The sequence below is a fragment of the Hetaerina americana genome, unplaced genomic scaffold (genome assembly GCF_022747635.1).
Source record: "Hetaerina americana unplaced genomic scaffold, ioHetAmer1.1.p SCAF_5, whole genome shotgun sequence".
NCBI classification, from domain to species: Eukaryota; Metazoa; Arthropoda; class Insecta; order Odonata; family Calopterygidae; genus Hetaerina; species Hetaerina americana.
The window spans coordinates 5,899,315-6,033,635 of record NW_027287095.1 but is presented as its reverse complement, the minus strand read 5'-3'; the positions used below and the strand labels follow the sequence as shown (position 1 = coordinate 6,033,635).

Genomic DNA, 134,321 nt, shown 5'->3' with positions numbered 1-134,321 from the left:
CGGTTGAAGGAGTCACTGAGCTCTGCGTAACCATCTCTTGGATTTCGCACACAGCTGCATCCACCGCCTCGCCACGCCTCTCGCATTTCAATATAATGGAGAAATTTTTAAAAATATTTCCCACGACGCTCATGGAATTTGACGTAACCATCAAGCCAATTACGACTGCCAAGAATTTCCTGATTTTTTTTTGGATAAGCCTTAGCAAGATGTCGCGCCACCAAATGCATAAAATGAGCGCAGCAGATGAATACGGGAACTTCAATTTTGGCATCCGTCTTACCAATCAACATATCATAACAATCATACAAATACAGGGAAAGGGTGCAACGTGACCAAACCAAAATTACAGCATTAATAATGGCAAAACTGAAATCACACACGATGCAATTAAATATAGGTGAATTTACTTTAGTGACGGAGCTAGCGAAATGACGGAACTGAAATAGAAAGCTGGCTATCGCGTTGACATTTTGCCAATCGCTAATTAGCTCCAAAATTGGAGCAATTACATTTCCTATATTAACAACTCCTGCGTAATAAAGAACGCGTTTTTGAAAACCGAGAAGGCGTTTCACGACAGACCCCGTTGCATCTAGGTGGAGATATGGTCGGCTTTCTTTCGACAAGGAAGCCACAAGACGAACTTGCTTCGTTAAAAAGCAGTATACTGTTAAAAAGGAGTCCTAAGAATTGGAGGTATCTCTCCTCATCCTTTTTTTCTACCATAGACATTTGAATTAAATCATGTACGGGATTATTGCTGAAATCCTTTTCGGCTTTGCTCTCCATCCGCGCGCGTTGTAGAACATTAAGAGAATACCAGCCTTTCAAATTCCCAGTTTCCAAAGAACCCTCTTCTGAAGATAAAACCGCTCTACTTCGGAAAACAGATGGCTTCTCGTTCTTTAGAATTACTTTTGCAGCATCTCTATCTGATCCACGAAGAGGGCGACAAAATTTTTCGCTGCCATGTTTTTCTTGGCCCTTGCTGAAAACTCTTAAGAACACCTCACCACTATCACTTATACTTAGATCGCCTACCATTATATTGAAGACCTTGCACTCATTATGCTTACAATACGCCCTAATCACAATACTACCATTGCCTCCTCGGACGCGATAGTCTCGGACAAGAAGAACGCAGCGCGAATTAATCGCAAAGAACTCTCTACTTAGCATATTAGTCCATTTCCCTTTAACAAATTTTCCTTGAACAAATATTTCCTCCCACTCCTGACGGGAGAAATGAAACTGCCCTATTTTCCAATATTCATGACAGAGTTTTCGTTATGGTTATCACATTTTGCAGGCTCCTCTCTCAGAGATTTCCTCATAACCCTTTCTTGCTTAAGTTTGATATCTCTTTGTCATTTGCCAGGGTTTTTGTGCTAGCGCATAGTTGTTTACCTTTTGAGGATAAAGCCACCGCTTAATAGGGTAACAATTCCTTTCGGGAACTAGTGGCAAAGTGAGATATATTGTCATTTTAGAAGGAAGAGCAGACGTTGGCAAATCTAATTGGATCTTTTGATTGACAATGCTATCACTCATTTAAAATAATGATAGGTTACATTATACCCTGCAAGGCACCACTAGGGTGTGGGACAGGGGGTGACTACTCACGTTATTCTGATCGTTTATCGTCCGTGGGAAAAATGACATTAAAAAATACAATAAGTATTATAACCATGTAATGGTTATTTTTGTTAGATGTTTGTCAGCTGCTAGCTTACTTTAAATGGATTTTCTACGAATGCAAACGCTTCCGTGGGCGTTAAGCTGCTTTATCCTCAGGGTTACGGATATCTCTGTAAACCAAAAAATCATCGGCCAATTAACTACGGAATAAATGTCATTCGTTTCCTGGGTGAAACATGAACGAGGGATATGTGGAAAGCTAACAAAAAATTGGAATTTAATAGAAGAGTTCTCGGTTAATGCGATGAAAAGGTGAAAGAGAAATGTGATCTTTCGCTGGTTAGGTCTCATTTAAAAAATGCTGCAAGTATATGGGATCCTCACGAGGTTAGATTGATTGTCGACTTGGATCGCGAGCAGCGTGGATACGAGTTAGATTTCTAAGACATTGTTATGACAAACCGAGTAGAGCATCAAAATTATTACAGCTGCTAAGCTCGGAATCACTCACGGAGGGGAGTTAAATGGCAGATTAAATCGCTCGCAGGAATTGAAATGACGTCTCTTCAAGGAATATTTTGAAAATGTTTTATTACCGTCATCGTACTACGGTAGAAAAGATCAAGTAAATTGCATCAGAGAGATTAAACGTAGAACGGATAGAACTAAGGTGCAAATTTCCCACGAAAAAAAGGGATCCCAATGATGTTGTCCGGCGGCGGTAGGGGTAAAAATATTCGGGTCAAAATTAGTCTGGCGTGTGTTCACTCAATGCCACACACCATGGCGGTGCCTTGCAGAGCACTAAGAAAGTACTAAGTATTGCCATGGAAAACCGAGGTCACTAGTCAAACATGCACAATCCCAATACACAGCTCGACACAAATGTCAGTTTGATTGTGCAGATTACCCAGAAAAAGAAGGTTCAGGGAACCATTATAAATAGAAGGCCTTATTTAAGCAGTGGAATCTGTCCACTGTAAGGCCATTCCGAGGCTTGATCAAACAGTACTGTCGTTCTGCCCCCTAATAGTCGTGGTAATTATGTGTTCTACATCCTTACCTGAAATTGATGTCACATAGATTGGCCTGTAATTGCTGCGTACTTTCTTATACCAACTAAATACGGCGTTATGTTACCTACTTCACAATCTACATCTACTCAATACCCCGCAAGGGCGTGTGGCGGGGGTGTTAGGACACCACCCGTAATTTAGAAAAGAAAAAAAACCGCATGCAAGAACCACAAATTCATACATCCACAAAAAAAACATGGCATACATTCATGCAAGAACACTTACACCCCACACACATGCAAACACTCAAACTACCAACTAACATACACATGCACCTGAAAGTATACCTAACAGCTTTGCAGTGTTTAACTTTGCTCCGATTTGTAAATTCAATGTTTTTAATATTTCTAAAGTGACTTCGGTTTCTTACTATTATGATTTCTGATTGTTCGGGGAAAGAATGAGTATTTGTACCTATCTGTCCTGGAATCTATCTCCCTTATTTTATCTTTGTGGTCTGATCTACCTAAGTAGTGTGGGGCCATTAGAATTCCTTTAGTGTCATAGTTAAACTCGTTTGTTCTTAACCTTTCTGAAGGTCTAAGCCTCGCTTGTTCTCTCCGCCTTTCAAGTGGTTCCCAGCCTAAATCCCCTAAGAGACCTGTCACACTTGTCTTCTTATCATAACAATTTTGAACGAATCTAGCGGATTTCATCTGGACTTTATCTAATTCTTTTTGCCAAATTTTCTCCCACGGATCCCAAATACTTGCGGCATATTCCAAATGCTAACTAGAGCAAAATAACACCTCTCTTTAACTTTTTCATTACATTTCCCCACCACCCGTTTTATGAAGCCAAGTTTCTTTAAAGCTGATCCGCATATTGTTCTGATATGTGCTCCCCATGAAAGGTGTGGTGTTAGAACAACCCCCAAATATTTAACTTGATCGGCCGTAGTCAGTACTGAACCCTCTATTTCGTAGTTTATAGTATATCCTGTTCCTCGCTTCCTTTGTTCCAAAATTTCAAAACTGCGCATTTATCTATATTAAGTGTTAATCCCTATTTATTGCACCATTCTGAGGTATTGTCTAAGTCTCTAGAGAGTAGCTCGCGATCTAGTTGGCTCCTTATTTCCCTGTATACCACCGTGTCGTCAGCAAATAACCTCAGATTGCTACCAACGTGTGTGCTTAAGTCATTAATGTATATTAAGAACAGAAGAGGCCCTATTACACTTTCGGGCGTCCCTGGGGGACGCCCGAAGTTACATCTCTATCTGTTGGGCACAACCATCAATGACTACTATTTGTTTGCGATTTGACAAGAAGTCTCTAATCCAATTAATAATTTTCTCATTGATTCCATAGCATTTAAGTTTATGTAACAGTTTATTGTGTGGGACTTTGTCGAAGGCTTTTTTGAAGTCCAGGAATACTGCATCGACTTGTGTGTTGTTTTCTCCCGATCTAAGTATATCGTGAATGAAGAGACCAAGTTGTGTTTCGCAAGATCTGCTTTTCCTAAATCCGTGCTGGTTGTGGATTAGTATTTTCCTACTATCAAGAAATCTCATAATGTTAGTGACAATAATGTGTTCCAATATTTTACAAGAGATCGATGTTAAAGAAATGGGTCGGTAATTGGTTGGTTTATCCCTATCGCCGCCTTTATAGATGGGAGTTATATGGGCTAGCTTCCAGTCGCGAGGCTCTGAGCCTTCTTGTATCGATTTAAGAAAAACAATATGTAAAAACGGGGCAATGTCTTCAGCTGATTCCTTTAATATTCTAGCAGGTATTTATTCCGGACCAGGTGCCTTGTGTGCTTTGATACTACGGAGCAGATGTACTATTCCCTGCTTGGTCAGTGTAAGATCGCTCATGTGTTCCCCGGGTGGGTGTGGAGGATCGTTTGGTGCGTTTGTGTTTTTATTGTAGACGCTCTGGAAAAAATAGTTTAAAATATTTACCTTTTTCACGCTATCTGTAATGAGTTCTCCATTTTCCGTCTTTAAAGAATGAACAGTTGGACGTTTACCCTGTATTTCCCTAACGTAGGACCAGAATGACTTTGGATTTTCCTCAAGATATTCGCTTAGCATTTTAGATTTAAAAGAGTGTAGTGCTGTGCACATAATACTTTTCGTCTTACTGCGACATTCTTTTAGTTGCTGTTTGGATGTATTCATATAAACTATATCGTCACTTTTTAAACTCTTTTTGAAATTTGACTGTAGCTTTCTTTGCCTTCTTAATGCCGATCTGACTTCCCCGTTGTACCATCTAGGTGCCTTACTGTCGCATTTGAGTTTGGACGGGATGTACGTCTTCATTCCTTCGCGTAAAATATTTAAGAAATAATCCCAAGTGTTCTCTGAATTGGTTGTCAGGGTTTTTGTTTTGTATTCTGGTAATTTTATTTTTAAATATCTCGTCGTCCGTTAAAATTTGCCTTGTTGTATAGGTATATTTTACGCTTTTCTTTGTTTATTTTGACGAACTTAGTTTTTAGCTCTACAAGAATAGCCTTATGACCACTGATTCCGTCTATTATTTCAATGTTAGTAATGATTTCAGGCATAGAAGTCGCAAAGATGTGTAGTATGCTTTGGCCCCGTGTTGGTGATTCAACAATTTGTTCTAAGGAGTGTTTTGTGAATATATGAAGGAGTTCTTGGCATGAATCTCGGTTTTTGGCAGATTTTCCTACGCAGTACGTGTCCCAGTCAATTGACGGTAGATTTGTGTCACCAGCGATTATAATAATACTGTTGCTATGTCTGCTGCTGAGCGTGGATATTTGTTCGTCGAGCTTGTGTGGGACATCTGTGTTAGAATCTGGGGGTCTATAAAATGAACACACGAATAGGCTTCTGCCATTGTAGTCCTTAATGTTGCACCAAACGCTTTCTATGTCACCTACGTCGCATTCATATCGTTGGTTACTAAGATGCGACTTTACTTCAATGAATACTCCCCCACCCAATCTATTTGGTCTGTCCCTTCTGTAAATTGTGAAACCGTTTGGAAAAACCTCATTGTTTGCTTTATCTCCCGTGAGCCAACTTTCCGTTCCGACTACTATGTCTGCGTTTCTACTGACAAAAATATTTCCAATATCCGATATTTTGCTTCTAATGCTACGGCAGTTTAATATTATAATTTTAATTTGGCCAATTACTTTTTGTTTTTCGGTTTTATGTGCGCTAACAAAACTGTTTTGAGACGATTCGTGGTTAACAGAGACAAAAGCATTACATTCACTCGCATCGCTAGCTGTTATGTATTTAGAAGCACCAATTTTATTAAATTTACGTGAGTTATATGTTGTTTTGACGGAAGTGTTTGTTTGTTCAATTTTTTTGGGGATTTGAGAGGCATTACCTGATCTGAATTGACAAAGAGCGCTGGATTCTACTTTATTTATCCCAATATATGACCTACGCTCTTGCCTACCAGCTATGCTAAACCCTCGAAACGTGTTCGTGTAACCTACGCGCTACCAACTGCGATGTCTCGGCAGTATAATGGACCCCGGAGCGATTAAGGGGTACCCGACACGATGAGAGGACGGGCCTCAGATCAACGAAGCCCACTCCGATTCCCCGGCAAAATCCCAGCAATCTCTGATTTAAACCCTCAATTCGACTCCAAACGAGCCTTCCGCGGTCTATACGCGGCACAATACTACATATACTTAATTTAATTGGGACCTTCAACTCTGCCTCGACTCGTTTCACCCCCGAGTGCATCTCCTTAAAGGAGCGCAGGATCTCTTCGGATCTACGTTCCGCGGCGTCGTTTGTCCCGACATGAGCCACAATGCGTAGCTTGGAGCAGCCCGTATTACTGACGGCCGCCTTCACCGCCAGCATCGCGTGGGGCACCCCGCCGCCTGCTATACACCAGGAGGACCAGAATCCAACACCTCCCTCCTGTTGGACTCTGCGGCGCAGCGGATTCATTATACGCCGGACATTGGAACTGCCTAATATAACGGTTCCCTCCCTTCCCGACCGCTGATGCCTTACCCTAGGCAGTGCCCTCGGAGTAGGGGTAGGGGCTGCAGGTCATTCGACAGCACCTGGTACCTGTTGGAGACGGGGATGGTATCTGCCTCCGCAGAGTCCAATCCTCGCCGCAACGTTACCTTCCCCTTGCCCCGAGAGACGACCCTCCAATCGCTCGACCTACGGACGTGAGACAATCCCTCGTTGAGAGATGGGACACGGAGTAGGTCTCTAATCGCCCAGCCACGTGTAGCATTCGGAAGAATCTGTGCGTCTTCAAGGAATGATGTTGAAAATGTTGTATTAGCCAAATCGCACTACGGTAGGAGATATCATGCAAATAAAATTACAGAGATTAAGCGTAGAACAGATAGTTTTAAGATGACATTTTTTTCCACGAACGATAGGCGATCATAATGACATTGTTCGACCGCGGTAAGAGTAAAAATAAGGGTCTTCCTCTACGTCATGTTCCTTTTCTATGTCTAACTTTGTTGGTCTAAATTCTTTACTATACATTTCTTCTATCTAGTCCTTCCATCTCTCTTTGATCTTTCCTGTGTCAACTATTACCTTACCCGCCTTACCTCTAACTTTTAGCATAGATATCCCTTTCTTACTTCCAGATAACGATTTAACTTTGCGGTACAGCGCACCGATTTCACCCTTCCTCTGCAGACTTTCCATATCCTCGCACTGCGTCTTCCACCATGCTTCTTTTGCTTTATTTGTTGCCTGCCTCAATTTATTGTTTAATTCTTTGTACTTCATTTTGCCCAACTCTCTATTTACATTCTTCCATTTTCTGCGCTCATCCATCCTTGTAATCATTTCATCCGTGATCCACGGTTTCCTAGTCCTTTTAGCGTTAACGGTTCCAATAGTGTCTTTTGCGGCTTTAGACAACCCTTTCTTGATCCTTTCCCATTTTTCTTCGATAGTACTTAGCTCTTTACCATCCTCAATGATTTCCTCTACCGCCTGTTTGTATTCCTTCCTTTTCAAACCTTTTAATGCTTCTACATTCCATTTTCTGACTCGCTGCCCCTACCTTATCTTTTTGAAACGGACGCTGCATTTCATAACCGCTAAATTGTGGTCAGAGTCCGCATCCGCTCCCGGGAAGCTGTGTGAATTTATCACACTGTTCCTAAACCTGTGCCTAACCAGGATATAATCTAGTTGATACCTTTCTGAGTGACCTGGCATTTTCCATGTATGCCTGCGTCTTTTGTGGTGTCTAAACCAAGTGTTGGTGATGACTAAGCCCTGTCTCCTGCAAAACTCAACTGCTTTCTCCCCGCGGTCATTCCTCGTGCCTAAGCTGTAGTCCCCGACCTCATCACCATCTCTTCCCTCGCCTACCGTCGCATTCCAATCCCCCATCACTATCGAATGTTTCCCTGCAGGAACACACGCAATTTTTTCCTCTAACTGATTGTATATCCTATCGACCTCTTCTTCCTTATGGTTGCTCCGTGGCATGTATAACCAAGTTCGTCGGTTCTGCTTTTATCTCTACTAGTAATAATCTATCCGTTACCTGCTCTATGTTGACTACGCTTCTTCCTACCTCTTCATTTAATACTATGGCAACCCCTCGTTGGCTCTCGTCCCCGCCGCTGTATATTATTCTATAATTATCTCTCCAGTAATCCCCGCTATCCTTCCATCTCACCTCGTATAGACCTAAAATATCTATTTTTCCCCTTTCCATCTCTCGCTTAACATTCTGCAATTTCCCTGTCGTCATCATCGTCCTAACATTCCACGTCCCTATTCTAACTAATTTGGTCTTCTTCTCCTGCGTCTTCTGTCCTGCTGCTGCTGGTTTTCCATTGCAAGGGTTTCGTGGGATGACGATCGCGGAAGCCTTGCCTCCCCCGCTGCCGGGCACGACACACGGCCGATTTGGCCGAGCCCCGTAGTTGCCAGGACTCAAAATCTCTGTATTGTCCACCATTTAGATCTTGGGAATGATAATTGAGGTGGTTTCCCGTTGCCTTCCTCAATAGTGTTTTTAACGTGACACCATCACTTACTGGCCGCCCCACTGGTGTCAGACGCCATTGCAGTCGCCTCACTGAGGAACAGACGTTGCGTGGACTACCTTTCGTCTGGCTACTTCATGGGTGACCCTACCAGGAGCAATTATTATTACTCCCGCCAGTACAGCTCTAGGGGTCATCGGAACGCACAATCCCTTCCACCACGTCAAGGTTGTAGTCCGGGGAGGGATAACCACAGTAATCAACCCGAAGGTCGGTTTAGTAGGTGATGGTAGAGATCACCCAGTACTAAGCCCTATACGGCGTGTGAAATTCACACATCAGGGTAGGGGGGCCAGATCCTTTTCCTGTGCCGGTTATGGCTTCCCAGGAAGATCTGGTACCCGAAAAATCACTTAAGCTTGGGTGGAGCTGCAGGTGCCCAGAGTGCCTCTCCCGGGAATCGAACGCGGGACCCTCCGGACTACCGCGACCCACTATATATATATATACACACACTCACACCCACACACACGTATGTGTAAAGAAATAATAATGACTACAATGGAACATATTAATTTAAATTGGTTATCATGTTAATTAATAACCCAGTGTTTTCATCAATGGGAGGTATCTCGATCCCTACTTGAGGTGCTCTGTGGAGGGCACTTTGAGTGAGTACGCCGTCCGTCGGATGGGACGTTAAACTGCGGACCCCTTGGCGCCATTCGTAAAGAGCAGGCTAATGCCGACGCCGGGTTTCTCTCCACCCTTCATCCTCTCCCGTCCATCCCCTATGGCGCAAATGACCTTAGCTGTCGGTCGCCTCCCCTTAAAACTACTAACTACTACGAATAGGGTATCATGTACACTGTCCTCTTTAGTGTAGGAGCTTCTATGTCGGGTACCCTACCGAAATATATTCTTTTTAATAATATGTCGTTTCAGATTATAATTTAGTTAGTATCCAACCGCATATAGTCGTTTTAAAAAGGCATCCGAATTGATACTTAGTCTTGCATTACTTAAATTTATAAAGCCGTCTTGCTAAAGGTAAACCTAGCCTCTATATAACAATACCGCTAAATTTGCAAATAACTATTAGTTACTCGTAAGTTCTGCGGCTCCACCTTGATTTGGGCACAAACAATTGAAACGTGAGATGCGATATCTATTCCGTTCGTATGAATTCGGCCAACGGAAATAGTTGATGATTGCCTACTTGCTAAGTATGCAGTGGAAAATAGAAAAATATAAATTTACATAAAAGTACCATTGAAATTTCCTTCTTTTGATTGAATTTAACAAACCAAATCGATCCTAGTACAATATTGAACGTTGAGCGCAAGTCAACCTTCACCTGATATACAATACGCGCCAAATATTCAGTATACATTAGTGTTTACTTTCTGCTACAAATAGAGAGAACATGAAATCTTTGGAATCCAAAATTACTGCCCTCGGCCGCGAAGGCAATTTTGAAGGAATCAGGAAAGTAGTTGACGGTTTACAAGTTAAGGAAGTAAGTATGATTGATTTTGGTGAAGCAAATCAGAGTTGGAATGAGTATTATATTGTATGGCTATTATTTCTACCATTGTGACCTGAATGTGGGACATTTGATTTTATTTTTTAGATATGCGACATGCTAAGAGAATCAATGAAACAGGGAAATGCCCTTGGCATTTTAAGTTTTTTGTTGAAAGGGTTTTCAGATAGTGGTCCATCAACTATGAAGCGGCTGCAAGTAAGTCATATTGATCGTTGTTATGTAGCTGTAAAATATAGTTTGATAGAATTTATTTAAGGGCATTATATTTTTTAGTCTTTTTTTCATGTTGTCGAAGTACATATGTTGATTTTTAATCGCTAAAGCTTTGCATTCAATCCTACGTTGAAACATATTACTGCACTCAGTATCAATCAGGTGGTAATTATCACCTATGTACTAATTGTGTGGTTTAGGACTATTAAATGCTAACACTCTCGGAACAAAATGCTGTTTCAATCAAACTTTCAATACGTTTCATGTAGTTTTATGGGGTACATAAACTTGTAAAAAAAGTTTATTTCTCATATATGCCTTAACCATTTCATGTCCAGGTCACTGAATTCATATTAGAGGAATTGCATGGAAGGTGCATGCAAAGTCAGCGGGTGTATGATATCGTGACCCTTTTAATAACTGAATTGGACAAATATCCGACTGCCCATCTTATTAAAATTTATGATTTATGCTTAGAGTATATGCATAAAAGCAGCAACTCTGGTTCCAGGTTAGTGAAACTATCAATATTTTAAGTTTTTATATTTATATCATTTCAACAATTTTGAACTTCATTGAAGTGCGTCGAGAGAGTCATGTTTGTCTCTTATGAATACCTAATATACAAGCAGTGGGAACTTTTTAAATTTAATTATTCGTAATGTTAAGGGATAAAATAAATTTAAGTGCCGGTACTGTATAAAATATTGTGCATAATGGGTGAATACAATTAAGCTTTAATTGAGTTCTGATACTTGTGTTTCAGTTTTTGGAAAGACCTCTTACCAAAAGTTGTGTGTATTCTGTCAGAGAAGGACTCCCTTATGTACTCTGGTTCTGAGATGACTGGTGGAGAGTTCAAGGAAATGGTTGTCGGTAAAATATGCAGAGTGAATTGGAAAGGAGAGAAGATAGTATCAGTCATCTCTCTGTTGACGTAAGCATTGACTTGATGTAATTTATAATATTTCTTCATTTTACGGACTCTTTCTCATAAGAATGCAGTATGCCATAAAACAGTTTAAACATCGGTGTTGTTCTGGAATATTACATTTTTCGTGGCAGTCTGACTTGTGTGATAAGTTCACCAAATTCCATTTTCCAATGACGTTGCAGATAAAAATTATTATTAATGCTATATTTTCTTTCTGCTCTTACATATACTTTGTTAAATTTTTACTCATCATGACTTATGTCCTTCATCTGTAACTAATAATTCTGTCAGAATGACCCTACAAATGACAAAACTATGCAGCTTGTAAATCTGCATAGTTTTGTTACTGCTAGCAGGCTGTAGCTGCTTGCAGGAGGTCCCAAGTTATATTTGGGACAAAGGATTATTTCCACCATTGTGGTACTAAATATTTCCCTGGGCTCTAGTGATGGATATTTGGTAAACATTTTACCCTTCCAAACAATATCCCGTTGATTATTGGAAGTTCATGTTGGAACAATAGACAAGCTATGTAGTACAAACTCTGGTTCGCCTGAAAAATTGTTTCCTGAAGCAGGGACTCCTGTGCATGCTGTTATTGTTAAACCAGTGATCTCAGTTTTCAGTATTGCTTATTTTTGTGAGTTAGTTCTTTTTGAGGAGCTCTAGTATATCTAGAACAACTCAGTTTTTTAATGTATATTTATAAAAAAATACATTATGGAACCATTATTGTAAAAATATTTTGGATATTCAATGCTCAAAATTCAGAATTCCATTTGGAAACTTCTGGAGAGAGTATATCAGCCACATCTGGTGTTATTTCAGACTTTTCAATCACTATGAATTCATAGGATACAGGAAAACTTGATGATCGAATTCATGAAAATGGAAAGAGATATTATAAAAATTAGCGAAATGTTCCCTAAATCGAGGCTTCTACAGTAAAATCCCCAGGGTTGTCAATTTCAACTGCAAGAGTAATATAATAATGTATTGGTTCCCCTTTCCTGGGTGCTAGATACCTGTAGGTGTTAATGGTGCTTACTATTTTTGGAATGAGTGCAATGCCATCTTAAATTTATCCTTCTGAAATTTAGCTACCATAAAATCTACTAGATGGATAGGCTTTTTCTTGGAAATCCTGGAATACTCCATGAATTGTAAGTATAGCAACCTTGTGGTGAATCAGTAGTATACCTTTTAGGCTGTTGGACTAAGTTTGAAAACTGATAATCTTGAGTGTCTGGGAGTTTAAATAATATTCTTCTTTTGAAATTCAATTGATGTTGGAGATTGGAATCTTTTAGAAATAAATTCATTTGGTTTACCTACTATACACATGTTGGAAAGCTTGTCAAAATATTTTGTTTAGTGGTAAGATTTCATATTATATAGAATGAATTAGTTAATAAAAGTGGTCTTGTAAATGGACATCTCAATAAAATTCCATATGTTTTCCCTACCTATTTGAATGTAATGTTTAAACTGTTGCCCTTTTATTTTCTACAGATATTGGTTGTAGTATAGAAGAATCTCGATAAATTTAGCCTTTTTAGTATATATGCAGAGGAGCTGTTGAGCTCCCATAAGTTATGTATTTTTGTTAATCAAACCATAATTGTTTTTACACTTTTAGGGATCTCTCTTTAGAGGAGAAGGAAATGACACTTGTTATTTTGAAAGTTGGCAAATGGCTTCAAGATCTGAATGCTTCAGAGGTTCCTCCACTTGCACATCAACTGTTTAGGTTATGTCACAAAGGAACTTTTACTCTCTCCATTTTCCTACATCTTCGTGATTACTTCTCTAAGAATTTATACTCAGAAGATAATCTGACAATTTCATCCCGACAAAATGGTGATAGCATATGCACTGAAATGGAAATTGAAACTCACGGTAAGAATCCTAAGCTCACCAGTCTCAATATTCTATGGGTAACATGAGTTGGGAGTTATAATTTTGGTCTTAAATTCTCTCCATTGAATATTTGTGAAAATTTCTTTTGCAGGGCGTAAATCTGAAGTACGACTTGCTGAGGATACTGTTCTTTATCATGTTGGACAAGCTGCGAATCTAGGAAGTCCTATGGTGAAGAATTTATTGAGTTCCATTAAGGGAATTTCAGCTCAGCCAGAGCTCATTCTTGATCCATTTTTCTTCACTGTTCTTTTGCATCTGTCCTCCGTTACAGTCTATCAAAAGCAGGTAAAATGATCTGATGATATTTACATGATTGATTTAGCTAGGCTAACCCTAGTAGGGAACAATAAGCTGTTACTGAGGCATTATGAGTAGCTATTGAGCAGTGGACATTGAGTGAAGATGTTAAGAAAAGATTAGTGAAAAGTTTTGATATGGAGGGTTTTTGTGTTGCATGGAAATATGGTCATTGAAGCAAGATGATAGGCTTGGATTGAAGGATTTTGAAGTTTTGGTGTGAAGATGTATGGATATAGTCAAGTGGGCGAAAAGGAAAACAAACAAAGATGTACTAGATTTTGTGATGAAGGAGAGGGGTGAGAGGAGCAAGGAACTATATCATTGCTTGGTTTCTATCAATCTGAACCTTATCTAAACAGTAGACTATATTATATTGACATTAATTCTATTCTGGTGGCCATTTCTTATTCTCAACAAATGACATATTGCTATGCTGCTTTGAGAGCTCTTGCTCGTCCATGTCTGAGTTCATTTGGGGGTGATATATTATTTTGCTATTGCACTCTCTGTCTCTACCTTCACTTTTGAAACATTTGAGTTAAGAGTTCACCCATTAATTTCCCCACTTCTGTGGTAATTCCCTGTGTGACTAATTGAATTAAGAATTATTTTCTATGCATATTCAGTGGGTCTTCTCTGTTGAAGTTTCCTGGTGTTTATACTATCTATTTCAACTGCTTCTTTTATCGATATTGATATCTTGCTTCACCTTGGCTATTACAATTGCCTCATCAAACTCGACCTCGTTCCCTCACTCCCACTCACTCAACTCCCTCGTTCATTCACTCAATTTATTTTTAATAACAGCTGAGCCCTTTTTTTTTTGAATTGATCTTTGTTCTTTCACATTGAAATCTACCAAACTGTAGGCCTCAGAAGTTTAAGACTGCCAGCAGGAGCGTAACACCTAGTAAACTCCTTCAATATGTATATATATTTGGTGGAGTTTTGTCCTTTGATTTGGTTTGACTGTGCCCTATCAAGTCATACAGTTTGCATCTTGTGATGACATCATGCTTCCGCAGGACTCTCTTTTCTCTCTTCATTTTGGTGGGTTTGTTGATGAAAGAGATGCTGGCCACACAGCATGTGAATTTTAAACATCGATGTAGATGGTCCAACAACTTTCTTCTGTGGTTTCCCAGGAAAATTTGGTGCCGGAAAAACCATACAACTTGGTAAAGCTGTAGTTGCCTGCAGAAGTCACAAAAGAGTTGTAGTCCTCCAGTCAGTAGCCTAGCACTCTCTTTTGGACTACCATGCCACTCTCTAATGAGTATAATTTTGAAGTATTAAAAATTTCAGGTTCTTGATATATTATGGCCTGTCATAAAAAACTGCATTGAAGATGAAGAAAAGAAAATTGAATCTGCATGGTATCGAGAAATGGTTCCTGTGAATTTTCAGCTAGACCTGGTTTTGAAATCAGTCATTGAAAAAGGGTATTGATTAACAAATGAAAAATATTTCTATTTCCCATGCTGGAAATTGAGTATTTGTTAAACAACACACTGTCTTTTCTGGTCTTTCAGTGCGTCAGGAAGAGACAGAGTGACTTCTGGGTTGATGAGTCTTGGTATAATGCTCCTCAATGTTTCACCTCCAATTGGATATTCACCTCCAAGCCAAAACTCAGAATTAATTAACCCAGAAAGTTGGATAAAACACAGCTCAAATGTTCGTGAGCGGCTGGTGCAGCGTGCATGGCGTCTTGGGTCTACTTTATTGCTGCTTTTGGCAAAAAGGGAAAACTCAATGGCCACCCCTATACTGAAAGCTATACTTTCGAACATTATAGCTGGTGAAACCCCAATTGTAATGGCTCATTTCATTGGTGAGTACAAGTCAAACTTTTATAGTTTAGTTTAAAACTTATTGTTATACACAGACAGGTTCTATAAAATTGTGAAGTCAGTATCTCTTTTGCAGTGGTACCATGTAACCTAATACTCTCTGAAATAAAAAGCTTGAGGGCTTCAGGGAGGAATTTTTGATAATACTGCAGGTAATGCTCATATGCACGTAACCCTGTATGTGTACTTGTGGTTAAATAGGGTTTTTCACCCTGTTTTCCATTTTAGACTTTAAAAATGAATTAACCATTTAATGTACAATGAAATGATATATTGGTGTAGGTTAAAGTGATTTATTGCTACATTTTAGTATATATCTCTCTAAAAAGTTAATGCAATGCATGGCAAGATAACATTAAGATAATTATTATACAAATTCTGAATTTGAATAATTCACTGTAGTCGATGAAGTTTTTTGAAGCCAGTAGTAATGCACTAACTCAAAAGAATCACTGTTGGCAGGTTAAAAAATTTGCACAGGTGATAATGAGAACCCCTATGTTACCCCTCATCCTAAACTTTGCTGATTCAGACTCTCCATTTGACACTTGCACCTGAACAGTCTGTGACATTAGCAAGTTGCAGATAAGTATTCTATCCTACCAATCTACTCCTATTTTCTGCAATATACTCTTGAGTCTAACAAATAGTTTCGTGAAATCTAGGAAACCGACACATGCTGATTGTGTTCTTTGTTCCTCTCTATTAGTGACCTCATTACTGCTATGGCAGTACACGTGCCTCCTCCCTTCCTGAACCTCAAATTTATTGTTCTGTAGTGCTCACATATGGCTGCCTTTCCCTTTTTGATAGGAACTAAAACTGATCAGACAAACTTATCTGGCCAATTTTCTCCTTTATAAATGCTACAAATTAGTTCATAAAATCTCTTCCTCCCACAATTTCCTTAATATTTCAATACTTCCATGGGATGTTGTCTGCCCCCATCACTTTATTGGCTTATGATTCCCTCATTGCCCTTTATATGTTGCTATTGAGTAAGCTAGGGTCCTGGCTACCCTCATGTACATCATATTCTCTTTCTCTACATATATCTCTTAAATACCTTGGCTTAATGTTTTTAATGTACTAGACCACTAGTCGTACTTAACCAAACATGAAAGAAGTGGGCCGCACCAATGACTATCTTGGAAATTTTTTCATCTGGAAAGGAAAGGATGGAGAATGGACATACTTGAGCAATCGAAAATTGTAAAAAAGAATAAAAAGGAGATGATGGTCAACCAAAACCTTTTTGTCTTCCTGCCCCCCTCCTCAATATCTCCATGCTAAAAAAATCAATTCATTAGCAATCCTTAACTGGAACATTCCTCTACCACTTCATAATGATCCCCTACTTCCTCATCTCCCTTCCCCCCCCCTCCCCTCAGGTCCTTCCACTACTGGCACAACCCTACTGATTGCACCATGCTCAATCCACACTCCCCCATCCACCTTACCTTCCCATCCACATCCCCTTCCTCCCAAAAACCCTCTCCCCTTTCCCCACTTTTGCTGAACCACTAACTATCTCTCCCATCCTTTGCTATAGCCTTTACCTATATATGTCATGTGTCATCTAAGAAATTTCCTCCTGAAGTTTAGCTTATGGACCTACTGTAATGAGTGAAGGAAAGGCAAGATGATGGTGTCAAGACTCAAGGCAAGTCAAGACAAGAAAAAAAGGCCATTCGAATGTGCATGATACAGGGTGGAGTAGCAGGTCCAGGATCGAGACCAATGGAACTGCAATGTGATTGACAACTCATGATTTTTGGTCTGGCTAATAAATCTCCTATTGTTAGATGCACTATTAGTTACACAATTGTTTTTTGCATGTTGAACAGCACTGGTGACAATGGACAACCCTGCCTTACACCTCTTCGTAACATTGCCCATCCAGACTCTCCGTTCCCCACTCGCACCTGAGCAGTCTGAGACATGTACAGGTTGCAGATTGGTCTCCTGTCCCTCCAATCTATTCCTATTTCCTGCAATGTACTCATTAGTTTTTCCCAGTTTACTCTATCAAATGCCTTTTTGAAATCCAATAGTCTATGTGTATGGATAAATGAATTGAATATTGCTCGGTTAAAAAAAAACCATGTATACATATTTGATTGGGAATTTCAGCAGAGTGCCATATTTCATTAAATTCTTTCACTTGTTGACCTTGCTCAAATTTTCATTTCATAAAAAAAGTTGTTTCTCCGGAAGAGACCGACTGGTAAAATTTTTTCCTTCCTGTGCGATCTTTACTTGCTTTGAGAATGCTTGATTTCAATGATTAAAAGCTATGTATTCGACCATATATGAAAATGTGAGAGCAAGTTAATCCAAGTATTTATGAAATTAGGCTTGATTATTGAAGAAAATTTGATCTTTGATTTTATCTTGAAATAACTGTGAAAATAAATTTGAAGATTGAAATTTTATTGATTTCCTGCCATATTTATGTCTTTATTATTATTCAGTTTTTTAAATCTCATAATACATACATGTAACTGTTTTAAACTATTGAATGGTAAATTTTGATTGAGTTATGTTCATATTGTGGATTTTAAATGATATATTTAACAGAACCTTAATATATGTGGTTTCAATTGTTACTTAAAGGATGTCTTATGAAGATGTCAGCCAGTATGCCATTGATGATGCTGGACAATCAGTCCATATTAATTGAAAAAATTAGTTCGTTGATGCTAATTGGTGGCGATTTAAGCATCAATGACGGAGGAGGCCCCAGCGTGTGCCAGGATGCAGTGATTGCTTTGATACCACTTGTCAAAATATCCAGCTATATAAGAGATTCACTTGTGCTAATAATGAGGAAGTCCATGTTTTCAAGGTAATTATATGCAGCAAATAATGCATGCATAGTAGAAATCAGTTTACATGACATGTAGGGGAATAACCTAAATATGTTGTGCTAAATGTGTTCCATGCTTTCATTTTTCTGCCATTTTCCATTACTTACTTTGAAATGTGTATTATCTTGAACCTTGAGAATACACATTTGTAATGTGCCTAACACACTAATTCATTTAACCTTGAGCTCATCTAATTCATTCACAATAAAATTTTATTTATCTACATAATTGTTATGAAGGCCACTTGGACTTTAGTAATGTCTGCTTTTTTAAGCTTTACAAACTCTCATGATATTTTCCATGAAACACTGCTCTTTTAAGAATGCTCTTAGCGAGCCTTTCATCAATTAAGGTGGAAGTTGTCCACTTAAATGTCTTAGTATGGGAGACATTCCTTGACTTGCCAAGAACACTTAAAGAATATTTCATTTCTCTCCATGAATTGCTCTTACCATTCAATAATAGACTTAATATTAATTCCCAACTCTAAAGATAATCTGTCATCCGTTGCCACTTACACAGAACCAGGAGTTGAACCATTTTGTTTGGGCTTATCTATTTAAATCAGATGGTAAGTGATTAATGTCCGAATCCTCAAGTTTTGTCACACATAAATTCTTCCAGGTTAGTTCAAACTTAATTTTCTCCAACCCAATTGTTAATTTTTCACAATTTTTTATAATTATGGGAAGGTTGAAATTGTTATTCCAACCTCTACAGTTATCAATTTCGAATAAATCAAAGATGAAAAATGCTTTAAAAAAGGCATTTAATTTTTGGAAAAGTTATATTAACTTGTGTATTTTGTTATCCTTTTTAGGTTTCCTTAAATTTCTTAACTCTAGTAATTTAGTAATTTAAAACTAAAAGATATCCCAAAAAGGAAATGCTTGCTGTTTCATTTAGCATTCACATATCTCACAGAAGTTTGAAATCAACTGAGTGTTTAGCATTTGGAGAAATATATCTAGGGGTCAGGGTAAATATGAAAAAACCAACAGCAAACGGCAGCATGATTGCTTAACTTGTGAGTCCTTTTCATTTAAAGGACAGAAGTTCCTGGAATTGGTTTGTTGTATCATTAGAAAATGTTGTTAGCACCATCTCCACAGAGGGTGAGAACAGATGCATATATTTCTAAGAAGTTGGGGGGGGAGGGGGTGCATAGAGTAAGGGTGTAACTAAACTGCTGATGACTCTAACAAAGCTAAGTTGTTTCTGTTTTAAAGGCTTTCGACATCCGCTATTCAACTTTTTCAGTTGTAGTGGTACTGTTAGTCGCATGTTAGACAAGGTAGTATAACTTTTCCTCACATAAATGGAACTAAGGTCTGATAATCATGGGTTTTTTATGTTTCGATTTTAATTATATATACGTATTAGTGATGTAACTTTTCTTTTTTTAATAAACAATGAGAAAACTACAGTTACAGGTAAATTGATACAGCATTAAATAATATTGACTTAAGTTTCTGTGATTTTGAAAATATGTATCACATTTCCCAGCCTTTAAGATGCTCTATGATTTTTTAGGTTATAATATATAAAAAATTCTCAAATCAGACCGAAAACAATTTGAATGTTAACACTATATAGAAAAAATAGAATTCGTACATTAAAAATTAGCAACAAAATAAGCATTTATTCATCATGGAATCCCATAAATCCATCATCATTGTTTCTAAAATCATGTACACAGTTATTTTCACTTTGGAATTTTTTCTTTCTTTCACTATTCACCTTTCTTTCGTATTCAAGTGGCAGTTTTTGTGCTATTGTATTTATGGTGTGCATGGAGAGACAATTTTTCTAAAATGAATCCTTCACTCCTTGAATTTGTCCAAGAACAATTGGCTAATTTGCTTGCTTCAATCAAAATCATTTTTGTTCAAATAGTAATCCCATTCTTCCTCTTTTATCCGGTTCATAACATAATTCTCGAGCTTCTAGGAACACTTTCATATATTCATTAATACATGGTACATTGCAAGCCCTCAGTCAGTGGGGCAAAATGCTTTGCCCCACTACCACACCATGATGGCTGCTCTATTCTGAAATGTAAAAAGATTTCAAGTTTAAATACGATACTGTATGACAATCTTTTCTCTTTAGATCTCATTAGGTTATTCTAATTTTAACATTTTATGCAATGCTTAGTTTGTGTGTAAAAACATGGGCACCCTAATAGAAAGGAATCTATTCTGTATTGAATGACAATATCATAACTTACTACTTAAGGTTGAGTGCTGTAGACTCCGAGTTTACCGTGAGATACAATGTTTGAGCAGAGGGACGATATCCCCATTAGCCCAATGGATATAAGTTTTGCTGCCGCACCACTTGCAAGATGTGGTTAAACACCCTACATTGTGTACATTTATGATTTATTTGGGAATTTTTTAGGAAGTTCTGTCAAGGAAGTATTAAAGCCGTATTACTTACCACTGGCTTAAATCAAAAGTGTTGTGATTGACATTTGTAATAAAGACATCTACATTATTTCAAGTTGAGATTCCATTTATCAATTATTAAACCTAGTAAGACTTCACCATCAGGTTTATTTAAAGTGAACTTGGTGACATTTTTAAATATTATCATTATAACACAAGAGAGAGATCTGATTTTCAAATGCTGCACTACTTGAACATGTCATGAGGATATAATTAGAAAAATTTTATAACATTTCATTAAGTCTTGACCAGCTACATCAGGGTTACTGGTATTGCTGCATTCATATACTCAAGTGACTTAATATTCATGTAGCTGAAACATTAACACATGTAATACCGGAAATGGCTCACATTTCCAGTTAATTTCACCACTGAAACATTTAAGTTAGGTATATTAAGGAGAGTTACTAACGTTTTCTCCTTCATCTGCGATGCAAATACTAGCTTGAAAATTTCATGACAAGGAACTATATTTTGGAAAAAGTTGCAAATATATTGCCATTTATAGTCTCAAAAATCTTCTCCAATTAACACAGCACAATCCTCTTTGAATAACTCTCGGAAAAAATATAGGTGATTCCACATGTTTCTTCTGACATTTATCTCATAGAATTAAGATCTACGAGGTCTGTCCTATAAATACGCAAACTGAGGCCATAAAAACTTTATTTTGCAGAATTTAGTCTAGATTGATTTTGTCCCCTTCAAAGTACCCTCCATTCATTGCTATGCACTTATTCCATCTTCTTTTCCACTGTTTAAAGCACCCTTGGAAGTCCTTGGCAGGAAAGGTTTTTTTTAGTTTTCTCGTCGTTTCTTGCTTCATTGCGCCTACATCTTCCCACCGATGTACCCTTTTCACATTGTTGCATTTTTAGAATAGGAAAAAGTCGTAGGGGGTGAGATCTGGTGAATAAGGAGGATGATCAAGGGTAGTGATTTGCCAGAAACTGGCGAACAATCAATGCTCAAAGTGAATTGTCATGGTGAAGGATCCTTCCATTGCCTTGAGTCAAATTTGGTTGCACACAATGCACACAATCTCTCAAAAAGGGACCGCACACAATCAATTTTGCAATCAGCACAGGTGGTTTAAGGTCGTCCCGGCCTTGCATCATCTGTGGCATCTTGTCGGTCATCTTTAATACACTTAATCCACTTGAAAACGGATGTTTTTGTCAGAGTAATATAATCATAAACAGCTGTCAACATTTCAGTAATTTCTAGATAACTCTTACTGTACTTCACCAAAAAACTTTTATGTTGATTCGTTGCTCCGTGATTTCATCAATTTCCATTTTCGACAAACAGTAAAAACAAGGACAACAGAAACTAACATAACTGGCACCATACGCACAGCTCGACAATCTGCCAAGCACAGACGGCTCATTGGGGCTCAGGCAACAAGAGCCGCCAGTGGGTGGGGCTATAGTCCGCGTCATGGCCGCCAGATTGCACCAGTTCTCATATTCAATGTACACACTATGTATGTTCTTCTATTACTGCAAAAGCAAGTATTCTTTTTAAAAATTTAGTAAAATATTCTGATCCAAAGTTAATAAAGGAAGATGGAAACCTGTAAACATTTTTTTTATTGCAATGCAACCAAAAATTCTAATAACAATAAAGATCAATATTATCTTCTCCTTTAAAAAACATGAAAAATTTGTGACAAAGGAAATATGCAACTATTAAATATTCATTTCAACCAGGAAACCCTATATAAGTGTGTTGTCTCAGGTGTAACTTTATTAAATTTACACCTGTTGAAATGAAGGAAGTAACTTTGTAATTCTGCTCACACTTAATTTAAAACAAGACCTAGGATTTGATGTTGCACGTCAACATCAAGTAGTTCCTACTGAAGACAACTTTGTTTGTATACCTTCAGAGTGGGAGCGGTCTCTTAATGGACCGATGCATTCGAGCCGTGTGAGGGGATGCAAGGGTAAATAAAGTGTGGGTGAAAAGTTACTTCCTTCATTTCTCTATGTAAGTTATTGGATGAGGATATTAAATGTAATTTTTTCGATAAATTTTCCTTGCATTTTTGTTTATGTGACTAATGCATAGCCATTACTAGCACTTTTCCACGAGAAAAAGGTGTATTACAGACCAGGTTTTGATGTACGAAATCATCATCAGGTACAGGAGGAATACAAGCACTGTCTTATAAGTTTTAACCTGAAGCAAAGGAAGTGGGAAAGAAAGGGAGGGAAGAGGAAATGGCTGGATGAACTGGTATAAGATTGGATGGGCTGGTATAAGATTGAGAAACGTGAAATTTCTAGAAAAATAAAAGACTCAAAAACAGAAAAGTCTCTGGTACCTTTTTGGTGAAAAGGACAACCAGACACCAGAGACTTTCACCCCCCCCCCCTCTTTTACTTCCTTTCTTCCTAGTTTGAACTTATGTAAGGCTACCTTGGACTAATTCTTTGCCTGAACATAATGAAGTACATCAAAACAAGGTTGGCTAAACATTTTTATCTTGTGGGAAAGTGCTATTATTTGGTCATTTTGTTCCTTGCCACTATATCACAACAGAAACTATGCAACTCGCCCACTAATGTCCTAAGTGATCATGGGATCAGTGCTCTTGATTTTAATGTGCACATCAATTAATTTGTTTAGCTGAAACATTTAGTCATTTTATGGCATTCCATTTACTGAAAAGTTATATCAGGGACCTACTCCTTTTTATTAACTTCTCCATGCTGCCTTTCCCTTGCATGCATCTTTTGTCTCAATCAGAGTCATTTGTTTTTCATGCGTAAATATGGTCATTAAGAGTCATTGATATTTCTTGTCTTGAGTGTCTCTTTAACTGCATTTTACCCATGACTTCATTGGTATTGGTTCTTCAACATGATTCGCGTGAACATAATTTGAAAACTTTGTGTACATTTTATAAATAATCAGATCCATCACTTCAAGAAGGGTAGCTGTAAATGGCTTTCTCCATATGCTCAAGTACTTGAAAGTTGAAGAATTGGGAGCTCTCAGTCAGAGCAGCCAGAACACTTTTAGTGGGCCATCGTCCTCAGAACAGGTATGTTGATGTCAACTCTCTCTTCTCCTAGCAATTGTTGTCTTGTATCGTAAGATTTATATTTAACAAAATGAAATGTTTTTTCCTGTAGTAGCAGTTCATGTAGTTATTCAATTTGTATGATATTTGGAAAGTGCAGTCAATGAATTTAAAGGCAGATTGCCATTTTTCTCATGATTTTTCTTAGAAATCGGGTTCATTTTTAATAGGAGCAACATTTTATGGTTTCTTTTACCCTGGGGGGAGAGTGTTGCCTAGAGAAGAAGTAAAGAAAAAATTGATGTGGGAAGGAGAAATTAAAGAAAAATAAAGGAAATGTAATACTAATGGAAGATTATCCATTTGAAGGGAGAAAATGACTACTGCTTACTCACTGAGAAACATGGGACCTGGGTGCTGTCGTCCCCTGTTTTATTTGTTCATATCAAATACTTCAAAAATAAATTCTGGTTGTATCCTAAAATTGTCTTTTTTATAATGATTCACTTCATACTAAAATATTAGCCCACCATTTTCAGACCTGAACTCCTGAGACATTGTGAACATGTAGTTAGTATGCATAAATTGTTTGTTGCATTATGTATCAATGTTTCTGCAATTTTAAGAATTTCATATTGTTCTGAATAGGTGTATGTAAAAATAGCAGAATAAATGAATCTCATTGTGGAAATGGGGTATTTATCCAGCTATTGCCTGCCTTTTTTTGTAGAAATTCATTTTAAAGAGTAGTTCCCCAGTAACCTAATGAAAATCTTGTGTTGCTTATGTTTACTAGAGGTTCTCCGCTTTGAGATAAAATTTTTGTTTTGAGAATAAGTGTTTTCAGCATTGTGAGTAGTGGTCCATCAGGCGTGTCAAAGTATGATGAAGCAAATATCCCCATTTCAGAAAGGAGAAGATGTTTTGAATATTACAGAAAGCAAAATTAATTCTGCATATAGTTTTTTTTTTTTTTTTTTTTTTTTTTTTTTTTTTTTTTTTTTTTAAGAGTACCCAAAAGGCTAAATTCGCATTGGAGGGAACTCATTGTATGTTATAAAAATCTGTATTAATTCATCAAAAAATTCTAGGTGGAATCCAAGGCAATTTACAATTCAGTGCATGCTAACATCAAAGTTGTGATTAGAGAACTGGATAGCATAGTAACCAACTAGCTTGATAGGGAAAAGAAAAAGGAAATCGCTCTTTATTACTTATTATTCATTTAAATTTTGACACAGTTAATGATTTTTGTTTACTTTTTTCAGTGATGATATGTTTACACTGCATGTTGTGTATGGAGGATTTTATACTTTAAATCCCTGATAATGCCATGTAATACATTGTAGCCATGATTCAGAGAATAAAATGTAAGGAAAAGTTTATTGTTATCAAATGAGAAAACAATAATATTGATTTTGGCGGAATAAGATGCATGCCAGGCAAGTCTCTTGCCACCTGCAGCTCCACCCAAGCTATGTAATGTTTCGGGTGCTAGATCTTCCAGGGAAACCATAAACGGCACAGAGAAAAGAACTACTAGGCCCCTACTACTGATGTGTGAATTTCACACGCCGTCGGGCTTAGTACTGGGTTAACTTTACCATCACCTACTAAACCGACCTTTGGGTTAATTACTGTCTTTTACTATCTTGGGTAAAGCTAAAAGCATAAATGAAAACAATACCATAATGCTGTGTCAAATGAGGGTTCAATTCTTATAGTGATTATGAATTGAAATCTCAATGCAGGTAAAAAGAGCAATAATCCCACTATGGCTCACTTCAGTGGTCGCAAGAGTAGATGGAGACAAAGAAAACTGAAAAAACTGAATGTTTCAATATATCCTTTGAAAGCAGTACATATGTAGATAACTGATTTGGTGCACTTTGACCAAAGTATGTAAATTCAAGGTTTTCTAATTCGTGCTGATAGGTATTCATTCCCTGCTTTTCTTTAAATAAGAAGTGTTTTCCAAGCATGGGGAAAACATGAAGTTACAAACTTGCCAGGTCATTTTATCCGCCAGTTTTCAAAGCCAATTCTATTTTAATGAGCTGATAAATTGCCATAAAGAATTTACTGGCTAGCACTGTAAGATTTTTACAAGTTTGTGTATATTGAAGTCATTTGTTTTCATTTCCTTGAATTTCAAAATGATGATGTTGTATTCTAATCTTTTCTTTGACAATCATCACTATCTGCCTTGAACTAGAAACAGAAAAATCACGATTATTTATTGTAAGTAAATTTATCCGTCTAGCATTGATATTTGGCAACACCACTGCATGGTTCTACATAGTGGTGAACCATCACCTTTTGATGAACTTGTAACAATGGCTCAAATATTTGAGGTCATGTTATATTCACTAATGAATCCAAGAGAGGCAAATTCCTACAACTCGGCAATTAGCTGTGTCATGTTTTGGTGCCGTAAAGTGATCCATATGCCAACAAGTCTAAAGCCAAAGTAAACACTTGGTCATAAAAAGCTCCTCCGCATTGCAACTCTGCCTTATGGTTACCTATTACCATCATGTAGCATTAATAACATCAAGGCATGTCAAAAGCACAAATAAACAGTGGTAACTCATTCGGTAATTTTATGTGTGCAATTGTTTTGTTTGGTTACATTAATAGTTCACTTAAGGATCAAATTGATTCCCTATGGCTGCTCTTTTGCATAGGCCTTATCCTCCATCCCATTGTCAAAGTAAACCCTGAGGAGTTGAAAGTCATTGTTTCCTGATATCTTTTAATAATACAATGATAAAAAAATATATTTTACATGAATCTTCTTTTTCACTTTGACATATTTCCTCCTAATCATCTAATTAACCCTCTTATTATGTAAAAGTTTATACTTAGATATAAATTCAAATATAAGAAAACTAGCATGTTTTAAATTGATTTGATGCTCATGTCTAATCAGGAGTAAATATGTATTTTTTCCAGACGTGTGTTTTAATTCATTCTCAAGTTGCTAAAAGGGGGAATACAAATGAGTCAACATATTTGGAGCTTTTGAATGTGGTGAGACGATGTCTAGTGTTGCAACCTGAAGTGAGGAAATGCTTATATGAAGGCAAGGAAGTAAATTTGATTAGTTTTATTGTGAATTCATTGTTTTTCAACCATAATGTGTATTCATAATTTTTACATGTCTTGGAAGTATTTGGCACCCCTACAGGTCACTTGAAAGTGATGAAATTGAGATCTTTGAAGAAAAAAGCACATAAATATCTAATATATCTCATCAATGAAAAAATGCATTAATAATAATCAAAATGTTCATTTGTATTAATTCTCTTTTGTGTATGTCCTCTTTGAGTGTTGTTTTCATTGAAATGTACTCTTCCTGTATGAGATCTATCACCATTACTTCATTTACTACTACTCTGCAGTGATTATATTACGAGTTGTATCTAGGTTAATAAAAAAGTCTTCAGGTGCTGAATAATATTTGGTTGCAAATTTAATGGAAAGTTCATGTTTACCAGTAAAATACTTTGAGTCAAAACCCTTCTTTTAATAAAACATCTGCAGCCATCTATTCCTTCTCCGTGATTTCTATGGTTTTTCATTGAGAAGTCTACTCTGAATGTACTTCCATTCCTCAGCAAATCTAGCTTTGTCAATTTGTATTGGTTCTGATGCAATGGCAAACATTTGATCTTTCCTTTCATTTTAAAGACACTTCTTGGCTCAATTATCACCAATCACTTATATTGAATGAGATCATCCAGTCATGGATTTCCATATCTTATATTTTCACTGGGAAAAAATGTACTAAGTTCAAAATCACTTAATTTCTCTGCTAAGGAGTTGCAGGAGGTGGACCACTTATTCCATTGAGAAGTATACTGTTGATCACTTATTGGAAGAGTACCTATTGAAATCAATGCTATGATTATTATCATAGATGATCTTTAATTCAGAGGTAGATTTGGGTGCATTCTGACAACTACCCGATAAAACACTCATTGAAATATTTCTTTTCCTCTAATAATTTCTGAAATATTTCAGTCTGGTTCAAAGCTGAGTACTTATACTTTACTGTTATCTGCTAAGATATCTTTGTGATTCTTCCCTTTTTCAGATTTCCCATTATTTTACGTAATTTCTTCCCAGATGATTTTCTTGTTAGCATTCCATCTCTGTTTGCTATCCAGATGGAAATGGAGAACATTTTCCCTGTCCAGTTCTTTTTCAATCTTATTTGGCCATTGAGAGTAATACTTTTAATTGGTAGTTTTTCTGTTATCCCATTAAGGCATCATTGATTACTGCACGGCAAATGTTTGGTAATTCCTGCCCATGGGCAAGGATTCTTTTGATCACAATTCAATGTTTAGTTATTAAGTCCCTTGCATTAATTGTCTAGTTCACTTTACAATATTCTTGAGGTTAATGAATAACTGATTGAAGCACTTTTCCACTTGATAAAGTGATAAAGTTTATCAAGTGGAAAAGTGCTTCAATCAGTTATTCATTATGTTCAACTTCCACCACATCACGCCTGAAGCTACTCAATTTATTATTGAGGTTGCTGAAATAGTTTTTTCTTTATTGTTGATGTGGACCATGGAATGTGGGATTGTTAAGTTTCAGTAAAATATGTTCCTATGCATTTTAATTAATTTTGATTTATTCCATATTTTGTGCCCTGTACCTTGAAACAAATTGCTTACCTCTGTTCATGCTGAATGTGTTGCTGGAGAAAACCTATGAAAGAACCAGATTCAAAACTACCAACATTCCCAATGAGAAGTGGGAAAATTGTAGGGATTCCGACTTAAATGGAAGTGCGCACTAGTTTTAACCCTTCTGTGATAGAAGGATATTGCATGGAAAAAAATGCTGTCAGTCAGTAGTGGTTGTCTTTTGAGATGACGGGAAATTAAATGCTCTGTCCGCATTTGCTCATTAAAATGCTTTAATGGAGTTCAAGTGCTCTTATGCTTCTTTCATTATATCCCTCTTGTATTTTTCAGGTTTCCCCTCAGCTGTACAGCACAATCCTGATCTAGGACTTCACTTTTTAGAGTTCCTCTATCACCATCTTGTTCAGTTTCTGGACGACTTGGAGAAAGATGATGGCAATGCTTTCACTTCCCCTCTGGATTGGTCTAAAATTGTGCGCATTTCTGGAAAAGATGCCTGTCTCAAAGAGCCAATAGCTTCTCTCATTTGGTGTATCCAGCTGCTAGTAATTGCCAACTGTGACTCAGAAAACATATGGCCATCTGATAATGATAGAATTTTATTCAAAATCAAAAATATTTTGAAAGCTTTAGTCGTTCAGGTTGGAAAATGCACACCATCTGATTATGGTCTGGTAAGACTCATTATCCTTCTGTGTTTCTATCTGCAAACATTTTAGTGATAGAGCTAACTTTTGAGGTTGGGTGATGAATGTGACCTATGATTTAAGTTGAAGTGTGTACTGTGAATGAATTAAGAACTCTGATTCATTGCAATATCACCCACATTTTTATCGATACTGTAAAATAGTCGGTAAATCATGTTTTTGAAAGATAGCCATATGATGTTACTGCAACAAGAACAACTCATTTCAATCTCTCTGCTAAAATTCCATTGAACATAATTTAATGCGTATATGCATTAGCTATTGCCTAAAAGTAAATTCAGTCGATTTCAACCCCACACTTTCTCCAATTAAAAAAACAATATTTTAGACAATTGAGAAGGTAAGAGTATTGAAACTGACCAAATTTGTTTTTTTCTTTTAATTGTTTTTAAACTTTCTTGTTTGATCATTCAATAATAGCTCTCTGTTTTAGCAGCCCAAAGCTCTCTAGCTTAGAATTGAAAAACAGGGTTGATACTTTCATTCACATTTACAAGGTTAAATTTGGTGCCGTGGAATCTTCAATGGTTACTGGATTGGATTAATATAAGAAGTTTATCAAATTTGCTGCTTCAGGCGTGATTTAGTGAAAGTTCATTCTGAAAATAAGAAAGATTGCACTTCTCCACTTCAAGTAAAAAGAAATTATTTCAGTAAAGTAAGGAGCCTTCATATTGAATACAAAGTGTAATCTTACTATTTTTCTTGCCATTATTGTAAGATCTTGTTTTCTATTATAACCTGATTGGCTCCAGAAATATACAGCTGTTTTTCCAAAATTATCCAATGGAGTATGGTTTACTCTTGTAGGAAGATACCTATGATTTTACCAGTGCCACACCAGAGACAGAGGAGAAAAAAATTATTATAGGTCAACTGTTTGGGGTCCATGAAGCACTGATAAGCTATGTTATTGGAAGCTGGAGAAAAGAGTTGAATGAACCTGGAGAAAATCTCCTTTCTCTTATGAATGCATACAGCCGCTTGGAGATATTTGTTTCGGTAATGTTGGTACATCAAACGTTGCTATATTCTGTTAATTTTTCAAATGAATCCTAAATTAAATGTATTTTTTGCTTGTTTAATAGAGGATCAAATTAGCTGAACCAGAAAAGCAAGGAAAGAAGAAGAAAGACAAAGAAAATATAGATGAAGTGAAGAAAGGACCCGTTGAGGGAGGGAGAAGTGCCACTTCTCTCATACCCCAGCCTATTTTGGATCCACAGTGCACTTTGAAATTTCTTAAATTGTTATTGTGAGTATAGTTAGATAATAATTTACTCTCTATTATAGTTAATACTCTGGGTGTGTTAGTTCAGCAAGTTGTTGATTTAAATCTTCAAATTGGTTATACTTAGGAGAGCTCATATCTTATTGCCTAATTATCTTGATCAACGATATAAAAATTAGATTGTGTTTTATTCACTGTAGTACAAGTTCAATTAAATTATTGTAAGTAATCTGGAGAGTAGTCTTCAAATTGTAGCCAGTAAAGCTTTTGCAAACATGAGGGTATCTGTGTGTTGTATACACATGGAAAAGTTTTGTTTTCCAAAAATTAAGGGACCTTAATTATATATGCATGCTAGAGCTTTAAGTTTTTGGAATTTCAATGAAAAAATGAAGAGTAAAATTTCACAGTGTCATTTTGCCTTCCATTGCAACTTACTAATAACTGAGAAGTGGATTCATCATTGCTGATAAAGACCTTAAAAGTACAAGGTGTCCCGTGTGGAAAAAGTCAGCTTAAAAATTATCATGCCACGTAGAGGGAATGCCAAGAAAAAGCCTTATTGCAATAATGAAAGACAACTATCAAAAAGGAAGACCCTCAGAAGACTTAAATATGAGTGCAATGATTGCAATGTCTAAGAAAACAAAGACCAAGAGATTAAAGAACACAACACTTGAGTCTAGTGTCTCATACATTCATAATACACCCTCAAAATGCTTGAATAATCAGCTACAGAGACGAGCTAGAAATTGTTTGTAACCTATTGGAAAACCAATTTTTGGGTTTTTGGAGAGCAGTCAAATATCATCTATTGATACTGATGGAAAAATAATTTATGTCAGCAAGCCATAGCATGCGATTGGAGAAGGCCGTGACAAATATCAAGTCAGAGAAATAGTCTAAAATGCTAGGAATATGTACTTAATGTGGATTACTATGACAGAAGAATTATCTAACAAATCTACAAGAATTATGTTTCACCATGTGAATCAAAGATTGGAGAAATATTAGGTGAAAATAAACACAAGTTGGACAAGAATTCCACCTCCAACAGCACTATGTGTAATATGAGTATTTGATTTTGTGAGGGATGATAAATGTACGAGGTCTGTTCAATAAATACGGAAACTGAGGCCAGAAGAACTTTATTTTTCAAAATTTAGTCTACATCGATTCTATCACCTTCAAAGTACTCTCCATTCGTTGTTATGCACTTATTCCGTCTTCTTTTCCACTGTTTAAAGCACCCTTGGAAGTCCTTGGCAGTTAGGCTTTTTAGTTTTCTTGTCGTTTATTGCTTTGGGTCCAAATCTTCCCAGTGATGTCTCCTCATCACATTTTTGTATTTTAGGATTAGGAAAAAGTCGCAGGGGACGAGATTTGGGGAATGAGGATGATCAAGGATGTTGATTTTTCTAAATTCAGTTCATCAGCTATCATTTGGACAGTTTTTCGACAATCGGTAAGGACAAGGGACCACACAGGAGTAATGCTGTCGTCAACACAGGAATGGTGGTTGAAGGTCGTCCCGGACTTGCGTCATCCATGGGGTCTTGTCGGCCATCTTTAAAATGCTTAATCCACTTGAAAACAGATGTTTTCTTCTGAGCATTATCACTGCTAACAGCTGTCAACATTTCAGTAATTTCTTGATAACTTTTACCACACTTCACCAAAAACTTGATGTTGATTCATTGCTTGATTGATGTGATTTTGTCAATTTCCATTTTCAACTAACATTTGATGCAAGGACAACAGAAACTAACATAACTGGCACCATATGCACATCTTGACGATCTGCCAAGCACAGATGGCTCGTTGGGTCTCAGGCAACTAGCACCGCTAGTGGGCGGGGCTATAGTCTGCGGCATGTCTGCCTGATTGCACCAGTTCGCGCATTTATTGTATGGACTACGTGTCGTGGAATAAGCTTTTCTTCTGATATCGCTACCTTTGGAAATACATAGTTCACCACCAAAATTTTCTAATCTCAGAAGCTTTAGTACATCCCAGCGCTATGGCAAATACTTAAAACTTGCCAAATGCTTCGCTTATTGCATAGCTATATTACATGATTGGCTTACAGCAGTTTGCTGAAAGTATCATGCATACCTGATTAGGTATATTTTGATGTCAGCATCATTTAAAATCTTACAGTTTGTGCAAAACTGATTTCACAAGATACTTATGCAAATGTGTTTGTGGATTATAAAAAATGGCAAATTTAGCATTAATTTTGGTGGGGTTTACTGATAAAGCAAGCTGTTATAGTCCAAATGGTTAGATTACATGAATAAATTGAAGAACATCGCATGGCATCTACCTACTCCTGGTATTCTAAGGTTGTGGGAGAATTGATAACACTTGAAAATTCAGTGGCAACTGCTGCAAAATAATTTTTTGGTTATCTTTCTAAATTTAAATTCAATCATATTGATTAGTGCTAATATATTTTTTATTAATCTTAAGATAACTGATAGATATTCATATGAAGTTAGCATTTTATAGATATTGAAAAATCTTGGAGATCATTTGCCTAACTTTAAAGTTGTTCTTAATGTTTTGCGTAAAAACTTAAGTAGCCCCATTCATTTCAAGTTTTTGGTTTTTAATATGTTTTGAATTCAATATGTCCTGGTAATCAATGTGTATGTAGCTTTGTCTTGAACCTTTAAAGAATGGCTAAGACCAAAGATCCCTACAACTTACTGGTTAAGTTTTATTATGAATAGATCTATTTGAAATTCTTATTCAATATGTTCTAGATGCATGCATGTATCATGTGTCTGTACTTAAGATGATGAATGAACATTATTTGATATTCTTAGTATAATATGGAAATCAAACAATTCCATGAAGTGAAGCCTGGAAATGTAAAGTATATTTATGTACGAGGGCAGTTCAAAAAATACCCGTGTTTGATGACAAAGGGTGTTCCTGAGGGAAGTTTATGTTATCATTGTGTGCGCCCATCTATCAAACATCGGTGAAACAAATTTCAGACTGATTTAAAGGTTAGTTTAGATTTGGCAGTCATTCGAGTGAGATGTGTTTCGTGATTTTCGCTAAGATGGAAAAAGAGCAGTATCGTTCGGTAATTCGCTTTTTTTTTTGGATAAAAGATCAAGAGATAAAAGCAAAGTTGGATGCTGTTTATGGGGACATTTCGCCATCTATGACCACAGTTAGATATTAGTTCAACGAATTTAAACGTGGGCAAACATCTGTTTTTGATGAGGAGCGACCAGGATGCCCGGCAGACGTGGTTACCGAGGAAATCATTCACAAAGTCCACGCCATGATGCTCGCTGTTCGACGAACAAAAGTGCACGAAGTAGCAGAGGCCGTGGGTGTGTCGACCGGAACGGCAATTAATATTTTACATGATAAGTTGGTGATGAAAAAATTGTCTGCCCGATGGGTGCCGCGATTGCTCACGGTTTCTTCATTTCTAACATGGGTACTTATTGAACCACCCTCGTATTATACTTTTTATTCTATGTAATATTGGAGATACGAGTGTGTGAAATATGTGGTTTTTATGTTTCAGTAATCAAGTTTCAGAAATGGATATGGAAACTATGACCACTAAAACTCGCCAAAATCTCCACCTGTTTGTCATCAAGGCTGCCCTGAATCACATCCATGAGGCTCGAGTGAAAAATTTTTATCATAGGCAACGATTTTCATCAGTTAACCACTGCTTTGAAATGATAAGGTAATTATTTTATAGGCACATGAATAATTTTGATATATTAATGAAGTTAATCTAAATGAATGAATATTAGTTCATTCAAGGGGATGCAATTCATGACCCAAAGAGTTTCACTGGTCACAGACAAAAATCTCCCATAGTTAACATTAATATCCGTCAAATACATTTTGCTGCCTTGAATATTATGAACTGCATAGTATCATCAGTGACTTTTTTACACTCTCATTCACAAAATACATTCTCCTGCCCTGCATAAATAGTGATATTTTCCATTTTATTAGCGATTTTTATTCAAGAAGAGAGTATCAGTGTCCCTCTAGATATCATTGCAATGACAAGACTTACTAAATTTAATTTTTGATGCAGTTCTTTCGTGTTCGGTTTAAATTATTGAGATACTTCTCATTGAGATCATCATTATGATTAATCATTTGCTCTGTTATATGAAATCTAAATCAGTTTTATATGCTGATGACACTACTTTTGTGCAAAATGTCAGGATCTAGAAGATGCAAAGGCACTATCTAGTGATGCCCAAATTCAGACTAAGGAATGGTTTGTTAAATATTATTTACATTAAAATTCTGAAAAAAACCCAGCATATTGTATGCAGTCTTAAAGCAAAAATAACTGGTTGAAATGAAAGAAGTAACCTTGTAATTCCACACTCACTGTATTGAAAGCAAGCCTTCTGTAGGGACTAAATGATTATGACATCCTATGTCAAAACCTGGGTTGTGTATTAAATAAAGTGTGTGTGGAATTACAAAGTTACCATTTTCATTTCAATATGTTGTGCAAATTCCAAAAAGTTATACCCGAGACCCCAAAAAAAAACTGAAATTGAAACTGCTGAAATACTGGGAATTCATATTGATATGAAACGTAACTGGAAGATGGGTAACTTATCAGTCAGATGTATAATAAACTGAGTGAAGCTGTTTATATTTTAAGAAAGGTCAGGATATATGTTAAGAAAGGTTCCTATTTTCAAATGCTTATCGTTAACACTTTACTATGACTTCTTTCAATGTCACTTGAATAATTGAGTTATTCCTCACATGTTAAACAAATCTTGCTACTGCAAAAGGTAGCTATTTATTCTCTTGCTAATTTTCCACTGCATGATTCTTGCAGGCCTTTAGTTATTAGGCTTGGAATCATGACGGTGTTTAGTTTATTCTTCTTTAAGGCTCTGGTCCTAGAACTGTGAAATTTTATCTAGAAACTTACCAACTAAGATCTCACATCCATAGCTATGCCATTAGTGGTCAAACAAACATGATTAATATTGTATTTGATGGATTGAGGCACTACTTGGTGAAAATTAATTATCATATATACCTGTTGATGTCACCTGTGTGTCAAAATAGGTAGTGGTATAATAAAGTTTTTGTGGGAAAAAATACTAAGTTTATTTATAAAGTAATGATTAATAATTATCGTAGGCTGTCCTCAACTTAAAGCTCTTTTCATAACATGAATATTCATTGGTATAACTGGCTGCTAACTCAGTTGAGATCGGATTGTATCCCGATTTTAAAGAATTGGATATACTTGTATACCTGATTATGTGCTCACCCACTTTATTCAATTGGTGACTTTTTACGACAATCTTAATTTCTTTAAAAATTGATGTATGTACATTATATTATATTAATCTTGATGACATTTAATATGGTTTTACCATGCATCAAAATGAATAAAGTATATTGTTATTATTAAGGTCCTTTTGTGGGATGAAAGGAGAAACATGCAACAATGTCCAGAGTAAAGACTTCGTGGTCCTGTGTAACGTCTGAATAAGATCTGGACATTCTGTTCTTTGGTGCTTTTCCTTATTGTTTGCAGCTTACTTTGCTTTGGCTTTTTCTTCTCCATTTCATTCCTTTTTAGACTTAAAGAGATTAGGTAAAATGATTACTATCATAGTATCTGCCATCTACAGAGTGTCAGCATAACAAACATACAATACATATTTTGTCAACTCTCAACATGCCGGTGACCACCCTTAAATAAAAAAAATTATAATTGCATCTTTAAGAAAACTCTTTGTGATATTGACCTGTTGTGAATGATATAATCTGTAATTTAATGTATTTTCAATGCCCAATTTTAAAATTAATATTTTATTTCAGCATAATTTATGAACATTGCATCTCAAATTTATTGGAATATGCCACATTCAGCAAAGGATGTGCCCTCATGGCTCTTGAATGTCTATGTGAAATGGTTGCTTTTGACTCCAATTATCACAAATTGGCAATAATATTGGACGAAAAAGGTATTGCAATTATAAAATGAAAATATTGGCCTAAAATGGACATGATAGAAGTAAAAATCACTTTCATGAACCTCTTTTATTTTAGGTATTTTAGATGCCGCGAATGATGGAAACTCTGATGATTCTCCGCTGAAAAAACTTATTTGTCATCTCAAGTCACTCCTGGAAATGCTTTTAGACAGAGAAAGTGATGAGGAAGAGGTTGAAAAGAATGCATGGCATAGCATCCCCTACCTGGTCACCTCAGCTATTGTTTCTATTTCTGCTCAGCTGACACCACAAATGCAAGGATCAGTGGCTGCCAAAGCCAATCATCCTAGTCTAGTGAGTTGTCATGGCTGTCTAGTTCATTTCAGGCTACATTCGCTCTCAAATACAGGTTTATCCAAGTTTTCAATTATCAAAAAAGAAAAATATCATTTCGGTTCAAATATGGTGGAAATGTTTCATATGTAAATGAACTGTTGCTAAGTACATAACATTATGTAGAACATTTATAAGAGACAATTGATGGTTTTGACAAAAGACTTTCTTTATCAAGTTACAGTTAATTTTTATGAAACATTCACCGGTATATGATTTCATTGGCTTCTTGTCCCCATATCATCCACAAGTGCTCAGCCTTCCTAGCTATGACCTGTTGCTTGACTGACATACCCATCTCCTGATCCAACTTAAATAAATGTACAATTAAATACCATTGCATGTTAGTGTTCAAACTAAATGCATGGCTCTGATAAATATTTGGTTTTTGCCTTGTCAGACCATAAGAAAGCAGCTTACTCAAATGATTACAATATCAATCTTAATAACTGACTATTGTTAGTGGAAGTTGTCTCACATATGAATTGCTTAGATTTGTGCTCTAAAATAAAGCTAATATTTCATTTAATTATCCTGCAACTATGGGAAAGATTTTGTTTAATACATAACAGATTTAATTATTTACTTAAACATGGGGCTAACCCTTTAAATTGTAACATGTGCTGCAAGTTACAATGGCCAAACAGAAATTAGAATAAGAGTAAATGAATGCAAAAAGATTAGATAAATGAACTCTAATTGTAAAAGTGACTTGGATCATGAACATGTGAATTGAGTTTTACCCTGTTTTACCCTTGGAATGTAAATGGTGCAAAAAAAATTTTTCAAAATGTTTGATATTGTGAAATGTTCAAATAGTCTATTGTAAATGAGCATTTTATCTCAAATAGTTCTTATTTTCCTTGTTTCTTACCATACCTAAGTGTGAGTCACTTGCCTAAAAGCAATAATCTTTGACTCTACTTTCCCGGCTGGAGACTTTTCACGCACCTCCCCTTCCCCCTCCTGTTCCTTCTTCAAACTTAACCCTTCATAGTTTATTGTCCTCTCTAATGAGCTCTTCCCCATTTTGGAGGTGTATGTGCATGTGGACAATAACTTATTCCCCTTGATTATCGCAGGTATCTGTTGAAATCATAGTTAGTCTACAATATGGGTATATTATGATGTGGAAAATCGCAAAGTAACAGTTCAATCTAATGCTTGAAAATGACTTCTTTGTGAAGGTGGCCATTGGAAACAAGCACTTGAACAGTATTTTAACAGTTCATTTTGGTAACTTAATGCTTGATACTGATTGAAATGGTAAAATTAAACACTATTTATCTGCCCATTACAGGAACTGCTGGACTGGATGCTTAAATTTACGAAAGAAAAGACGCCAAAGAATCCAAAAGTGGCTAAGCTTATGTTGTCCCATTTGTTTGTACTAGGGAATCGATGTCATTATTCTGCTCTGGAACTTCCATTTGATGGGTTAATCAAGCAGTTATATGGTGATACATTTTATGGACGTATTGATGAGGTAAGTTGGAGTGCACTTTTTTTATGGGAGTTTTGTGAAGTGAAAAATGTGGACAGGATGGAAAACTGGAATGCTGGCAATTGAATATGCTTGAGTAAGAATTAGGGTGAAATACAAACTCAAGTTATGATGTAAATTGAAACCTTTCTCAATTAGTCATCGTGTGATTCTTAAGGAAAAAAAGGAAGGCCAGGAATATTTTTTGACAGAAAAAATATTTTGTGATATGGAATGAAAATGTCACAGTCAAGGAATTTATGGAAATCAACTAGAAAAATATGTTAATCTATCTTCCCTGACTGTGTGCATAGCTTAGCGTAGCATATCATGCATAAAATGTGGTAAGGGGATTAGTATTCTACTATGGGATTAGGTTGAAAGGTTCCCAAAAATTAATTGCTTAATTAAGTATTCATGCAAAGAAAACAATTTGAACTGAAGCAAGTTTTTTTCCTTTTCAGCTGGCATGTTGGGAAAAAGTCTGTCTTAGATGCTCTCATTTTGAAAAACTTGAAGATCTTCGTGAAACAACCCAATATTTGATTCAGTTCAAGCCTAACTTCCTTGACCAAAAATGAAAAGATTATTGTAAATGGGTATGAAATTAAACAAAAAATTTCGGTCAAAACTTTTCTATTGCTTGTTTATGGGACTAAAAAACATGAAAATTGTGAAAATATTCCAATTAAGGTGGTCACTCATTTAGTAGAAAAACCTTGAAATAGGGACATCATCAGGAGTCTCAATTTATTCAGGAAATGATGAAAAGCCCAAATTTCGCAGAACAAGTCTGGGCTGGGGCAATTGATAATTCCCAGTTGGATTGATGCTCCTTCTAGTTGTGAGACTGGTTTGTGTTTGGTTTAGGTGGGAAATGATGAAGGATTCACAAAAATTTGAATACTCAAATACCTATCGCTCAGGAGAAAAATAAGGGCTAAAATTGGTACATTGATTAGGATAATCAGGGTTGAGAATTTGGAAAATGGAAGGCCACCCAGACTTTTTTTTTGTAATATTTTTGTAATTATTGAGCCACGAATAGAATTTCATAATAGAATTCAGCAAGACAAATCAGAATTTGTCTCCAACTTAAAAAGAAAGACTTATGCAGGTTTTTAGTTTTCATTGCATGTTTTGGTATATGTATTGGTATAAATACGCATTCTGAAAATCCCAGTTAATCCAATCTCTTGCCAAAAATGTAGGCTTTACTTTTACATTATGGTGACTTTTTTGTGAACCACTGAATAATTCTTTCATATTAATGCAAGGTGGAATGCTTTCAAAGAAATACAGATATTGCTCATCTACGAGGGTCATCCGGAAAGTAGTACCCGTTCGTGAAATAAAGACACAAAAGTAAATATTAACAAACATAAAAAATTTTATTTGAAAGAGGATACTTTAAACTGCTTCTCAACATAATCTCCAAGCAAATTAAGGCATTTGTCATAACGTGTGACAAGTTTCTGTATTCCTGCTGCATAGTCCTTCGCCGCCAGCTCATTGAGATACGCGAGGGACCCATCTTGCACAAATTTTTGCATAATGCAGATGGTGTTTAACAATTTCATGAACAATTGTTCGAGAAACATTGGGAAAATGCTCACAGATGTCATCAATTGTGACGCGCCGATCGTTCCTCACGAATTCGTCAACTGAGCTCACCAGTTGGTCTGTAATGACAGACGGTCTCCCCGAACGCTCATCGTCGTGTGTGTTCCCCCTCCCCATGTTGAAGTTGCGACACCACCGCCGAACAGACGACTCGTCCATTACATTGTCTCCATACACCTCCTTTAATTGGCGATGAATATCACATGGGCGAACGTTTCTTGCATTGAGGAATTTAATCACTGCCCTCACTTCACAACTGGCGGCGTTCTCAATTTTTTTAAACATTGTAAACAATCACAGAAACAACACAGGCAATGCTAGCGTCACGCAACTTGGCTCAGAGAAGGCAGACAAGCCACTGAAGCTATCTGACCTCGTCCAGCGGCTACTCGCGTCGTCAGCACTTCATGCGGCACGAACGGGTACTACTTTCCGGATGACCCTCGTAAATGAACCTCCAGGTTGATAACTGTCAGTTTAAATGAAAACTATTGGCATTCACTAACCTTCTTTTCACGAGTGATAATGAAATGCATAGTACACGGTACTTAAAAGGTCAATGCGGACCTACTTGTGAAACTACCATATGCTAATGGACGTGGATGCTATTTTAATTTAACCAATCAAATTTTTATACTTGAATCCAATGATTCAACTGATTCATGAATCAAATCAATTCTCAGGCCTTCAAAGATTGTTGATATGAGGATTGGTATCTCGGTAACATATTTTCAGTTCATAACACAATATGAATTTTTAAAAATGTTCTGGGCTTACATAATGATGCCTATGTCTGCTTCTTTATTCCATTTCAATTATGTCAGTCAGTCTCTTTAAAGAGAGATGGTAATTCAGTGGAGGCTTATGAAATGTGGGTGTGTAGAAAAGTGGAGGAAATAAAATGAACTGGTAAGATTGCAAACAGAGAAGTTATATGCATGACTAGGGAACAGAGATAATCGCTAGATGAAAATCAATAAAAGAAGGAAAATTGGATGAAGGAGGCATTGAGAGGCAACGGCATGTCAAAGTCTGCGATAGAAAGGAGAGTGTCGTGCGAAGAGGTTTAGGGATGAAAGGAAAAGGCAGTTCAGATGGCATGAAGGAAGCTAGAGAGTGTATATGAAGATGACGATTTCATTTAGTGTAATGCTATTGGTATTGATGTATTTCCAATTTCTTGAGGAGACCCCAATATAATGGAGTAATATTCATTATCAATGAAAAATCTGCCATATTTTGATAAATTACTAATTATGACAATGAAATATCATGGTAATATGGTTAATACAGCATGGATTCATTAAAAACTGTCATTACTGTCTGGTTGAGGTGAGGCTGTAATTCCCTTCTTGTTGTGGACCAGACCTTAAACCCAAGTTACATTGGTTGAGAATGAGGAGAAATGGAGAGAGCCAGAGGGAAATATTCTAGTAATACTGATGTTTTATATTTAAACTGTAATGTGTGTGAGAGACAGAATTTTCTCAAAACTGCTAATATGAAGCTAGTAATCCCTGCTCTCTGTGGGTTATTAATACATATTAGATATGTTAGATAAACTGGCATGTTTCTTCAATCCTTCCCTTCATATTTTTCACTTGGATAAGATATTAATTGTGAATACCTGAAAAGCTCTTCTTAAGTATCTTCGGTGGGTTATTTGGGGAGGTTTAATTTTGTTTCATTCCTTGTATGCAATATGATGTTTGATACAATGTAGTCATTTAAACTGTTTCTAAAATACATTTGTTTTTACCAAACAGCTGATAAACACTTAAAAGAATTCATTTAGGAATTTTACTGGTAAATTCTCCTTGAAAATGGCAGTAAATAAACTGCGTATAACAGCCACCATTAAAATGAAAGTGACTCCATGTTAGGAATCCTGTCAAAGTCAAATAAAGCCAGATATTTACTCCATGGGATAATGCAGATGTGAGTGCAAAATCAAATAAAAATGGAGGCCCAAGAGTCATGATGACTGTAAAACAAGCTAGTAATTGTTAGAAAAGCTGTAATACGTTGTCACCAACATATTGTGCTAGGCAAGGGTATGAAATCTGAGATGGTGCAAATGTAGTGCTTATATCTTTTGCATAAGGACATCTGAAAGACATTCCAACCTTTATATTTCAGGAAGAAGAAGGCCCGACCACTTTCAAAATGCTAACCGATTCTACCAAAAGTTTTGTTTTTTCTTTGCTTTGTCAAACATCAAAAATTCTTCTGGATGAAATTGACTCCATGCTAAAAAGAATGAAATCTGAAAGCTGGAGGCTCATCAGTTTGAATGAGCCAACGTCTAGTCCTGGTAAGTGCATACATGTGATACATTGTGTTAGTATTTTGGTTCATTTTTCCTTTTTTTAGTTTTACAGATTATGCTAATATATGAGGGGGTCAGAGAATTGACAAAGCATATAAATATTCATGCATGTAAATAAATGTTTTAAAGATAATAGAATATCAGTCGTTAATTCTATTGTTAATTTTTGTTTTGGTACAAAATGCTAAATAAACTTGCTATTAAGGAATTACTAGTATTGCAAAATATAGTCATTAAAAACATTATAATGGTTGCACATATCCATGAGGTGCTTACATTTTGTGTTGCAGTGGTAAGTGGCTGCTATAGTAAGCAACAGAGTTTTGATATTTCTTTGAAAGTACTTTCTAAAACGAATCCCAAATCAGTTGTTAATGTAGAAAATTTAGCCCGTTCAGTTTCATATCACATGTGGTGCAGCTGCAAAATTTGATGCCTTTGATTAATGGTGAATTGCCCCTCTGCTAATAAAAAGGTAGTTTGAAAGGTTCTTGGAATCACCACCAGATGATAGCACTAGCGCGATGAGTTTCCCTCACAGTAATGGGCAATCCTTTATGAGTAAATATGCCTGTGCTCTGGGAAGAGATCTGTGGTGCCAATGCCTCTCTGTTGTTGTTCCCGTGTAGTGATTTGTTAAGCTAGAAAAAATTGAGACTCAAGCAGTGATTAAATAGTTTCTAAAGAAAGGTATGGAAGCAAAGGAAATTTATGCCAACTTTCAAAACCCCCTTGGGGACTCTGCTCCTTCATGCTCAACTGTTTTCAAGTGAACAAACGAGTATAAGTTGGTTGGAACAGCTTAGATGATGATCCCTGTAGTGGTCAGCCAAAATGTGCCACTACCCCAGAAATTATTGCAAAAGTGCATAAAATGATCATGGAGGATCGCCAACTGAAATTGGAAGAAATCATTGAACCTGTAGGGATGTCATCTGAATGGGCATGCCACATTTTAACAGTGGAATTGTGTACGAGAAAATTATCTGATAGATAGGTTATCTGATTTCTCTTGACGCAGGATCAGGAATGCATAAGAATGGAAATTAACAAACAATGTTTGCCCAGTTTCAAGAGACCCCAACAAGATTTCTGTGCCGGTTTGTGGCCACAGATGAAGCTTGGGTCCACCACTATACCCCAGAGACGAAACAGCAGTCAAAGCAATGGAAATATGCTGATTTACTACCACCAAAGAAAGCAAAGGCAATATGGTCGCCAGAAAGGTGATGGCTTCAGTTTTCTGGAATGTAAAAGGGATTATGCTGATAGATTATCTTTCCTCTGGTCAAACAATTATTGGGCAATACTACGCTTACCTCCTGGACCAACTACAGCAAAAGATAAACAAAAAATGGCCAGGTTTGGCAAGGAAGAAAGTCTTCTTTCATCAAAACAATGCACGCCCACACACATGTGGTTACCATGGCAAATATACATGAACTAAGATAAGAATTGTTGCCACACCTGCCTCGTTTGCCAAATTTGACTCCCTCAGTTTTTCATCTCATCCGCGAGCTCAAAATTTTCCTCAGTGGGTGGAAATTCTATTCATACAAAGAACTAACAGCCGAAGTAAACTGGTAAACTGGCCTGAAGGAATCTAATTTTCAAGATGGGGTCAAGACACCAGAACATCACTGGACCAAGTACATTATTGTACAGGGAGACTACATTGAAAAGTAAAAAAGTTTCATTGAGGCGGGTCATTTATTTTTATGCCATTCTGAGAACTTATCAAATTACCCTTCTACGTACATACACTGTGTCTCCCTCGATAAACTCAGCAGTCCACAGGCATTCAACCTTAATTAGTATGAGAGGTATAAAGGTATGGAAATGGTTGCTTCAAAATCAAATTTTGATAAAATTGAAAAAATAGTAGGGACTAGATGTTGCATAAAAAGTTAAATGATAATAACCCCATGAGATCTGAAGAGAGAAGGTTGTCATACAGTATTACATTTAAACTTGAATTTGTAAATTATGCTTCGGAACATGGAAACAAGGCAGCTTAAATGAGTTTTGGTCCAGTAATGTGGAATTTCTGGGTCTCTACATGCTTATTTTTAATGCAAAAATTCAATTTTTTTCATATTAAGTGTTAATGTCAAAACGCTTGGATCATTTTCTCTCTGATCCAAGTATTTTTCATTAATTCTAACCTGAAAAATGTACTACGTTATGTAATTATTTTTTTCAAACAATTATTATTTGACTTGTATGGATATGATTAGTCAACTGATTTTATCATTCATTGATAGATGCTGAGAAACTTGCAGAGTTAGAGCGGGAAACATGCTCTAGAATGATACACTGTGGTCAAATTGTAAATAAATTAACACAAGTTGCAACACCAGCTGGGACTCTTCAATCCAGTCTCCTGAAGCTTATTGTGGATGTGTATAATATGGTCGTCAAACTTTCTAAATATTTCATTCGAAAATCACAGAACAGGCCATCTAATGCCAAACCTGTTTTTGAAGGCACAAGGTTAGTAAACAACTTCTGTGTGTTTGCCAAAATAGTTTTAGCACTTTTATTAATGCATGAGATTCATTTAAATGGTATACGGTTATTCTGTGATTATGATGCTATGTTTTCAAACAGGTTTGAAAAATTGGTGCAAGTAGTTGGAACTCATCTGTCTTCAAATGTTACCAGATTAAGATCTTACATGGAGGTAATGAGTGTTTTATATAATTTTTTAATGTAAAATGTTGGTGTATGTTAGTATGGAATAATGAATGGAAATATAAAGTCTTGTCCACCAGTGACAAATGTAATGCTAGATTTTTCTGACACATGTAACCAGTTTATGTAGTGTGTTTACATTGATTATTTTGAATTGATTTTCTTTGAAGAGATAAACTTGAAGAAGGGCATTAAATTGGAAGATTTTCAGTAGAGCATGAAAGTCAACAGTTCTTTGCTACACTTTTGCCGTCATTAATAGGGAAATTATATGTATGTATTAGGTGAGTGCATGCTGGAAAATAGCTTCAATACACCACCTCCTTGTTCCTTGCACTTAAGCTTTGTCCCTATGAGGTATACTTCCTTAAAATTACTTCTAATTATTGCCTTTCATTCATTCAGTCTACAAGGAAATCACACTGGATGAAGGCAATAGCTATTATGCTAGCAATTGGTAAAATGAATTAGCTTCTTTGGTTTGAGTTGAAAACCTCTCCTGAAGGCTGGGAGAATTATTAAAAATTAATCAACTCAAGTTGTAACTTGTGAAAGGAAAATCCTTTTAAATAGTTGAGATTCTTGAGAAAATAGGCCCACCTCTTTAAGTTTCTGGGTACACCACTTGTCATTACTACAATTTCTTGATCATAAAATCATTTTGGCGATTGTTAAGCACCATTTAGGTTTTGGCCCCATGTAACATGCCAGTTACATGCCCATCCATTCCCCCATCCCTATCCCTCTCCTCTTCCACATTACTTCCCTGCAATTAATTGTGTGACTATTTGGTAAATATACATTGCCTAATGGCTATGCCATTGGAACAGCATTGTGACTTCCCCTCTTTCTCTCTCTTTCTTATTAACCTTTGATGCTTTTCCTGAGGTACCTTTTGTCCCACCCCCTTCCCTCTACCTTCATCTTCCTTCTCATCAAAAGCTTGCCCTCGTGACACCCATAATCTCATGCCATTCAAACATAAGTGCAAGCAAGCAATGGAGCCTCATTAATTCCTTTCACATTTCATACCCATCTATTTTATCTTACGGATTGCTAACTGTGCAACCCTTTTTTGCCCTTGTTGTTTGCAAAATTGAGATTATACTTTGTGTGTGTGTTTGTGGGTCTTGTCCATTTGTTGTCAATGAAAATTATGATCTATTGAATTATAGACTCCATTTCATTTGATTTTTCAGGACTGCTTAAGTGCTGGGGAAAAGAAGAAGAAGCCCGTCAAGTCTCAGAATATTTCCACAATTAAATGTAACTCTACATTAGTTTACACTACAGAATTATTTGAAAAAGTTATCATTCAGCTTTCAAAGAAGACAAAGGTACATTCAATAACCCTGTTTCCATTTATATTGCTATTTTATACCTATTTTATCCCAGGAGGGGACAAAATATCTTTCTAGAGTGTGAGTGTTGCTTATTTGGATACCTGGGACAGTCCAAGAGTGGACTTCCAAGGTATTTGGGTGCGTTACAAAGAATGGCAAGCTTTGAATTGTTCGTTTTTGGAAATTTTTATTACCTTTACAAGCAGTTGTGTATGGTTGAGACTGGAGTTGCACGTTTGTGTGAAGTTGAACATGCTTGAATGTAGGTTTTTATCTTTGAATGAAGTATTGGAATATGCAGGGTTCGTTCCAAAAGTAATGCAATTATTTTTTTTAAAAGTAATTTATGGGCCAGATTTGCACAAATACTTCAAATTCTTCATAGTATTGTCCTTGGACCTATACGGAGGGTGGGACAGTGTTGGCACCTGGTGTTTGGCCAGGAACTCGCGGACTTGTGGTGCGTTGTGGTGATGTAGTTGCCAGGTAGCTGAGATGTCTTTTCTTGTTCTGATGACCCTTTTTCGGAGTCTTTCCAGCACATCCACGTGGTAGTTATCTGTCTGTCCTTGAGGAACAAACTCCTCATGGACCACTCCTTTACTGTCAAAAAAGACAATGAGCATTGTTTTCACCTTTGATTTGTTCATTCTTGCCTTTTTGAGCTTTGAGCTTGTGGGACTGGTCGATGTGCCACTCAGAGCTTTGAAGTTTTGTTTCTGGGTCGTATTCATAAACCCAGGTTTCATCACCAGTGATGACGTTGTCCAGACAATCAGTTTCACTTTCAATACGTTTCAAAAGTTCACTTAAAATTTCCGCTCGGGTGCTCTTTCATGGCACAGTTGGCACGCAGAGGTTTACAATAACTGACATGCTGCCGCTTCCACTGCTTGGAAAGCACTGAAACCGGTTTTGTGGCAAAGCTTAGTGTCCCCCATTCCACCTACTCTTTAAGTGGTTCGATCCCACTCCAACCAATAGCCGCGGCGTGGGAAATTCAATTGTATTACTTTTGGAATGCACCCTGTATGGTGCCTAGGAAGTTTCAGATGAAGATTTTCCCTGCATCCAATAAATACGCAGGCTCTTGGGTTTCCACTGCAGTGGCACCCTGTCGACGGTGCCATTTCTCCCAAACTGCAGCAGGCATTCTCTGGCCAGGTTAAAGTAGAGATTGCTTGGAAAATATCACTATTTGTATGTATGGCCATGGCCATGTCAGTGTGGGGTCTGCTCTTTGATTGGTCGATGTAATTCTCAGCTGCCACCTGCCGTCTAGAAGTGAAGTATCATGTCATTGGTCGGAAAACTCATTTCAAAGCTTTCAAATGGCTGTAGTCATCCTCGCTGTTCCTATTGCTGATTCTTTTTATTGTTTCCACTGCCTCTTAAATGATTATTGGGAAATACCCCTTTTCTTACGCCAGGATTATGGGCTGTATAATGCTGACTGTGTAAACTGACTCAACTAAGACAGATTCTACAATGGCCGATTATTCTTCTTGCCCATTCTTTAGTGCCTGCGAGTGTTCTTTCATCCTGCATTCTACAGCTTTCTTGGTTTATCGACATGACTTTCCACAGCTGCACTGGAGCTCTTACACATCCTCATTGATCACATATCGGAGGGGCTCCTTTGCTGTGATGGGAAGACTTAACTGTTTTGGTATCACGTCCAAATCTAGTTTGAATGAAATGTTTCACGAGGATGCAAAGGGATGACAGCACAAGGGTCCAGACAAGGGTTGATTCAGGTCTATCAATTTGATATAATCATTATTTTCTGGGGCAGCAAGGTGATGTTACTCCTCCTCAGGCTTCAATTCTTTGCTAATGATGGCTGGAGCCCTGTGTATGGGGATGGTAATTATGGACTTCGTCTGCTGCAGTTGGTGATGAGAATTGGGTTTCTAAGAAGCTCTAGAATATTCTGTTAAGTAAGACACTAAAAAAAATCACCATTTTCAGGTGTTTTAATCTATAATCATTGTTGCTCACTCCCAATAACAATAGTATTGCAATAAATTTACATCGGATTATTATTTAATGAATGAGTTTGGAAGGTACAATATTTTGGTACTATTTACATATAAAAATGTATCTTTTTTCATGGTGCTATTTAAAAAATTGCAGCCATGCCTGAAACCAAGGTCTTTAATGTCTTGCAGTAGGATGTTAAATGGTTTCTTAACATACATATCAACTTTTGTTTGAAATCTGTTGAGTTGAAACTTCAGAGACCATATGCTTCAATTCCAATTTGATTTCATGGGATTTATATATTTACAAACTGATTCATAATATTTCTTTGGCTGGTGAAAGTTATTATGATGTACAATTTAAAAAATAATTCTGTATGCACATAGAGTTATCTGGTGTAGACAATCCTAAAAACATTAAACTGTGTGCATGGAAATGCAACCTTATGTGACCATGTTCTTTTCTCAAAATGTGTAGTATTTGGTTTTATAAAAAACTATGATGAAATTATGGCCAAATACACTATTTACGAGGTGACATGAACAAATAATACTTGCAGTAATGATCATTTTTATATTGTGCCCGCATAATAGAAATGCCTTTAACCACAGCTAAATCAATTCTATCATCTCTTCCTATTGGGCAATCGGAAGTGTAATTCTCTAAAAAATTTCCCTTTCTAATAATGTTGTCTGGAAAAATAAGAAAAAGGGTGTTATAATTAGCAGTAATTATCCACTCAGGGTTGGTTTTTGATAGACTTGGGCATTGCCAATTGCTACTATACTTCCTAGCCCTGACTTGGGTGGCAAAAAGTATGCCTAAACTCCTCTCAATTAATATGTATTACCATGAACGCAATGATCAACCATTAGTTTGGTGTGGTAGGTGATGATAAAGTTCACCCAGCAATAATAAATTATCATTTATTTTCCAGGTTAATCTTTCAGTAATGGTTAAATTAAGTACCAGTAGAGATTTCCGAATAATTTCAGACAAGCTGAAACTGGCCACAGAGAACATGCAGAAAGGCAGTACTCAGGGAAATGAGGTAGGTGAATACAACAACCTCTCGTAAGACTGAGCCTCATTGTGATGTAAAAATGTTTGTATCAAAGTGAAGTTGTACTCCCAAATAATGATAAAACATCCACTTTCTTTTTCATCTTAGGGAACGCAGTAAATGCTCATTGGTAAGAAGTTGGTTAGCATAAAAATCTCTGAAAATTAACATAACAGGGTAGTCTGGAAAGTTTCTGACCTAGCATGTAAACAACGTATTTTTTCTTAAAATTTATCTTTATTTTTCAACAAAGACTCCTTTTGAGTCGATGTACTTTTTCCAGTACTGCTCTAACTTTTGCAAAATAGGCATTTACTTAGCGATAACCTCCACATTCAATGAAAATCTCCAATTTTTCATTCGGTGTATGACAAATATGTTCTCTCAATATTCCCATAGGCTGTGCTATCTCTATAACCTTTATTCGATGGTTGTCCAATACCATTTGGTTAACTTTTTCGACGTTATTGGTGGTTGTTGCAATTTTTGGCCATCCTGAATGCTCATCATGAGCCAAGCTGGCATGACCACAATTAAATTTAGCTCCGAAAATTTTACAGTCGTAAATGATGCTACAGAGTCCCTGCACACAGCATCCAACTTGTCTTTTATTTGCGTAGGTGTATTTGCCTTTCAAAAAAAAATATTTAATGACAGTACGATACTCAATTTTTTCCATTTTCACACAAACCCTTAAAGGGACTCACTCAGACAATTATCAAGCAACAACTTGAGTGTCCAATATTGCTAAAATTTTGGTGAGTGCCTTTCCACGCATGTGCAAAGACAATCCTCAACTTTTGTAGAAGAGTGCTGCCATCTTTGTGTTGAGGTGGGAAACTTTTCAGAAACCCATTGAATGATGAAATGAAATGAAATCTGATGGTAGTGTATATGCTCTCATTGGTTCAATTTATTTTGATGGCACAAAGTATGACCTAGAAACACATGCAGAAAAAAAATTCGAAATACAGAAACAGCCCATGGGGTCAAAGCTACAAGCCTTAGAAATAAGTGCAATATCACCACATCTTTTTACAAAAGCATAGAAAATGTGAATATCTACTCCATATAGAACTCTTAAGAACTCTATTGCGAAGTCTAAAGGAATTTTAAAAATGTACAGGAAATGTGTGGGACATGTTCGGAATATTTTTGGCACCCTTTTCCTGGACACACTGTTTTCTTTCATTGAAAAAAAAATCCATTCGGTTGGGTCAGTGGTCCTCAAATGATGATGATGTGCAGCATCGAAACCATGCTTGTGAAATATTAAATCTTTATTGTGGAAGTGTTAAGTTTCTTTTCACTCTCATAATTCCTCAAATGAAAAAAAAAATTTGAAGCCCTCACCTGCTGACGATACATGTGTGCACAATTAATAAGCATTAGTCTTGGTCTGGGCTATTGAGAGAATGAGGAGTGCACTTCAAATTGATTTTCATGAGATGTTGAGATGTGACAACATTTGCAGATGTACATACATATAGTATACGAGGGTCATCCGGAAAGTAGTACCCGTTCGTGCCGCATGAAGTGCTGACGACGCGAGTAGCCGCTGGACGAGGTCAGATAGCTTCAGTGGCTTGTCTGCCTTCTCTGAGCCAAGTTGCGTGACGCTAGCATTGCCTGTGTTGTTTCTGTGATTGTTTACAATGTTTAAAAAAATTGAGAACGCCGCCAGTTGTGAAGTGAGGGCAGTGATTAAATTCCTCAATGCAAGAAACGTTCGCCCATGTGATATTCATCGCCAATTAAAGGAGGTGTATGGAGACAATGTAATGGACGAGTCGTCTGTTCGGTGGTGGTGTCGCAACTTCAACATGGGGAGGGGGAACACACACGACGATGAGCGTTCGGGGAGACCGTCTGTCATTACAGACCAACTGGTGAGCTCAGTTGACGAATTCGTGAGGAACGATCGGCGCGTCACAATTGATGACATCTGTGAGCATTTTCCCAATGTTTCTCGAACAATTGTTCATGAAATTGTTAAACACCATCTGCATTATGCAAAAATTTGTGCAAGATGGGTCCCTCGCGTATCTCAATGAGCTGGCGGCGAAGGACTATGCAGCAGGAATACAGAAACTTGTCACACGTTATGACAAATGCCTTAATTTGCTTGGAGATTATGTTGAGAAGTAGTTTAAAGTATCCTCTTTCAAATAAAATTTTTTATGTTTGTTAATATTTACTTTTGTGTCTTTATTTCACGAACGGGTACTACTTTCCGGATGACCCTCGTACTATCCTGGTGCGGCATCCAGCCTGTTTCAACGACAGCATTTCAATAAGGTTGCTACATCATAGGCTGCTGCTGCTACGTAGGGCCACTGGGGATGATTTATTTAGGTGAAAGCAAAGTTTCAATGAAGCATCACATGCTACTGCCATAATTGATTTAGGTGACCTGGACATGTTTCAATTCGAAATAGCTCCAGCTAGTGCAACACTGTTTCCATTAATGAAACTTGTGCTATCTGTTCAATGCACTTTAAGATAAGACAAAACAAAAGTAAACTTTTGTGCAATAGATGATGCAAAAGAAAAATTCGTCATCAAACTTCCTAGAACTGCCCTGGCATATTAATTTGTGTTTAAACCTTACCATTTAAGGCTTAATTATAACTAACCATTTACAGGTCTAACATTAACTATAGTAGCAGTTTCATTGTCTTGGTTATTCTGTTTGCACTTAATAGGGTGAAGAAAATGAGGAGGGTGTTGAGAGTAATAGTGATGAAAATGCCGAGGAGGAAGAGGAGGAACAACCAGCTACTAAGAGGGCACGTTTTAAGTCTTAAGTGTACCATTAATTTCCTTCACTTTTCTGTTTTAATATTCATACCATATGTTATACTTTTGTAAAATATTTTTCGTATAAAAGTCTGAAGTAAGACAAAAGTAGTGTTTACATGTTTGCTGCCAGCATCTGAATCCCATTTTTTCAGACATGTCAGGTTTTAATTTTCTTTCTCATTATACATTATATATATATATATTTATATATATATATATTTATATATATATTTATATATATATATTTATATATATATATATATATATATATATATAAATATATATATATATATATAATTATATTTATATACATATATACTCATATATACAGAAACATATATAAGGAAAAAAAAAAAAAAAATATATATATATATATATATATATATATATATATATATATATATATATATATATATATATATATATATATATTAATGTGGGTTGGGGTAGTCCAGGTGGTAGAGTGTTGGACTACTGACTGGAGGGTCCCGAGTTCGATTCCCAGACAAGGCAATCTGGGCACCTGCAGCTCCACCCAAGCAATGTGATTTTTCCTGTACCAGATCTTCCTGGGAAACCATAGCCGGCACAGGGAAAGGAACTGGCCCCCCTACCCTGTTGTGTGAATTTCACACTCCGTCGGGCTTAGTACTGGGTGAACCATACCATCACCTACCAAACCGACCTTTGGGTTGATTACTGTGTTTATGGTTTTTTTGTACATATATGGATATGCTTCTGCTGCAGTTCTGAACTTCCTTCCAACTTCAATAACATATTGTATTTGAGAGTGCCTAATTAGAACGGTATGCCTTTTTTAATTTTAAATTGACTCTGTAATTCTTGTTCGGATGGTTTGCTAAATGGTCAACATTCTCTTGGCACCTAATGCCTTGAATAGTCCATTCAAGTTCTATATTACTACTCCTTATCAACTTTCAAGGTAATCTCACCAGTTCCAATGTCTGTTAGATATAAGAAACGGGTGATCTGAATGTTGGGAAAGCAAGGTAGAGGGACTAAAAGAATGGGCATTTTGAATGGAATAAGATAAATAGATGCAGGTATTTATTTGTGCAAAATGGAGACCAAATGGGGACTAAGGGGAGATGGAGAATATACAGAACTACTTAAAGAACTATTGCAATGTGCTGTGAGAATTTATAGAATATCATGCTAGTCGGAGATCAGGCGTGCAGTTAGGGTTTATCAAATACCTGCCATTATCCAGTGGAGTACTGCTAATAACTATATTATGGACCAGTTAAAAATGTGGAGAATGCCAATGTATTGATGAAAAATTGAACAGATTTATCAGGTTTTTTAGTGATATATGAATGCTGATTCCAAAAAAATGTCCACCCTGAATCCAATGGGAAGAATATCTCAATTCTCATATTCCATGGTGAAAGTTTAAATAGACAATGCCCTTTGTGACCTTTCATTTAAAAATAATTTTTAATATTTGTGCCCTAGAGTTCATGAATTTTTTTAGGATGTGTTAGCTGTAATAAGTTTTGCATATTTAAAGCTTCTCTACAAAAAAAGGAAAACGATTAAGGTAATGTGATAGATTTTGTTTTGATAGGCAAAGCTACATATATGTATTTTATTATTTGATGATTTTATATCTTGGTGTAGTGCAACATCATACATTAGATTAAAAGTTCCGTTTACGTTGCTTCGAGCTTGGTGGATAAAATGTAAAATTTTTGATATGCCCAAAGAGAAAATAGAATGACGTTATTGTTTGCACTGTGAGATAGAAGCTAAACTCAGAAGTGTTCTGTCCAAATCTAGGAGCTCCCAAGTCCCTCCTCTTTTCCTTCCCTCAACCCATCACCCCATAACCTGCTCCACCCTCCATGGAGCCCCTTGGTCAGTCGCCTCGCGGTTATGCTACATTAGGCCCGGGGACCGACCGTGTGTGCATTCTCCATATGCTGCTCTCACTCACTCATTTCGGGCCAGCATCGTGAAGAAGAACTTTCTTTAATCAAGGCTATCAGATCGACGCTCTTTTTGTTGTCTATTAAATGCTTTTGCTTAAAGAGGACGGTGGCTCTTTCTGCGGGGCGTACTTTGCGAGGCCCGACACTTCCCGCGAGCGGAACCACCGACAGCCTACCGAGGAGGAGCCTACTCGTACAACGCCGTTACGGAGGACGCCGCCTCTGCCTACGGAAGGGTACCGCCGGCATTAATCATTTGACACCGCCCTTTGGTTTCCCTTACATCGCCTCCCACCCGCACCCATTGGGCTCCGCATAATCGCTGCTTCTAGACGTCATTGTCTTTTTTTTTTAAACTGTTGTGGTTTCGGAAAAACAAAACGTATTTGAAAGTTATGTATGGATTATCTCCCAAAACGACAGATTTAATTTTGGTTTATTCATAAATTTTTAAACAACGTAAGATTTTGGCCGGATTTTTTTAGCTTATAATTTTACAGTTAATACGTTTTTACTATTTTACTTCGGAAGTATTCTCTGTCATGACCTTATTGATCTGGTGAACGTATGAAGGTTGCATACCGACCCTTTCGGAGGGCACAAGAGAATGTATTTCTTCGCTCAGGGTTAGTAGCCCTGTGTTTGCACGTGGCGGGGGTGAACACCCCTTAGCGTAAGCTAAAGATTAAATTTACGCGCAAAGGCTTTTGTGGCTGGATGGGGAGTGTGCGTGATGTGCTGCACCCCACTCATGCTTTTGCACGCCCCACCAATCGCATTCCTCTCCCTAGATGTTGGAGAGAGAGCACCAATTATTTAATAATTTTAGTGGAAAAAACAGTGCCTTGACTCCCGAATAAAGTTGAGACCGATAGTTTTATAGTGATTATTCCAGCAGTTATCTTGTACTATATCCATAAAGAATAGGTATATTCCGTCTTTAATGAGTAGTTGCTGTATAATCGTATTCATGAAAACTACGCCATTAGTCTTTAAAATTTTTAAAATATGACAGAGTAGAGTTTTACAAGTGGGCTAAATGATGAAATAGTTAAAGAGAAGAAGATGAAATCAATCATTCTTGTTAATATATTATACTAATGATTGTAATTCGGAATGTCGGTCAAAATATATGACGATATGCTTTTTGGTCCGTAGCATTAAGAGGTATCAATGTGAAACGCGTTTGGATGTACTGAATAGAACATGGGGGTCTCAGCACGATCATAGTACGTATAGACAGATACGAGCCTTAACCTTATTAACCTTGCTCTATAGCGCACCAATTTCACCCTTCCTCTGCAAACATTCAATATCCTCGCACTGCGAGGATATTGAATGTTCGCACTCTTCCACCATGCTTCTTTCGCTTTATTTGTCGCCCGTCGCAATTTATTGTTTAACTCATTGTACCTCTTTTGGCTTACTCTGTGTTTATATTCTTCTATTTTCTTCTCTCGTCCATCTTTATAGTCATCTCATCCGTGATCCATGGTTTCCTTGTCCTTTTCGTGTTAACGTCATATAGTGTCTTTTGCGGCTTTCGATATCCCTTTTTTGATACATCTCCATTTTTCCTCTATAGTACTCAGTTCTTTTCCCTCATCCATAATTCTCTCTACAGCCTGCTGTTATTCCTTTGATGTCAATCAAGTTAATGGTTCTATATTACATTTCCTAACCCGCCGCCCCTGCCTTCCACATCCATTCGCGGGAAACTGCGAATTTATCACACTGTTCCTAAACCTGTGTCTAACCAGAATATAATCTAGCTGATACCTTCCTGAGTCACCTGGAATTTCCATGTATATCTGCGTCTTTTGTGGTATCTAAACCAAGTGTTGGTGATGACTAACCCCTGTCTTCTGCAGAACTCAACTGCCTCCCCGCGGTCATTCCTCGTGCCTAAACCGTAGTCCCCCACCTCATCAACATCTCTTCCTTCGCCTACCGTCGCATTCCAATCCCCCATCACTTACAAATGTTTCCCTGTAGGAACACACGCGATTATATCCTCTAACTGATCGTATAACCTATCGACTTCTTCTTCGTTATGATTGCTTGGTGGCATGTATACCTGAACAATAACCAAGTTCGTTAGCTTTGAATTGAAGCTTGTGGCTGGCGTCGAGGGTTTTGATGCGACTCTCGTGTAATTTCTGCAAGGATATCGGGGCCTCCATCGACCTTCAGCCGGCGATCCAATCGTCTAGGAATCCACTGTACCGTTCTGGTGTTGATTACACGTCTGAGGCCGCCAGGTGTGTAGCGGGTAGGAGATTCCAGCACTGCAGGGCTTTTTTTAGGTTTAAGTGTGTCACTGTGTCGGTCAAATAGTGGGTATCCAAAGCCTTCTTTGCCAAATTATGTGAAATGAGGGTCAGTGACAGAGATATATGCAATAGTTCATTTAATACGAATCAGATAGCATCGTAAGGGATTAGGTAATAAAAAGAAAAGCAATCCCTGATAAATATTCAAGTAACAATTATGTCAAGGGAACATCTGTATTAGTAGTTAATTGCTGGAGTTTAAGAAACAAGGTCGCGTTATATCACCACCTCATTCAAAGCTCAGACACATATATACGTATTTATTGGAACAGTAAGCTGATAATCCATAGATATCGACGGCGCTGAATTTTTCCAAAAATCCTTTTCCGTTTACAGAAGCGTCAGAATAAATAGAATCGGGGTCGGTGTCTCTATTGCAGTACAGAATTTTTGCGTCTGCAGGGTTGAGGTAACGGTTTAGAAAGCATTTGGTCAATTAAAAGTCCTTAATCCACAAGAATCCGAATGCGTATTTTTTAGGCCGCCGGGCGACAAAGATAATTCAACACTGGAATTATATCAGTAAATCATAAGTTTCTCATCCCAAAACAACGATCGCGACATAATAATTGATTGAGGTATCAATGTCCTTTCAATTAATTGGAGCAATTGAATTTTTGAAACAGGGGAAAGACGTGACGACGGAAAGTTTATTAATTCTCGTAAGAGAATTAATAAACTTCCCGTCTGTGCGAGTCGCTATTACATTCCTTTACGTTGAACTCTATGCATCAACTTGTCGCTTCACCAACTAGGATCGACACTGTCTTCATTTGATGGCAACGGGCGTTCCCAAAAAATCTTAAATATAGAAACTGTCGATGAAAACAAGTAGGGTTTCCGAAAGGGGAAAATCCTGAGAGACGCAACTTGCTGCTTTTGGTCATAATATCCTGGTTCGGTTCGTACTACAGTAGGAAATATCATGTGAATGAAGTTATAGATATTAGGTCTAGAACATATACAGTCAGGATGACATTTTTCCTACGAACGATAAGAGATCAAAATAAAGTTGTCCGGCCGCGCTAGGGTGGGAAAAGTATTTTGGGCCAAAATAGGCGTGTGATCACCTCTTGCCACGCAGCCTAGTGGTGGCTTGCAGGCTATTATGTAAATTAATACATTAATAAACTTCCCAATCAGAATAGACAATCTCTTTGGGCCTATGGAGCAGGAAGTATTTTTTCGGTGACTCGTTGCATTGGGCAATCTGTAGAAAGTAGCTCGTCGAAGTAATCGTGGTATTCTCAGGTCCTGGGAGTGAGTGCGTGAGATATAAGTATTCGTGGTTGTCTCCGAGGGCAATAAACGAGATTCGTCTCGGTACGGAACGGACAACGAGCCGAACGCATGGGTAGCGCATATCCCTTTATAAGTGTTCTTGTACAATTGGACTAGGGGTGTGTGCACATGAGTGTTTGCCTGTGAGATCACCCGGATGCAGAAGCTGTGTGTGTATTCCCCGGTATAAAGTATATTTAATAAGAGAATGCGCGACTGAACAATTAGAGTTCACGGATAAATTACCCCTTGAATCAGAGGCATTGCTGCTCATTTAGAGATCCCTTCTGCCGCATTACATTGCTGAAGCAACAAGGACCATGATATTTTTAAGTTGGCTCCTTTAAAAATAAATTCCAGAAATACATATTTTGAAATTCATGGCTGGGAATGAAACATTTTTGCCTTCATGAAGTGTACCTTTTTTAAACTCCAGCAATTAACTGCTATTACAGATGTTCCCTTGACATAATGGTTACTTGAATATTTATCACGGATTGCTTTTCTTTTTATTACCTAATCCCTTACGATGCTACCTGATTCGTATTAAATGAACTATTGCATGTATCTCTGTCACTGACCCTCATTTCATATTATTTGGCGAAGAAGGCTTTGGATGCCCACTCTTTGACCTACACAGTAACATACACGTACCTACTTTGTTTCCAGTGGAGCCAAAAGGAAAAAATTGCCTTAAGGTAGTATATTTTTTTATGCCGATTGCCATTTCATGATTAGAGATGTTATGAATCCCTAATTACAATAAACAACAAATTAATTCAAGATCAATTTTAAGACCTGAATTCACGGTGTTATGCCTATTCTTAAAGCCGTTCATTTAACCCTAGCATATTCTTTCTAGCTAGCATATTGCTAAATAAGGAAGAGAAAAAAGTTTATCGCTGCTGATTTAAGGGTCTCGTGCGTATGAATAGTGGTTTATAGGGATACAGCACTAATGTAAGTAGTATTTAAAAAGCAAGAAGGTGAAATCAATCTCAATTTAATTATGAATAGACATGGTAAAAGCATTGTACTATCAGCATCTTTCTATGAACTAAAAATCAACTCAAATCAGGAAAATATGTACGATTATTCAAAGGTGAGACATGTAAAGAACGATTGGGACATTTCTGTCGTAGCTCTGTCGTTGTAAATGGGAAACTTTTAGAAATAATTACACACAAATAAAAATTAATCAATCCTTTATTTATTTTTAATATTAATACATATGAATTCCATGATGTAGCCCGCTGAATCCCTGTGTCACCCGTCCCATTTATATTATTTTCTATTCCCACCGTTTCGTGAATTCTCGCTGTCTCGGCTTCTTCCCCTAATTCCTCGGCCTCTTCCTGTACTTCTTCAGAGCTCGCTGCAGGGTGTGCCCTCACCTGACTCAGAATGGTGACCTCGGTTTCCAGTGTGAATTTGAAAGAATTTCTGAAAGGCTTAAAATTGTCAGCCATGGACCACAAAAATGATCGAATCCAACTCCCCGCGCGAGAGTACAATACTCTTACCGGATTGCACCATCACCGGAGAGAAAAAATTGTGGAGGGGCGGAGACGCAGTGAAACAGACGGTGAGAGGAGGGAGGGCTGGAATCACTTCGCGAAGCAATGGAAAGGGTGGTGCTTTTGAGATGTCTTCAAAAGTCCGAAAACTAGAAATTGAAATTCAGAACAACAAGTGAAAACATTTTAGCGAAGCGTCGGAGGGCTCAATTATTATTAGGTCTAATTTTTGTTCCTTCTTTTTCACAAGTTTTTCTCGAAAGAGTCAAACATAACTTCTCGAGTGATTTCATTGCTAAGTTCGGAAGAATAGATTCGGAGATGACTCCGTGGGACAGCGATGAGAAAATTGTACTCTTTAACTAATGGCACTACTTTACCATTACCATTACTACGTTACCATCTTTACCATTAAGTTAGCATCCAAAATTTTGCGCGTGAATCCGATTAGAGTCAGACTTCCTTAATAGTAGTAGTATTTAGGGAAGGCGACCGACTGCTGAGGTCATTTGCGCCGTAGGGGATGGACAGGAAAGGATGAAGGGTGGAGAGAAACCCGGCGTCGGCATTAGCCTCCTCTTAACGAAAGGCGCCAAGGGGTCCGCAGCTTAACGTCCCATCCGATGGACGGCGTACTCAATCAAAGTGCCCTCCACATAGCACCTCAAGTAGGGATCGAGATACCTCTGAAAAATATTCAACACCGCCGGGATTTGAACCCGGGCCCTCTGGGTGGGAAGCCAGTACGTTAGCCCCCGCACCATCACGATCTCCCCTCTGCCTTAAATGCGATTATATTTCCCAGTTATTCAACCTGAAATTTTCACCTCGTCGATTCGTCTCCCCCACCCTCCCACTCCCTCTTGGAAAGACCCCCCCACCCTCCACTCTCTCTTGCAAAGTAATAATGAGGACAGAAAAATTAGAGAATATTAAGCGAGAGATGGAAAGGGGAAAAATAGATATTTTAGGTCTATGCGAGGTGAAATGGAAGGGTAGCGGGCATTACTGGAGTGATAGTAGTAGGGTAATATGTGGCAGAGGGAACGAGAGTCAACCAGGGTTGACCATAATATTGAATAAAATGGTAGGAAGAATCGTAGTTAACATAGAGCAAGGAACGGGTACACTCTTAATAGCACAAATAAAAGCAGAACTAGCGAACTTGGTCATCGTTATGGCCAATCACAAGGCAGAAGAAGTCGATACGATCAGGCGGAGGATGTAATCGCATGTGTTCCTGGAGGGAAAAATTTGATAGTGATGGGGGATTGGAATGCGACGGTAGACGAAGGAAGAGATGGTGATGAAGTGGGGGACTACGGTTTAGGTACGAGGAATGACCGCGGGGAGAAAGCAATTGAGTTCTGCAGGAGACAGGGGTTAGTCATCACCAACACTTGGTTTAGACACCACAAAAGACGCAGGTGTACATGGAAAATGCCAAATTACCTATAAAGGTATCAGTTACATTATATTGTGGCTAGACACAGATTTAGGAACAGTGTGATCAATTCGCACAGTTTGCCGGGAGTGGATGCGGAAGGCGGGGGCGGCAGGTTGGGAAATAGAAAATAACGGAGTACTTTCGAGGAAAAATGGGAACATCAAAAGAGGGATGAAGCCGCAAAAGAAAAAATACAAACCGTTTATGAGAAAACGAAAAGGAAACCATGGATCACGGATGAAATGATTGGAAAGCTAGACGAAAGAAATGTAAAAATATTAACACAGGTTTAGGCAGAAGGAATTGTAAAGAGTGAAATAATTAATTAAGGTAGGTAACAAGTAAAGGAAAAGAAGTATGGTGGAAGACGCAGGGGGAGGGTATGGAAAGGTTGCAGAGGAAGGGTGAAACTGGTTCATTATACAAGAAGGTTAAAACACAATCGGGAAATAAGAAGGGAAGATTTGTGTTCAAATTATGGTAATTCGGGTTAGATATTAGTTGAAACAGAAAAAATACAAAATAAATGGAAGAAATATATAGAAGAACTGTATGGTAAAGATCTTTTACCAACAAGCTTAGAGCAGCTTGACAACATTACTGAAATTTAAGTTTTAAACGTATTGTGGGAATAATATCGTGCATACATGATCGTACTTCATTGAGCACCTATCGTAAGATGAATGCTTTTGGTTTAGCCTTACTCCAAAGGGAAAGAATCCTTTTATAAGTATGATTGCTTTTACATGTATGTTATGTTTTTACGTGTTTATGGCATCCTATGCCGCCAATGAACTGCTTTTTCTTGTTCAACTTCCAGTCACTTCTCTTCTACTATGCTGTCTGTAATGATGTGCTTGATGTCATTTTCCTCAGTATTTAACGATGAAATAATTAACATAGCAAGCATGCTTCGTGCTGAACAAACGTATTCTTCTGCTTATCATTGCTGATCTTTGGCATTAGCTTATATCTCTATCATCCTCGACTATCGAATACAGTAAATAATTTGCCTGAAATGCATCCAATAACTCCTAACACCTAACTCCTTGAATATATCCATATATACATACTCTTTCTGTATCAAATAGTTTCGTAAGTCTTTGAGTAGCAAACGAAGTTCGGTAAAAGTCAAGGCTATGTGGAAACTTTTAGCCTAATATATGATATGGTAAATATTATGAATACCTAAGAAAATACTAATTTATACTTTATCAATGGCTACGTAGAAAAACTCACAACGGTAATAATTTGAATATCTTACGTTTTTCTGGAAAAACTACAATGTCAATGTCAATTTCTCCAGGGATGCTCACTTACCAACATGAATTGCGACTTTTAGCCTTCCTGGTATCATTTGTTGTGGAGCACTTTGGTTTTTTCAAGAAAAGGTATTTTATTAGCAAATTCTTTGGCTGTGGTTCCGTGGATTGGGCACATTATACATTTCTTTATTTAATGTTCTTGTATGATTTCTTACAGTTGAAGTTTCATGGGCTGCAAGCTCGAACTTTTGATCATTGACACTGGTGAGAAACGAATAGTTTTGTGGGGACTCTTCAAATTACGGATATTGCCAATGTTTGCTCTATTCACTTGTTTGTGATACACAAAATGCTATGTGATTGGGCGAAGCGTATTCCATTAAGCGATGATGGAACTGTACAGTTCACTGCAAAATGGATGGGAAGGTGGGCGTTTCACTTTGTTTCCTCCTTAAATAGCTCGACTGCAATATTTTCTGTTTTCTGGTTCCGTTTTCCTGGGAAAAGCAACTCTATCAAATTCAATTTATCCAATGATCTTGCCTTATAAATATGCACCGTGAACTTCTCAATTTATAATTGCATGCATTGTTGAACAAGTTTTTGTTTTCGGAAAAGGTATTTAATAATCAAATTACATCATTGTTTATGTTAATTGGGCACGTTAAACTCTGAACTGAACATAAAAAACATTAAAACGAGAATTCCCTCGATAATTCTTAATTAGGCACGCTGTGAGCTAAACCTTTCACTAGAGAAAGGGCAAGCAAGTTGTCCACTTCACTATTCTTTCCTCCTCATATTACTGGAATGAAATATTACCTGTATTCTTTTCCGCTTTCGTCATTGTCGTGGCGTAAGATGATATATTGACGTACAATCACCCTGTCACATCGAAGCAATGGAACTGGAAACGCAATCAATGACGTACGACTGGGTCTCGTCATCAGACGCTGACCGTGGCTATTTTGATTCATGCCCTACCAAGGTCACCTAAGCTCTTGCTATCCGATTGTAATCAAGTTTTCGCACGCAGCACTGTTAAATAATGGAAATTCTAACTTTTTTGATACAAATACATAGAAAATGGAGCTTACGCGCTCTTAATATATTGAGGTTTACAACAGTGATTAGTGAATCCGATCACCTTCCCTTGTCGATCGGGATGTTGACGGTACAAATGGTGTAAGTACAACATTCCTGTTCACCAGTTGCATTTCGATGGTTGGTTTTACTCTCGATGTCACGCATTTATTGCATTGCCGCTTCACTATTGTTTTCTCCTTATATTACTGGAATGGAATATTTTCTGTAATCTGGTCCGCGTTCGTCACTGTCGCGGCGTAAGATAATTTATTGACGTACAATCGCCCTGTGACATCGAAGTAACTGGCAACGCAATCAATGACGTACGACTGGGTCTCGTCGTCAGACGCTGACCGTGGCTATTTTGATTCATGCCCTACCAAGGTCACCTAAGCTCTTACTATCTGATTGCAATAAGGTGTTCCCCTGCTGCATTGTTAAATAATAGAAATGTTAACTTTTTTGATGAAAAAACAAAGAATATGGAATCTATGCGCTCTTAATATATTTAGATTTACAACAGTGATTAGTAAATCCGATCACCTTCTCTTGCCGATCGAGATGTTGACGGTACAAATGGTGCGAGTACAACATCCCTTTCCACGAGTTGCATTCCGATGGTGCATTTTACGTTCGATATCACTCATTTATTGCAATTACCTTGGGGGGTAATTAACTATAAAGTTGTGCATTAATAAACCGTGTGTAGTGTAAAATAAAATATTTGATAACATTTTTTAAAAGGAATAGCTATTAATATCGGAAAATGCGGTGCCTCCGATGTCTACTTTCCTTTGGTTCAATCGGTGAATCAAATTTCCTCTCCTTCTTAGCGATGGTGCGTTGAAAATAAAGTGTTTGCATTGCGACTCCGATTCGATATGTGACATGCGTAATCACATGTTCACCATCATTACTAGTGTGGTCAAACGTCACTCCGTCTGGAAGAGGTTGAGGAGGATGATAAAAATATTATTAAGAAAATGTTTATAATGACTGCTTTGGAAGAAGCGTGATAGTGAGGAACACCAAGGGTATTCCAAAGCATTCATTATATGATATTATTTAGCATCAAATGCAGGGTTTGGAAGAATACCCAAATTACAAAACCCCTGAATTTTTTCCTATCCTGTCGCGTCCAGAATATATAAATAACCTTTAGCACAAATTTCATTCTTTGGTAGTTTTAATCTCGGGCCACCTAACGTATCAAGAAATTATTGGTATCTTCCATCAAGTCATCGCCAAGGTGTGTGGCTGGGGGTGAATACACACCAGAATATTTTTAACCCTAAAGACATCCCACCCCCCATAGATCGGTTGGAAAACGTCATTCTGATCCCTTCTCGTTCTTGGGAAAAATGGCACCCTACTCCTACCTGTTCTACACTTAGTCACTCTAATATTATTCACATGATCTCTCCTTTCCTAAAACAATTGAGTTAATAATATATATTTCCGATATAATTGCTAAAGGGACCTCCTTCCAATTAATCCAAGAGATTCAATAAGTAATTGAACCTTCCCTCCGTGAACTATTACAAGCTGAGCTCTTCTAATAATTTTGATAAGCTACTCAGTTTATCATTACAAAGTCTTACAAATCTACCTCCTCGACGCTGTACGCGGTCTAATACGGCAATCAATTCAACTTCGCGAGGATCTTATATACTTGCAGGATATTGTAAATAATGCCAAACCAACGAAAAGTAAAATTTTCTTGGACCCTTTCATCACCTTAACAAGAGTTCTTTTAATAAATCCTAATTAAATGTCAGACTGTCCACACACAATTGTATTATTATTGGTCTATTTTCCTCCGGGCTGATGCTCTTGATAATCGAGCTAAAGAGAAAACGTACTCTTATTATTTTTATTTTATTTTCACATTCCCTTCTGTGTTTCATTTTAATGGATAATGCCTGATTCTAGTTAATCTTGATCATCTTTCTCCGTTTTTGTTCAATTCCTGTGATTCTAGTATCTATATTTAACATTTTGATACAATCGACGTTGTCGATGGACCTCCCTAGGTCCACTAATAAATGAAAAACGCAGAAAATATGGCAAACATAAACAACCCTAATACGATTGCTTATTTTTTTCATATTTTCGGGGGTTGCCATTTATTATTTAATGTTTGACATATTTTCGGGAGGTACCCTCAACCTGAGTATTTTCTCTCAGAATTCTATGACTCTCAGCTCTGTCGGAATGCGTCCTCAATCACTCATTTGTGTAAATGTCGGTCGACTATAAAAGTATAAAATATGATCGAAATGAAATATTATTAGACTACCTATAGACTGTAAAGGGTCAACTTAAGAATAGCAAGACGGGGAACAGGAAACGCAAGTCGCATTGACATAATAGCTTGGATGAGCAAAAACAGTCCATATTACTATAGTTTTGGGGTTAACATAGAAGGCCAAACGTGAGTGGACAGTCTCATTCCGATATTAATTTAAACGGCTGAAAATGAAAAGCTTTCATCGATTAAGAAACTGAATTGCAATTAATACATTTTGATGGAAAAAATTAGAACATGGAATGTAAAAAGGGAAGGCAATGTTTATTTTATGCATACATTTTCAGGAAAGTATTAATTTTACTTCCAATAAGCAGTAATTATTTTATTATGAGATGGGTTAATGATGAAATCTTAATTTAAATAGTACAAATATTTCGGTAACAGATGTTTTCCATGAAAGATAAGTATTGTGTACGATTGAAGTATTTATGTCGTATTAACATTTCATATATTTGAGGAGGTATTCGAGTGCTGTCCTAATGATGGCTGGGATTAAGGGGTGATTCCGAATGTACTCGATGAGGTACCGTAGAGCTGAGCACACTTTCTCCTTAACGGCGTCGCTGACCGCCCGCTTGTCCGCCACGAAGGAGTCCACGTAGGGATACACACGATGGTAAATGCCCACGGCGGATCCCGGCTGGTCGGCGTCTTCTTTGCCCACCAGAATCCCGTGGAGCTGTCCCCCGGAGACCAGGGGTGCGCCAATGTCACCCTATATAACAGAGGAGGACAATTTGAAATGGTAGTCACAGAGACTTCCCCAGAGAGAGAAAATCTCCTAATCGAACGGTATGCTCATGTGTCGACGGAATATTTTACTTAAAGTACGAACAAATTCAAACTTAACCTTCACACGGCAAGCTACTTCGATGGTTCTACTTGACACCTAGATACATAGTGAGGGGATTATTACGGCCAAAGTATTAGGGAATGGGTGGCAAATGGAGTCTTGATTGAGAGAGAATGAAAAAGCAGTCGGTATAAGAACGATTTTTTCACGAAGGCTTCCACGCTGAGAACCTTACAGGGATCAACTCCTTTGAACTTGAGTGAGATATTGAAAATTTGTAGCGGCAAAAACTAGAATAATAAAATTGCAGAATCAAAAGGTATTTCTAGCCAAATATTAATGTAGAATTTAGCAGAACATGACACTGATTCTGTTTCGGTAGATAAATTAAAATAAAAAATAATTAACTTAAATTTTAAATACGTTTCACGTACACAACGAGAGGAAAATGTTTCTAGACCTTATGTATGGGAAACACGCAGGTAGCCACGCTGACACTACATTGAACTTTCGTCAGTTCAGTATTCAATTGCTTATGAATCACTTCATTCCTTCCAAATAATTTCGTTCACACTTTCTCCTCATTTTCTTAACATACTCCTTTTAATTACCACCGAAAAAGATTTCCGAAAATAAGTTACTCCTATGGCATAATGATGGTAGAAGTTTGAAACGTCTGAGAATATTTCTTAATAAAAATGAATAATTATTTGCAGAAACATATATAAAAGACTTACGTGAAGGCCTTGAGATCGGAGGCACAGCAGTCGGCAGGTAGTCTTGGGAACGGTTGCACAGTTGAGGTCGTCCATATTGTCCGCTTGTTTTACTGAGAGTTGGCTCTGAAATATTGCATATAGTGTTGATATTAATTAAGAGATGCAATGTTAACGAATACATAATGTCACAAATATTTTGACGTTCAAACCGCGAAATCTGGAAAAATCGTAATAATAATGAAAATTGACTAAATAATCCTATATTAGACTGCGGTAAATGGGTTCGCATGCATCCCAACTTGTTTTTCCTTTCGCCTAGTCGCTACAATGTAGAAGAACTTTCACCCATGCAAGTTATTCTTGTGGAAATACCAACTAGACTGCATTATAATCCGGGGGAATGTGCATTGATTCAAGGTTCAAAGAATGCGCCACTGTACATTTTCGGCGTGCCATTCGAAGGTAGAGGCTGGATCGTTCGAAGCGGTTTCGTTGAACACTCCATTTGCCAGGTTTACATTAGGATCATAGTTCACAATGCTGAATGGTGATTCGACCTGAAAAGGAAAAGCAATTTGATGTGTAGCATACATTCCACCGTGATGGAGTTAACATTTTGGCTCGCTTCTGTGGGGCCAGAAGAGCAATGCGTCCAATGGAATGAAGTTATTACATTTAAAATATTAGTCATAAATTCGGATGCGCTGAGAAAAATGCTTTTGTTGAATTTAAAAGGATATTCTTTAGACAAAGGATATTTGATTTAGTGTATTTTATATATTAGGCTTTGGAAGGAAATTTGATCGATGCAACCTTTTTCGAGCGTGCCTGAAAAATTTTCGCAGGTCATGCAAATATGGAATACATTTGAAAATAAGGATTCTTTCTACATATTATTCGGCCCTTTCAATCTACTTAATGTTTCCAATAATTTGATTTGCAGTCAAAAATAGTATATAGAATAGAATAATTAAAATAATTATCGTCAAAGCGAATAATAATTCCGGGTAAATGGGTGCAATGCCAATGCGATCTCCATTGAAGAGTGCACTAATATGATGTTGGGGCCATGTATAAGGCAATTCATTTAGGTAAAATTTACGTTCCCATGTAAATTAATAATTTAGATGGAGGAATCAGAGTTTATTAGCTAGACGAAAAGTCCTCCACCACTGTCTTGATTATGTTCAGTAATAAATTATCTGACAACTGCTGTTGATTTATCGTAGAACTCGAAAATATTCGCCCAAAAGTAATTGCGATAAAAGATCGGGAGCAATCTCGTTAAATTAGTGATGTCTTCAGATGAATATGTTTTATTGTTTGAGAAACATTTCCGGAGTAGCAGGTTGTAATACGCACCTTGACGACAGCCAAATCGAAATCCTTGTTGAAGGGATCATACCGAGGGTGCAAGGTGACGTGTGAGACCTGATGCAACGCTTCCTTTTGGAGACCAACGGCCACTTCCAAATAGTCCGTTTGTGCCCTTCAAGAGACGGAAACGGAGAGGAACATAGAGTAAAGCCCCTGGGTAATTCTCGCGCATGTCACCAATTGCACCGAAAACACTTTTACCCGAGATGATCCCAAATAAATTAAAGTTTAGTTTGAACATCTAAGTTTAAATTTTTCACAGTACTTTCATAGAGTAAGGTATACTTTTTTCCTCGATTCGTAACGGCTTTATACACAGTGCATTCTTATTTTCAGACATTGTAAATTAAAATGAAGCATTAGGTACTCACGTTTGGACGCACTGCGCGGGAGTCAAGACCAACGAGTCTCCAATCACAGCGCCGCTGCACCTGTGCTGTCCCATGAACCGGACGGATGCCTGGAGAATGTCAATTATCAAATCAAGCGTCGGTGTGAAGATGAGGAGAGTTCTTAATTGGAACCATTAGGATTACCACATTTCTAAAAACCGTCGAACAACCCATGGAGGTTCTTGAGTACAAGACACATCGAACCCGCTCCATAGACCTCCTCTCTTTTACTACATATTCAATCATACGTATCTTATTTACCTCAAGGGAATAATGGCATCTTCTCTCATTACTTGTGTTACAGTTTGCATCTCAATATTCATTAAATAAGGACTCGGGACATTTCTCCAACATTACTTATTATAAATCACTACTCAATGAGACGTACAGGTCAACCATCATTGTTATCTCATTATTCCATTGGGTGTCCACTTTCCTTGTATCTCCGCAAGTCTCACAGTAAAATGTCATTCGTGATATTTCAAATATTCCACTTCATTTGTAAATAGGCCAGAGATTTAGGAAAATTTATATTTACATCTCATATCACATCTAGAGCGATAGTTCTTTAATGTTAGTAATCCTATAAAATACAATTGAAAATTTAGGCCTGACTTTGTAGAACGTCTACATTATGAAAAGCAAACAGCATCTTTGTTTAGTCCGCATAATATTTGAATGTTATGACCCGAGTTTAAACCTGATGCCAGTTCAGACAAGATGATGAAACTATGTATTGAATACCGTTTGGTAAGTTTAAAATTTTGGGTGGAATAACGCAGTCGCGTCCTTTTCTTTCTATTAGATCTTTTATCAGCGGGAGACTTACGTGAATGGGAATATCCTCTTGTGACACAGCACGGGCATCCAAGGACACTGAAACTAAGAATAATATAACAGATTAATGTTTCACTCACGGGAGATGTTTTCATTTCATGCACAGATAAACATTTTTAATCGAGAAAATCCATAAACAATAATTTCCGTCGCGGTTAGCTCATAAAATGTTTAACATTTTTTATTTTATCTTCGAAGAGCAGGCTTTAAACCTTGGAAAGGCATCTTATTAAACAATATCCCTAATTTCGGGTGGAATAATCGTTAACTCTGCTATTGGCATTGACGAAACCTAAGAAAAGGTCAAAGTTCTGCAGGATGTATTTACCAAAGGTTCTCAGAAATGAACCTATTCACTCTTTGGCCATTCATTAGAAATACATGAGATAACGCCGCGAATTTACGAAATACTCACATTGTCGTCAAGAGTCCCTTTTTAATCAAAATGTAGCCTATCCTATGAGTGATAATATTCCGAGAAAATCAGGTGGGAAAGGGTGGCAAAAGTTTACAACGTGATTCAAGTGAAGACAACATGGAAAAGTAGCAAGCAGGAGGAGGTGAATAAGTTTGATTTCCATCTCAATACTCATTAAATAAGGATTCGAGACATTGGTCGAACAACAATACTAATTATATATCTCTACTTCTCGATAGCATATCGATATTCCTATACATATTTTACGGAAAACAAATTCACGTTGAATTAACATCAATGCATGAGGATCATCCAGCTAATTGGGAATGTTTTTTACCCTTAGAAATGTTGACATTCTAATGCGCATTAGCGGATGACTGCGTTGAAGTTACTGTCGCGCGTTCGCCCGCACGTTCTTTGAAAATATATATTTGTTGAAAGAACTGGAAAAGTCATTCTGATTCTAAATAAATATCATTGTACAATAATATCATATATGTGTGTATAGAGTATTATCGTGTCGTATCGCACTCCCTCATTTAAGAAATGGTTAGATAGTTAATCATATAGTAGTTTTTAAATAAAATAAATCCTCATCTCAATATTCAGGGATACAAGTATTTTAAATGAAATTTTAGGGCTTGCACATCGGGGACAATTTAACTCTTTAAAGTCGAAATAGTGAATCAACTCACCCAAAGCAAATGCCAAAACAAAAAATGCGGACTTCATGGTGGAAGTAGTTGCTGCGTGAATCGGTTGAGTTGAAACACAAATCTCTTCCTCTCCTGTATGCCTGGACGATTGCCGTACGAATGGAGGGCCCGTATTTATATCGTCAGTTGAATATGAACTCTCTTCCTCCTTTATTTTCCTTCTCTAGCCTCTGACCAATGATGGCACGGAGTCTCTTGATTCATTTTTCCTGAGCATTCATGATAAGCAACTGCAACTGCCCGTTATCGCATAGGGGGTGACCTTGCTTGCTGACCACGTTTCCTACGATGCTCGTAGACATTCCGCGATAGGTTAAGAATTTTTTCGCTCATAATTATCACATATTATTTTGAACCAATTCTGCGGAATACGATTGGTTTATCTCTTGTAAGCGATCTGGATTAGGCGAAGAAGCCGTGCAGTTATAGGAAATGAATCCTTAGTGTAAAATATTTTTTGGTTTTTCGTTTGAAATATACTAAATGTGAAAACTACTGAATATATTTAAATGATCTAAGTTATATTTAACTATGCCAAAACAGGGTTATTACAAAAACATGGATTCTTCATGAAACCTTTTCTTACAAAATCTACCCTAATATTTCATCGCCACAAAGACACGAATTAATCGGGCTCTGGGAATCCGTCAGATAAATGTACCAGTTTTATTTCTTGAACCATCGCATTGAAAATCAAATTGTGTCAAGTGAAAAAGTTTGAAAGAATAAGAAAACTATCGTTTATTAATAACTCTTACTAGTCATTATAGGGAAACAACCTATATAGGATGTGTTCAAAAGTGCTGCACTTTCTGGTGATATCCTAGCTGGAAACAAGGGAGATTCCCTTTTAGGGTATACGAATATAAATCCCCAACGTACAGCTACAGTTTGTACCGAGATGGGTGAGTACTTGTTAGAACAACGACCGAGGATAGCAAAACCCCTTCTATCAATACCAAGTGCCAACTGCCTTCTCGGAGTACGGATTGGCGGAAAAAGAAAACTATGAGATATGGAAATGTACAAATTTCCCCATGTTCGAAATGCAAAAAGTTTGCATTCACCGGGACCGGAACTCAGGGGAATCTTGAATTCCGGGTTCGGGTTATTATTAAGATGAATGATTTGTGCGTTGGGATTTCATTCCCTTATATTGAAAATCAGAAGATGGTTCGGTTATAGTTTCACAATTCTTCGAATAATGAGACAGTTTGGTTTGTATCCTAGAATGACACTGGGTTAAATGCCTGTCACCCACTCTCTTGAGTTATCATGCTCAACGTTTCACTAAAAAGAAAGGAACTAAATGAATGGGCTTGGAGTCGTTTTATTATTCGTGGTGCCTGCTAACCGGGAATGGAGGCTGTAGCGAGAAAGTAGGGGAAAGAGGATTATCTATGTGTTTGGCAGCATCAGAATAATTATTGGGACGACGGATTTTGAGCATCTGACTGTTGACTACAAGTATGATACTCGTAGAACTGTGCAAGAGGGTTAAATTAAAGGAAGGAGAGGAAAGGGAACGGGAATGTATGCGACCCTTCATGGCGTAAACATTTCAGAAGTTATAAACAAAAATAAGAATTAACTAATGATCGGTTGGGTTGGATGACATCCAAGAGAAACTTTTTGGAAGAGAGTTCCACTGAAAAAGAAAAAAAGCGATGTTTTTCCTTCTTTCTTTTGAAATATCGACTAAATTAAATGTTAATCCTAATAAGCTATTGAGTGAATACTTAGTTTATTTCTCTTTACCTCTCCTTCTAAACGCGTCCTAGATTCTTTGATATTCTCAGCTTTGTGGAAATTCTTCAAAAATCAAAACACGAATGTCGGTAGAAGATATCAGAAGCCATTAATCGAATTAGAAATGAGGATGAGAAATGACCTGATATAGAATGTAGATAGCTACCCCAATTTTTATATAGTACTCCAAGCCCAAAAACTAAATATTATATTTAATTAAATAGTAAAAGGTAATGTCAATATTCATAAACATTCAGAGGAGAGATCTGAATGAATTGTAAACGTAATATAATAGAAATAAGTGTTCACTCACGTATTACTATATGATAATGTCTCCACTATTGTGTTTAAAAATATTAACAAAATCCCTATTAATATCAAGGCAAAGCATAAAGGACAGGCTTTTAAGAGAAATGATGTAATTTGATGGCGAGAGGAGAAAATCCTAATGAGGAGCGCTATAGGTAAGACAAACGTCAGGTGTCATGGGAACAGCATGAAGAGGGGTGATTTCTGTTTGCAAAGAAACGTGAGAGAATGATAGGTGACGCGGCAACAGTAATGAGAGCAAGGGAAAAGTACAGTGTATACATAAAAAAAGATGTTGGACGGACAGGCATCCCATTTTTAAAATCGCCCAAAAAATCTATTTTCTGCACTGTAAATATTCTTTAAATGTAGAATTAAAAAATAGTGAAAACGAAATCATCAACAAAGTATTTTCTGACGAGGAAATCCTAAAAACGATATTCTTATTTTCGATTAAAGGATTATAACAGAATTGGTATATATGTATGGTTGTAAAATATAGGTATACATGTAAAACTTTTAAAAAGTTAATTTAATAAAATGTTGTATATAGTCACTTCCATCAGTAAAATATACGAATCGCATTTAAGCAAAACGTTAAGCCAGTGAAGTAAATCAGAGGGCGGTAGTATTAATAGGCTATTATATTATAAAAATGTAATTTTATCATGAAAAATATTAACGCTGTTATAATGCTTTATTTTAATTTTCGGTGAGGGAAAATATTGTAAAAGATGCTTTAATCATTCAGTCAGTGTAGAATCTCTGACAACATTTATTTGATAAAATACCGTCGGAGTTGGAGAAAGGGTCGAATTTCACTACGAAACTAGAAAGGTCTCCTGAAATGATTTTTCCTCCATGTCTCTGTGTAAAGGTACCTAGAATTGGCGAAGAAGGCCTATAATTTCCCAAATTCAGTATACTTTTTTAATCGAATATCCTATTAGTTCCAAGTAATTACGGGAGGTTGCACAATACGATTTACTGGAAGTCAGGGACCCTTAATCTGAGAACTTCAACGGCACGCCACATATCCTTGTGAGATCTCCTTGTCCACCAGATTACATCAATATATTTTTAAGATTCATATCCATGTGGCATATTTCTCATAATGGCTACTAGTTGGGGACTAAGGGTCAGCAATTAACTTCCTCCTTCCTGCCTCGTGATAGCGTCCAGTTACACATAATTGTGATTAGGACTGGATTTCCTTCATATTTTCCTTATTTGCGCGCTAGCGTCCAATCGAATATCTCTGATAAAATCCAACCGATCGCGCAAGTCAGAGTATATGCGAGCAGTGTCACCTCTGACCTTGCATTTTACTTATCAACCCCACAGCACACACGGTATAATATAAACTCATCATCGCACACACAGAGTCATTCACCGAGGAGATCCAGTTCCGTCGACATCCCGAGTTGTCAGAATCGAAGCCATGGCCACATCAGTCTTTGTCATCGCCGTTCTATTTTCCATTTGCTGGGGTGAGTTGTGCTCTCTTTGTAACAATAACATTCAGAACAGGGAGAGGAGATTGAAAATCAATTTTCTATTAATTATAAAAAGAAGCCAAAAGGATTTCAATTTACTAAGGAATAATTAATTTTGCATGTTTTATATGATGGTACATGTTTTCTTGTTTATTACGGGCATTCATCGCGTTTATATTCTTCGACCCGGGCATTCTAAGTTACTTCCATGTTATAGCGTTTAATTGTGCATTATTTTACTCTGTGGAGATATTAAAAAAATCCCTAAAAATATTTCCTTTCAAACAATCCTTATAGTGCACCTGATATATTGAAAGAATTTTTCATTTCGTATCATTTACATAGAGCCCCTCATAGTTGGAACGGCAAGACCGATGCATTGCAAAAAGAAAGAATTATAGTTTTACTTCCATCAAATCTACGATTCCGCATTATATTCGCGAAGTTACTATTATTCTGCCATGCTTTATTACACAACAAGTCAAAGACTGTCTGATTGATTGAAAAAAATGATTATTTTCAATCATCTTCTCGTTTTATCTTCAATAAAGTAAAAGGGTGTGCTAGGAATGGATTGTAAACCATTGCAAAGGAGTGTTTTTGGAATGTCATCTTGGACGGAATTATGTTGAATTTCGAGAGATATCGTCATCGAGGTTAGCTTCCGCAAAATATTTTGTTGACTGTTCGCCATGCATTTTGGGATATGAATACGAGAAGGTAATGTAGATCAAGAAAGGCGAGAAAAGGAAAATATACATTTTTACTGCTATTTTATCAGAATATATTGAACTAATGAATAGAGTAAAATAACCATTTATATTTTTCGGCATCGATTTTTATAAATAATGAAAATGTACAATTTCCTAACTTACTGTCAATAGGGTATGTCGTTCATGCACGAGGGGATTTTTTCGAAGAGTGCAGGGTGGCAAGCCAGCAAAGGGAAAAATTTCCCTTTACATATATATTATTTATTCTACTTCAGTCCGGAAACAGCACTTCGACCTTTACATCGGAATTTGAACAATGATATAACAATTTGAAAATTACATACATCCAAGCCCTAGGCGGAGGAAAAACCACCAAGCCGAGATCCCGCGAAATCTGGGTTGTTAGACGAGGACATAACCCCGCCGCCACTGGGGCATATAGTATGTATACACGGTACAGGTATATTTTTTCGCCGAACCGATGTGTGTGTATATATATGTATACATATATTTTAAGGTATTATATTGTTTAAGGTAGGTTTTTGGATGGAAACAACTACCAAATAAATATTTTATTACTCCTAACAAAACACAAATTCCCTCCTCCTACTCTACATCAGGTCTCTCTTTATCTCTGAGAACTGCCTTCCTACCTTCATCCCGTCCAACATGCCTATCCTCTTCCTACCCTTTCCTCGTTTGCCTAACATTCTCCCCTCAATTACAGTCTTCAACATCCCGCTGCCGGTAAATACCCATTTCATCCACTTTTCCTGACTCCATAGGATTTCTCCCAACAAACCCCTCTCTTCGCTCACCATACCAAGTGCTTCCTCGTTTGTTTTCTTCTCTGTCCATTTCACCTTCTCCTTTCTACTCCACACCCACATTTCAAAAGCCTCCAGTCTACGTCTATCCTCCTGCTTCAATGACCACGTTTCCGCCGTACAGTACAAAGCTACGCTTTACTTCAAAGTTTTTACGAGTCTTTTCTTAATATCCTTATTCAACGTCCCTCTCATACTCCCTCCTCCTTGTAAAAGCCTCCTTGCCTCGCGCAGTTCTTCTCCTTACGTCCCTACTACATTGACCGTGTTGGTCCAAAACACTTCCGAGATACGTAAACCGTTCTACCTGCTCTAGTTTTTGCCCTCCTATTTCGATGTTTAGCTTAACCTTTTTCTTTCTAGAAAATCGTATAACCTTTGTTTTATTAATATTAATTCTCATCCTATACCTGTCGCACTGAATTTCCAATTCACTCAGCAATGCTTGCAACCCCTTGGCTGACTGATACACTAAAGCTTTGACATCAGCAAACCTAGCCAATTTTACGAATTCCCCGCCCCCTCTTTTATTCCTACCTCCAGTTATTCCCATGCCTCTTTAATCATTTCCTCTGCATACAGGTTGAAAAGCAACGGTGATAATGGGCAACCCTGCCTTACACCTCTTCCTAAAATTGCCAATCCGGACTTCCCGTTCCCCACTCGCACCTGAGCAGTCTGAGACATGTACAGGTTGCGGATTAGCCTCGTTTCCCTCCAATCTATTCCTCTTTCCTGCAATATACTGATCGGTTTTTCCAAATTCACTCTATCAAACGCTTTTTCGAAATCTCCGAAACAGGCAAATGCTTCCTGGTGGTATTCTATATTCCTCTCGATTAATAATCTCAATACTGCAATGGCATCAAGAGTACCACTCCCCTTCTTAAACCAAAACTGATCATCCTCCAAGTAATCATTTGCCCTACTCTCTATCCTTTGGTTCATGATCCTGAGAACAACTTAAGCTGCGCTGGATATCAAACTTTTTTTCCTGTAGGCCTCACCTGATGTAGCCTTTACCTTTTTCGAATAGGAACTAAAACTGCTCTCACAAAGTCTTCCGGCCAGTTTCCTTTTTCATATATACTACGAAACATCCCATATAGCCTCTTCCTCCCACTTTTCCTAAACATTTGAGTAGTCCCGCAGGGATGTTATCCACCCCACGGCCTTATTTAGCTTCATCTCCCTTAATGCCCTTTCTATGTCATCGTCGAGTATGCCTGGACCTAAGCCATCTTCCTTTACGTCATGTTCCTTTTCTATGTCTAACTTTATTGGTCTAAATTCTTTACTATACAGTTCTTCTATATACTCCTTCCATCTCTCTTGGATCTTTCCTGCGTCAACCATTACCTTACCCGCCTTATCTCTAACTGTTAGCATAGATCTCCCTTTCCTACTTCCCGATAAAGATTTAACTTTGCTGTGCAGCGGACAAATTTCATTCTTCCCCTGCAAACTTTCTATATCCTCGCACTGTCTTCCACCATGCTACTTTTTCTTTATTTGTTGCCCACCACAATTTATTGTTTAACTCTTTGTACTTGATTTTGCGTAACTCTATGTTTATAATGAATAAATAAATAAATATATATATATATGTATATATATATGTGTGTATATATATATATATATATATATATATATATATATATATATATATATGTATATATATATATATATATATATATATATATATATATATATATATATTTAATGAAGTTCTCCCGGGCCTTCCATTGGGTCATGGGCTCCATGGTGGCCGATGTTTCGATGGCCGACTCGTGCATATATATATATATATATATATATATATATATATATATATATATACTATTTTTAACGTTAACATTTCGAAGGTGAAATTGAGGAAGGCTTGAATTTGTTATTCACCAGGGCCCATACCCGATTTACGTTTAATTTATCCAAGTCTTACACATTGCAACATTTTATCAATAGCCTATACACTGATAATTAACACTAAGGCAATTTGGCCACATTTTAATTAGATACATTATCATCCTGTGACAACCCTCTTTTCGCCGATTTTAATAAATCTTTCCCATTTTAATTCAATAAATATTGATTTTAGCCTTGTTTAGCTCATAATATATATTCCTCCTCAATATTAAACATAATTGCATTCATGATTGTCAATCAGAGTTTATATTAACTATTCAGCATGCTTTCAATTTCATTTCATTTTTTAGGACGCGTAATGTCAATCCACAGGCCGATGCTAAAAGGAAATGCCATTGATGCAGGGGAAACGGATCCATACAACTTATTCTACCAGGTAAGACTTATCCCAACGGTTAATGATCAAAATGATGGAAGAGAGCGAGTTTTTTTTACATTATATCTGTGGTGAATACTAAATCAGGTAAGAAAAAACCCATATTATTACGCAAACCTCTATTGGATTCGAAGGAGGACTAATTACCACCGTGTGGTAATTAGTCCTCCTTCTCAAATCCTCAGTTTAAATAGAAATTGTGGATGGGATCATTTCAATATGAAATCACTTAATTCCCAGGGGCACTGTCAGAGATATCCAATTCTCAATATTTTTTCCATTGAATTGACATTGTCAAGGATATATTTAATCTCTCATCCATTGAGAAGAATCTGTTAGCAACAGGTTGCCCAGGACAACATACTTGATCTAGCATTTGTCTTTGAATTTATCTCTCCATTTAATAAGTGGATCTCGTGAAAAAGAAAAAGTTTAAATTGCTGACGTAAGCCCGACATTACTTCCAGGTGGACATTCGGTATAACGGGAACCATGTCTGCAGCGGCGCCATTCTTGGGAAATATGACATTCTAACGACCGCCCACTGTGTTGCATGGTGAGTACCCGCCTATCTCCTCAATATTTCGTTGAAAATCTAGATGTCTGGGTTTCTAGCTATTATAATTCGCTAACCGGTCAGGCATTTATGTCTACATCAGTTCCTTCATTGATGATCTCCCCAATTTCAATGCTAAACTTAGGCCTAATTTTCCTAAACACCATAATTAATTTTTTCCTTCTTTAAGCAAGTAGCTCTCTTCGATGTTTACTTTTTGGGCAATGCTACCAATGTGTAATTTAGGAATCTAAAGCAGTAAAGTCAAATGCTATGGGGAAATAATCCTCAAATTTATTTGTGGAGTAATATAAAAGTAATGCATCTCTCATTTTAGGCTGAACCCTGCGAATATTTTAGTCCTTGATGGGAGCAGATTTCTAAACGCAACGCTAGGCACGCACCACGTGGATGAGATCCAAACACATCCCCTGTTCAATCCCAACTCGCTGGACTATGATGCAGCCATAATTAAGGTAGGTCACCAGCCATTATTTGCTTTTAATGATGTCTCAAATAGTATTTATCAGGATTTTTTAGCTAGCGGGTGGGCGGAAAAGGGGTGGTTCGGGGAGTATGGGGAAGGAGTGTGAGATTGCTGGGAAGCGGGGAGAAGTGAGGGAAGTGGCACGTGGAAGTAGGTGATTACATTACATTCGGAATAATGTATTATTAGCGTAGTCGGACGTAAACCATCTCAGTAGCCTGCCACTGAATCTAGCTAGCCTCACTAAATCATCATGTGAGGCTAGTGCTCATTTAGTGAGGCTAGCATCTCACCAGACTCATTAAATGCCACTGAAATTTCATGGGGGAGTCCAAGTACTTAAATGGGAATTCAAGTTTCAAAAGTTAATTTTTTGCAATAAAGCATTGCGGGTAATTTAAGGATTATTTATTGAAGCTGGTTTTGTTTACATAAGAGTTCCTATGGTATAGTGTAGAATGATGGTACTTAAGGACACCTTTGTCAACGGGCATTATGAATACTGGCAATGCGCCGAACGGGTGAGATGCTTGATAACTTTTAAGTGGACACAGTGTTGCTCATCCAAGGGACTTTACTAGCCAAGTTCTGTTTAGTGCTTGATCGGACTTCTAAAATCATTTCGTATGTAACATTTGTCTTCCACCGTTACGACTGGGACATGCATCTCCACTACCTGCGCTGGTCAATTTATCTTCATTCAGTGTTTGATTGCATCTTGAAATAGAACGTGGCTTAACCCATGTGAATCATTCCCAGGTTACGGAGCCCTTCAAGTTTGGCAGATACGTCGACAAGGTGGAGCTTCCCCAGGGGGAGGTGGACGATCTCCCTCCTGGGACCAGGGCATTAGTGAGCGGCTGGGCATCCAAGTCGGTGAGTTTCCATTCCACCATATCCCAAGGACAATTAGTAAGCATGCTTTTGCCGTTTATGGTAGGGGTTGGGAAAGCGGAATTTAGCAGATACCAAGAGAAGAAATATTTTCCACCGTAATTCGGGTTTTTCGTGTTTGAATGCGTATTTGGCCAATGCAGCCTGTCTCTTTCTTCTGGCTAATCGTTTGACGAAACGCAATGCTCCTATCATTCATGGCGTTGTATGATTACCTAACCTACTCTCCCTACCTCTGGTCATTGGAATCTTCTGACCTTCTCACCATAATCTTCTGGTGAGAATGTCAGAAGGATCTGATGGCGATGGTCGATCCGTCGAAACGTCAATTTACATATCTGAGTGTCATATCTTTGCGTTTCTATGTTTTAAAAATCTACGCCTCTATTTATATAAATATAAATATATATATAAATATATATATATAATATATATGTATAAATATAAATAAATAAATAAATATAAATATATATATATATATATATATATATATATATATATATATCCCTCCCCGGACTACAACCTTGACGTGGTGGAAGGGCTTGTGCGTTCCGATGACCCCTAGAGCTGTACTGGCGGGAGTAATAAAAATTGCTCCTGGTAGGGTCACCCATGCCAGGTAGGTCGAAGGTTAGGAGCCAGACGAAAGGTAGTCCACGCAGCGTCTGTTCCTCAGTGAGGCGGCTGCAATGGCGTCTGACCCCAGTGGGGCGGCCAGTAAGTGATGGTGTCACGTTAAAAACACTATTGAGGAAGGCAACGGGAAACCACCTCAATTATCATTCCCAAGAACAATGTGATGGACAATAGAGATATTTTGAGTCCTGGCAACCACGGGGCTCGGCCCAATCGGCCGTGTGTCGTGCCCGGCAGCGGGGGAGGCAAGGCTTCCGCGGTCGTCATCCCACGAAACCCTTGCAAGGGAAAACCAGCAGCAGCAGGACAGAAGACGCAGGAGAAGAAGACCAAATTAGTTAGAATAGGAACGTGGAATGTTAGGACAATGATGAGGACGGGGAAATTGGAGAATGTTAAGCGAGAGATGGGAAGGGGAAATATAGATATTTTAGGTCTATGCGAGGTGAGATGGAAAGATAGCGGGGATTACTGGAGTGATAAGTATAGAATAATATACAGCGGTGGGGACGAGAGCCAACGAGGGGTTGCCACAGTATTAAATGAAGAGGTAGGAAGAAGCGTAGTCAACATAGAGCAGGTAAATGATAGAATACTACTAGTGGAGATAAAAGCAGAACCGACGAACTTAGTTATTATCCAGGTATACATGCCACCGAGCAACCATAAGGAAGAAGAGGTCGATAGGATATACGATCAGTTAGAGGACATGATTGCATGTGTTCCTGCAGGGAAACATTTGATAGTGATGGGGGATTGGAATGCGACAGTAGGCGAAGGAAGAGATGGTGATGAGGTGGGGGACTACGGTTTAGGGTCGAGGAATGACCGCGGGGAGAAAGCAGTTGAGTTCTGCAGGAGACAGGGGTTAGTTATCACCAACACTTGGTTCAGACACCACAAAAGACGCAGGTATACATGGAAAATGCCAGGTGACTCGGGAAGATATCAGCTAGATTATATCCTGGTTAGACACAGGTTTAGGAACAGTGTGATAAATTCCCACAGCTTCCCGGGAGCGGATGCGGACTCAGACCACAATTTAGTTGTTATGAAATGTAGCGTACGTTTTAAAAAGATAAGGCAGGGGCGGCGAGTTAGAAAATGGAATATAGAAGCATTAAATGGGTTGAAAAGAAAGGAATACAAACAGGCGGTAGAGAAAATCATGGAGGACGGTAAAGAGCTAAGTACTATTGAAGAAAAATGGGAATGTATCAAAAAAGGGTTGTCTAAAGCGGCAAAAGACACTATTGGAACCGTTAACGCTAAAAGGACTCGTAAACCATGGATCACGGATGAGATGATTACAAAAATGGATGAGCGGCGAAAATGGAAGAATATAAATACAGAATTAGGCAAAATGAAGTACAAAGAATTGAACAATAAATTGAGGCGGGCAACAAATAAAGCAAAGGAAGCATGGTGGAAGACGCAGTGCGAGAATATGGAAAGTCTGCAGAGGAAGGGGGAAATCGGTGCGCTTTACAGCATAGTTAAATCTTTATCGGGAAGTAAGAAAGGGAGATCAACGATAGCAGTTAGAGATAAGGCCGGTAAGGTAATAGTTGACGCAGGAAAGATCCAAGAGAGATGGAAGGAATATGTAGAAGAACTGTATAGTAAAGAGCTTAGACCAACAAAGTTAGACATTGAAAAGGAACATGACGTAGAGGAAGATAGCTTAGGTCCAGGCATACTAGACAATGAGATAGAAAGGGCATTAAGGGAGATGAAACTAAATAAGGCCGTGGGGGTAGATAACATTCCCGTGGAACTTTTGAAATGCTTGGGAAAATGTGGGAGGAAGAGGCTATATGGGCTGATCCGTAGTATTTATGAGGAGGGAATCTGGCCAGAAGACTTTGTGAGATCAGTTTTAGTTCCTATTCCGAAAAAGGTAAAGGCCACGTCATGTGAGGACTATAGGACAATTAGTTTGATATCCCACGCAGCTAAGGTTGTTCTCAGGATCATAAACAAAAGGATAGAGAGTAGGGCAAATGATTACTTAGGGGATGATCAGTTTGGGTTTAGGAAGGGGAGAGGTACGCGTGATGCCATTGCAGTAATGAGATTATTAATCGAGAGGAATATAGAACACAACCAGGAGGTATTTGCCTGTTTCGTAGATTTCGAAAAAGCGTTTGATAGAGTAAATTGGGAAAAACTAATGAGTATATTGCAGAAAATAGGAATAGATTGGAGGGAAAGGAGGCTAATCCGCAACCTGTACATGTCTCAGACTGCTCAGGTGAGGGTGGGAAACGGGGAGTCAGGATGGGCAGTGTTAGGAAGGGGTGTAAGGCAGGGTTGCCCATTATCACCGTTGCTGTTCAACCTGTACGCAGAAGAAATGATCAAAGAGGCATGGGAAGAACTCGAGGTAGGAATGAAAGTGGGCGGGGAATTCGTAAAATCAGTGAGGTTTGCTGATGACCAAGCTTTAGTTTGTCAGTCAGCCAAGGGGCTGCAAGCATTGCTTAGTGAATTGGAAATTCAGTGCGACAGGTATGGGATGAGAATCAATATTAATAAAACAAAGGTTATGCGATTTTCTAGAAAGAAAAAGGCCAAGCTTAACATTAAAATAGGAGGGCAAAAGCTAGAGCAGGTAGAACAGTTTACGTATCTCGGTAGTGTTTTGGACCAACACGGTCAAAGTAGTAGGGACGTAAGGAGAAGAATTGCGCTAGGCAAAGAGGCTTTCACAAGGAGGAGGGAGTTGATGACGGGGACTTTGAGTAAGGATGTTAAGAAAAGACTCGTAAAAACTTTGATATGGAGCGTAGCTATGTACGGAGCGGAAACGTGGTCATTGAAGCAGGAGGATAGACGTAGATTGGAGGCTTTTGAAATGTGGGTGTGGAGAAGAATGGAGAAGGTGAAATGGACAGAGAAGAAAACAAATGAGGAAGTACTTGGTATGGTGGGCGAAGAGAGGGGTTTGTTGGGAGCAATCCTATGGAGGCAGGAAAAGTGGATGAAGGGGGTGTTGACCGGCAGTGGGATGTTGAAGACTGTGATAGAGGGTAGAATGTTGGGCAAAAGAGGAAAGGGAAGGAACAGGATAGGGTTGTTGGACGGGATGAAGGGAGGAAGGAAGTACTCAGAGATGAAGAGGGACCTGATATAGAGTAGGATGATTGATTTTGTGTTTTGTTAGGAGTAATAAAATATTTGTTTGGTAGTTGTGTCAGTCCAAAAACCTACCTTAACCGGTAGATTACTTAAAAAAAAAAAAAAAAAAAAAAATATATATATATATATATATATATATATATATATATATAAACATGTATTGCATATATGTAATGATTTTTAAAGAATGATATATATTTTGGCATCAATTTAAAATAATAATAATAAAATGTCCCCAAATGATTGTACACAGAATCAAATATTTCATTTATTGAGTCACCATTTTTTGCGGGAATAAAATTTATTTTATTACACATATAAATATATAAAATTTGTTAGGTTTAAATCATGTTTCCATTCTCTCCGCTTTAGGAAGAAGGTAAGGTTATCTTGGCAGCGGACGTGACCATGATTTCCAAAGATGAATGTAACCAGATGTATCAGGGCCAGCTGCCAATCAGCGATCGTATGATCTGCTCTAAGCCCTCGCAGAACGCTTCGGTGCCAAAAAGTTGTCTTGTAAGTGAAATTCATGAACTTTTTGTGCAAAATGTCTTATCAGTATTATCAATATCTAATGAAACGGGACTATTATTGGTCGATTCGTTTAATTTTACAGGGCTTACAATAATGCAAATACTTTTGTAAATCATTAAGCAATATCAATCAACGAAAGGGAAAGGGTTTGCCATCTGTTAATCCAACTTTTTGGTTTTGAGGAGTGTGCTCTAAATAAAAAGGATGAAAAAGATAATTGAGAATGTATCTTCTAAATAGATCTAAGTAACGTTTCTCATCATTGACATATATGTCTCCGAAGACTACTGCGGTGGATCACAATAAACTCAATTGGATTAATTACGATTCAGTGCTGCAGTCTTGTTGAATGGCTGTGACAATCGGAAAGGTACGGAGAATTATTAATTAATAACGAGGTAATTAAAGGCCGAAAGGAGAAATAAAAATGTGTTGCACAATGGGAGAAACATTTTCGAAAATTAGATAATTTCCTCAGTTTCTTCCTTCTCTTCCTTGAGAGAGGTGATGTTTCTTTTCTTTTTTGTGTTAATCAGTGCTTTGGGTTTTGTTCGCTAGAGCTAACTTCATAGCCTTGACGTGGTGGAAGGACTTGTGCGCTCCGATGACCTCTGGAGTTGTGTTGGTAGGAGTAATAATAATTGCTCCTGGTAGGGTCACCCATGCCAGGAAGGTGAGCCAGACGAAAGGTAGTCCACGCAGAGTCTGTCCCTTAGTGAGGCGGCTGCAATGGCGTCTGACCCCTTGGGGCGGCCAATAAGTGATGGTGTCACGTTAAAAAAACTATTGAGGAAGGCAACGGAAAACCACCTCAATTATAATTCCCAACATAAATATGATGGTCACTCCAGAGATTTTGAGTCCTGGCAACTACGAAGCTCGCCCAATCGGCCGTGTGTCTTGCCCGGCAGCGGAGGAGGCTAGGCTTCCGTGGTCGTCATTCCACGAAACCCTTGCAAGAGAAAACCGGCAGTAGCTGGACAGAAGACGCAGGAGAAGAAAACGAAATTAGTTAGAATAGGAACGTGGAATGTTAGGACAATGATGAGGACAGGGAAATTGGAGAATGTTAAGCGAGAAATGGAAAGGGGAAAAATAGATATTTTAGGTCTATGCGAAGTGAGATGTAAGGATAGCGGGGATTGCTGGAGTGATAATTATAGAATTATTCACCGCGGCGGGGACGAGAGCCAAAGAGGGGTTGCCATAATATCGTATTAAATTAAGAGGTAAGAAGAGGAATAGTGAATATAGTACCAGCAACGGATAGATTTACTAGTAGAGATAAAAGCATAACCGACGAACTTGGTCATTATTCAGGTATACATTCCACCGAGTGGATAACATAAGCTGGAAGAGGTCAATAGGATAAACCATCAGTTAGAGGACATAATCCCGTGTGTTCCAACGGGGAAACAATTGGTAGTGATAGGAAATAGAAATGCGACGATTTGCGAAGTAAGAGATGATGATGAGGTTGTTGACTACTGTTTAGGCACGAGGAATGATCGCTAGGAGAAAGTAATTAGGCTTTGTAGAAGACAGGGGCTAGTCATCACCAATTAATAATTTAGACACCACAAAAGTGTAAGTCTGCATGGGAAATGCAAGGTGACTCAGAAAGTTAACAGTTAGATTATATTCTGGTTAGACACAGGTTTAGGAACAGTGTGATACATTCCCACAGCTTACCGGGAGCGAATGCGGGCTCTGACCACAATTTAGTTTTTGTTAAGTGTAGAGCCCGTTTCAAATAGATGATACGGGGTGGGGGCTTAGGATACGGAATGTAGAAGCGTTAAATGGATTGAAGAAGAAGGAGGATAAGCAGGCTTCAGAGAAGACAATGGATGACGGTATGGAGCTGAGTACTATCCAATATAAATGGGAATGTTTAAAGAAACAGATATCGAAAGCCGTAGAAGAAAATATAGGAACCGTTAATAAGAATAGGACAAGGAATCTATGGATCACGGATGAGATAAAAAACCTGGTTGAGCGAAGAAAATGGACGAATATAAACACAGAGTTAGCAAAAAGAAGTACAAAGAGTTAAACAATAAATTCCTACGGGCAACAAATAAAGCAAAAGAAGCATGGCGGAAGATGCAGTGCGAGTTGTTTAAAGAAACATATATCGAAAGCCGCAGAAGAAAATATAGGAACCGTTAATAAGAATAGGAAAATGAAACTATGGATCACGGATGAAAAGGTCTAAGAGAGAGATCTAAGAGAGATGGAAAGAATGTTTAGAACAACTGTATGGTAAAGTACTTAAGCCAAAAGGTTAGACACAGAAAAGGAACATGACGTAGAGGAAGATAGCTCAAGTCCGAGCATCCTCGACGATGAGATAGAAAAAGCATTTAGGGAGATGAAATGAAAGAAGAATGAGGAAGAAGTCAACATTCCTGCGGAACTACTGAAATGTTTAGGAAAACGTGGGAGGGAGAGTCCAAATGGACTTATTCGTAGTATCTATGACGAAGGAATCTGGCCGGAATACTTGGTAAGGGAAGTGTTAGTTCCTATTCGGAAAACGGTAAAAACTACTTCATGTGAGGACTACAAGAAAATAAGGATTGATTTTCCACGCAGTTAAAGTGATTTTCAGGATCATAAACAAATTGGGTGGATAGTAGGGTGAATGTTTACTTAGGGCATGATCAGTTTGAGTTTAGGAAGGGAAGAGGTACGCTTGATGCCAGTGCAGTACTGAGATCACTAATCGAGCGGGAAAGAAAATAGAATCAGGACGTTTTTATCGGAACTATAATGTTTATTTACTTTGATAGACAAGAATTTTCATGGCCTTCGGGAGAATTCAGTTTGAGTGTAAATTCCGTGTCGACAAGGAATGTTCAATCATGTGCATCTTCGACGTAGCAATGCATAAGACACATCAAATCAAATAGATATGGGAACAACTGGATTATATATATATATATATATATATATATATATATATATATATATATATATATATATATATTTAAAATAAAATCAGCTTCTCCCGTTATTTTCATGTGTATTTGATTCGATGTTAAATATGTATTATTTCGAGCCAATAATGACAAAGAATCTTACTCTTTGTTAACCATGAATTTACGCATTTCAAATGGGGTCTATTTTCACCATAAATGTTCAATCGAGCGATGGTTCCAATTATAATTATCGGGACCCCTTTCCATTTCAAATTCTATCAAGCATACATATCTATCATAAATTCATCAGGTACGATACAGAGAAAGGAAACAATTCATCGTACAGTTTGTTGAAAATAAGATCGAGAAATATTTTCACATAAATTTTATGATTTACAACATTTTATAAACTCTTCCTCAATCACCCTCAAGGCGGATCCCGGGGCGCCCCTGGTGGTCAAGAACACGCTGTACGGGATGGCGTCGTGGGGCAGGGCCTGCGAAACTCCCGGCCACAACGTCGTCGTTTACACCGACGTCTCCAAGTTGGAATACTTCACGCAGCGGAACATGTTCATTCACGAGAGGGCCAGTGCCAAGGTGTGCGCCGCCCTGCAGCTCATCATATCCGTCATATCAACGATTGCCGGGATCCCCGCGTGGGTTGGAACCGCCCTCATATTCCTCAGCAAATTGCTCGGCTGCTAGGCGCCCGTCATTCTATGTCAGATTATTATTATTATTATATGTCATTGGAGCTTCATTTTGAGTCACTACTCTGATAGATTTGTGTATTAATTTATTAGTTTTCACAAAAATAACCCCACATTGAATCCATCTTACTTAAAGGATACATGATCGTCAATATCACTGTGCTATCATTTACAATAAAGTATTTCGCAAACATTCTCTTTCTTTTTTTCAAACACTAAAAGGAAGATATGGACGTAAAAGCGTGAAAAACTTTTTTTCAGACGCAGAAAAAGACGCAGTTAGTTAACTCATAATAATCTTTTTATCTTGTATGACTCAAAAAGTTTTGTGATTTTTCGGATATTATATGGCGATCCTGCAATTTACAATGCTGTTATTACCAATTAATGGAATGCTTTCTGAATTTTGGTTTCTTGCCTAGGAAAATTGTAGTAAAAATCGTAATTTAAATTTGTTGAGAAAGGAATCTTGCTTGAAGACTTCGTGAGATGAGGTGTTAGTTATTATTCCAAAAAGTGTAAAGGCTACGTCATGTTAGTATTTTAGAACAATGAGTTTGATTTCACGCTTAGCTGGAGCTGATCTCAGGACCATCAACAACGAATGGTGAACAGGGAAAATGATTACTTAGAAGATGTCAGATGGAAGGTCCTGATCGGCAGTATTTGGGATTGGGGTAGAACAGGATTTCCATTGTCGCCTGTGCTGTTCAAGTCATACTATATGTCGCGGGAAAAGAAGATCGGAGAGCACTGGATTTATGATATAAATTTGTTCTGAGTTCACAGTCAGTTAGGTTGGCGGTAGATGAAGGCTTGAAATTCTTATCTCCCATGGGTTTGGATGCGTTGTTGAGTGCACAGGAAATTTAAAGTGACAGGTACGGGATGAGAATGAATGTAAAGAAAAAAATATACTTAACACTTTCAGGCTTCACACAGGAGTTATTTCACGGTAGAACGCCTTTCAGCAACTTTCGGCATCGTCAGGTTCAGGTGAAAAACACAGCTGTCGAAAATATACCCTTCAGACATAGAAGAGGGGGAATGAGTTGAATGTGGGGGGTGGGGCGGGTTTTCTTGAAGGAAGAAGAGGTGGTGGCGCCTTGGTTACGACTAAGCATTGCATCTGGTCCTGGTTTAAGGTCCTGGCTGAGAGTGGATGGGTACTTCAAACCGTTGGATTTGTTTACCCTCTAATAGAGGGATGGCTTTGCAGGGGCGGGAAAGATGTCGAAGGTGAACGTCGGTGGTCGAGGAATGATAGAAAAACGCGGAAAAAGGATGTTGTTTTAGCTAAGACGTTACATAAGGTCCGGTCATGGCGTAGATGAAACTGAAGACGTTGAACCATTGGATTTTTTTTGCCCTCGAGACTGATTTTTCAGAAAGGGAGGGGAGGGATGGACGTATATTCGCTCAATGCTCAGTATTGTATTGGGATCCGACAAGTGCTTTCGAATCTCGCTTAGTTCTAGAGCATCCATTTTTGATCCTTTGCGAAGAAGTAATTGAGGTTTTGGGTTTGGTGACACTTATCATGTTCTTGGGCTCATGTTTTCAAATTACTTCCATTTTTACCAACACAATATGTGTTGAAATTATCGCATTTAAGTTTGTAGATGCCTGATTTATTAAATGTATTCTATTAGTTTTTGCCATTAGCAAAGAGTTTGGGGAGAGTAACGGGTGTGCAAAAGTCCATGTTGGTTGTAGTTGGAAGGCGATTTGAGATTTTATACGAGATGCCTCCTAGGAAAGGCATCGAACACCACTTGAAGTCATCAGAATTGGAGGGCTGAGAGGGGGAAATTTGACTTATGGCCATGGACTTCTGCCTTTTTTGGTCCATTTTTTACCCAGGGTTGGGTTGTATCCATTGTTTGTCGCTAATTTCTCACTGCGCTGAATTACCTATTGAAATTCGTATAGGAAATGGGGGTGTGCAGAAGACGGAGTGGATGGCTGCATAGTTGTGCGGAAAATGGTGGGCGGAATCATTGGGAATGATATTATCCGTAAATAGGGGTTTGTTTAAAAAAGGGAACTCGTGTCTTTTTTATTTTATCATGGTAGCCAAGTATAGGAAGTTAATTCTGCCGTGAACGTCTTTTTAATGGAAAAGTAAAAGTTAGGTTTGATCCTGTTAAGGTGATTATGGAAGGAGTCCAACTGGCCTGTCCATAGGCAGAGATTATCATCAAAATAGCGGAACCAATACGCAACTTTTCCACGTAGCAGAACCAATTTCCAACTTTGTAGAACCTGGAACCACTGAGAAATCCATATTTTATGTGTAAATCCTCGAAAGATTGAAATGCAGGGTTATAGCATCTGCCCGGTCATCGAAGACAACTGGAAGCTGCACCATGACGATGCACCGGCCCACAGCGCCGTAATCGTCACGGACAACCTTGTCAACGCAGGGGTGCCAAAAAATCCCCCGTCCCCGTTAAGCCAGGCCGTCGCTCCCCTTAACTTGTTTTTCTTTGTACGTCTCAAAACACCCCTGAAAGGCAAGCATTGGGAGAGAATGGACGGGATGGAAACAGCTTGCACCGCGGTTTTTATGGACATTACGAAGGAGGCCTACGCATTCGAGAGCTGGAAGTCCCGCTAGAGCATATGTATCGACGCAAAAGGATCCTATTATGAAAATTTTATTTTGATTATTTTTTGAATAATATGTAATCGACTTACTTACATTACTTTAAGAACAATCCTTATGTTGACCCAGTAGTTATAAGTTGGTCGCGATAGCCCAGGTGTAGAGCGTTGAACTCCTAACCTTGGAGCACGGGTTCGATTTCCGGGGAAGCCTCTCTCCTGGAAGCCCTCAGCCCCACTTAGGTTGTATGATTTTACGGGTACCAGGACTTTCTGGGGAACCATAGCCGGCACAGGGAAAGCAACAGGCACCCCAAACCGGATGTGTGAATTTCACCTGGATTCGGAATTAAAACTGGGTAAACCATCACCTACCGAACCGACCTTCGGGTCGAATACAGTGTCCCTGCTATATATAAGTGTTTATATATATATATATATATATATATATATATATATATATATATATATATATATATATATATATCCCTCCCCGGACTACAACCTTGACGTGGTGGAAGGGCTTGTGCGTTCCGATGACCCCTAGAGCTGTGCTGGCGGGAGTAATAAAAATTGCTCCTGGTAGGGTCACCCATGCCAGATAGGTCGAAGGTTAGGAGCCAGACGAAAGGTAGTCCACGCAGCGTCTGTTCCTCAGTGAGGCGGCTGCAATGGCGTCTGACCCGCGTGGGGCGGCCAGTAAGTGATGGTGTCACGTTAAAAACACTATTGAGGAAGGCAACGGTAAACCACCTCAATTATCATTCCCTAGAAAAATATGATGGACAATAGAGAAATTTTGAGTCCTGGCAACCACGGGGCTCGGCCCAATCGGCCGTGTGTCGTGCCCGGCAGCGGGGGAGGCAAGGCTTCCGCGGTCGTCATCCCACGAAACCCTTGCAAGGGAAAACCAGCAGCAGCAGGACAGAAGACGCAGGAGAAGAAGACAAAATTAGTTAGAATAGGAACGTGGAATGTTAGGACAATGATGAGGACAGGGAAATTGGAGAATGTTAAGCGAGAGATGGAAAGGGGAAATATAGATATTTTAGGTCTATGCGAGGTGAGATGGAAAGATAGCGGGGATTACTGGAGTGATAAGTATAGAATAATATACAGCGGTGGGGACGAGAGCCAACGAGGGGTTGCCATAGTATTAAATGAAGAGGTAGGAAGAAGCGTAGTCAACATAGAGCAGGTAACGGATAGAATACTACTAGTGGAGATAAAAGCAGAACCGACGAACTTAGTTATTATTCAGGTATACATGCCACCGAGCAACCATAAGGAAGAAGAGGTCGATAAGATATACGATCAGTTAGAGGACATGATCGCGTGTGTACCAGCAGGGAAACATTTGATAGTGATGGGGGATTGGAATGCGACGGTAGGCGAAGGAAGAGATGGTGATGAGGTGGGCGACTACGGTTTAGGCACGAGGAATGACCGCGGGGAGAAAGCAGTTGAGTTCTGCAGGAGACAGGGGTTAGTCATCACCAACACTTGGTTTAGACACCACAAAAGACGCAGGTATACATGGAAAATGCCAGGTGACTCAGGAAGATATCAGTTAGATTATATCCTGGTTAGACACAGGTTTAGGAATAGTGTGATAAATTCCCACAGCTTTCCGGGAGCGGATGCGGACTCAGACCACAATTTAGCGGTTATGAAATGCAGCGTCCGTTTCAAAAAGATAAGGCAGGGGCAGCGAGTCAGAAAATGGAATGTAGAAGCATTAAAAGGTTTGAAAAGGAAGGAATACAAACAGGCGGTAGAGGAAATCATGGAGGATGGCATGGGGCTTAGTACTATCGAAGAAAAATGGGAAATGATCAAGAAAGGGTTGTCTAAAGCCGCAAAAGACACTATTGGAACCGTTAACGCTAAAAGGACTAGGAAACCATGGATCACGGATGAGATGATTACAAAGATGGACGAGCGGCGAAAATGGAAGAATATAAATACAGAATTAGGCAAAATGAAGTACAAAGAATTGAACAATAAATTGAGGCGGGCAACAAATAAGGCAAAAGAAGCATGGTGGAAGACGCAGTGCGAGGATATGGAAAGTCTCCAGAGGAAGGGTGAAATCGGTGCGCTGTACAGCAAAGTTAAATCGTTATCGGGAAGTAAGAAAGGAAGAGCTATGCTAATAGTTAGAGATAATGCGGGTACGGTAATAGTTGACGCAGGAAAGATCCAAGAGAGATGGAAGGAGTATATAGAAGAACTGTATAGTAAAGAACTCAGACCAACACAGTTAGACATTGAAAAAGAAAATGACGTAGAGGAAGACAGCTTAGGTCCAGGCATACTAGACAATGAGATAGAAAGGGCATTAAGGGAGATGAAACTAAATAAGGCCGTGGGGGTAGATAACATTCCCGTGGAACTTTTAAAATGCTTAGGAAAATGTGGGAGGAAGAGGCTATATGGGCTGATCCGTAGCATTTATGAGGAGGGAATCTGGCCGGAAGACTTTGTGAGAGCAGTTTTAGTTCCGATTCCGAAAAAGGTAAAGGCCACGTCATGTGAGGACTATAGGACAATTAGTTTGATATCCCACGCAGCTAAAGTTGTTCTCAGGATCATAAACAAAAGGATAGAGAGTAGGGCAAATGATTACTTAGGGGATGATCAGTTTGGGTTTAGGAAGGGGAGAGGTGCGCGTGATGCCATTGCAGTAATGAGATTATTAATCGAGAGGAATAAAGAACACAACCAGGAGGTATTTGCCTGTATCGTAGATTTCGAAAAAGCGTTTGATAGAGTGAATTGGGAAAAACTTATGAGTATATTGCAGAAAATAGGAATAGATTGGAGGGAAAGGAGGCTAATCCGCAACCTGTACATGTCTCAGACTGCTCAGGTGCGGGTGGGAAACGGGGAGTCAGGATGGGCAGTGTTAGGAAGGGGTGTAAGGCAGGGTTGCCCATTATCACCGTTGCTGTTCAACCTGTATGCAGAGGAAATGATCAAAGAGGCATGGGAAGAACTAGAAGTAGGAATGAAAGTGGGCGGGGAATTCGTAAAATCAGTTAGGTTTGCTGATGACCAAGCTTTAGTTTGTCAGTCAGCCAAGGGGCTGCAAGCATTGCTGAGTGAATTGGAAATTCAGTGCGACAGGTATGGGATGAGAATCAACATTAATAAAACAAAGGTTATGCGATTTTCTAGAAAGAAAAAGGGCAAGCTTAACATTAAAATAGGAGGGCAAAAACTAGAGCAGGTAGAACAGTTTACGTATCTCGGTAGTGTTTTGGACCAACACGGTCAAAGTAGTAGGGACGTAAGGAGAAGAATTGCGCTAGGCAAAGAGGCTTTCACGAGGAGGAGGGAGTTGATGACGGGGACTTTGAGTAAGGATGTTAAGAAAAGACTCGTAAAAACTTTGATATGGAGCGTAGCTATGTACGGCGCGGAAACGTGGTCATTGAAGCAGGAGGATAGACGTAGACTGGAGGCTTTTGAAATGTGGGTGTGGAGAAGAATGGAGAAGGTGAAATGGACAGAGAAGAAAACAAATGAGGAAGTACTTGGTATGGTGGGCGAAGAGAGGGGTTTGTTGGGAGCAATCCTATGGAGGCAGGAAAAGTGGATGAAGGGGGTGTTGACCGGCAGTGGGATGTTGAAGACTGTGATAGAGGGTAGAATGTTGGGCAAAAGAGGAAAGGGAAGGAACAGGATAGGGATGTTGGACGGGATGAAGGGCGGAAGAAAGTACTCAGAGATGAAGAGGGACCTGGTGTAGAGTAGAATTTAGGGTTGTGTTTTGTTAGTAGTCACAAAATATTTGTTTCGTAGTTGTGTCCATCCAAAAACCTACCTTAAGCGGTAGATTACCTTAAAAAAAAAATATATATATATATATATATACAGAGAAGAAAACAAATGAGGAAGTACTTGGTATGGTGAGCGAAGAGAGGGGTTTGTTGGGAGAAATGTTATGGAGGCAGGAAAATGGATGAAGGTTGTATTGACCGGCGTGGTATGTTGAATACTGTATTAAAGGGGAGAATTTTAGGCTAACGAGGAAAGGGAAGGAACAGGATAGGAATGTTGGACGGGATGAAGGGAGGAAGAAAGTAGTCAGATATGAAGAGGGACCTGATGTAGAGTAGGACGTTGTGTTTTGCTGGGGGTTACAAAGTGTTGAACTAGTAATTTTGTCGTTCTAAAAACCTACCTTAACCGGTAGATTACCTAAAAATAATATATATATATATACTATATTTTAATATATAGTCCCAAAGAGGCAGTTTGATGCGCTATGTTCCCTCGCTTGCCAGATTTGAGCCCATGCGTATTTCTCTTTTTTGGGATTTTTTGGAGCTGAGATTTAAAAATTTAGAACAAGGAAGGACCTCGGAAACCCTTAAGGAGGCAATTACATATGTCTTAGCTGGAATAACGAAAGATATGCTTAGTTTTCAAAACTTTTTTGAACGACTCAACATTTGCATCGCTCGCAGAGTTCGTCACCTGGATGAAATAATTTTCAAAAGCTAATGAAAATAAATAATGTTGGATTTAGTTTTCAGAAAAAGAAAAACATTTTCAATATTCTCGAGTCACACACTGTTCAATAAAATCGCTTAGGAATTAAAAATTGATTGAAAAGACTGCCATTTGCGTTTGCTATAATTTTTTTACTCATATGACCAATCGGAAACTTTTAATTTTCGGCGTCAAATTATTATGTTTATATTATTCTAGATATTACTAATTTATTGAAAAAGTATAGAAGATTATTTAATTGTGAATATGAATGTTTGATTATAAGTAATTAAATTTCGACAAACTCTGTGTATTACAAAATATTGAATGGAAATATACCGCACTAATAGCAAACAATCCTTTCACATCTTTATCAAGAGAAACGTTGGTCCATGCATCACGAAATTCATGTTTTAACATTGATTTACTGTGCGGATTCATAAAATGCAAAGCGTGCCAAATTAAAATGAGTTCTCAACCTGAAAAAGAAGTAAATCATGCATTTCTCACAAAAGATGACATTCATAAGTTGGAACTTGGGAATGAGGGGAAATATGGTGGCATACCAATACATTGCATAGCATAGAGCCCTTTTCTACCAGGGGTGTATACGTTTAAGAAAAATGTAACGAATAGATGTAATAATTTGATTGATGTGTGGTGTATTGTATTGTATGCAACAACTTAAAAAAATTTAAAAATATATTTTTTTTCTTGCTGATTGATGGATGTAAATTAGATGGGGATTCTCTTGTTTTGTAAAAGCCTCAAAAGAAATTTTGTAATAAGTGTTCGTGTAGGTGATTCTCACAGCGACATTAGAAGGAAACCTGTAGAGCGAAAGGCAAAGTAGAAGAAAGCGCATCGGTAACAATTTAATCCACTGTCGTTTTTCTGACGTAACTACTCTGTCAATATCAATTTCTCCAGTGATGCTCACTTAACAACATGAATTGCGAATTTGAGCCTTCCTGGTATCATATGTTGTGGAAGACATTGGTTTTTTCAAGAAAAGGCATTTTATTGGCAAATTCTTTGGCGGTGTTTCCGTGGCTTGGGCACATTATACATTTCTTTATTTAATGTTCTTGCATGATTTCTTACAGTTGAAATTTCATGGGCTGCAAGCTCGAACTTTTGGTCTGAAAACCGTGAGAATCGATTGATTGTGTGGGAACTCTTCAAACTATGGATATTGTCAATGTTTCCTCCATTCACTTGTTATGTGATACACAAAATGCTATGTGATTGGGCGAAGCGTATTCCATTAAGCGATGATGGAACTGTACAGTTCACTGCAAAATGGATGGGAAGGTGGGCGTTTCACTTTGTTTCCTCCTTAAATAGCTCGACTGCAATATTTTCTGTTTTCTGGTTCCGTTTTCCTGGGAAAAGCAACTCTATCAAATTCAATTTATCCAATGATCTTGCCCTATATATATGCACCGTGAACTTCTCAATTTATAATTGCATGCATTGTTGAACACGTTTTTGTTTTCGGAAAAGGTATTTAATAATCATATTACATCATTGTTTATGTTAATTGGGCACGTTAAACTCTGAACTGAACATAAAAAACATTAAAACGAGAATTCCCTCGATAATTCTTAATTAGGCACGCTATGAGCTAAACCTTTCACTAGAGAAAGGGCGAGCAAGTTGTCCACTTCACTATTCTTTCCTCCTCATATTACTGGAATGAAATATTACCTGTATTCTTTTCCGCTTTCGTCATTGTCGTGGCGTAAGATGATATATTGACGTACAATCACCCTGTCACATCGAAGCAATGGAACTGGAAACGCAATCAATGACGTACGACTGGGTCTCGTCATCAGACGCTGACCGTGATATTTTGAGTCATGCCCTACCAAGGTCACCTAAGCTCTTGCTATCCGATTGTAATCATGTTTTCGCACGCAGTATTGCTAAATAATGGAAATGGTAATTTTTTTGATGCAAAAACATAGAAAATGGAGATTACGCCCTCTTAATATATTTTTAATTAATTATAAAGTTGTGCATTAATAAACCGTGTTTAAGGTAAAATAAATTTTTGATATGATTTATAAAAGGAATAGCTATTAATAACGGAAAATGCGGTGCCTCTGATGTCTACTTTCCTTTGGTTTAATCGGTGCATCAAATTTCCTCTCTTTCTCAGCGATCGATGGTGCGTTGAAAATTAAGTGTTTCGATTGCGATTCCGATTCGATCTATGACATGCGTAATCACGTGTTCACCATCATTACTAGTGTGGTCAAACGTCACTCCGTCTGGAAGAGGTTGAGGGGGATGATAAAAATATTATTAAGAAAATGTTTATAATGACTGCTTTGGAAGAAGCGTGATAGTGAGGAACACCAAGGGTATTCCAAAGCAATCATTATATGATATTATTTAGCATCAAATGCAGGGTTTGGAAGAATACCCAAATTACAAAACCCCTGAATTTTTTCCTATCCTGTCGCGTCCAGAATATATAAATAACCTTTAGCACAAATTTCATTCTTTGGTAGTTTTAATCTCGGGCCACCTAACGTATCAAGATATTTTTGGTATTTTCCATCAAGTCATCGCCAAGGTGTGTGGCTGGGGGTGAATACACACCAGAATATTTTTAACCCTAAAGACATCCCACCCCCCATAGATCGGTTGGAAAACGTCATTCTGATCCCTTCTCGTTCTTGGGAAAAATGACACCCTACTCCTACCTGTTCTACACTTAGTCACTCTAATATTATTCACATGATCTCTCCTTTCCTAAAACAATTGAGTTAATAATATATATTTCCGATATAATTGCTAAAGGGACCTCCTTCCAATTAATCCAAGAGATTCAATAAGTAATTGAACCTTCACTCCGTGAACTATTACAAGCTGAGCTCTTCTAATAATTTTGATAAGCTACTCAGTTTATCATTACAAAGTCTTACAAATCTACCTCCTCGACGCTGTACGCGGTCTAATACGGCAATCAATTCAACTTCGCGAGGATCTTATATACTTGCAGGATATTGTAAATAATGCCAAACCAACGAAAAGTAAAATTTTCTTGGACCCTTTCATCACCTTAACAAGAGTTATTTTAATAAATCCTAATTAAATGTCAGACTGTCCACACACAATTGTATTATTATTGGTCTATTTTCCTCCGGGCTGATGCTCTTGATAATCGAGCTAAAGAGAAAACGTACTCTTATTATTTTTATTTTATTTTCACATTCCCTTCTGTGTTTCATTTTAATGGATAATGCCTGATTCTAGTTAATCTTGATCATCTTTCTCCGTTTTTGTTCAATTCCTGTGATTCTAGTATCTATATTTAACATTTTGATACAATCGACGTTGTCGATGGACCTCGCTAGGTCCACTAATAAATGAAAAACGCAGAAAATATGGCAAACATAAACAACCCTAATACGATTGCTTATTTTTTTCATATTTTCGGGGGTTGCCATTTATTATTTAATGTTTGACATATTTTCGGGAGGTACCCTCAACCTGAGTATTTTCTCTCAGAATTCTATGACTCTCAGCTCTGTCGGAATGCGTCCTCAATCACTCATTTGTGTAAATGTCGGTCGACTATAAAAGTATAAAATATGATCGAAATGAAATATTATTAGACTACCTATAGACTGTAAAGGGTCAACTTAAGAATAGCAAGACGGGGAACAGGAAACGCAAGTCGCATTGACATAATAGCTTGGATGAGCAAAAACAGTCCATATTACTATAGTTTTGGGGTTAACATAGAAGGCCAAACGTGAGTGGACAGTCTCATTCCGATATTAATTTAAACGGCTGAAAATGAAAAGCTTTCATCGATTAAGAAACTGAATTGCAATTAATACATTTTGATGGAAAAAATTAGAACATGGAATGTAAAAAGGGAAGGCAATGTTTATTTTATGCATACATTTTCAGGAAAGTATTAATTTTACTTCCAATAAGCAGTAATTATTTTATTATGAGATGGGTTAATGATGAAATCTTAATTTAAATAGTACAAATATTTCGGTAACAGATGTTTTCCATGAAAGGTAACTATGGTGCACGAATGAAGTATTTATGTCGTATTAACATTTCATATATTTAAAGAGGTATTCGAGTGCTGTCCTAATGATGGATGGGATTAAGGGGTGACTCCTAATGTACTCGATGAGGTACCGCAGAGCTGAGCACACTTTCCCCTTAACGGCATCGCTGACCGCCCGCTTGTCCGCCACGAAGGAGTCCACGTAGGGATACACACGATGGTAAATGCCCACGGCGGATCCCGGCTGGTCGGCGTCTTCTTTGCCCACCAGGATCCCGTGGAGCTGTCCACCGGAGACCAGGGGTGCCCCGATGTCACCCTATATAACGAAGGAAGACAATTTGAAATGGTAGTCACATAGAGACTTCCCCAGAGAGAGAAAATCTCCTAATCGAACGGTATGCTCATGTGTCGACGGAATATTTTACTTAAAGTACGAACAAATTCAAACTTAACCTTCACACGGCAAGCTACCTCGATGGTTCTACACCTATATAAATAGTGAGGGGATCATTGCGGCCCTAGTATTAGGGAACGGGTGGCAAATGGAGTCTTGGTTAAGAGAGAATGAAAAAGCAGTCGGTATAAGAACGATTTTTTCACGAAAGCTTCCACGCCGAGAACCTTACTGAGACACACTCCTTTAAACTTGAGTGAGATATTAAAAAATTGTAGCGGCAAAAACTAGAACAATAAAATTGCAGAATCAAAAGGTATTTCTAGCCAAATATTAATGGAGATTTTAGCAGAACATGACACTGATTCTGTTTCGGTAGATAAATTAAAATAAAAAATAATTAACTTAAATTTTAAATACGTTTCACGTACACAACGAGAGGAAAATGTTTCTAGACCTTATGTATGGGAAACACGCAGGTAGCCACGCTGACACTACATTGAACTTTCGTCAGTTCAGTATTCAATTGCTTATGAATCACTTCATTCCTTCCAAATAATTTCGTTCACACTTTCTCCTCATTTTCTTAACATACTCCTTTTAATTACCACCGAAAAAGATTTCCGAAAATAAGTTACTCCTATGGCATAATGATGGTAGAAGTTTGAAACGTCTGAGAATATTTCTTAATAAAAATGAATAATTATTTGCAGAAACATATATAAAAGACTTACGTGAAGGCCTTGAGATCGGAGGCACAGCAGTCGGCAGGTAGTCTTGGGAACGGTTGCACAGTTGAGGTCGTCCGTATTGTCCGCTTGTTTTACTGAGAGTTGGCTCTGAAATATTGTATATAGTGTTGATATTAATTAAGAGATGCAATGTTAACGAATACATAATGTCACAAATATTTTGACGTTCAAACCGCGAAATCTGGAAAAATCGTAATAATAATGAAAATTGACTAAATAATCCTATATTAGACTGCGGTAAATGGGTTCGCATGCATCCCAACTTGTTTTTCCTTTCGCCTAGTCGCTACAATGTAGAAGAACTTTCACCCATGCAAGTTATTCTTGTGGAAATACCAACTAGACTGCATTATAATCCGGGGGAATGTGCATTGATTCAAGGTTCAAAGAATGCGCCACTGTACATTTTCGGCGTGCCATTCGAAGGTAGAGGCTGGATCGTTCGAAGCGGTTTCGTTGAACACTCCATTTGCCAGGTTTACATTAGGATCATAGTTCACAATGCTGAATGGTGATTCGACCTGAAAAGGAAAAGCAATTTGATGTGTAGCATACATTCCACCGTGATGGAGTTAACATTTTGGCTCGCTTCTGTGGGGCCAGAAGAGCAATGCGTCCAATGGAATGAAGTTATTACATTTAAAATATTAGTCATAAATTCGGATGCGCTGAGAAAAATGCTTTTGTTGAATTTAAAAGGATATTCTTTAGACAAAGGATATTTGATTTAGTGTATTTTATATATTAGGCTTTGGAAGGAAATTTGATCGATGCAACCTTTTTCGAGCGTGCCTGAAAAATTTTCGCAGGTCATGCAAATATGGAATACATTTGAAAATAAGGATTCTTTCTTCATATTATTCGGCCCTTTCAATCTACTTAATGTTTCCAATAATTTGATTTGCAGTCAAAAATAGTATATAGAATAGAATAATTAAAATAATTATCGTCAAAGCGAATAATAATTCCGGGTAAATGGGTGCAATGCCAATGCGATCTCCATTGAAGAGTGCACTAATATGATGTTGGGGCCATGTATAAGGCAATTCATTTAGGTAAAATTTACGTTCCCATGTAAATTAATAATTTAGATGGAGGAATCAGAGTTTATTAGCTAGACGAAAAGTCCTCCACCACTGTCTTGATTATGTTCAGTAATAAATTATCTGACAACTGCTGTTGATTTATCGTAGAACTCGAAAATATTCGCCCAAAAGTAATTGCGATAAAAGATCGGGAGCAATCTCGTTAAATTAGTTATGTCTTCAGATGAATATGTTTTATTGTTTGAGAAACATTTCCGGAGTAGCAGGTTGTAATACGCACCTTGACGACAGCCAAATCGAAATCCTTGTTGAAGGGATCATACCGAGGGTGCAAGGTGACGTGTGAGACCTGATGCAACGCTTCCTTTTGGAGACCAACGGCCACTTCCAAATAGTCCGTTTGTGCCCTTCAAGAGACGGAAACGGAGAGGAACATAGAGTAAAGCCCCTGGGTAATTCTCGCGCATGTCACCAATTGCACCGAAAACACTTTTACCCGAGATGATCCCAAATAAATTAAAGTTTAGTTTGAACATCTAAGTTTAAATTTTTCACAGTACTTTCATAGAGTAAGGTATACTTTTTTCCTCGATTCGTAACGGCTTTATACACAGTGCATTCTTATTTTCAGACATTGTAAATTAAAATGAAGCATTAGGTACTCACGTTTGGACGCACTGCGCGGGAGTCAAGACCAACGAGTCTCCAATCACAGCGCCGCTGCACCTGTGCTGTCCCATGAACCGGACGGATGCCTGGAGAATGTCAATTATCAAATCAAGCGTCGGTGTGAAGATGAGGAGAGTTCTTAATTGGAACCATTAGGATTACCACATTTCTAAAAATCGTCGCACAACCCATGGAGGTTCTTGAGTACAAGACACATCGAACCCGCTCCATAGACCTCCTCTCTTTTACTACATATTCAATCATACGTATCTTATTTACCTCAAGGGAATAATGGCATCTTCTCTCATTACTTGTGTTACAGTTTGCATCTCAACATTCATTAAATAAGGACTCGGGACATTTCTCCAACATTACTTATTATAAATCACTACTCAATGAGACGTACAGGTCAACCATCATTGTTATCTCATTATTCCATTGGGTGTCCACTTTCCTTGTATCTCCGCAAGTCTCACAGTAAAATGTCATTCGTGATATTTCAAATATTCCACTTCATTTGTAAATAGGCCAGAGATTTAGGAAAATTTATATTTACATCTCATATCACAAGCAGAACGATAGTTCCACAGTGTTAGTAATCCTATAAAATACAATTGTAAATCAGGCTTGGATTAGTAGAACGTATACATTGTGAAAAGCAAACAGCATCTTTGTTTAGTCCGCATAATATTTGAATGTTATGACCCGAGTTTAAACCTGATGCCAGTTCAGACAAGATGATGAAACTATGTATTGAATACCGTTTGGTAAGTTTAAAATTTTGGGTGGAATAACGCAGTCGCGTCCTTTTCTTTCTATTAGATCTTTTATCAGCGGGAGACTTACGTGAATGGGAATATCCTCTTGTGACACAGCACGGGCATCCAAGGACACTGAAACTAAGAATAATATAACAGATTAATGTTTCACTCACGGGAGATGTTTTCATTTCATGCACAGATAAACATTTTTAATCGAGAAAATCCATAAACAATAATTTCCGTCGCGGTTAGCTCATAAAATGTTTAACATTTTTTATTTTATCTTCGAAGAGCAGGCTTTAAACCTTGGAAAGGCATCTTATTAAACAATATCCCTAATTTCGGGTGGAATAATCGTTAACTCTGCTATTGGCATTGACGAAACCTAAGAAAAGGTCAAAGTTCTGCAGGATGTATTTACCAAAGGTTCTCAGAAATGAACCTATTCACTCTTTGGCCATTCATTAGAAATACATGAGATAACGCCGCGAATTTACGAAATACTCACATTGTCGTCAAGAGTCCCTTTTTAATCAAAATGTAGCCTATCCTATGAGTGATAATATTCCGAGAAAATCAGGTGGGAAAGGGTGGCAAAAATTTACAACGTGATTCAAGTGAAGACAACATGGAAAAGTAGCAAGCAGGAGGAGGTGAATAAGTTTGATTTCCATCTCAATACTCATTAAATAAGGATTCGAGACATTTGTCGAACAACAATACTAATTATATATCTCTACTTCTCGATAGCATATCGATATTCCTATACATATTTTACGGAAAACAAATTCACGTTGAATTAACATCAATGCATGAGGATCATCCAGCTAATTGGGAATGTTTTTTACCCTTAGAAATGTTGACATTCTAATGCGCATTAGCGGATGACTGCGTTGAAGTTACTGTCGCGCGTTCGCCCGCACGTTCTTTGAAAATATATATTTGTTGAAAGAACTGGAAAAGTCATTCTGATTCTAAATAAATATCATTGTACAATAATATCATATATGTGTGTATAGAGTATTATCGTGTCGTATCGCACTCCCTCATTTAAGAAATGGTTAGATAGTTAATAATATAGTAGTTTTTAAATAAAATAAATCCTCATCTCAATATTCAGGGATAAAAGTATTTTAAATGAAATTTTAGGGCTTGCACATCGGGGACAATTTAACTCTTTAAAGTCGAAATAGTGAATCAACTCACCCAAAGCAAATGCCAAAACAAAAAATGCGGACTTCATGGTGGAAGTAGTTGCTGCGTGAATCGGTTGAGTTGAAACACAAATCTCTTCCTCTCCTGTATGCCTGGACGATTGCCGTACGAATGGAGGGCCCGTATTTATATCGTCAGTTGAATATGAACTCTCTTCCTCCTTTATTTTCCTTCTCTAGCCTCTGACCAATGATGGCACGGAGTCTCTTGATTCATTTTTCCTGAGCATTCATGATAAGCAACTGCAACTGCCCGTTATCGCATAGGGGGTGACCTTGCTTGCTGACCACGTTTCCTACGATGCTCGTAGACATTCCGCGATAGGTTAAGAATTTTTTCGCTCATAATTATCACATATTATTTTGAACCAATTCTGCGGAATACGATTGGTTTATCTCTTGTAAGCGATCTGGATTAGGCGAAGAAGCCGTGCAGTTATAGGAAATGAATCCTTAGTGTAAAATATTTTTTGGTTTTTCGTTTGAAATATACTAAATGTGAAAACTACTGAATATATTTAAATGATCTAAGTTATATTTAACTATGCCAAAACAGGGTTATTACAAAAACATGGATTCTTCATGAAACCTTTTCTTACAAAATCTACCCTAATATTTCATCGCCACAAAGACACGAATTAATCGGGCTCTGGGAATCCGTCAGATAAATGTACCAGTTTTATTTCTTGAACCATCGCATTGAAAATCAAATTGTGTCAAGTGAAAAAGTTTGAAAGAATAAGAAAACTATCGTTTATTAATAACTCTTACTAGTCATTTTAGGGAAACAACCTATATAGGATGTGTTCAAAAGTGCTGCACTTTCTGGTGATATCCTAGCTGGAAACAAGGGAGATTCCCTTTTAGGGTATACGAATATAAATCCCCAACGTACAGCTACAGTTTGTACCGAGATGGGTGAGTACTTGTTAGAACAACGACCGAGGATAGCAAAACCCCTTCTATCAATACCAAGTGCCAACTGCCTTCTCGGAGTACGGATTGGCGGAAAAAGAAAACTATGAGATATGGAAATGTACAAATTTCCCCATGTTCGAAATGCAAAAAGTTTGCATTCACCGGGACCGGAACTCAGGGGAATCTTGAATTCCGGGTTCGGGTTATTATTAAGATGAATGATTTGTGCGTTGGGATTTCATTCCCTTATATTGAAAATCAGAAGATGGTTCGGTTATAGTTTCACAATTCTTCGAATAATGAGACAGTTTGGTTTGTATCCTAGAATGACACTGGGTTAAATGCCTGTCACCCACTCTCTTGAGTTATCATGCTCAACGTTTCACTAAAAAGAAAGGAACTAAATGAATGGGCTTGGAGTCGTTTTATTATTCGTGGTGCCTGCTAACCGGGAATGGAGGCTGTAGCGAGAAAGTAGGGGAAAGAGGATTATCTATGTGTTTGGCAGCATCAGAATAATTATTGGGACGACGGATTTTGAGCATCTGACTGTTGACTACAAGTATGATACTCGTAGAACTGTGCAAGAGGGTTAAATTAAAGGAAGGAGAGGAAAGGGAACGGGAATGTATGCGACCCTTCATGGCGTAAACATTTCAGAAGTTATAAACAAAAATAAGAATTAACTAATGATCGGTTGGGTTGGATGACATCCAAGAGAAACTTTTTGGAAGAGAGTTCCACTGAAAAAGAAAAAAAGCGATGTTTTTCCTTCTTTCTTTTGAAATATCGACTAAATTAAATGTTAATCCTAATAAGCTATTGAGTGAATACTTAGTTTATTTCTCTTTACCTCTCCTTCTAAACGCGTCCTAGATTCTTTGATATTCTCAGCTTTGTGGAAATTCTTCAAAAATCAAAACACGAATGTCGGTAGAAGATATCAGAAGCCATTAATCGAATTAGAAATGAGGATGAGAAATGACCTGATATAGAATGTAGATAGCTACCCCAATTTTTATATAGTACTCCAAGCCCAAAAACTAAATATTATATTTAATTAAATAGTAAAAGGTAATGTCAATATTCATAAACATTCAGAGGAGAGATCTGAATGAATTGTAAACGTAATATAATAGAAATAAGTGTTCACTCACGTATTACTATATGATAATGTCTCCACTATTGTGTTTAAAAATATTAACAAAATCCCTATTAATATCAAGGCAAAGCATAAAGGACAGGCTTTTAAGAGAAATGATGTAATTTGATGGCGAGAGGAGAAAATCCTAATGAGGAGCGCTATAGGTAAGACAAACGTCAGGTGTCATGGGAACAGCATGAAGAGGGGTGATTTCTGTTTGCAAAGAAACGTGAGAGAATGATAGGTGACGCGGCAACAGTAATGAGAGCAAGGGAAAAGTACAGTGTATACATAAAAAAAGATGTTGGACGGACAGGCATCCCATTTTTAAAATCGCCCAAAAAATCTATTTTCTGCACTGTAAATATTCTTTAAATGTAGAATTAAAAAATAGTGAAAACGAAATCATCAACAAAGTATTTTCTGACGAGGAAATCCTAAAAACGATATTCTTATTTTCGATTAAAGGATTATAACAGAATTGGTATATATGTATGGTTGTAAAATATAGGTATACATGTAAAACTTTTAAAAAGTTAATTTAATAAAATGTTGTATATAGTCACTTCCATCAGTAAAATATACGAATCGCATTTAAGCAAAACGTTAAGCCAGTGAAGTAAATCAGAGGGCGGTAGTATTAATAGGCTATTATATTATAAAAATGTAATTTTATCATGAAAAATATTAACGCTGTTATAATGCTTTATTTTAATTTTCGGTGAGGGAAAATATTGTAAAAGATGCTTTAATCATTCAGTCAGTGTAGAATCTCTGACAACATTTATTTGATAAAATACCGTCGGAGTTGGAGAAAGGGTCGAATTTCACTACGAAACTAGAAAGGTCTCCTGAAATGATTTTTCCTCCATGTCTCTGTGTAAAGGTACCTAGAATTGGCGAAGAAGGCCTATAATTTCCCAAATTCAGTATACTTTTTTAATCGAATATCCTATTAGTTCCAAGTAATTACGGGAGGTTGCACAATACGATTTACTGGAAGTCAGGGACCCTTAATCTGAGAACTTCAACGGCACGCCACATATCCTTGTGAGATCTCCTTGTCCACCAGATTACATCAATATATTTTTAAGATTCATATCCATGTGGCATATTTCTCATAATGGCTACTAGTTGGGGACTAAGGGTCAGCAATTAACTTCCTCCTTCCTGCCTCGTGATAGCGTCCAGTTACACATAATTGTGATTAGGACTGGATTTCCTTCATATTTTCCTTATTTGCGCGCTAGCGTCCAATCGAATATCTCTGATAAAATCCAACCGATCGCGCAAGTCAGAGTATATGCGAGCAGTGTCACCTCTGACCTTGCATTTTACTTATCAACCCCACAGCACACACGGTATAATATAAACTCATCATCGCACACACAGAGTCATTCACCGAGGAGATCCAGTTCCGTCGACATCCCGAGTTGTCAGAATCGAAGCCATGGCCACATCAGTCTTTGTCATCGCCGTTCTATTTTCCATTTGCTGGGGTGAGTTGTGCTCTCTTTGTAACAATAACATTCAGAACAGGGAGAGGAGATTGAAAATCAATTTTCTATTAATTATAAAAAGAAGCCAAAAGGATTTCAATTTACTAAGGAATAATTAATTTTGCATGTTTTATATGATGGTACATGTTTTCTTGTTTATTACGGGCATTCATCGCGTTTATATTCTTCGACCCGGGCATTCTAAGTTACTTCCATGTTATAGCGTTTAATTGTGCATTATTTTACTCTGTGGAGATATTAAAAAAATCCCTAAAAATATTTCCTTTCAAACAATCCTTATAGTGCACCTGATATATTGAAAGAATTTTTCATTTCGTATCATTTACATAGAGCCCCTCATAGTTGGAACGGCAAGACCGATGCATTGCAAAAAGAAAGAATTATAGTTTTACTTCCATCAAATCTACGATTCCGCATTATATTCGCGAAGTTACTATTATTCTGCCATGCTTTATTACACAACAAGTCAAAGACTGTCTGATTGATTGAAAAAAATGATTATTTTCAATCATCTTCTCGTTTTATCTTCAATAAAGTAAAAGGGTGTGCTAGGAATGGATTGTAAACCATTGCAAAGGAGTGTTTTTGGAATGTCATCTTGGACGGAATTATGTTGAATTTCGAGAGATATCGTCATCGAGGTTAGCTTCCGCAAAATATTTTGTTGACTGTTCGCCATGCATTTTGGGATATGAATACGAGAAGGTAATGTAGATCAAGAAAGGCGAGAAAAGGAAAATATACATTTTTACTGCTATTTTATCAGAATATATTGAACTAATGAATAGAGTAAAATAACCATTTATATTTTTCGGCATCGATTTTTATAAATAATGAAAATGTACAATTTCCTAACTTACTGTCAATAGGGTATGTCGTTCATGCACGAGGGGATTTTTTCGAAGAGTGCAGGGTGGCAAGCCAGCAAAGGGAAAAATTTCCCTTTACATATATATTATTTATTCTACTTCAGTCCGGAAACAGCACTTCGACCTTTACATCGGAATTTGAACAATGATATAACAATTTGAAAATTACATACATCCAAGCCCTAGGCGGAGGAAAAACCACCAAGCCGAGATCCCGCGAAATCTGGGTTGTTAGACGAGGACATAACCCCGCCGCCACTGGGGCATATAGTATGTATACACGGTACAGGTATATTTTTTCGCCGAACCGATGTGTGTGTATATATATGTATACATATATTTTAAGGTATTATATTGTTTAAGGTAGGTTTTTGGATGGAAACAACTACCAAATAAATATTTTATTACTCCTAACAAAACACAAATTCCCTCCTCCTACTCTACATCAGGTCTCTCTTTATCTCTGAGAACTGCCTTCCTACCTTCATCCCGTCCAACATGCCTATCCTCTTCCTACCCTTTCCTCGTTTGCCTAACATTCTCCCCTCAATTACAGTCTTCAACATCCCGCTGCCGGTAAATACCCATTTCATCCACTTTTCCTGACTCCATAGGATTTCTCCCAACAAACCCCTCTCTTCGCTCACCATACCAAGTGCTTCCTCGTTTGTTTTCTTCTCTGTCCATTTCACCTTCTCCTTTCTACTCCACACCCACATTTCAAAAGCCTCCAGTCTACGTCTATCCTCCTGCTTCAATGACCACGTTTCCGCCGTACAGTACAAAGCTACGCTTTACTTCAAAGTTTTTACGAGTCTTTTCTTAATATCCTTATTCAACGTCCCTCTCATACTCCCTCCTCCTTGTAAAAGCCTCCTTGCCTCGCGCAGTTCTTCTCCTTACGTCCCTACTACATTGACCGTGTTGGTCCAAAACACTTCCGAGATACGTAAACCGTTCTACCTGCTCTAGTTTTTGCCCTCCTATTTCGATGTTTAGCTTAACCTTTTTCTTTCTAGAAAATCGTATAACCTTTGTTTTATTAATATTAATTCTCATCCTATACCTGTCGCACTGAATTTCCAATTCACTCAGCAATGCTTGCAACCCCTTGGCTAACTGATACACTAAAGCTTTGACATCAGCAAACCTAGCCAATTTTACGAATTCCCCGCCCCCTCTTTTATTCCTACCTCCAGTTATTCCCATGCCTCTTTAATCATTTCCTCTGCATACAGGTTGAAAAGCAACGGTGATAATGGGCAACCCTGCCTTACACCTCTTCCTAAAATTGCCAATCCGGACTTCCCGTTCCCCACTCGCACCTGAGCAGTCTGAGACATGTACAGGTTGCGGATTAGCCTCGTTTCCCTCCAATCTATTCCTCTTTCCTGCAATATACTGATCGGTTTTTCCAAATTCACTCTATCAAACGCTTTTTCGAAATCTCCGAAACAGGCAAATGCTTCCTGGTGGTATTCTATATTCCTCTCGATTAATAATCTCAATACTGCAATGGCATCAAGAGTACCACTCCCCTTCTTAAACCAAAACTGATCATCCTCCAAGTAATCATTTGCCCTACTCTCTATCCTTTGGTTCATGATCCTGAGAACAACTTAAGCTGCGCTGGATATCAAACTTTTTTTCCTGTAGGCCTCACCTGATGTAGCCTTTACCTTTTTCGAATAGGAACTAAAACTGCTCTCACAAAGTCTTCCGGCCAGTTTCCTTTTTCATATATACTACGAAACATCCCATATAGCCTCTTCCTCCCACATTTTCCTAAACATTTGAGTAGTCCCGCAGGGATGTTATCCACCCCACGGCCTTATTTAGCTTCATCTCCCTTAATGCCCTTTCTATGTCATCGTCGAGTATGCCTGGACCTAAGCCATCTTCCTTTACGTCATGTTCCTTTTCTATGTCTAACTTTATTGGTCTAAATTCTTTACTATACAGTTCTTCTATATACTCCTTCCATCTCTCTTGGATCTTTCCTGCGTCAACCATTACCTTACCCGCCTTATCTCTAACTGTTAGCATAGATCTCCCTTTCCTACTTCCCGATAAAGATTTAACTTTGCTGTGCAGCGGACAAATTTCATTCTTCCCCTGCAAACTTTCTATATCCTCGCACTGTCTTCCACCATGCTACTTTTTCTTTATTTGTTGCCCACCACAATTTATTGTTTAACTCTTTGTACTTGATTTTGCGTAACTCTATGTTTATAATGAATAAATAAATAAATATATATATATATGTATATATATATGTGTGTATATATATATATATATATATATATATATATATATATATGTATATATATATATATAATATATATATATATATATATATATATATATATATATATTTAATGAAGTTCTCCCGGGCCTTCCATTGGGTCATGGGCTCCATGTTGGCCGATGTTTCGATGGCCGACTCGTGCATATATATATATATATATATATATATATATATATATATATATATATATATACTATTTTTAACGTTAACATTTCGAAGGTGAAATTGAGGAAGGCTTGAATTTGTTATTCACCAGGGCCCATACCCGATTTACGTTTAATTTATCCAAGTCTTACACATTGCAACATTTTATCAATAGCCTATACACTGATAATTAACACTAAGGCAATTTGGCCACATTTTAATTAGATACATTATCATCCTGTGACAACCCTCTTTTCGCCGATTTTAATAAATCTTTCCCATTTTAATTCAATAAATATTGATTTTAGCCTTGTTTAGCTCATAATATATATTCCTCCTCAATATTAAACATAATTGCATTCATAATTGTCAATCAGAGTTTATATTAACTATTCAGCATGCTTTCAATTTCATTTCATTTTTTAGGACGCGTAATGTCAATCCACAGGCCGATGCTAAAAGGAAATGCCATTGATGCAGGGGAAACGGATCCATATAACTTATTCTACCAGGTAAGACTTATCCCAACGGTTAATGATCAAAATGATGGAAGAGAGCGAGTTTTTTTTACATTATATCTGTGGTGAATACTAAATCAGGTAAGAAAAAACCCATATTATTACGCAAACCTCTATTGGATTCGAAGGAGGACTAATTACCACCGTGTGGTAATTAGTCCTCCTTCTCAAATCCTCAGTTTAAATAGAAATTGTGGATGGGATCATTTCAATATGAAATCACTTAATTCCCAGGGGCACTGTCAGAGATATCCAATTCTCAATATTTTTTCCATTGAATTGACATTGTCAAGGATATATTTAATCTCTCATCCATTGAGAAGAATCTGTTAGCAACAGGTTGCCCAGGACAACATACTTGATCTAGCATTTGTCTTTGAATTTATCTCTCCATTTAATAAGTGGATCTCGTGAAAAAGAAAAAGTTTAAATTGCTGACGTAAGCCCGACATTACTTCCAGGTGGACATTCGGTATAACGGGAACCATGTCTGCAGCGGCGCCATTCTTGGGAAATATGACATTCTAACGACCGCCCACTGTGTTGCATGGTGAGTACCCGCCTATCTCCTCAATATTTCGTTGAAAATCTAGATGTCTGGGTTTCTAGCTATTATAATTCGCTAACCGGTCAGGCATTTATGTCTACATCAGTTCCTTCATTGATGATCTCCCCAATTTCAATGCTAAACTTAGGCCTAATTTTCCTAAACACCATAATTAATTTTTTCCTTCTTTAAGCAAGTAGCTCTCTTCGATGTTTACTTTTTGGGCAATGCTACCAATGTGTAATTTAGGAATCTAAAGCAGTAAAGTCAAATGCTATGGGGAAATAATCCTCAAATTTATTTGTGGAGTAATATAAAAGTAATGCATCTCTCATTTTAGGCTGAACCCTGCGAATATTTTAGTCCTTGATGGGAGCAGATTTCTAAACGCAACGCTAGGCACGCACCACGTGGATGAGATCCAAACACATCCCCTGTTCAATCCCAACTCGCTGGACTATGATGCAGCCATAATTAAGGTAGGTCACCAGCCATTATTTGCTTTTAATGATGTCTCAAATAGTATTTATCAGGATTTTTTAGCTAGCGGGTGGGCGGAAAAGGGGTGGTTCGGGGAGTATGGGGAAGGAGTGTGAGATTGCTGGGAAGCGGGGAGAAGTGAGGGAAGTGGCACGTGGAAGTAGGTGATTACATTACATTCGGAATAATGTATTATTAGCGTAGTCGGACGTAAACCATCTCAGTAGCCTGCCACTGAATCTAGCTAGCCTCACTAAATCATCATGTGAGGCTAGTGCTCATTTAGTGAGGCTAGCATCTCACCAGACTCATTAAATGCCACTGAAATTTCATGGGGGAGTCCAAGTACTTAAATGGGAATTCAAGTTTCAAAAGTTAATTTTTTGCAAAAATGCATTGCGAATAACTAATGGATTTTTTTTCGAAACTCGTTTTGTTTATATCAGAGTTCCTATGGTATAGTGTAGAATGATGGTACTTAAGGACACCTTTGTCAACGGGCATTATGAATACTGGCAATGCGCCGAACGGGTGAGATGCTTGATAACTTTTAAGTGGACACAGTGTTGCTCATCCAAGGGACTTTACTAGCCAAGTTCTGTTTAGTGCTTGATCGGACTTCTAAAATCATTTCGTATGTAACATTTGTCTTCCACCGTTACGACTGGGACATGCATCTCCACTACCTGCGCGTGTCAATTTATCTTCATTCAGTGTTTGATTGCATCTTGAAATAGAACGTGGCTTAACCCATGTGAATCATTCCCAGGTTACGGAGCCCTTCAAGTTTGGCAGATACGTCGACAAGGTGGAGCTTCCCCAGGGGGAGGTGGACGATCTCCCTCCTGGGACCAGGGCATTAGTGAGCGGCTGGGCATCCAAGTCGGTGAGTTTCCATTCCACCATATCCCAAGGAGAATTAATTAAGCATGTTTTTGCTGCTCATCGTACGGGTGGGGAAGGCGGGATTGAGCAGATAACATGAGACAAAATATTTTCCACCGTAATTCGGGTTTTTCGTGTTTGAATGCGTATTTGGCCAATGCAGCCTGTCTCTTTCTTCTGGCTAATCGTTTGACGAAACGCAATGCTCCTATCATTCATGGCGTTGTATGATTACCTAACCTACTCTCCCTACCTCTGGTCATTGGAATCTTCTGACCTTCTCACCATAATCTTCTGGTGAGAATGTCAGAAGGATCTGATGGCGATGGTCGATCCGTCGAAACGTCAATTTACATATCTGAGTGTCATATCTTTGCGTTTCTATGTTTTAAAAATCTACGCCTCTATTTATATAAATATAAATATATATATAAATATATATATATATATAATATATATGTATAAATATAAATAAATAAATAAATATAAATATATATATATATATATATATATATATATATATATATATATATATATATATATATATATATATATATATCCCTCCCCGGACTACAACCTTGACGTGGTGGAAGGGCTTGTGCGTTCCGATGACCCCTAGAGCTGTACTGGCGGGAGTAATAAAAATTGCTCCTGGTAGGGTCACCCATGCCAGGTAGGTCGAAGGTTAGGAGCCAGACGAAAGGTAGTCCACGCAGCGTCTGTTCCTCAGTGAGGCGGCTGCAATGGCGTCTGACCCCAGTGGGGCGGCCAGTAAGTGATGGTGTCACGTTAAAAACACTATTGAGGAAGGCAACGGGAAACCACCTCAATTATCATTCCCAAGAACAATGTGATGGACAATAGAGATATTTTGAGTCCTGGCAACCACGGGGCTCGGCCCAATCGGCCGTGTGTCGTGCCCGGCAGCGGGGGAGGCAAGGCTTCCGCGGTCGTCATCCCACGAAACCCTTGCAAGGGAAAACCAGCAGCAGCAGGACAGAAGACGCAAAAGAAGAAGACCAAATTAGTTAGAATAGGAACGTGGAATGTTAGGACAATGATGAGGACGGGGAAATTGGAGAATGTTAAGCGAGAGATGGGAAGGGGAAATATAGATATTTTAGGTCTATGCGAGGTGAGATGGAAAGATAGCGGGGATTACTGGAGTGATAAGTATAGAATAATATACAGCGGTGGGGACGAGAGCCAACGAGGGGTTGCCACAGTATTAAATGAAGAGGTAGGAAGAAGCGTAGTCAACATAGAGCAGGTAAATGATAGAATACTACTAGTGGAGATAAAAGCAGAACCGACGAACTTAGTTATTATCCAGGTATACATGCCACCGAGCAACCATAAGGAAGAAGAGGTCGATAGGATATACGATCAGTTAGAGGACATGATTGCATGTGTTCCTGCAGGGAAACATTTGATAGTGATGGGGGATTGGAATGCGACAGTAGGCGAAGGAAGAGATGGTGATGAGGTGGGGGACTACGGTTTAGGGTCGAGGAATGACCGCGGGGAGAAAGCAGTTGAGTTCTGCAGGAGACAGGGGTTAGTTATCACCAACACTTGGTTCAGACACCACAAAAGACGCAGGTATACATGGAAAATGCCAGGTGACTCGGGAAGATATCAGCTAGATTATATCCTGGTTAGACACAGGTTTAGGAACAGTGTGATAAATTCCCACAGCTTCCCGGGAGCGGATGCGGACTCAGACCACAATTTAGTTGTTATGAAATGTAGCGTACGTTTTAAAAAGATAAGGCAGGGGCGGCGAGTTAGAAAATGGAATGTAGAAGCATTAAATGGGTTGAAAAGAAAGGAATACAAACAGGCGGTAGAGAAAATCATGGAGGACGGTAAAGAGCTAAGTACTATTGAAGAAAAATGGGAATGTATCAAAAAAGGGTTGTCTAAAGCGGCAAAAGACACTATTGGAACCGTTAACGCTAAAAGGACTCGTAAACCATGGATCACGGATGAGATGATTACAAAAATGGATGAGCGGCGAAAATGGAAGAATATAAATACAGAATTAGGCAAAATGAAGTACAAAGAATTGAACAATAAATTGAGGCGGGCAACAAATAAAGCAAAGGAAGCATGGTGGAAGACGCAGTGCGAGAATATGGAAAGTCTGCAGAGGAAGGGGGAAATCGGTGCGCTTTACAGCATAGTTAAATCTTTATCGGGAAGTAAGAAAGGGAGATCAACGATAGCAGTTAGAGATAAGGCCGGTAAGGTAATAGTTGACGCAGGAAAGATCCAAGAGAGATGGAAGGAATATGTAGAAGAACTGTATAGTAAAGAGCTTAGACCAACAAAGTTAGACATTGAAAAGGAACATGACGTAGAGGAAGATAGCTTAGGTCCAGGCATACTAGACAATGAGATAGAAAGGGCATTAAGGGAGATGAAACTAAATAAGGCCGTGGGGGTAGATAACATTCCCGTGGAACTTTTGAAATGCTTGGGAAAATGTGGGAGGAAGAGGCTATATGGGCTGATCCGTAGTATTTATGAGGAGGGAATCTGGCCAGAAGACTTTGTGAGATCAGTTTTAGTTCCTATTCCGAAAAAGGTAAAGGCCACGTCATGTGAGGACTATAGGACAATTAGTTTGATATCCCACGCAGCTAAGGTTGTTCTCAGGATCATAAACAAAAGGATAGAGAGTAGGGCAAATGATTACTTAGGGGATGATCAGTTTGGGTTTAGGAAGGGGAGAGGTACGCGTGATGCCATTGCAGTAATGAGATTATTAATCGAGAGGAATATAGAACACAACCAGGAGGTATTTGCCTGTTTCGTAGATTTCGAAAAAGCGTTTGATAGAGTAAATTGGGAAAAACTAATGAGTATATTGCAGAAAATAGGAATAGATTGGAGGGAAAGGAGGCTAATCCGCAACCTGTACATGTCTCAGACTGCTCAGGTGAGGGTGGGAAACGGGGAGTCAGGATGGGCAGTGTTAGGAAGGGGTGTAAGGCAGGGTTGCCCATTATCACCGTTGCTGTTCAACCTGTACGCAGAAGAAATGATCAAAGAGGCATGGGAAGAACTCGAGGTAGGAATGAAAGTGGGCGGGGAATTCGTAAAATCAGTGAGGTTTGCTGATGACCAAGCTTTAGTTTGTCAGTCAGCCAAGGGGCTGCAAGCATTGCTTAGTGAATTGGAAATTCAGTGCGACAGGTATGGGATGAGAATCAATATTAATAAAACAAAGGTTATGCGATTTTCTAGAAAGAAAAAGGCCAAGCTTAACATTAAAATAGGAGGGCAAAAGCTAGAGCAGGTAGAACAGTTTACGTATCTCGGTAGTGTTTTGGACCAACACGGTCAAAGTAGTAGGGACGTAAGGAGAAGAATTGCGCTAGGCAAAGAGGCTTTCACAAGGAGGAGGGAGTTGATGACAGGGACTTTGAGTAAGGATGTTAAGAAAAGACTCGTAAAAACTTTGATATGGAGCGTAGCTATGTACGGAGCGGAAACGTGGTCATTGAAGCAGGAGGATAGACGTAGATTGGAGGCTTTTGAAATGTGGGTGTGGAGAAGAATGGAGAAGGTGAAATGGACAGAGAAGAAAACAAATGAGGAAGTACTTGGTATGGTGGGCGAAGAGAGGGGTTTGTTGGGAGCAATCCTATGGAGGCAGGAAAAGTGGATGAAGGGGGTGTTGACCGGCAGTGGGATGTTGAAGACTGTGATAGAGGGTAGAATGTTGGGCAAAAGAGGAAAGGGAAGGAACAGGATAGGGTTGTTGGACGGGATGAAGGGAGGAAGGAAGTACTCAGAGATGAAGAGGGACCTGATATAGAGTAGGATGATTGATTTTGTGTTTTGTTAGGAGTAATAAAATATTTGTTTGGTAGTTGTGTCAGTCCAAAAACCTACCTTAACCGGTAGATTACTTAAAAAAAAAAAAAAAAAAAAATATATATATATATATATATATATATATATATATAAACATGTATTGCATATATGTAATGATTTTTAAAGAATGATATATATTTTGGCATCAATTTAAAATAATAATAATAAAATGTCCCCAAATGATTGTACACAGAATCAAATATTTCATTTATTGAGTCACCATTTTTTGCGGGAATAAAATTTATTTTATTACACATATAAATATATAAAATTTGTTAGGTTTAAATCATGTTTCCATTCTCTCCGCTTTAGGAAGAAGGTAAGGTTATCTTGGCAGCGGACGTGACCATGATTTCCAAAGATGAATGTAACCAGATGTATCAGGGCCAGCTGCCAATCAGCGATCGTATGATCTGCTCTAAGCCCTCGCAGAACGCTTCGGTGCCAAAAAGTTGTCTTGTAAGTGAAATTCATGAACTTTTTGTGCAAAATGTCTTATCAGTATTATCAATATCTAATGAAACGGGACTATTATTGGTCGATTCGTTTAATTTTACAGGGCTTACAATAATGCAAATACTTTTGTAAATCATTAAGCAATATCAATCAACGAAAGGGAAAGGGTTTGCCATCTGTTAATCCAACTTTTTGGTTTTGAGGAGTGTGCTCTAAATAAAAAGGATGAAAAAGATAATTGAGAATGTATCTTCTAAATAGATCTAAGTAACGTTTCTCATCATTGACATATATGTCTCCGAAGACTACTGCGGTGGATCACAATAAACTCAATTGGATTAATTACGATTCAGTGCTGCAGTCTTGTTGAATGGCTGTGACAATCGGAAAGGTACGGAGAATTATTAATTAATAACGAGGTAATTAAAGGCCGAAAGGAGAAATAAAAATGTGTTGCACAATGGGAGAAACATTTTCGAAAATTAGATAATTTCCTCAGTTTCTTCCTTCTCTTCCTTGAGAGAGGTGATGTTTCTTTTCTTTTTTGTGTTAATCAGTGCTTTGGGTTTTGTTCGCTAGAGCTAACTTCATAGCCTTGACGTGGTGGAAGGACTTGTGCGCTCCGATGACCTCTGGAGTTGTGTTGGTAGGAGTAATAATAATTGCTCCTGGTAGGGTCACCCATGCCAGGAAGGTGAGCCAGACGAAAGGTAGTCCACGCAGAGTCTGTCCCTTAGTGAGGCGGCTGCAATGGCGTCTGACCCCTTGGGGCGGCCAATAAGTGATGGTGTCACGTTAAAAAAACTATTGAGGAAGGCAACGGAAAACCACCTCAATTATAATTCCCAACATAAATATGATGGTCACTCCAGAGATTTTGAGTCCTGGCAACTACGAAGCTCGCCCAATCGGCCGTGTGTCTTGCCCGGCAGCGGAGGAGGCTAGGCTTCCGTGGTCGTCATTCCACGAAACCCTTGCAAGAGAAAACCGGCAGTAGCTGGACAGAAGACGCAGGAGAAGAAAACGAAATTAGTTAGAATAGGAACGTGGAATGTTAGGACAATGATGAGGACAGGGAAATTGGAGAATGTTAAGCGAGAAATGGAAAGGGGAAAAATAGATATTTTAGGTCTATGCGAAGTGAGATGTAAGGATAGCGGGGATTGCTGGAGTGATAATTATAGAATTATTCACCGCGGCGGGGACGAGAGCCAAAGAGGGGTTGCCATAATATCGTATTAAATTAAGAGGTAAGAAGAGGAATAGTGAATATAGTACCAGCAACGGATAGATTTACTAGTAGAGATAAAAGCATAACCGACGAACTTGGTCATTATTCAGGTATACATTCCACCGAGTGGATAACATAAGCTGGAAGAAGTCAATAGGATAAACCATCAGTTAGAGGACATAATCCCGTGTGTTCCAACGGGGAAACAATTGGTAGTGATAGGAAATAGAAATGCGACGATTTGCGAAGTAAGAGATGATGATGAGGTTGTTGACTACTGTTTAGGCACGAGGAATGATCGCTAGGAGAAAGTAATTAGGCTTTGTAGAAGACAGGGGCTAGTCATCACCAATTAATAATTTAGACACCACAAAAGTGTAAGTCTGCATGGGAAATGCAAGGTGACTCAGAAAGTTAACAGTTAGATTATATTCTGGTTAGACACAGGTTTAGGAACAGTGTGATACATTCCCACAGCTTACCGGGAGCGAATGCGGGCTCTGACCACAATTTAGTTTTTGTTAAGTGTAGAGCCCGTTTCAAATAGATGATACGGGGTGGGGGCTTAGGATACGGAATGTAGAAGCGTTAAATGGATTGAAGAGGAAGGAGGATAAGCAGGCTTCAGAGAAGACAATGGATGACGGTATGGAGCTGAGTACTATCCAATATAAATGGGAATGTTTAAAGAAACAGATATCGAAAGCCGTAGAAGAAAATATAGGAACCGTTAATAAGAATAGGACAAGGAATCTATGGATCACGGATGAGATAAAAAACCTGGTTGAGCGAAGAAAATGGACGAATATAAACACAGAGTTAGCAAAAAGAAGTACAAAGAGTTAAACAATAAATTCCTACGGGCAACAAATAAAGCAAAAGAAGCATGGCGGAAGATGCAGTGCGAGTTGTTTAAAGAAACATATATCGAAAGCCGCAGAAGAAAATATAGGAACCGTTAATAAGAATAGGAAAATGAAACTATGGATCACGGATGAAAAGGTCTAAGAGAGAGATCTAAGAGAGATGGAAAGAATGTTTAGAACAACTGTATGGTAAAGTACTTAAGCCAAAAGGTTAGACACAGAAAAGGAACATGACGTAGAGGAAGATAGCTCAAGTCCGAGCATCCTCGACGATGAGATAGAAAAAGCATTTAGGGAGATGAAATGAAAGAAGAATGAGGAAGAAGTCAACATTCCTGCGGAACTACTGAAATGTTTAGGAAAACGTGGGAGGGAGAGTCCAAATGGACTTATTCGTAGTATCTATGACGAAGGAATCTGGCCGGAATACTTGGTAAGGGAAGTGTTAGTTCCTATTCGGAAAACGGTAAAAACTACTTCATGTGAGGACTACAAGAAAATAAGGATTGATTTTCCACGCAGTTAAAGTGATTTTCAGGATCATAAACAAATTGGGTGGATAGTAGGGTGAATGTTTACTTAGGGCATGATCAGTTTGAGTTTAGGAAGGGAAGAGGTACGCTTGATGCCAGTGCAGTACTGAGATCACTAATCGAGCGGGAAAGAAAATAGAATCAGGACGTTTTTATCGGAACTATAATGTTTATTTACTTTGATAGACAAGAATTTTCATGGCCTTCGGGAGAATTCAGTTTGAGTGTAAATTCCGTGTCGACAAGGAATGTTCAATCATGTGCATCTTCGACGTAGCAATGCATAAGACACATCAAATCAAATAGATATGGGAACAACTGGATTATATATATATATATATATATATATATATATATATATATATATATATATATATATATATTTAAAATAAAATCAGCTTCTCCCGTTATTTTCATGTGTATTTGATTCGATGTTAAATATGTATTATTTCGAGCCAATAATGACAAAGAATCTTACTCTTTGTTAACCATGAATTTACGCATTTCAAATGGGGTCTATTTTCACCATAAATGTTCAATCGAGCGATGGTTCCAATTATAATTATGGGGACCCCTTTCCATTTCAAATTCTATCAAGCATACATATCTATCATAAATTCATCAGGTACGATACAGAGAAAGGAAACAATTCATCGTACAGTTTGTTGAAAATAAGCTCGAGAAATATTTTCACATAAATTTTATGATTTACAACATTTTATAAACTCTTCCTCAATCACCCTCAAGGCGGATCCCGGGGCGCCCCTGGTGGTCAAGAACACGCTGTACGGGATGGCGTCGTGGGGCAGGGCCTGCGAAACTCCCGGCCACAACGTCGTCGTGTACACCGACGTCTCCAAGTTGGAATACTTCACGCAGCGGAACATGTTCATTCACGAGAGGGCCAGTGCCAAGGTGTGCGCCGCCCTGCAGCTCATCATATCCGTCATATCAACGATTGCCGGGATCCCCGCGTGGGTTGGAACCGCCCTCATATTCCTCAGCAAATTGCTCGGCTGCTAGGCGCCCGTCATTCTATGTCAGATTATTATTATTATTATATGTCATTGGAGCTTCATTTTGAGTCACTACTCTGATAGATTTGTGTATTAATTTATTAGTTTTCACAAAAATAACCCCACATTGAATCCATCTTACTTAAAGGATACATGATCGTCAATATCACTGTGCTATCATTTACAATAAAGTATTTCGCAAACATTCTCTTTCTTTTTTTCAAACACTAAAAGGAAGATATGGACGTAAAAGCGTGAAAAACTTTTTTTCAGACGCAGAAAAAGACGCAGTTAGTTAACTCATAATAATCTTTTTATCTTGTATGACTCATAAAGTTTTGTGATTTTTCGGATATTATATGGCGATCCTGCAATTTACAATGCTGTTATTACCAATTAATGTAATGCTTTCTGAATTTTGGTTTCTTGTCTAGGAAAATTGTAGTAAAAATCGTAATTTAAATTTGTTGAGAAAGGAATCTTGCTTGAAGACTTCGTGAGATGAGGTGTTAGTTATTATTCCAAAAAGTGTAAAGGCTACGTCATGTTAGTATTTTAGAACAATGAGTTTGATTTCACGCTTAGCTGGAGCTGATCTCAGGACCATCAACAACGAATGGTGAACAGGGAAAATGATTACTTAGAAGATGTCAGATGGAAGGTCCTGATCGGCAGTATTTGGGATTGGGGTAGAACAGGATTTCCATTGTCGCCTGTGCTGTTCAAGTCATACTATATGTCGCGGGAAAAGAAGATCGGAGAGCACTGGATTTATGATATAAATTTGTTCTGAGTTCACAGTCAGTTAGGTTGGCGGTAGATGAAGGCTTGAAATTCTTATCTCCCATGGGTTTGGATGCGTTGTTGAGTGCACAGGAAATTTAAAGTGACAGGTACGGGATGAGAATGAATGTAAAGAAAAAAATATACTTAACACTTTCAGGCTTCACACAGGAGTTATTTCACGGTAGAACGCCTTTCAGCAACTTTCGGCATCGTCAGGTTCAGGTGAAAAACACAGCTGTCGAAAATATACCCTTCAGACATAGAAGAGGGGGAATGAGTTGAATGTGGGGGGTGGGGCGGGTTTTCTTGAAGGAAGAAGAGGTGGTGGCGCCTTGGTTACGACTAAGCATTGCATCTGGTCCTGGTTTAAGGTCCTGGCTGAGAGTGGATAGGTACTTCAAACCGTTGGATTTGTTTACCCTCTAATAGAGGGATGGCTTTGCAGGGGCGGGAAAGATGTCGAAGGTGAACGTCGGTGGTCGAGGAAAGATAGAAAAACGCGGAAAAAGGATGTTGTTTTGGCTAAGACGTTACATAAGGTCCGGTCATGGCGTAGATGAAACTGAAGACGTTGAACCATTGGATTTTTTTTGCCCTCGAGACTGATTTTTCAGAAAGGAGAGGGGAGGGATGGACGTATATTCGCTCAATGCTCAGTATTGTATTGGGATCCGACAAGTGCTTTCGAATCTCGCTTAGTTCTAGAGCATCCATTTTTGATCCTTTGCGAAGAAGCAATTGAGGTTTTGGGTTTGGTGACACTTATCATGTTCTTGGGCTCATGTTTTCAAATTACTTCCATTTTTACCAACACAATATGTGTTGAAATTATCGCATTTAAGTTTGTAGATGCCTGATTTATTAAATGTATTCTATTAGTTTTTGCCATTAGCAAAGAGTTTGGGGAGAGTAACGGGTGTGCAAAAGTCCATATTGGTTGTAGTTGGAAGGCGATTTGAGATTTTATACGAGATGCCTCCTAGGAAAGGCATCGAACACCACTTGAAGTCATCAGAATTGGAGGGCTGAGAGGGGGAAATTTGACTTATGGCCATGGATTTCTGCCTTTTTTGGTCCATTTTTTTACCCAGGGTTGGGTTGTATCCATTGCTTGTCGCTAATTTTCTCACTGCGCTGAATTACCTATTGAAATTCGTATAGGAAATGGGGGTGTGCAGAAGACGGAGTGGATGGCTGCATAGTTGTGCGGGAAATGGTGGGCGGAATCATTGGGAATGATATTATCCGTAAATAGGGGTTTGTTTAAAAAAGGGAACTCGTGTCTTTTTTATTTTATCATGGTAGCCAAGTATAGGAAGTTAATTCTGCCGTGAACGTCTTTTTAATGGAAAAGTAAAAGTTAGGTTTGATCCTGTTAAGGTGATTATGGAAGGAGTCCAACTGGCCTGTCCATAGGCAGAGATTATCATCAAAATAGCGGAACCAATACGCAACTTTTCCACGTAGCAGAACCAATTTCCAACTTTGTAGAACCTGGAACCACTGAGAAATCCATATTTTATGTGTAAATCCTCGAAAGATTGAAATGCAGGGTTATAGCATCTGCCCGGTCATCGAAGACAACTGGAAGCTGCAACATGACGATGCACCGGCCCACAGCGCCGTAATCGTCACGGACAACCTTGTCAACGCAGGGGTGCCAAAAAATCCCCCGTCCCCGTTAAGCCAGGCCGTCGCTCCCCTTAACTTGTTTTTCTTTGTACGTCTCAAAACACCCCTGAAAGGCAAGCATTGGGAGAGAATGGACGGGATGGAAACAGCTTGCACCGCGGTTTTTATGGACATTACGAAGGAGGCCTACGCATTCGAGAGCTGGAAGTCCCGCTAGAGCATATGTATCGACGCAAAAGGATCCTATTTTGAAAATTTATAAAAACTTGTAACGAGAAATTTAATAAATAATATGTAATCGACTTACTTACATTACTTTAAGAACAATCCTTATGTTGACCCAGTAGTTATAAGTTGGTCGCGATAGCCCAGGTGTAGAGCGTTGAACTCCTAACCTTGGAGCACGGGTTCGATTTCCGGGGAAGCCTCTCTCCTGGAAGCCCTCAGCCCCACTTAGGTTGTATGATTTTACGGGTACCAGGACTTTCTGGGGAACCATAGCCGGCACAGGGAAAGCAACAGGCCCCCCAAACCGGATGTGTGAATTTCACCCGGATTCGGAATTAAAACTGGGTAAACCATCACCTACCGAACCGACCTTCGGGTCGAATACAGTGTCCCTGCTATATATAAGTGTTTATATATATATATATATATATATATATATATATATATATATATACAGAGAAGAAAACAAATGAGGAAGTACTTGGTATGGTGAGCGAAGAGAGGGGTTTGTTGGGAGAAATCCTATGGAGGCAGGAAAATGGATGAAGGTTGTATTGACCGGCGTGGTATGTTGAATACTGTATTAGAGGGGAGAATTTTAGGCAAACGAGGAAAGGGAAGGAACAGGATAGGAATGTTGGACGGGATGAAGGGAGGAAGAAAGTAGTCAGATATGAAGAGGGACCTGATGTAGAGTAGGACGTTGTGTTTTGCTGGGGGTTACAAAGTGTTGAACTAGTAATTTTGTCGTTCTAAAAACCTACCTTAACCGGTAGATTACCTAAAAATAATATATATATATATATATATATATATTTTAATATATAGTCCCAAAGAGGCAGTTTGGTGCGCTATGTTCCCTCGCTTGCCAGATTTGAGCCCATGCGTATTTCTCTTTTTTGGGATTTTTTGGAGCTGAGATTTAAAAATTTAGAACAAGGAAGGACCTCGGAAACCCTTAAGGAGGCAATTACATATGTCTTAGCTGGAATAACGAAAGATATGCTTAGTTTTCAAAACTTTTTTGAACGACTCAACATTTGCATCGCTCGCAGAGTTCGTCACCTGGATGAAATAATTTTCAAAAGCTAATGAAAATAAATAATGTTGGATTTAGTTTTCAGAAAAAGAAAAACATTTTCAATATTCTCGAGTCACACACTGTTCAATAAAATCGCTTAGGAATTAAAAATTGATTGAAAAGACTGCCATTTGCGTTTGCTATAATTTTTTTACTCATATGACCAATCGGAAACTTTTAATTTTCGGCGTCAAATTATTATGTTTATATTATTCTACATATCACTAATTTATTGAAAAAGTATAGAAGATTATTTAATTGTGAATATGAATGTTTGATTATAAGTAATTAAATTTCGACAAACTCTGTGTATTACAAAATATTGAATGGAAATATACCGCACTAATAGCAAACAATCCTTACACATCTTTATCAAGAGAAACGTTGGTCCATGCATCACGAAATTCATGTTTTAACATTGATTTACTGTGCGGATTCATAAAATGCAAAGCGTGCCAAATTAAAATGAGTTCTCAACCTGAAAAAGAAGTAAATCATGCATTTTTCACAAAAGATGACATTCATAAGTTGGAACTTGGGAATGAGGGGAAATATGGTGGCATACCAATACATTGCATAGCATAGAGCCCTTTTCTACCAGGGGTGTATACGTTTAAGAAAAATGTAACGAATAGATGTAATAATTTGATTGATGTGTGGTGTATTGTATTATATGCAACAACTTAAAAAAATTTAAAAATATATTTTTTTTCTTGCTGATTGATGGATGTAAATTAGATGGGGATTCTCTTGTTTTGTAAAAGCCTCAAAAGAAATTTTGTAATAAGTGTTCGTGTAGGTGATTCTCACAGCGACCTTAGAAGGAAACCTGTAGAGCGAAAGGCAAAGTAGAACAAATCACATCGGTAACAATTTAATCCACTGTCGTTTTTCTGAGGTAACTACTCTGTCAATATCAATTTCTCCAGTGATGCTCACTTACCAACATGAATTGCGACTTTGAGCCTTCCTGGTATCATATGTTGTGGAAGACATTGGTTTTTTCAAGAAAAGGCATTTTATTGGCAAATTCTTTGATGATGTTTCCGTGGATTGGGCACATTATACATTTCTTTATTTAATGTTCTTGCATGATTTCTTACAGTTGAAATTTCATGGGCTGCAAGCTCGAACTTTTGGTCTGAAAACCGTGAGAATCGATTGATTGTGTGGGAACTCTTCAAACTATGGATATTGTCAATGTTTCCTCCATTCACTTGTTATGTGATACACAAAATGCTATGTGATTGGGCGAAGAGTATCTCTTTGTGCGATAACGGAACTGTACAGTTCACTGCAAAATGGATGGGAAGGTGAGCGTTTCACTCTGTTTCCTTTTTAAATAGCTCGATCCTCTGTATTCTGGTTCCGTTTTCCTGGCAAAAGCAATTCTATCAAATTCAATTTATCCAATGATCTTGCCTTATAAATATGCACCGTGAACTTCTCAATTTATAATTGCATGCATTGTTGAACACGTTTTTATTTTCGGAAAAGGTATTTAATAATCAAATTACATCATTGTTTATGTTAATTGGGCACGTTAAACTCTGAACTGAACATAAAACACATTAAAACGAAAATTCCCTCGATAATTCTTAATTAGGCACGCTGTGAGCTAAACCTTACACTAGAGAAAGGGCGAGCAAGTTGTCCACTTCACTATTCTTTCCTCCTCATATTACTGGAATGAAATATTACCTGTATTCTTTTCCGCTGTCGTCATCGTCGTGGCGTAAGAAAATATATTGACGTGCAATCACCCTGTCATATCGAAGCAACTGGCAACGCAATCAATGACGTACGAATGGGTTTCGTCATCAGATGCTGACCGTGACTATTTTGAGTCATGCCCTACCAAGGTCACCTAAGCTCTTGCTATCCGATTGTAATCATGTTTTCGCACGCAGCATTGCTAAATAATGGAAATGGTAATTTTTTTGATGCAAAAACATAGAAAATGGAGATTACGCCCTCTTAATATATTTTTAATTAATTATAAAGTTGTGCATTAATAAACCGTGTTTAAGGTAAAATAAATTTTTGATATGATTTATAAAAGGAATAGCTATTAATAACGGAAAATGCGGTGCCTCTGGTCTACTTTCCTTTGGTTTAATCGGTGCATCAAATTTCCTCTCTTTCTCAGCGATCGATGGTGCGTTGAAAATTAAGTGTTTCGATTGCGATTCCGATTCGATCTATGACATGCGTAATCACGTGTTCACCATCATTACTAGTGTGGTCAAACGTCACTCCGTCTGGAAGAGGTTGAGGGGGATGATAAAAATATTATAAAGAAAATGTTTATAATGACTGCTTTGGAAGAAGCGTGATAGTGAGGAACACCAAGGGTATTCCAAAGCAATCATTATATAATATTATTTAGCATAAAATGCAGGGATCGGAAGAATACCCGAATTATAAAACCCCTTAATTTTATTCCTATCCTGTCGTGTCCAGAATATATAAATAACCTTTAGCACAAATTACCTTGTTTGTGAGTTTTAATCTCGGGTCACCTAACGTATCAAGATATTTTTGGTATTTTCCATCAAGTAATCGCCAAGGTTTGTGGCTGGGGGTGAATACACACCAGAATAAATTTAACCCTAAAGACATCCCCCCCCCCCTCCTAGCTCGGTTAGAAAACGTCATTCTGATCCATTCTCGTTCGTGAGAAAAATGGCACCCTACTTCTACCTGTTCTACACTTAATCACTCTAATATTATTGATATGATCTCTCCTTCCCTAAAACAATTCAAGTAAAAAGTTAAACAGTTAAAGAGTTAAAAATATATATTTTCGATATAATTGCTAAAGGGACTTCCTTCCTATTAATCCAAGAGATTAAATGCGTAATATAACCTTCCCTCCGTGAATTATTACAAGCTTAGCTCTTCTAATAATTTTGATAAGCTACTCAGTTTATCATTACAAAGTCTTACAAATCTACCTCCTCGACGCTGTACGCGGTCTAATACGGCAATCAATTCAACTTCGCGAGGATCTTATATACTTGCAGGATATTGTAAATAATGCCAAACCAACGAAAAGTAAAATTTTCTTGGACCCTTTCATCACCTTAACAAGAGTTCTTTTAATAAATCCTAATTAAATGTCAGACTGCCCACACACAATTGTATTATTATTGGTCTATTTTCCTCCGGGCTGATGCTCTTGATAATCGAGCTAAAGAGAAAACGTACTCTTATTATTTTAATTTAATTTTCACATTCCCTTCTGTGTTTCATTTTAATGGAGAATGCCTGATTCTAGTTAATCTTGATCATCTTTCTCCGTTTTTGTTCAATTCCTGTGGTTCTAGTATCTATCTTTAACATTTTGATACAATCGACGTTGTCGATGGACCTCCCTAGGTCCACTAATAAATGAGAAACGCAGAAAATATGGCAAACATAAACAACCCTAATACGATTGCTTATTTTTGTCATATTTTCGGGGGTTGCCATTTATTATTTAATGTTTGACATATTTTCGGGAGGTACCCTCAACCTGAGTATTTTCTCTCAGAATTCTATGACTCTCAGCTCTGTCGGAATGCGTTCTAAATCACTCATTTGTGAAAATGTCGGTCGACTATAAAAGTATAAAATATGATCGAAATGAAATATTATTAGACTACCTATAGACTGTAAAGGGTCAACTTAAGAATAGCAAGACGGGGAACAGGAAACGCAAGTCGCATTGACATAATAACTTATATGTGCAAAAACAGTCCATATTACTATAGTTTTGGGATTAACATTGTAGGCCAATCGTGGCCTACGGGCAACGGGCAACGCAATCAATGACGTACGACTGGGTCTCGTCATCAGACGCTGACCGTGGCTATTTTGATTCATGCCCTAACAAGGTCACCTAAGCTCTTGCTATCCGATTGTAATCAAGTGTTCGCCCGCAGCATTGTTAAATAATGGAAATGTTAACTGTTTTGATGCAAAACATAGAAAATGGAGATGACGCGCTCTTAATATATTTAGGTTTACAACAGTGATTAGTAAATCCGATCACCTTCCCTTGTCCATCGGGATGTTGACGGTACAAATGGTGCAATTACAACATTCCTGGTCAACAGTTGCATTTCGATGGTAGGTTTTACTCTCGATATCACTAATTTATTGCAGTGACCTTGTGGGGTAATTAATTATAAAGTTGTGCATTACTAAACCATGTGTAGCGTAAAATAAATTTTTGATATCATTTATTAAAAGGGATAGCTATTAATAACGGAAAATGCGGTGCCTCCGATGTCTGCTTTCCTTTGGTTTAATCGGTGCATCAAATTTCCTCTCCTTCTCAGCGATCGATGGTGCGTTGAAAATAAAGTGCTTGGATTGCGACTCCGATTCGATCTGTGACATGCGTAATCACAGGTTCACCATCATCACGAGTGGGGTCAAACGTCACTCTTTCTGGAAGGGTTTGAGGAGGATGATAAAAATATTATTAAGAAATGTTTGTAATGACTGCTTTGGAAGGAGCGTGATAGTGAGGAAAACCTAGGGTATTCCACAGCAATCATTATATGATATTATTTAGCATAAAATGCGGGGTTCGGAAGAATACCAAAATGACAAAACCCCTGAATTTTTTACTATCCTGTCGCGTCCAGAATATATAAATAATCTTTAGCACAAATTACCTTGTTTGTGAACTTTAATCTCGGGCCAACTAACGTATCAAGAAAATGTTGGTGTATTCCATCAAGTAATCACCAAGGTGTGTGGCTGGGGGTTAATACAGGGTTCGTCCGGAAAATAAGTGTACTGATTTTTTCCCGCCGCTCCAGGCGCGCCCAGCACCGCTCTGACGGGCTGCGATTGGAGGGGGGTATGTTGGCAAGCGACGCTGAAAAAGGCATTCGGCTCTGAGCTGTGGTGTAGTGAGGAGTTCTGTTAACGCGAACCTCCACGCTCGACCCACGTCACGGAGCGCGATGCCGAAGTTTTTGGAGCAGCGTTATTCCATCAAATTTGCGGTAAAGCTTGGGAAATCGTCTACCGAAACTGTCGGTATGATTAACCAGGCTTACGGGGAGTCAGCCATGTCCAGAAACATGATCTTTCGGTGGCACAAGATGTTTGTGGAGGGCAGAGAAGAGGTCGACGACGAACCACGGCCTGGACGCCAATCAACGACACTCACCGACGAAAATGTGCGAAAAGTTCGCGATGTACTGAACTCTGATCGTCGTCTTAGTGTTCGGATGATAGCAGAGCAGTGTAATCTTCGAAAACGAGTCGCCCGCGTCCGGCCAGCGATCAAAAACATCTGGCGGCTGCATCACGACAATGCGCCGTCTCACACCGCGCTTGTCGTGTCGGACTTCTTGGCCAAGCACGGCGTGGCAACGCTGCCGCACCCGCCCTACAGCCCGGACTTGGCACCACCGGACTTCTTTCTGTTCCCGAAGATAAAGAGGAGTTTGAAAGGAACGCGATACGGGACTTTGGACGCCGTCAAAGAGGCCGTGACGACGTGTCTTCGAGAGGTTCCCGATGATGCCTTCGCGGGAGCGTTCCAGGAATGGGAACGCCGCTGGAACAAGTGTATCGACTCATAAGGGTCCTATTTTGAGGAATATTAGCTTAAGATATGTAAAAGTGTAATAAATTTTTTTTCCTGAGCTCAGTACGCTTATTTTCCGGACGAACCCTGTACACACTATAATAATTTTAAAAACATCCCACCCCCCTAGCACGGTTGGAAAACGTCATTCTGATGCCTTTTCGTTCGTGGGAAAAATGGCATCCTGCTTCTTCCTGTTTTACACATAATCACTCTAATATTATTGAGATGATCTCTCCTTCCCTAAAACAATTGAGTTAATAATATATACTTTCGATATAATTGCTAAAGACACCTCCTTCCAATTAATACAAGATATTTAATAAGTAATTGAACCTTCCTTCTGTTAATTATTAACAACCTAGCTCCTCTAATAATTTTGATAAGCTACTTAGTTTATCATAACAAAGCCTTACAAATCTACCTCCTCAACACGGTATGCGATCTAATACGGCAATGGATTCAACTTCGCGAGGATCCCATACACTTGCATGATATTGTAAATATTGCCTAACCAACGAAAATAGACATTTTCTTGGACCCTTCCATCACCTTTACCAAGAGTTCTTTTAATAAATCCTAATTAAATGTCAGACTGTCCACACACGTGTATTATTATCTATCTATTTTCCTCCGGGCGGATGCTATTGATTTTTGAGCTAAAGAGAAAACTAACTCTTATTATTTTGATTTAATGTTCACATTCCCTTCTGTGTTTCATGTTAATGGATAATGTCTGTTTCTAGTTGATCGTGATCATCTTTCTCCGTTGTTGTTCAATTCCAGTGCTTCTGGTTTTGACTCGATAAAAGCCGTTCAAGAGGCTTCGACGAGGGTCATCAACGGCATCCCCAAAGAAAATTTCCAGCGGGCGTACGGGGAATGGGAGCAACGTTATACTAAGTGTGTAGCAGCTCAAGGAGTATATTTTGCAGATTATTAAGTCGATGTACGTATATCATCAATAAAATTCTTGTAAAAATATCAGTCCTACCACTTTTGGGCCGGACCCTGTAACTAAGATGAGCAAAAACACTCCATATTACTATAGTTTTGGGATTAACATTGTAGGCCAAACGTGAGTGAACAATCTCATTCCGATATTAATTTAAAAGGATTAAAATGAAAAGCTTTCATCGATTAAGAAACTGAATTGAAATTATTAATTTGTGATGGAAAAAATTAGAACATGGAATGTAAAAATGGGAGGCAATGTTTATTTTTTATGCATATATTTTCAGGAAAGCATTAATTTTACTTCCAATGAGCAGTCAGTATTTTAATATGAGATGATTTAATGATGAAATCTTAATTTAAATAGTACATATATTTCGGTAACAGATGTTTTCCATGAAAGGTAACTATGGTGTACGATTGAAGTATTTATGTCGTATTAACATTTCATATATTTAAAGAGGTATTCGAGTGCTGTCCTAATGATGGATGGGATTAAGGGGTGACTCCTAATGTACTCGATGAGGTACCGCAGAGCTGAGCACACTTTCCCCTTAACGGCGTCGCTGACCACCCGCTTGTCCGCCACGAAGGAGTCCACGTAGGGATACACACGATGGTAAATGCCCACGGCGGATCCCGGCTGGTCGGCGTCTTCTTTGCCCACCAGGATCCCGTGGAGCTGTCCACCGGAGACCAGGGGTGCCCCGATGTCACCCTATATAACGAAGGAAGACAATTTGAAATGGTAGTCACATAGAGACTTCCCCAGAGAGAGAAAATCTCCTAATCGAACGGTATGCTCATGTGTCGACGGAATATTTTACTTAAAGTACTAACAAATTCAAACTTAACCTTCACACGGCAAGCTACCTCGATGGTTCTACACCTAGATAAATAGTGAGGGGATCATTGCGGCCCTAGTATTAGGGAACGGGTGGCAAATGGAGTCTTGGTTAAGAGAGAATGAAAAAGCAGTCGGTATAAGAACGATTTTTTCACGAAAGCTTCCACGCCGAGAACCTTACTGAGACACACTCCTTTAAACTTGAGTGAGATATTAAAAAATTGTAGCGGCAAAAACTAGAACAATAAAATTGCAGAATCAAAAGGTATTTCTAGGCAAATATTAATGGAGATTTTAGCAGAACATGACACTGATTCTGTTTCGGTAGATAAATTAAAATAAAAAATAATTAACTTAAATTTTAAATACGTTTCACGTACACAACGAGAGGAAAATGTTTCTAGACCTTATGTATGGGAAACACGCAGGTAGCCACACTGACACTACATTGAACTTTCGTCAGTTCAGTATTCAATTGCTTATGAATCAATTCATTCCTTCCAAATAATTTCGTTCACACATTCCCCTCATTTACTTAACAAGCTCCTTTTAATTCCCACCGGAAAAGATTTCCGAAAATAAATTATTCCTATGGCATAATGATGGTAGAAGTTTGAAACGTCTGAGAATATTCCTCAATAAAAATGAATAATTATTTGCAGAAACATATATAAAATACTTACGTGAAGGCCTTGAGATCGGAGGCACAGCAGTCGGCAGGTAGTCTTGGGAACGGTTGCACAGTTGAGGTCGTCCATATTGTCCGCTTGTTTTACTGAGAGTTGGCTCTGAAATATTGCATATAGTGTTGATATTAATTAAGAGATTCAATATTAACGAATACATAATGCCACAAAGATTTTGACATTCAAACCGCGAAATCTGGAAAAATCGTAATAATAATGAAAATTGACAATATAATCGAATATTAGACTGCGGTAAATGGGTTCGCATGCATCCCAACTTGTTTTTCCTTTCGCCTAGTCGCTACAATGTAGAAGAACTTTCATCCATGCAAGTTATTCTTGTGGAAATACCAACAAGGCTGCATTATAGTTCGGGGGAATGTGCATTGATTAAAGGTTCAAAAAATAAGTGAATGCGCTACTGTACATTTTCGGCGTTCCACTCGAAGGTAGAGGCTGGATCGTTCGAAGCGGTTCCGTTGAACACTCCATTTGCCAGGTTTACATTAGGATCATAGTTCACAATGCTGAATGGTGATTCGACCTGAAAAGGAAAAGCCGTTTGATATGTAGCATACATTCCACCGTGATGAAGTTAACATTTTGGCTCGCTTCTGTGGGGCCAGAAGAGCAATTCGTCCAATGGAATGAAGTTATTGCATTTAAAATATTAGTCATTATAAATTTGGATTGACTGAGAAAAATGCTTTTGTTGAACTGAAAAGGATATTCTTTACACAAAGGATATTTGATTTAGTGTATTTTATATATTAGGCTTTGGAAGGAAATTTGATCGATGCAACCATTTTCGAGCGTGCCTGACAATTTTCGTAGGTCATGCAAATATGGAATACATTTGAAAATAAGGAGTCTTTCTACATATTATTCGGCCCTTTCAATCTTCTTAATGTTTCCAATAATTGGATTGGCAGTCCAAAACAGTAAATAGAATAATATAATAAAGGTAATTATCGTTAACCGATGTTGATTTATCGTAGAACTCGAAAATATTCGCCCAAAAGTAATTGCGATAATAGATCGGGAGCAATCTCGTTAAATTAGTGATGCCTTCAGATGAATATATTTTATTGTTTGAGAAACATTTCCGGGGTAGTAGGTTGTAATACGCACCTTGACGACAGCCAAATCGAAATCCTTGTTGAAGGGATCATACAGAGGGTGCAAGGTGACGTGTGAGACCTGGTGCAACGCTTCCTTTTGGAGACCAACGGCCACTTCCAAATAGTCCGTTTGTGCCCTTCAAGAGATGTAAACGGAGAGGAACATTGAATAAAGCCCCTGGGTATTTCTTGTGGTTGTCACCAATTGCACCGAAAACACTTTTACCCGAGATGATCACAAATAAATTAAAGTTTAGTTTGAACGTCTAAGTTTAAATTTTTCA

General features: G+C 38.1%; 6 protein-coding genes across 8 annotated transcripts in view; 3 read left to right on the top strand and 3 right to left on the bottom strand.

Moving 5' to 3' along the window:
- The first annotated feature begins 14,950 nt into the window (after window positions 1–14,950).
- Window positions 14,951–52,113, top strand: FANCI (Fanconi anemia complementation group I). The gene is made up of 18 exons (XM_071591667.1): window positions 14,951–15,024; window positions 15,115–15,416; window positions 18,052–18,283; window positions 23,678–23,807; window positions 26,742–26,871; window positions 28,781–29,124; window positions 29,968–30,159; window positions 30,246–30,412; window positions 33,942–34,109; window positions 36,245–36,390; window positions 36,476–36,714; window positions 38,054–38,239; window positions 41,999–42,173; window positions 44,453–44,681; window positions 44,799–44,871; window positions 46,082–46,219; window positions 49,146–49,259; window positions 51,977–52,113. The coding sequence occupies exons 1-18, from the start codon at window positions 14,969–14,971 to the stop codon at window positions 52,076–52,078; spliced, it is 3,123 nt and encodes a 1,040-aa protein (XP_071447768.1). The 5' UTR covers window positions 14,951–14,968; the 3' UTR covers window positions 52,079–52,113.
- Window positions 52,114–65,507: 13,394 nt separating this feature from the next.
- On the bottom strand, window positions 65,508–70,602 carry LOC139693777 (trypsin-7-like). Of its 2 annotated transcripts, none has more exons than XM_071592050.1 (7): window positions 70,497–70,602; window positions 69,376–69,428; window positions 68,526–68,614; window positions 68,140–68,266; window positions 67,218–67,334; window positions 66,796–66,900; window positions 65,508–65,980 (listed from the first exon to the last, which is right to left on the bottom strand). In XM_071592050.1, exons 1-7 carry the CDS (start codon window positions 70,531–70,533, stop codon window positions 65,702–65,704), a joined length of 807 nt encoding a protein of 268 aa, XP_071448151.1. In that variant the 5' UTR covers window positions 70,534–70,602; the 3' UTR covers window positions 65,508–65,701. The 2 variants fall into 2 exon arrangements, with proteins under 2 accessions (XP_071448151.1, XP_071448152.1); XM_071592051.1 differs by having other exon boundaries at window positions 69,376–69,422.
- Window positions 70,603–73,963: 3,361 nt separating this feature from the next.
- On the top strand, window positions 73,964–87,994 carry LOC139694303 (trypsin-4-like). Its single transcript, XM_071592782.1, has 7 exons — window positions 73,964–74,065; window positions 77,828–77,913; window positions 78,381–78,469; window positions 78,807–78,945; window positions 79,716–79,832; window positions 84,000–84,146; window positions 87,521–87,994. Exons 1-7 carry the CDS (start codon window positions 74,017–74,019, stop codon window positions 87,794–87,796), a joined length of 903 nt encoding a protein of 300 aa, XP_071448883.1. The 5' UTR covers window positions 73,964–74,016; the 3' UTR covers window positions 87,797–87,994.
- Window positions 87,995–98,796: 10,802 nt separating this feature from the next.
- LOC139693881 (trypsin-7-like) lies at window positions 98,797–103,887 on the bottom strand. Its single transcript, XM_071592197.1, has 7 exons — window positions 103,782–103,887; window positions 102,661–102,713; window positions 101,812–101,900; window positions 101,426–101,552; window positions 100,504–100,620; window positions 100,082–100,186; window positions 98,797–99,269 (listed from the first exon to the last, which is right to left on the bottom strand). Exons 1-7 carry the CDS (start codon window positions 103,816–103,818, stop codon window positions 98,991–98,993), a joined length of 807 nt encoding a protein of 268 aa, XP_071448298.1. The 5' UTR covers window positions 103,819–103,887; the 3' UTR covers window positions 98,797–98,990.
- Window positions 103,888–107,259: 3,372 nt separating this feature from the next.
- On the top strand, window positions 107,260–121,314 carry LOC139694033 (trypsin-4-like). The gene is made up of 7 exons (XM_071592432.1): window positions 107,260–107,350; window positions 111,119–111,204; window positions 111,672–111,760; window positions 112,098–112,236; window positions 113,007–113,123; window positions 117,320–117,466; window positions 120,841–121,314. Exons 1-7 carry the CDS (start codon window positions 107,302–107,304, stop codon window positions 121,114–121,116), a joined length of 903 nt encoding a protein of 300 aa, XP_071448533.1. The 5' UTR covers window positions 107,260–107,301; the 3' UTR covers window positions 121,117–121,314.
- A 10,392-nt stretch (window positions 121,315–131,706) lies between these two features.
- Window positions 131,707–134,321, bottom strand: part of LOC139694336 (trypsin-7-like) — a 5,121-nt gene continuing 2,506 nt past the window's right edge. For both annotated transcript variants that reach the window (XM_071592836.1, XM_071592837.1), the window contains exons 4-7: window positions 134,048–134,174; window positions 133,344–133,460; window positions 132,914–133,018; window positions 131,707–132,101 (exon numbers count right to left, since the gene is read on the bottom strand). In XM_071592836.1, the coding sequence (XP_071448937.1) occupies window positions 131,823–132,101; window positions 132,914–133,018; window positions 133,344–133,460; window positions 134,048–134,174 (628 nt within the window). In that variant the 3' untranslated portion in view covers window positions 131,707–131,822. The remainder of the gene's footprint in view (window positions 132,102–132,913; window positions 133,019–133,343; window positions 133,461–134,047; window positions 134,175–134,321) is intronic.

What these genes read in the sequence shown, in the direction of transcription:
- LOC139694033 (XM_071592432.1), top strand. Translation starts at nt 107,302, where the DNA reads ATGGCCACATCAGTCTTTGTCATCGCCGTTCTATTTTCCATTTGCTGG. An exon ending in CATATAACTTATTCTACCAG is followed by an intron (nt 111,205 to 111,671) that starts GTAAGACTTATC and finishes CATTACTTCCAG; the next exon opens with GTGGACATTCGGTATAACGG. An exon ending in ACCGCCCACTGTGTTGCATG is followed by an intron (nt 111,761 to 112,097) that starts GTGAGTACCCGC and finishes CTCTCATTTTAG; the next exon opens with GCTGAACCCTGCGAATATTT.
- FANCI (XM_071591667.1), top strand. Translation starts at nt 14,969, where the DNA reads ATGGTTCCTGTGAATTTTCAGCTAGACCTGGTTTTGAAATCAGTCATT. An exon ending in GGCCATCGTCCTCAGAACAG is followed by an intron (nt 23,808 to 26,741) that starts GTATGTTGATGT and finishes TATTTTTTCCAG; the next exon opens with ACGTGTGTTTTAATTCATTC. An exon ending in GATTAAGATCTTACATGGAG is followed by an intron (nt 44,872 to 46,081) that starts GTAATGAGTGTT and finishes TTGATTTTTCAG; the next exon opens with GACTGCTTAAGTGCTGGGGA.
- LOC139694303 (XM_071592782.1), top strand. Translation starts at nt 74,017, where the DNA reads ATGGCCACATCAGTCTTTGTCATCGCCGTTCTATTTTCCATTTGCTGG. An exon ending in ATGATGCAGCCATAATTAAG is followed by an intron (nt 78,946 to 79,715) that starts GTAGGTCACCAG and finishes AATCATTCCCAG; the next exon opens with GTTACGGAGCCCTTCAAGTT. An exon ending in GCGGCTGGGCATCCAAGTCG is followed by an intron (nt 79,833 to 83,999) that starts GTGAGTTTCCAT and finishes TCTCCGCTTTAG; the next exon opens with GAAGAAGGTAAGGTTATCTT.
- LOC139693881 (XM_071592197.1), bottom strand. Translation starts at nt 103,818, where the DNA reads ATGAAGTCCGCATTTTTTGTTTTGGCATTTGCTTTGG. An exon ending in AAGAGGATATTCCCATTCAC is followed by an intron (nt 101,901 to 102,660) that starts GTAAGTCTCCCG and finishes GACATTCTCCAG; the next exon opens with GCATCCGTCCGGTTCATGGG. An exon ending in TCCGATCTCAAGGCCTTCAC is followed by an intron (nt 99,270 to 100,081) that starts GTAAGTCTTTTA and finishes TTCGTTATATAG; the next exon opens with GGTGACATCGGGGCACCCCT.
- LOC139693777 (XM_071592050.1), bottom strand. Translation starts at nt 70,533, where the DNA reads ATGAAGTCCGCATTTTTTGTTTTGGCATTTGCTTTGG. An exon ending in TGTTTTGGCATTTGCTTTGG is followed by an intron (nt 69,429 to 70,496) that starts GTGAGTTGATTC and finishes TATTATTCTTAG; the next exon opens with TTTCAGTGTCCTTGGATGCC. An exon ending in CCCGCGCAGTGCGTCCAAAC is followed by an intron (nt 68,267 to 68,525) that starts GTGAGTACCTAA and finishes CGTCTCTTGAAG; the next exon opens with GGCACAAACGGACTATTTGG.